Raw genomic sequence first — 144,179 nt, 5'->3', positions numbered from 1 at the left:
TTTAGGTTTTTATTTAAGTTTTAAATCAATTTTAATGAGGACTATAAGTAGGATTGAGATCCGCCCACATAGGGACTTCTCTTTTCCTAATTTTCATTCTGCACTTTTAGACTTTTTTTTCTCTGCTAGAGTTTTCCACACTATGAGCAACTAAACCTCCATTGTTAAGATTAGGAGCTCTATTTATGTTGATGGATTAATAATTATATGTTCTCCTACTCTTGATTAATGCATTGTTTACTGTTTAAGAATTGGTTTCGTTCTTCATCCTAAGGATTGGTGATTACTGGATAATAACTCTAATCTAACTTGAGTTCCATTTGAGCCTTGGAAAAGTTATATCATTAGAATATAGCTTGAAACCAATTTCTTATAACTCCTTAATTGTCTGGGTTAGTATAGTACGTGACATATAACTACATTAATTTTGGGTTCTTATGGTTTATGTGGCTTGTAAATCAGAAATTGAACTTAACCGTCTGATACAAATGAGTGATCAAGGAATTGACGGTCGGTTGGATTAGAAAGGATTTGATTGCCTAGAAATATGAATTTAATCACTTGGGGTTTACCATAAACGAAATCATTGCATGATCAAGCTAGTTGACATTGAATATTAATCCGGATATTTAAACATCTCCAAAGCCTTAACTCTTTCTCAGACCGTTTTCTCCACCGTTCATTGTCTGCTTTCTTAATTTATTACTTTTATGCTATTTGACAATCAAAATTTTCATTTCAATTTGTCTAACTAGAATAGCTAATCAATCATTGCTTGATTAGTCCGTTAATTCTCGTGGGATCAATACTCACTCACCGTGAGTTATTACTTGGTACGACTTGGTGCACTTGCCGGTAAGTTGTGAATGGTAAATTCTGCACCAACCGATCAATGCTCTCAAATTCAAGGAGACTACACTCTTGCGATGGTCAATACTAACAACAACCGTTTCACCTACCACCCTAAAAATCAAGGTTCTTATTCTTATGGGAATAACTACAATCAAGGGTGGCGAGATAACTATAATCAAAGGTGGAACCAAGGGCCATCCAATTTCCCCTCTCAATACTAACAAGGCTACTAATCTTCTTATCAACTACCTTTCAACAACCATTCTTATCAAAACAACCAAGCCTACCACAATCTAACATTCCAACACCAAAACCAATCTCACAACCAAAAATACCAACCAGCTCCCACCAACCAATCTTCTTCTTCTTCAAGTCAAACCCTCTATTGAAGATACTCTTTGTCCCTTCCTCCAAGAAAAAAGGAACTTCGTTCTATGGTAGAAAAACAAGAGAAAACAATAGAATCCTCTGTGACCAAATGGCTTTCATAGCCGATGTTCTATCTAGAATGTCTTTACCCCCTTCCAACAACAACACAAACACCTCCCAACCATCTAGTTCCAATAGCCTTCCCTCTCAACCTCTCCCTAACCTAAAGGATGGCCTCAATGCTATCACCTTAAGGTCTGGTATCATGTTAGAGGAAGTTTCTCTTAAGACCATGGAGGATGTTCACACAGAGGAAGTAATTATGGAGGTAGAAGACATAAATGAGGAGGAAGTGCCAAGGCAAGAAGAGAAAGATCTGAAGCCTAAAGAGCCCAAGCGGAAGATTTTGATGAACGAGTCCATTTTCATCCCTTTCCCTACTATGGTCAAGAAGGCCAAAAAGGCTCCGGAGTTTGATCTTAACATGGTGCAAATCTTCAAAAAGGTGGAGGTAATAATTCTCCTTTTTGATGCCATTCAACAAGTTCCTAAGTATGCTAAGTTCTTGAAAGACTTGTGTACACACAAAGAAATGATAGGTAATCTTGAGACTCTTTCTTTGGATAGTTCTATATCTTCTTTGATCAATTCTATCCCGAAGAAGTATAGTGATTCGGGACTGTGTTTGGTTTCTTGCTGGATTGTTGGTGTTGCATTCTATGACTGTATGGGTGATTTAGGTGCGTGTGTAAGTATTATGTCCCTCTTAGTGTTTGCACGGTTGAAGTTGTCTCCATTGAAGAGGTTGCCTGCAAGGTTTGTTTTGGCTAACAAGAGTGTTATTATCGTGGCTGGGATAGCAAAAGATGTGCTTGTGCATATTAAAGATCTGGTATTCCCTGTTGATTTCTACATTCTTGAGATACCTCCAACGGATTATGGAAAGCCTTCATCCATTTTACTTGGTAGACCCTTTTTTAAGACCTCCGAATTCAAACTAGATGCCTTCACTGGCACTTATTCATTCAAGGTGGGTGACAAGACCATTAAGTTCAATTTGGATGGAGTGATGAGGCATCCACTGCAGGAGCACTCCAACCTTCGGTGCGATATCATCGATGAAGTAGTAGCGAAAGTGTAAGAGGAGACTCATGGAAAAATGGGTGTTGATAAGATTCAAAGTATGGGGAAGCATGAGGAGATTATTAAGAATGACTCACCATCCTCCCATAATTATGAAGACAAAGAACCACAATATGAGTTGAGTGATGAGTTGAAGCCTTTGCCACCTCATCTTAAATATGCTTTCCTTGAGGAAAACAACAAGTTTCCATTCATCATTGTGAGTGAGCTTTCTACACAAGAGGAGAAGAAGCTCTTTGAAGTTTCAAGAAAACATCGGAGTTCCATTGGTTGGAGCTTAGCGGATATTCTGGAGATTAGCCCACGGACTTCTACGCATATCATCTTTCTTGAAGACGGAGCTCGGCCAGTGAGGCAACCATAAAGAAGGCTTAATCCGACGATTCTTGATGCGGTGAAAAAAGAGGTTACTAGACTTCTAGATGCGGATATCATCTACTCAATCTCTGACAGCAAGTGGGTTAGTCCAGTTCAGATAGTTCCTAAGAAATCTGGGACCACAATAGAGACGAAGGAAGATGGTGAAGTTGTCACAACAAGGGTTCAAAACTCTTGGCGAGTTTGCATTGATTATAGAAGACTAAACGCCACAACTAGGAAGGACCACTACCTTCTCCCATTCATTGACCAGATGTTAGACAGGTTGTCTGGTAAAACCCACTATTGCTTCCTTGATGGCTGTACTGGTTACTTCCAAATACATATTGCCCCTAAGGATCAGGAAAATACTACTTTCACTTGCCCCTTTGGAACCTTTGCTTATAAAGGGATGCCATTTGGCTTGTGCAATGCACTATCTACGTTCCAAAGGTGCATGACAAGATCTTTGCCAATCTTATGGAAAATTGTTTGGAAATCTTTATGGATGATTTCAGCGTATATAGTGATTCTTTTGATAGTTGTTTGAATAACTTGGCTAAGGTCTCAGAAAAATGTGTCAATGCTCATCTTGTAATAAATTTTGAGAAATGTCATTTTATGGTTAGTCAAGGTATGGTGTTTGGACATGTTGTTTCTACTAGTGAAATTTCTATTGACCCAGCCAAGGTTGATGTTATTTCTAGTTTGCCTTACCCCTCTTCTGTGAGGGAGGTCCATTCTTTTTTGGGACATGCAGGCTTCTACAGATGTTTTATCAAAGACTTTAGTAAAATAGCCTTGCCTCTGTCCAACCTGTTTCAAAAGGATGTTGATTTTGAATTTGGAGATGCTTGCAAAGAGGCATTTGAGAAGCTGAATCACCACAGCACTAATTGTGAGAGGCCCTAATTGGACCCAACTATTTGAAATCATGTGTGAAGTCTCCAATCATGCTGTGGGTGCTGCACTTTCAAAGTGCGAGGGTAAGCTTCCCTGTACCATTGTGGTGCGCAAAATATGAACTCACACAACTTCACCGACAAATGCACCAGGTCGTCCAAGTAATACCTAAAGTGAGTGAGGATCGATTCCACGAAATTGTTGAATTGAGCAACCAATAGTTGTCTTGCAGGACTTAGTCAGGCAAACAGAAAAGAGGGTTATTGTTGAGAACACATAAAACAAGATAGTAAGGAAAGCAGTAAAGAATTGGTATAGAAACAATAATGAGAAAAACAATTAAGGCCTCGGAGATATTTATCTTTCCGGATTAACACTTCTTACTAAATATTTTAACAATGAATAATTCATTCCATGGCAAACTATAAGTGATTAAAGCCTAATGTCTTAGCGAGTTAATCTTCCAAAATCTTACTAAAACACCACAGACAAGGTCAATTCTTTCAGATCAGAGTGTGAAGTTCAGAAATCTAGTTTAGCGCAACAGAAACCTTAATTACCCAAAATTGACAGGATTAAATGTCACGTATCCCATTCTGCCGTAAGTAACCCTCAGTTTAGGAGGAGTGTTTTCAAGCTATAGCCCAAGCCAGATAGCTCTGTCGACAATCACAAGTGCTCATGTAGAATAAGGGGTCATACTGTTGTTCCACCCCAGATTCCTAGGATTAAGAATGAAAACAACACATTAGAATTGAATCAAACATTAATTAAAATAGAAGAGTAATAAGATTAATCCATAGAAATAAGCAGAGCTCCTAACCTTAACCAGGAGGTTTAGTTACTCATACTTTATAGAAAAAATAAAGTAAAGAAGATCTGCCTGGATCTGATTGTTCTTAAACCTAAGTGATCTCCTCTTTAAATACTAAAAGCTAAACCTAAAAGATGTTAATTTAAATTTAAAAGTTACAATGATAAGATAAAAGCTAAGGAGTGCTAAAATCCACTTTGGGGCCCACTTTGGTGATTGCTTCGGTTCTGCCTGGCATTCAGCACCAATCTGGGCGTTGAACACCCATAGGGGGCAAAGTGTGCTGATCCTTGCTCCCTGGCTGGCGTTGAATGCCAGTTTTGGGCGTTCAACGCTGGGCTTGCTCCTCTTTAGGCGTTAAATTCCAGATTTGGACTTTTAGTGCCAGATTTGGCAGGAAAATAAGTATAGACTATCATATATCGTTGGAAAGCTCTGGAAGTTATCTTTCTAACACTATTGAGGCCGCATCAAGTGAACCTCTGTAGCTCAAGTTATGCTCGTTGGAATACAAGGATGTCAAGATTGACAGTATCTGCTATCCTTTCTTCGTCTCTGCATAAGTAGCATTCAAAGATAAATTTTACACTAAAACATAGTAAAACTTAATAAAATTTAACTAAAAACAACTAGAAAATGATAAGAAAAAGGGTATAAGATGCTCACGCATCATATTTCCTATGCTTTAAAAACATTTGAGGCGGCGCAATCCAATTACACTATTACCAAAAAAGAGCTCTTAGCAGTTGTTTTCGCATTGGACAAGTTTAGACCATACTTGCCAGGCTCTAAGATAGTAGTGTACTCGGATCATGTGGCCCTTAAGTATTTGCTAATAAAGAATGAATCAAATCCTAGACTCATTTGTTGGATCTTGCTCTTGCAAGAATTTGACGTTGAGATTAGGGATATGAATGGATCCCGAAACTAGGTTACGGATTATTTGATCCGCCTTGAGCACATTAAATAGGATCCATTTTCTATAGACGATTCATTTCCGTTAGATAGCTTGCAAGCAATCTCTAGTAGCACCCGTTGATTTGCTCCCATGGCTAATTACTTGGTCGCCCTGATCTTTTCTCCCAATTTTTTCAAACACCAAAGAGATAAATTAAGGAGTGATTTCATATATTATATTTGGGATGACCCTCATTTATAGAGACGTGGGGCAGACCAAGTAATCTACAGGTGTGTTTCAAAAGCAGAATTTCAGTCCATACTTAAGTTTTCACTCATACGTGGAGGTCATTTTGGCCATCAAAGAACTACTAAGAAAGTATTAGATTGTGGATTCTGGTGGCCAACGTTGTTTAGAGATGTAAACCAATATTGCCTTGTTTGTCACCAATGTCAAAAATCTGGAAATACCTCTCGAAAGGATCAGATGCCTCAGTAACCCGTGCTTTTCTATGAAATCTTTGATGTATGGGGTATTAACTTTATGGGGCCCTTTCCTAGTTTAAATGGGTTTCTTTACATTCTTTTAGCTGTTGACTATGTGTCAAAGTGGGTGAAAGTGATTCCAACACAGATTGACGACGCTAACACGGTTGTTTCTTTCATAAGAAACAATATTGTTTACCAGTATGGGTCACGACGAGAAATTGTGAGTGACTAAGGAACTCATTTTTGCAACAGAAAAGTGGAGGCATTGCTGAAAAGATATGGTGTGATGTACAAAGTTGCTACTGCCTACCACCCTCAGACCAATGATCAAGCTGAAGTATCCAACTGGGAGATCAAAAGAATTTTAGAGAAAGTGGTGAACCCACAGCAAAAGGATTTGAGTTCTCGGTTGAGTGATGCTTTATGGGCTTACCGGATGGAATACAAGACCCCGATAGGAATGAGTCCCTTTCGGATCGTCTATGGTAAAGCATGTCACCTTCTGGTTGAGGTAGGGCATAAGGCATATTGGGCAGTCAAGCAGTGCAATATAGACCTTACACAGGTAGGTATTGCAAGAAAGCTTCAACATGGATATAAATCAAAGAAGGAGCTAGAGGTGTATCTTCTCATGGATGCACCTCGGAAAAGTTCATAAATTCATGCAAAGTCCAACTTAAGGACTTTGAAGAAAAGTGCTAGGTAGGAGACAACCCACCATGGTAATACCTTCTAATCTTTCTTGTTTTTCTTTTTGAGCATCTTTCCATTTGAATTTTGAGTTTTCTTTTTTTTTTTAGTGAGTTTGATAATGAGTTTGAGTGTCTAGAGTTTGAGAGTTAGTTGTAGGGTGTAAATAGTGGAGTTTTATCGAAGTCCTATAGAGTTTAGAGTTTTCACCTCTCGCGTACACAGCCATACTCTCGCGTACGCACCACTCCATTTTGCCATTCCTACGTACGCGGCAACCATCCGCGTATGCGGCACCATCTACCAGTGGCATTCGGCCGCATCGCGTGCATATTCTCGCGTATGCACCCCAATATATTTTGGCAAAGTTGCGTACGCAACCATGTTTTGCGTACGCGACATAAGGGAACACTAGCCATAGGTCGTGTCGCGTGTCTTGACTCGCGTACGCAACCCCTTAATTTTTGGCATTCTCGCGTGCACATGTGCTCGCCGCATATGCGCGTTATATCCAGTGCATCCTATCCGCATACGCGGGAATTCAAAGACCTCTTTACCTTTGTGCGAACCCTAACCCTCTCTTTAGAAAAACAAAAACAAAAGAGCTCCTCTTTCCTTTCTTTCCCTCTTCTCTCTTCCATCCCTTCTTTCACAGCACCACCAAATTCACCATCACCATCCACCTTACTTCCGGTGTTCACCATCATCGCTTCTTCCCTTTGCCCTTTGCATCCCAAACCCACCACGACCTTCCTTCTCTCTCACCACGACCATTCTTCTCCCTTTTCCATTTTTCCTCCAACCTTTATAGCCGCCGGCGACACTCCTCTAATGGCCACCACTGTTCTGTGCCAACCACAATCCCTTCCCCTTTTTCCTCTGTTTAGTTACTCTGCTTCAAGGTTAGTTCATTCTTCCCTTTTAATTTCTGCTAGTTTAATTTTGATTAATTCATTTAGTTAAATTGCATATGTTTAGTTGATTTAGGTTGTTAGGTAGGTAGAACATAGTTTGTAGTGGATTTAGGTCTGTTTATTTTGCCACTATGTGTTTATATTTGGAATTTTTGAATTTGTTGAATGTGTTTGGAGTTTTCTGATGTTTTTGATTAAGTGGTAATGAATTCATTGTCCCATGTTGATTATTTTGGAAATTGCCATTTTAACTCATGTGCACTTATTTGTTTGAATTCCTATGAACTACTAATTGAACAATTGCTAAATTCTTGAGGAAAAATGTTTGATTTATTGATTGACATGTTGTGTTATTGTTAAATTAATATTGAAGTTATGTGATTCCTTCATGAATTGACCTGATATCCTTGTCTGATTTAGTGATTTGTCAAATTCATGGATGGTTGCTGACTTTGCCAATTTTATGCTACCGAAATTGGTTGAAAGATTTCTACTTGCTCAATCTTGATAATTGATGTTAATTGAGCAAAAGTTTTGTAATGAACGTGTTTAGCATTGTCTTTGACATTGCTTTGACATGTTACCTAGCTCAATTGATCAATCGTCTAGTTGCATGAGTTACTGTTTACTGCTGTTTTTGTTGCTGAATGCAAAGACTTCTTGCTATCTAATTTCACTGAGCTAAATTCTTGGGAACTGGTTATGCAAAGTCTTTATTGGAGAATTCCTTGTATACCAAGTACTTACAAAAACACCTCAATGGCTTTAAAGAAAGTTTTTGGTCAAAATTGTCACTTCAATGTTTATTTTCAATTTATTTTACCTAACTCTATTGAAGTGAATGCTTTTTAGTTTCTAATTGATCAAAACCTTGTGAATTCTACATATTTAAGGGACCATTAACGTATTTTATTTCGATGAAGACAAACTTTCAACTGCAGGCCTTGTTGATGTGGACCATTAACGATTTTCCTGGATACGGCATGTTGTCAGGTTGGTCCACTCAAGGAAGAATCGCATATCCCATTTGTATGGAGGATACAAAGGCATTTTGGTTGCTAAACGGCGGTAAAAATTCATGGTTTGATTGTCATCGAAGATTCCTCGACATGGATCATCCTTTTCAGCATAACAAAGACTCGTTCAGAAAGAATAAAACTTAACAAGAAGAGACACCTGTGAGGCTGGGTAGTAGGCAAGTTTGGCAATGTGTCAGTAGAATCCCAAGGATCATCGATAATGGGGCAGGTTTGAGACCTCCGAGATATGGCAGAGAGCATAATAGCACTAAACAGAGTATATTTTGGGAGTTGCCTTATTAGAAATACAACAAATCAATATCAACCGATTTAACTCATTTTCAAAGCTTTAAAGAAACGGTTCAGTAACAAATCATTTGTCCAAGATCAAGTCAATTAAAGTAAACCAGGCTAAATTCAAAAGTGCATTCGACTTTTCACATCATCAAATAATTGACTCAAATCAAATCAATCCTCAACGGATTAAACTCAAATTTCAAATCTTTAAAGAATCACTTCAAAACATTACATTTCACAAAGCCGCACAACAATTCAGCCAAACAAACATCCATAATCATTCGACTCAATCAAATAATACATAAGGCAGATACAATCACTAAATACACCATATCTCACATCAGTATCCATATGTAATAATTCCAATAATAAACTATAGTTTTCGGAAAGCGCCCCTACCTTAAAACGCAAATTCCATAACTCAAACGCATCACAGAGTCCTTTCTGCCTCAACCCAAAATCATCAACAACCGCAACCTCAGCTTCAAGCCACATCCGCAATAACCACAGCGACACTAATCGCAACATACAATAATCAGGACTCAACCCCACGTTACCAAAATTCATATTCATTAACCAAACACAACGAAATGCTAACGCGAGGCTTTTCGAAACATACTTACTTACCAAAACAAAGAAGGAACGGCTGAACCGAACAATGGCGGTCTCTGAACTGGTTCGGCGGCAGCCCGACAGCCACCTCAAACGACAGCGGCAACCGGACTCCGGCGTTGGTAACTGAAACCCACATACAGAGGCGATAAAGCTTCCGGAATCTTAAACGAATGAAAACCAAGTTCAAAGCCCTTACCGGTAGAGTTTTCCGGCCATGGCAGAAGTAACCAGAGGCTCTGCCGGTGGTCCCGGAAGTCACAGAACGACTCCCGGCGGTCAGTATCATGGAGACGTAACTCCCTTGTCTGGCAGCGGCACCTACGGCGGCCTGAACACTCTTCTGGCTCCAGTTCAGCTTGCCATCACCCACAGCAGCGAGCTCAGATGGTGGCGGACACAACCCTCCTCCTCCTTACTCGTTCCGATCTCCCTCTCTCCAGCGGCAACAAGGGAATGGCGGATCCTTCACAACGGTGGCGGCAAGCTCGCGGCAACGCTGGCGACGAGCAGACCGGCGACTGGGCAGTGCGACCCTTTCCCCCATCATGACCCTCTCCCTTGCCTCAAATATGCTCTGCGACGGCGGCGCGGGTGGATTAGGTGCGGCAGTTCCAACGGAGACGAGTTCCTCTGGGTCGTGCAGCAGCGTCGTTGGGAGAAGCAGTGGCGACAATGCGGCCTCAGGGGGACGGCGACACCTCCGTCCGCAGACCCTCCCTCTCCATCACATCTCTCTTCAGCTAGCGGCGATGAAGACGATCGGCATGGTGATGGGCTCGGCGGCTGCGTCGCTCTCCTCACCTCCCCGCCAGCGAACTCTTTCCCTTTTCTCCCTCTATTTTGTTTTCTTTCTCCCCCTTGGGTCTCAATGTGTGCGTGTGTTTGTGTGTATAGGGTAGAGAGGGGCAGCAGCTGCTGCTGCTGTAGCATTAGGGAACTGGGTGAAACGGGTCGGTTTAGGGTTTTCAGGGTTAGGGTTTCATTTTCAAAAATTAGGGTTAGGGTTACTTTTGTAATTTTAAATGAAAATAGTGACAATATAGTAGTAACTAGAAATGAATTTTAACCCAACAATAATAATGTATAAAAATACTATTTGCTCATCAATTTCACAAATTATTCTCAATAAAATGTCCCAGCCAAATAATTAGAAATAATATACTTGATTTCTTCATTTTCCAAAATAGCAATAGTAATATTTAAAATATTACTTATCTAATCCAAATCGTATAAAATCTTTATTATTTCATAACTATCAATTTTATAATTCAAATATAGAAAATAATCCAATAATTATAAAATTGGATAATAATCATAACTTATCTCAAATTCAATAAATCGAAACTTGCCTTAATTACCTTTAATAAAATAATTTCTGAAATTAAGGCTATAAATAACCATATGATTTGAGACTTGATCATAAAAATACTTTTTAAAGGTTCTGGGTCTTACACCTTCCATGGCAAGCTTTATGTTGGGCATCACCGTTGTCAATGGCTACTTCCCGTCCTCTCAGTGAAAATGTTCCAAAATGCGCTGTCACCGCACGGCTAATCAGCTGTTGGTTCTTGATCATGTTGGAATTGGATCCATTGATCCTTTTGCGTCTGTCACACGCCCAACACTCACGAGTTTGAAGCTCGTCACGGTCATCCCTTCCCAGATCCTACTCGGAATACCACAGACAAGGTTTAGACTTTTCGGATCTCAGGAATGGCCGCCAGTAATTCTAGCCTATACCACGAAGGTTCCAATCTTAGATTAGAAACCCAAGAGATACACATTCAAGCTTGATTGCATGTAGAACGGAGGTGGTTGTCAGGCACGCGTTCATAGGTGAGACTGATGATTGTCACGGATCATCACATTCATCAGGTTGAAGTGCGAATGAATATCTTAGAATAGAAGCAAGCGTGATAGAATGGAAAACAGTAGTAATTACATTAATTCATGAAGAATAGCAGAGCTCCTCACCCCCAACAATGGGGTTTAGAGACTCATGCCATAGAAGATACAATATGAAACGTGTAGAATATCATGAGGTACAAGATGAATCACTAAAAGTAGTTTTTATAATAGACTAGTGACCTAGGGTTACAGAAAACGAGTAAGCTAGGATGTTTAGTATAAAAATCCACTTCCGGGGCCCACTTGGTGTGTGCTTGGGCTGAGCATTGAAGCTTTCATGTGTAGAGACTTTTCTTGGACTTAAACGCCAGCTTTTGTGCCAGTTTGGGCGTTTAACTCCAACTTTTATGCCAGTTCTGGCGTTTTGATGCCAGAATTTCTATGCTGACTTGGAACCCCAGTTTGGGCCATCAAATCTCGGGCAAAGTATGAACTATTATATATTGCTGGAAAGCCCAGGATGTCTACATTCCAACGCAATTGAGAGTGCACCAATTAAGCTTCTGTAGCTCCGGAAATCCACTTCGAGTGCAGGGAGGTCAGAATCCAACAGCATCTGCAGTCCTTTTTCAGCCTCTGAATCAAATTTTTGCTCAGGTCCCTCAATTTCAGCCAGAAAATACCTGAAATCACATAAAAACACACAAACTCATAGTAAAGTCCAGAAAAGTGAATTTTAAATAAAAACTAATAAAAATATAATAAAAACTAACTAAAATATACTTAAAACATACTAAAAACAGTGCCAAAAAGCGTATAAATTATCCGCTCATCACAACACCAAACTTAAATTGTTGCTTGTCCCCAAGCAACTGAAAATCAAATAGGATAAAAAGAAGAGAATATACAATGAATTCCAAAAACATTTATGAAGATCAGCATTAATTAGATGAGCGGGGCTTTTAGCTTTTTGCCTCTGAATAGTTTTGGCATCTCACTTTATCCTTTGAAGTTCAGATTGATTGGCTTCTATAGGAACTCAGAATCCTGATAGTGTTATTGATTCTCCTAGTTAAGTATGTTGATTTTTGAACACAGCTACTTTATGAGTCTTGGCCGTGACCCTAAGCATTTTGTTTTCCAGTGTTACCACCGGATACATAAATGCCACAGACACGTAACTGGGTGAACCTTTTCAGATTGTGACTCAGCTTTGCTAAAGTCCCCAATTAAAGGTGTCCAGAGCTCTTAAGCACACTCTTTTTTACTCTGGACCACGACTTTAACCGCTCAGTCTCAAGTTTTCACTTGACACCTTCACGCCATAAGCACATGGTTAAGGACAGCTTGGTTTAGCTGCTTAGGCCAGGATTTTATTCCTGAGGGCCCTCCTATCCACTGATGCTCAAAGCCTTGGATCCTTTTTATTACCCTTGCCTTTTGGTTTAAAGGGCTATTGGCTTCTTCTGCTTGCTTTCTCTTTCTTTTTCTTCTCTTTTTTTTCGCATATCATCCTCTCTTTTTTTTTCTATTCACTGCTTTTTCTTACTTCAAGAATTAATTTTTTTGATTTTTCAGATTATCAATAACACTTCTCCTTTTCCATCATTCTTTCAAGAGCCAACAATTTTAACATTCATAAATAACAAATTCAAACATATGCACTGTTCAAGCATTCATTCAGAAAAACAAAAGTATTGCCACCACATCAAAATAATTAAGCTGTTTTAAAATTCGAAATTCATGCACTTCTTTTTCTTTTTTAATTAAAAACACTTTTTATTTAAGAAAGGTGATAGATTCATAGCTTTAAGGCATGACACTAAGATACTACTAATCATGTAATAAAAACACAAACATAGATAAACATAAAGCATAACAATTTGAAAAACAGAAAATAAAGAACAAGGGAATTAAAGAACGGGTCCACCTTAGTGATGACGGCTTGTTCTTCCTCTTGAAGATCTTATGGAGTGCTTGAGCTCCTCAATGTCTCTTCCTTGCCTTTGTTGCTCCTCTCTCATGATTCTTTGATCTTCTCTAATTTCATGAAGGAGAATGGGATGCTCTTGGTGTTCCACCCTTAGTTGTCCCATATTGGAACTTAATTCTCCTAGGGAGGTGAAAGCTTTTGCCTTCCCTTTCCTCTTTCTAGAGGTTTCTCCGGCCTTTGGTGCCATAAATAGTTATGGAAAAATAAAAAGCTTTAGCTTTTACCACACCAAACTTAGAATGTTTGCTCGTCCCCAAGCAAAAAGAAGAAAGAAGAGAGTAGAGGAAGAAGAAATAGAGGAGATGGAGGGGGTTAGTGTTTCGGCCAAGGGGGTGAAGTAGTGTTTAAGATGTGTGAAGATGAAGGGTATTTGGGGAAGAGTATTATGAAAAGGTGTGAAGAAGAGAGAGTGAATTGAGGTTGGTGGGGATCCTGTGGGGTCCACAGATCCTGAGGTGTCAAGGATTTCTCATCCCTGCACCAATTAGGCTTGCAAAACGCCCTTTGCTGCCAATCCTGGCGTTAAACGCCAGATTGCTGCCCATTTCTGGTGTTTAACGCCAGCTTTTTGCCCTTTTTAGGCGTTAAACACCAGCTCTGTGCCCCCTTTCTGGCGTTAAACGCCCAGAATGGTGCCAGACTGGGCGTTTAACGCCCATTCTGCTACCCTTACTGGCGTTTAAACACCAGTAAGCTTCTCCTCTAGGGTGTGCTATTTTTAATACTATTTTTCATTCTATTTTTGCTTTTTCAGTTATTTTTGTGACTTCACATGATCATCAACCTACAGGAAACATAAAATAACAATAGAAAATAAATAGATATAATAAAATTGGGTTGCCTCCCAACAAGCGCTTCTTTATTGTCTTTAGCTGGACCTTGACTGAGCTTTATCCAAGCCTCAGTTTTGAGCATTCTTGCTCAAAATTGCTTTCAAGATAATGTTTGATTCTCAGTCCATTAACAATGAACTTTTTATCAGAGTCAAAATCCTGAAGCTCAACATATCCATATGGTGACACACCTGTAATCACATATGGTCTCCTCCACCGGGATTTTAATTTCCCGGGAAATAATTTGAGCCTATAGTTAAACAACAGAACCTTCTGTCCTGGTTCAAAGACTCTAGATGACAGTTTCTTGTCATGCCACCTTTTTTCTTTCTCCTTATAAATTTTTTGCATTTTCAAAAGCATTGAGTCTGAATTCCTCTAGCTCGTTCAGCTGGAGCAATCTTTTCTCTCCAGCTAACTTAGAATCCAGGTTTAGGAATCTGGTTGCCCAGTAGGTCTTATGTTCCAGTTCCATGGGCAGATGACAGGCCTTACCATACACAAGCTGGTATGGAGAGGTTCCTATAGGAGTCTTGAATGCTGTTCTGTATGCCCATAGAGCATCATCCAAGCTCTTTGCCCAATCCTTTCTACGGGCAATTACAGTCCGTTCCAAGATTCTCTTTAGTTCTCTGTTAGAGACTTCAGCCTGCCCATTTGTCTGTGGATGATACGGAGTTGCCACTTTATGGCTAATTCCATATCTGACCATAGCAGAGTAAAGTTGTTTATTGCAGAAATGAGTGCCCCCATCACTGATTAGTACTCTGGGAACACCAAATCTGCTGAAAATATGTTTCTGGAGGAACTTCAGCACAGTCTTAGTATTATTAGTGGGTGTGGCAATTGCTTCTACCCATTTAGATACGTAGTCTACAGCCACCAGAATATAAGTGTTTGAGTATGATGGTGGGAAAGGACCCATGAAGTCAATGCCCCACACATCAAACAACTCAATCTCTAAGATCCTTTGTTGAGGCATGGCATAACCATGAGGTAGGTTACCAGCTCTTTGGCAACTGTCACAGTTACGCACAAACTCTCGGGCATCTTTATAGATAGTAGGCCAGTAGAAGCCACATTGGAAGACCTTATTGGCTGTTCGCTCACCTCCAAAATGTCCTCCATATTGTAATCTATGGCAATGCCACAGGATCTTCTGTGCCTCCTCTCTAGGTACATATCTGCGGATCATTCCGTCTGCACATCTTTTAAAGATGTATGGCTCATCCCATAGGTAGTAGTTTACATCAGAAATTAGTTTTTTTCTTTGTACCCTGCTGTATCATTGGGTATGAACCTCATAGCTTTATAGTTTGCAATGTTTGCAAACCATGGTGCTTCCTGAATGGCAAAGAGTTGCTCATCCGGAAAGGTCTCAGAGATCTCAGTAGGAGGAAGGGACGCCCCTGCTACTGGTTCTATTCAGGACAGGTGATCAGCTACCTGGTTCTCTGTCCTTTTTCTTCTCTTATTTCTATATCAAACTCTTGCAGAAGCAACACCCATCTTATGAGTCTGGGTTTTGAATCCTGCTTTGTGAGTAGGTATTTAAGAGTAGCATGGTCAGTATACAGAATCACTTTTGAACCTACTAAATAGGATCTAAACTTGTCAATGGCATAAACCACTGTAAGTAACTCTTTTTCTGTGGTTGTGTAATTCTTCTGTGCATCATTTAAAACACGGCTAGCATAGTAAATGACGTGCAGAAGCTTGTTATACCTCTGTCCCAACACTACACCAATGGCATGGTCACTGACATCACATATTAGTTCGAATGGTAATGTCCAGTTTGGTGCAGAGATGACCGGTGCTGTGACCAGCTTAGCTTTCAGGGTCTCAAACGCCTGCAGACACTCTGTGTCAAACACAAATGGCATGTCAGTAGCTAGCAGATTGCTCAGAGGTTTTGCAATTTTTGAAAAATCCTTTATAAACCTCCTATAGAATCCTGCATGCCCCAGAAAGCTTCTGATTGCCTTAACATTGGCAGGTGGTGGCAATTTTTCAATTACCTCCACTTTAGCTTGATCCACTTCTATTCCCTTGTTTGAAATTTTATGCCCAAGGACAATTCCCTCAGTCACCATAAAGTGGCATTTTTCCCAGTTTAAAACTAGGTTGGTCTCTTGGCATCTTTTCAGAACAAGTGCTAAATGGTCAAGACAGGAGCTGAATGAGTCTCCAAATACTGAAAAGTCATCCATGAAGACTTCCAAAAATTTTTCTACCATATCAGAGAAGATAGAGAGCATCACCTCTGAAAGGTTGCAGGTGCATTGCACAGACCAAAAGGCATCCTTCTGTAAGCAAATACGCCAGAGGGACATGTGAATATTGTTTTCTCTTGGTCTTGAGGATCTACTGCAATTTGGTTGTAGCCTGAATAGCCATCCAAAAAGTAGTAATAGTCATGACCTGCTAGTCTCTCTAGCATCTGGTCTATGAATGGTAAAGAAAAATGATCCTCTCTGGTGGCTGTATTAAGCCTTCTGTAGTCAATACACATACGCCACTCTGTAACTGTTCTTATAGGAACCAGTTCATTCTTTTCATTGTGAACCACTGTCATGCCTCCCTTTTTGGGTATAACTTGGACAGGGCTTACCCAAGGGCTATCAAAAATAGGATAAATAATCCCAGCCTCTAGTAACTTAGTGACCTCTTTCTGCACCACCTCTTTCATGGCTGGATTTAGCTGCCTCTATGGTTGAACCACTGGCTTAGCATCATTCTCCAATAGGATCTTGTGCATGCATCTTGCTGGGCTAATGCCCTTAAGATCACTTATGGACCACCCAAGAGCTGTCTTGTGTGTCCTTAGCACTTGAATTAGTGCTTTCTCTTCCTGTGGATTTAAAGCAGAGCTTATGATCACTAGAAAAGTGTCACCTTTTTCCAGAAATACATATTTCAGGGATGGTGGTAGTGGTTTGAGCTCGGGTTTAGGAGGCTTATCCTCTTCCTGAGGAATTTTCAGAGGTTCTTTTATTTTCTCTGATTCCTCCAGACCAGGCTGAACATCTTTAAAGATGTCCTCTAGCTCTGATTCAAGACTTTCAGCCATATTGATCTCTTCCACCAAAGAGTCAATAATATCAGTGCTTATGCAGTCATCTGATGTGTCTGGATGCTGCATAGCTTTGACAGCATTTAACTTGAACTCATCCTCATTGACTCTCAGGGTCACTTCCCCCTTTTGTACATCAATAAGAGTTCGTCCAGTTGCTAGGAAAAGCCTTCCTAAAATGAGAGTTGCACTCTTGTGTACCTCTATTTCCAGCACTACAAAGTCAGTGGGAAAGACAAATAGCCCAACCTTGACAATCATGTCCTCAATTATGCCTGATGGATATTTAATGGAGCCATCAGCAAGTTGAAGACATATCCGGGTTAGTTTGACTTCTTCAGTCAAGCCAAGCTTTCTGATAGTGGATGCAGGTATTAGGTTGATACTTGCTCCAAGGTCACATAGAGCTGTCTTGGTGCAAGCACCCTCTAATGTGCATGGTATCATAAAGCTTCCTGGATCTTGAAGCTTCTCTGGTAAGCATTTCAGAATGACTGCACTGCATTCTTCAGTGAGAAACACCTTTTCAGTTTCTCTCCAATCCTTCTTATGACTTAAGATCTCTTTCATGAACTTAGCATAAGAGGGCATTTGCTCAAGTGCCTCTGTAAACGGGATATTTATCTCAAGAGTCCTGAGATAGTCTGCAAAGCGGGCAAATTGTTTATCCTGCTCCGCTTGGCAGAGTTTCTGAGGATAAGGCATCTTGGCTTTATATTCTTCAACCTTAGTTGCTGTAGGTTTATTCCCTACAGAGGTGGTTGGAGAAGCCTTCTTAGAGGGGTTGCTATCAGCACTTGCAGGTGTCTGATCCCTCATTGGCGTTTGAACGCCAGAGCTGGGCAAGGGATGGGCGTTTGACGCCAATTTTTCACCCTTTTCTGGCGTTTGAATGCCAGAATCATTCCTCTCTGTTCTCTTGCTGTCCTCAGAGGGATTTTAGGCAGTGGTTTGGTCATCCTCTGTCAGTTGTTCCTTTCTTGGCTTTCTGTTACTTTGAGCTGATTTATTTAATGTCTTCCCGCTCCTTAATTGGACAGCTTGGCATTCTTCTGTTATCTGTTTAGATAGCTGCTGTCTTGTCTGATTCAATTGTGCTTCCATATTCTTGTTAGCATTTTTAATGTCTTGGAGCATATCTTTAAATTCTGCTAATTGTTTTGTCACAAGGAGTAATTGCTGATTAAGTTCAATAATTTGTTCTTGAGGATTAGGATCAGTAGTTACTGCCCTAGCCTCTTCTTTTATAGAGGATTCACTACTTGAGTACATATACTAATTTCTAGCAACCGTATCTATGAGTTCTTGAGCCTCTTCAATCGTCTTCCTCATGTGTATAGATCCACCAGCTGAGTGGTCTAGAGACATCTGAGCTTTTTCTGTAAGCCCATAGTAGAAGATATCTAACTGTACCCACTTTAAAAATATTTCAGAGGGGCATTTTCTCAGCATCCCTCTATACCTCTCCCAGGCATTATAAAGGGATTCATGATCCTCTTGTTTAAAGCCTTGGATGTCCAGCCTTAGCTGTGTCATCCTTTTTGGAGGCTAAAATTGATTCAGGAATTTGTCTGATAACTGTCTCCATGTTTTTATGCTTGCTGTGGGTTGGTTATTTAACCACCTCTTAGCTTGATCTTTTACAGCAAATGGAAACAATAATAATCTGTAGACATTCTGATCCACTTCTTTATCACGTACTGTGTTAGCAATTTGTAAGAACTGTGCCAGAAACTCAGTAGGTTCTTCCTGTGGAAGACCAGAATACTGGCAATTTTGCTGCACCATGATAATGAGCTGAGAATTTAGCTCAAAACTGCTTGTCTTGATGGGAGGTATACAGATGCTACTCCCATATGCAGCTGTAATGGGGTTAGCATATGATCCCAGAGTCTTTCTAGACTGTTCACTTCCACTTATGTCCATGATGGAGGAAAGGAAATTGATATGAATTGCAATTAAATTATATTTTAAAATTTTTTTTATTATTATTATTATTTTATTATTTTTTTAATTAAAAGTAACCGAAAAAAGAAAAAAAAAATAAAACAAAATAAATGGAATTTAAAATAGAACTTTCAAAAATTAGAAGAAAATAAAAGCAAATTGAAAACTAAATTAATTAATTGATTAAAAAGATTTTGAAAATTAGCAATCAAAAAGATATGATTGAAAATTATCTTTAAAAAGATATGATTGAGAAGATATGATTGCAATTTAATAAAAAAAAAGATATGATTGAAGAAATTAAAAAGATTTGATTTTTGAAAAATATTTCAAAAGATCAATTTTTGAAATTAGAATTTTGACTTGACTAAAAAAAGATATGATTTTGAAAATCTTTGACTAATTTAATGCAAAATTTTGAAATTTATGAGTAAAATAAGGAAAAGAAATTTTTTTATTTTTGAATTTTAATGAGGAAAGAGAAAAACAACAAAATGACACTAAACTCAGAAATTTTAGATCAAAATAAAGAGAACAAACAAGAAAACTTTGAATGTCAAGATGAACACCAAGAACACTTTGAAGATCAAGATGAACACCAAGAACAAATTTTTGAAAAATTTTTAAGTAAATAAAAGCACAAAAACACACCAAACTTAAAATTTTTAGAAAATCAAACACAAATTTTCGAAAAATTAAAGGAAAACACAAAGAAGACACCAAACTTAGAATTTTTAAAGATCAAGAAACAACTAAGAGTATGTAAATTCGAAAAATTAAAAGAAAGTAAAAGCATGCAATTGACACCAACTTAAAATATGAAACTAAACTCAAATAAAAGACTCTAAACCAACAAAAAATAAAATATTCCTAATCTAAGCAACAAGATAAACCGTCAGTTGTCCAAACTCGAACAATCCCCGGCAACGGCGCCAAAAACTTGGTGAACGAAATCACAATCACACTTTTGCAATTCCGCACAACTAACCAGCAAGTGCACTGGGTCGTCCAAGTAATACCATACATGAGTAAGGGTCGATCCCACGGAGATTGTCGGCTTGAAGCAAGCTATGGTTATCTTGTAACTCTTAGTCAGAATATCAATAATTCTCAGATTTAATTGTAAAAAATAAAAGAACATGAAATAAATACTTGTTTTGCAGTAATGGAGAACAGGTTGAGGTTTTGGAGATGCTTTATTTTCTGAATCTCTGCTTTCCTACTGTCTTCTTCTTCATGCACGCAAGGCTCCTTCCATGGAAAGCTTTATGTTGGGCATCACCGTTGTCAATGGCTACTTCCCGTCCTCTCAGTGAAAATGTTCCAAATGCGCTGTCACCGCACGGCTAATCAGCTGTTGGTTCTCGATCATGTTGGAATAGGATCCATTGATCCTTTTGCGTCTGTCACACGCCCAACACTCGCGAGTTTGAAGCTCATCACGGTCATCCCTTCCCAGATCCTACTCGGAATACCACAGACAAGGTTTAGACTTTCGGGATCTCGGGAATGGCCGCCAGTAATTCTAGCCTATACCACGAAGGTTCCAATCTTAGATTAGAAACCCAAGAGATACACATTCAAGCTTGATTGCATGTAGAACGGAGGTGGTTGTCAGGCACGCGTTCATAGGTGAGACTGATGATGATTGTCACGGATCATCACATTTATCAGGTTGAAGTGCGAATAAATATCTTAGAATAGAAGCAAGCGTGATAGAATGGAAAACAGTAGTAATTACATTAATTCATGAAGAACAGCAGAGCTCCTCACCCCCAACAATGGGGTTTAGAGACTCATGCCGTAGAAGATACAATATGAAACGTGTAGAATGTCATGAGGTACAAGATGAATCACTAAAAGTAGTTTTTATAATAGACTAGTGACCTAGGGTTACAGAAAACGAGTAAGCTAGGATGTTTAGTGTAAAAATCCACTTCCGGTGCCCACTTGGTGTGTGCTTGGGCTGAGCATTGAAGCTTTCATGTGTAGAGACTTTTCTTGGAGTTAAACGCTAGCTTTTGTGCCAGTTTGGGCATTTAACTCCAGCTTTTATGCCAGTTCTGGCGTTTTGACGCCAGAATTTCTATGCTGACTTGGAACGCCGGTTTGGGCCATCAAATCTCGGGCAAAGTATAGACTATTATATATTTCTGGAAAGCCCAGGATGTCTACTTTCTAACGCAATTGAGAGCGCACCAATTGGGCTTCTGTAGCTCCAGAAAATCTACTTCGAGTGCAGGGAGGTCAGAATCCAACAGCATCTGCAGTCCTTTTTCAGCCTCTGAATCAGATTTTTGCTCAGGTCCCTCAATTTTAGCCAGAAAATACTTGAAATCATATAAAAATACACAAACTCATAGTAAAGTCTAGAAAAGTGAATTTTAAATAAAAACTAATAAAAATATAATAAAAGCTAACTAAAATATACTAAAAATATACTAAAAACAGTGCCAAAAAGCGTAAAAATTATCCGCTCATCAGACCGAAAATGCAATATGAAATTCAGAAATAACAGATTTAAAAAACATTTAAATTAAATGAACTGAAAACCCTGACATGCCTACCCCAGAAGGATTTCGAATCAAACAGACCAAGAATCAAACAGACCAAGTAGATGATAGAGTCATCATCATCAACAGCAACCCTAACCAATATCCATCTTAACCGATCATTCACTTTCATAACAAAATAGAAATCTCAATCTGTAGGAAAAGATACGGTACAGAAGTAGCTAGAATTAGGATTAACATAAGCAACTATAAATCTAAATAGAGTACTGATGAGCGAATAATTTATACGCTTTTTGGCATTGTTTTTAGTATGTTTTTAGTATATTTTAGTTAGTTTTTATTATATTTTTATTAGTTTTTATTTAAAATTCACTTTTCTAGACTTTACTATGAGTTTGTGTGTTTTTGTATGATTTCAGGTATTTTCTGGCTGAAATTGAGGGACCTGAGCAAAAATCTGATTCAGAGGCTGAAAAAGGACTGCAGATGCTGTTGGATTCTGATCTCCCTGCACTCGAAGTGGATTTCCTGGAGCTACAGAAGCCTAATTGGCGCGCTTTCAATTGAGTTGGAAAGTAGACATCCTGGGCTTTCCAGCAATATATAATAGTCCATACTTTGCCCGAGATTTGATGGCCCAAACCGGCGTTCCAAGTCAGCATAGAAATTCTGGCGTCAAAACGCCGGAACTGACATAAAAGCTGGAGTTAAACGCCCAAACTGGCACAAAAGCTAGCGTTTAACTCCAAGAAAAGTCTCTACATGTGAAAGCTTCAATGCTCAGCCCAAGTACACACCAAGTGGGCCGGAAGTAGATTCTGCATCATTTACTCATTTTTGTAAACCCTAGGTTACTAGTTTTCTACAAATAGGACCTTTTGCTATTGTATTTTAGACACGGGATCATACTTTTCATCTTGGAACTTGTATGTTCACGCTTTGGGAGGCTGGCCATTCGGCCATGCCTAGACCTTTTGTTCTTATGTATTTTCAACGGTAGAGTTTCTACACACTATAGATTAAGGTGTAGAGCTCTGCTGTTCCTCATGAATTAATGCAAAGTACTATTGTTTTTCTATTCAATTCACGCCTACTTCTTCTCTAAGATATACACTTGTTCTTCAACCTGACGAATGTGATGATCCGTGACACTCATCACCATTCTCACCTATGAACGCGTGCCTGACAACCACTTCCGTTCTACATGCAAACAAGCTTGAATGTATATCTCTTGGGTTTCTAATCTAAGATTGGAACCTTCGTGGTATAGGCTAGAATTATTGGCAGCCATTCCTGAGATCCGGAAAGTCTAAACCTTGTCTGTGGTATTCCGAGTAGGATCTGGAAAGGGATGACTGTGACAAGTTTCAAACTTGCGAGTGTTGGGCGTAGTGACAGACGCAAAAGGATCAACAGTGATGTAGCCATTGACAACAATGATGCTCAACATAAAGCTTGCCATGGAAAGAAGTATGAATGATTGGAAGAAGGCAATAGGAAAGCAGAAGTTCAGAAGGAATAAAGCATCTTCATACGCTTATCTGATATTCCTACCAATGAATTACATAAGTATCTCTATCTTTATTTTATGTTTTATTCATCTTTTAATTATCAATTCTCCATAACCATTTGAATCCGCCTGACTGAGATTTACAAGATGACTATAGCTTACTTCAAGCCGACAATCTCCGTGGGATCGACCCTTACTCACGTAAGGTTTATTACTTGGACGACCCAGTGCACTTGCTGGTTAGTTGTGTGGAGTTGTGATAAAGAGTTGAGATTACAATTGTGCGTACCAAGTTGTTGGCGCCATTGATGATCACAATTTCGTGCACCAAGTTTTTTGCGTCGTTGCTAGAGATTGTTCGAGTTTGGATAACTGACGGTTCATCTTGTTGCTCAGATTATGTAATTTTATTTTATGTTTAAGATTTTTACCTTTTAATTTTCGAAAAATTTCAAAAAAAAATGTATTTCTATTTTGTTCTTCAGAGTTTTTAAGAATGAATTCTAGAGTTTCATGATGATTTGTTGAAGTCTGGCTGGCTGAGAAGCCATGTCTAATCTTTTGGACCGAGGTTTCAACTTATCATCACAAGGGCTTGTTGATTTCTATCAATCTTGCTGTTGAACGTAATGATTTGCTAAAGCTTGGCTGGCCATTGGCCATGTCTAGTGTTTTGGACTGAAGCTTTCACTGAAAGCTTGGCTGACTAGTAAGCCATGTCTAATTCCTGGACCGGAGTTTTAGACTAACATTGCATGATTCCTGGAATTCTCATTAAGAATTTTGAAGTCCTTTTTCTCTTTTTCCATATAATTTTCGAAAAATCACAAAAAAATTTATAAAATCATAAAAACAAAAAATATTTTATGTTTCTTGTTTAAGTCAAGTGTCAATTTTTAAGCTTGGTGTCAGTTGCATGTCTTTATTCTTCTTGCATTTTTCAAATATATGCATTATGTTCTTCATTGATCTTCAAGTTGTTCTTGATGATTTCAGTGATCTGATCTTTAATTTCTCTTATTTTGTGTCTTTTGTTGTTTCTTACATACATTTTCAAATTGTTATAGTCCTTAGTACACAAACTTCTAAGTTTGGTGTCTTGCATGCATTGTTTATTTGATCTTAGTTGCATTTTTTATTGTTTCTCATCATTAAAAATTCAAAAAAAAATTTTAAAATTGTGTCTTTTCAAGTCAATAACACAGAGAATTGAAGATTCAGAACATTCAGCAGAGAAATTACACAGAAAAAACTGGGCGTTCAAAACGCCCAGTGAAGAAGGAAAACTGGAGTTTAAACGCCAGCCAGGGTGCCTGGCTGGGCGTTAAACACCCAAAAAGGTAGCATTTTGGGTGTTAAACGCCAGAATGGATGCCATTCTGGGCGTTTAACGCCAGGAGGACATTAGAGGGAAGATTTTGTTTTTAATTCAAATCTTTTTCAAGTTTTCATAATTTTTCAAAATCAATTTTTTTTCAAATCATATTTTTTCAATCATATCTTTTCAAAATCAATTTCTTTTCAATTTTTTTTATTTATTACTATTTTCGAAAATCCTTGCTACAATTAGTGATTTAATTCAAAATTTTCAAGTTGTTACTTGCCTATTAAGAAAGGATCAAAAGTTTTAATTCTAGAATCATATCTTTTAATTTCTTGTTGGTCAAGTAATCAACTTTAATTTTAAAAACTTTCTTCTTTTAAATTTGATTCTCAATCATATCTTCTCAATCATGTCTTTTCAATCACATCTTTTTCAAAATTAAGTTTCAATCATATCTTTTTTATTTCTAATTTCAAAATCTTTTTCAAAAATCACTTAATTTCTTTCCCAATCTTAGTTTTCGAAAATCATTTACCAGATTTTCAAAATTTCTCTTAATTATTTCAAAATCTTTTTACTTTATTTTCGAAAATTCTTCCCCTCTTCTCACATCCTTCTATTTATAGACTAACACTCCTCCTCAATGTACAATTCGAAATCTATCCCTCTTGATAAGTTCGAATTCTTTCTTTTCTACCTTCTCCTTCTATTCTTCTTTACCTCTGACACCTCAAGGAATCTTTATACTGTGACATAGAGGATTCCATATTTTCTTCTCCTCTCTTTCAATATGAGCAGGAGCAAGGACAAGGGCATTCTTGTTGAAGCTGATCCTGAACCTGAAAGGACCTTGAAGAGAAAGCTCAGAGAAGCTAAAGTACAACTCTCTATAGAGGACCTAACAGAACTTTTCAAACAAGAAGAAGCCATGGCAGCCGAAAACAACAACAATGCTAACAATGCAAGGAAGGTGCTTGGTGACTTTACTGCACCTACTCCTGACTTCTATGGGAGAAGCATCTCAATCCCTGCCATTGGAACAATCAACTTTGAGCTTAAGCCTCAATTAGTTTCTCTAATGCAACAGAATTGCAAGTTTCATGGACTTCCATTAGAAGATTCTCATCAATTCTTAGCTGAATTCTTGCAAATCTGTGACACTGTCAAGACTAATGGGGTTGATCCCGAGGCCTATAGACTTATGCTTTTTCCCTTTGCTGTAAGAGACAGAGCTAGAACATGGTTGGATTCACAACCTAAAGAAAGCCTGAACTCTTGGGAAAAGCTAGTTAATGCCTTCTTGGCAAAATTCTTTCCACCTAAAAAATTGAGCAAGCTTAGAGTGAAAGTCCAAACCTTCAGACAGAAGGAAGGTGAATCCCTCTATGAAGCCTGGGAAAGATACAAGCAATTGATCAGAAGGTGTCCTTCTGACATGCTTTCAGAATGGAGCATCATAGGTATTTTCTATGATGGTCTATCTGAATTGTCCAAGATGTCATTGGACAGCTCTGCTGGAGGATCTCTTCATCTGAAGAAGATGCCTACAGAAGCTCAGGAACTCATTAAAATGGTTGCAAATAACCAATTCATGTACACTTCTGAAAGGAATCCTGTGAATAATGGGACAAATCAGAAGAAAGGAGTTCTTGAGATTGATACTCTGAATGCCATATTGGCTCAGAACAAAATATTGACTCAACAAGTCAATATGATTTCTCAGAGTCTGTCTGGAATGCAAGCAGCAATAGGCAGTACCAAAGAAGCTTCATCTGAAGAAGAAGCTTATGATCCTGAGAACCCAGCAATGGAAGAGGTGAATTACATGGGAGAACCCTATGGAAGCACCTATAATCCTTCATGGAGAAATCATCCAAACCTCTCATGGAAGGATCACTAGAGGCCTCAACAAGGCTTCAACAACAATAATGGTGGAAGAAATAGGTTTAGCAATAGCAAGCCTTTTCCATCATCTTCTCAGTAACAGACAGAGAATTCTAAGCAGAGCCACTCTGACTTAGCAACTGTAGTCTCTGATCTAATTAAAACCACTCAAAGTTTCATGACTGAAACAAGGTCCTCCATTAGAAATTTGGAGGCACAAGTGGGTCAGCTGAGCAAGAAAGTTACTGAACTCCCTCCTAGTACTCTTCCAAGCAATACAGAAGAGAATCCAAAAGGAGAGTGCAAGGCCATCAACATAACCCACACGGCCGAACCTGGAGAGGAGGAAGAGGCAGTGATCTACACTAAGGAAGACCTCAATGGATGTCCACTGGCCTCCAAGGAGTTCCCTAAGGAGGAACCATGGGAATCTGAGGCTCACACTGAGACCATAGAGATTCCATTGAATTTACTTTTTCCATTCATGAGCTCTGATGAGTATTCTTCCTCTGAAGAGGATGAAGATGTTACTGAAGAACAAGTTGCTAAGTACCTTAGAGCAATCATGAAGCTAAATGCCAAGCTATTTGGTAATGAGACTGATGAGCGGATAATTTATACGCTTTTGGCATTGTTTTTAGTATGTTTTTAGTAGGATCTAGTTACTTTTAGGGATGTTTTTATTAGTTTTTTATGTTAAATTCACATTTCTGGACTTTACTATGAGTTTGTGTATTTTTCTGTGATTTCAGGTACTTTCTAGCTGAAATTGAGGGACTTGAGCAAAAATCAGATTTAGAGGTTGAAGAAGGACTGCTGATGCTGTTGGATTCTGACCTCCCTATACTCAAAGTGGATTTTCTGGAGCTACAGAACTCAAAATGGCGCGCTTCCAGTTGCGTTGGAAAGTAGACGTCCAGGGCTTTCCAGCAATATATAATAGTTTATACTTTGGCCGAGTTTAGATGACGTAAAAGGGCGTTGAACGCCAGTTTTACGCTGCTGTCTGGAGTTAAACACTAGAAACACGTCACGAACCAGAGTTGAACGCCAGAAACACGTTACAACCTGGCGTTCAACTTCAGAAAGAGCCTCTGCACGTGTAACATTCAAGCTCAGCCCAAGCACACACCAAGTGGGCCCCGGAAGTGGATTTATGCATCAATTACTTACTTCTGTAAACCCTAGTAACTAGTTTAGTATAAATAGGACTTTTTACTATTGTATTTGACATCCTGGATTGTATTTTTGATCCTGTGATCATGTTTTGGGGGCTGGCCATTTGGCCATGCCTGAACCTTTCACTTATGTATTTTTCAACGGTAGAGTTTCTACACTCCATAGATTAAGGTGTGGAGCTCTGCTGTTCCTCATGAATTAATACAAAGTACTACTGTTTCTCTATTCAATTCAACTTATTCCGCTTCTAAGATATTCATTCGCACTTCAATATGAATGTGATGAACGTGACAATCATCATTATTCCCCCACGAACGCGTGCCTGACAACCACTTCCGTTCCACCTTAGATTGAATGAGTATCTCTTGGATCTCTTAGTCAGAATCTTCGTGGTATAAGCTAGATTGATGGCGGCATTCATGAGAGTCCGAAAAGTCTAAACCTTGTCTGTGGTATTCCGAGTAGGACTCTAGGATTGAATGACTGTGACGAACTTCAAACTCGCGAGTGCTGGGCGTAGTGACAGACGCAAAAGGAGGGTGAATACTATTCCAGTATGATCGAGAACCTCAGATGATTAGCCGTGCTGTGACAGAGCATTTGGACCATTTTCACAAGAGGATGGGATGCAACCATTGACCACGGTGATGCCTCCAGATGATTAGCCATGCAGTGACAGCGCATCGGACCATTTTCACAGAGAGGATGAAAAGTAGCCATTGACAATGGTGATGTCCTTACATAAAGCCAGCCATGGAAAGGAGTAAGACTGATTGGATGAAGACAACAGGAAAGCAGAGGTTCAGAAGAACGAAAGCATCTCTATACGCTTATCTGAAATTCTCACCAATGAATTACATAAGTATTTCTATCCTTATTTTCTATTTATTTATTATTATTCAAAAACTCCATAACCATTTGATATCCGCCTGACTGAGATTTACAAGGTGACCATAGCTTGCTTCATACCAACAATCTCCGTGGGATCGACCCTTACTCACGTAAGGTTTTATTACTTGGACGACCCAGTGCACTTACTGGTTAGTTGTGCGAAGTTGTGAAGTTATGTTTGGACTATGGTTCTGTGCATCCGTTTTTGGTGCCATTGCCAGGAAGAGAACGAACAACAAATTTTACAACCTGAGTAACAATTTCGCATACCAAGTTTTTGGCGCCGTTTCCGGGGATTGTTTGAGTTTGGACAACTGACGGTTCATCTTGTTGCTCAGATTAGGTAATTTTCTTTTTTGTTTTATTCTCAAAAATTTTTCAAAAAAAAAATTCTTTCAAAAATTTCTCATCTGTTTTCGAAAATTATTCTAAAATTTTTTAAGAATGAATTCTAGTGTTTCATAAAGCATGTTGAAGCCTGACTGGCTGTAAAGCCATGTCTAAATTCATTTGGACTGGGACTCCCAACCCAATATTATCAAGAGCAAGCTAGTTGTTGCTAATCCACCTGCTGCTGTTCCAGATCCACCTGATTTACATGCTAAAGCTTGACTGGCTATTAAGCCATGTCTAACCCTCAGATTGGAGCTTTAGACTAAGAATGCAAGATTCCTGGAATTCATATTAAAAATTTTGGAATCCTTATTTTTCTTTTTCACAAATAATTTTCGAAAAATACAAAAAAATTAGAAAATCATAAAAATAAAAAAAAATATTTCATGTTTCTTGTTTGAGTCTTGAGTCAAATTGTAAGTTTGGTGTCAATTGCATATTCATTTTGCATTTTTTGAAAAAAATCATGCATTCATAGTGTTCTTCATGATCTTCAAGTTGTTCTTGGTAAATCTTCTTGTTTGATCTTGATGTTTTCTTGTTTTGTGTCTTTTCTTGTTTTTCATATGCATTCTTGAATTCTTAGTGTCTAAGCATTAAAGATTTCTAAGTTTGGTGTCTTGCATGTTTTCTTTTTCAAAAATTTTTCAAAAATATGTTCTTGGTGTTCATCTTGACATTCAAAGTGTTCTTGGTGTTCATCTTGACATTCATAGTGTTCTTGCATTCATCACATATTTTGATCCAAAATTTTCATGCATTGCATCATTTTCATGTTTTTCTCTCTCATCATTAAAATTTCAAAAATCAAAAAAATATCTTCCCCTTTTTCTCTCTCAAAATTTCGAAAATTAGATTTGATTTTTTCAAAAATTTTTAAAATTCAATTGTTTCTTATGAGTCAAATCAAATTTTCAATTTAAAAATCTTATCTTTTTCAAAATCTTTTTCAAAAATCAAATCTTTTTCATTTTTTTATTTATTTTCGAAAATTTTAAAAATATTTTTCAAAAATTTTTTTCTTATCTTTATCACATAATTTTCGAAAATAACATCATCAATTAATGTTTTGATTCAAAAAAATTTTCAAGCTTTTACTTGCTTGTTAAGAAAGATTCAAACTTTAAGTTCTAGAATCATATCTTGTGATTTCTTGTGAATCAAGTCATTAAGTGTGATTTTAAAAATCAAATCTTTTCCAAAACTAATTTCAATCATATCTTTTCAAAAATATCTTTTTATCAAAATCATATCTTTTTCAAAAATCTGATTTTAAAATATCTTTTCTAACTTCTTATCTTCTTATCTTTTCAAAATTGATTTTCAAATTTGTTTCAACTAACTAACTAATTTTTTGTTTATTTCTTATCTATTTCAAAACTACCTAACTAACTCTCTCTCTCTAATTTTCGAAAATATCTCCCTCTTTTTCAAAATTCAATTTTAATTTATTTCTTCATTTAATTTTCGAAAATCACTAACCATTTTTCAAAAATAATTTTCGAAAATTCTCTTTCTCTCTCTCATCTCATTCTATTTATTTATTCATCTACCAACACTTCTCTTCATCTCACATCTCTACTCTCCTCACCCTTGTGTTTCTTTCCTTACATTACATTTTTTCTTCTTCTTTTCTTTTACTCACACAGGGACCTCTATACTGTGGTAAAAAGGATCCCTATTATTATTTTTCTGTTTCCTCTTTTTCATATGAGCAGGAGCAAGGACAAGAATATTCTTGTTGAAGCAGATCCAGAACCTGAAAGGACTCTGAAAAGGAAACTAAGAGAAGCTAAATTACAACAATCCAGCAAGCACCTTTCAGAAATTTTCGAACAGGAAGAGGAGATGGCAGCCGAAAATAATAATAATGCAAGGAGAATGCTTGGTGACTTTACTGCACCTAATTCCAATTTACATGGAAGAAGCATCTCCATCCCTACTATTGGAGCAAACAATTTTGAGCTGAAACCTCAATTAGTTTCTCTGATGCAGCAGAACTGCAAGTTCCATGGACTTCCATCTGAAGATCCTTTTCAGTTCTTAATTGAATTTTTGCAGATCTGTGATACTGTTAAGACTAATGGAGTAGATCCTGAAGTCTACAGGCTCATGCTTTTACCCTTTGCTGTAAGAGACAGAGCTAGAGAAAATGCCTGCAGAAGCTCAAGAACTCATTGACATGGTTGCTAATAACCAGTTCATGTACACTTCTGAGAGGAACCCTGTGAGTAATGGGACGCCTCAGAAGAAGGGAGTTCTTGAAATTGATACTCTGAATGCCATATTGGCATAGAATAAAATATTGACTCAGCAAGTCAATATGATTTCTCAGAGTCTGAATGGAATGCAAGCTGCATCCAACAGTACTCAAGAGGCATCTTCTGAAGAAGAAGCTTATGATCCTGAAAACCCTGCAATAGCAGAGGTGAATTACATGGGTGAACCTTATGGAAACACCTATAACCTCTCATGGAGAAATCACCCAAATCTCTCATGGAAGGATCAACAAAGGCCTCAACAAGGCTTTAATAATGGTGGAAGAAATAGGTTTAACAATAGTAAACCTTTTCCATCATCCACTCAGCAACAGACAGAGAACTCTGAACAAAATACTTCTAATTTAGCAAACTTAGTCTCTGATCTATCTAAGGCCACTGTGAGTTTCATGAATGAAACAAGGTCCTCCATTAGAAATTTGGATGCACAAGTGGGCCAGTTGAGTAAAAGGATCACTGAAATCCCTCCTAGTACTCTCCCAAGTAATACAGAAGAAAATCCAAAAGGAGAGTGCAAGGCCATTGATATAACCATCATGGCCGAATCCAAGGAAGAAGGGGAGGACGTGAATCCCAAGGAGGAAGACCTCCTGGGACGTCCAGTGATCAATAAGGAGTTTCCCTCTGAGGAACCAAAGGAATCTGAGACTCAACTAGAGACCATAGAGATTCCATTAAACCTCCTTATGTCATTCATGAGCTCTGATGAGTATTCCTCTTCTGAAGAGAATGAGGATGTTACTAAGGAGCAAGTTACCAAGTACCTTGGTGCAATCATGAAGCTGAATGCCAAATTATTTGGTATTGAGACTTGGGAAGATGAACCTCCCTTGTTCACCAATGAACTGAGTGATCTGGATCAACTGACATTGCCTCAGAAGAAACAGGATCCTGGAAAGTTCCTAATACCTTGTACCATAGGCACCATGATCTTTGAAAAGGCTCTGTGTGACCTTGGTTCAGGGATAAACCTCATGCCCTTCTCTGTAATAGAGAAACTGGGAATCTTTGGGGTGCAAGCTGCTAAAATCTCATTAGAGATGGCAGACAATTCAAGAAAACAGGCTTATAGACAAGTAGAGGACGTATTAGTAAAGGTTGAAGGCCTTTACATCCCTGCTGATTTCATAGTCCTAGATACTGGGAAGGATGAAGATGAATCCATCATCCTTGGGAGACCCTTCCTAGCCACAGCAAGAGCTGTGATTGATGTTAACAGAGGTGAACTAGTTCTTCAATTGAATGAGGACTCCTTTGAGTTTAAAACTCAAGGACATCCTTCTGTAAACATGGAAAAGAGGCACAGTAAGCTTTTCTCAAAATAGAGTTAACCAGAGCCCCCACAGTCAAACTCTAAGTTTGGTGTTGAACTCCCATATCCAAACTCTAAGTTTGGTGTTGGGGAGTCTCAACAATGCTCTGAACATCTGTGAGGCTCCATGAGAGCCCACTGTTAAGCTATTGACATTAAAGAAGCGCTTGTTGGGAGGCAACCCAATTTTTATTTCTCTAATTTTATTTTATTGTTATTTCATATTTTATTAGGTTCATGATCATGTGGAGTCACAAAATAAATCAAAAAATTAAAAACAGAATCAAAAACAGTAGAAGAAAAATCACACCCTGGAGGAGGATCTTACTGGCGTTTAAACGCCAGTAAGGAGCATCTGGCTGGCGTTTAACGCCAGAACAGAGTATGGATCTGGCGTTGAATGCCAGAAACAAGCAGCATCCTAGCGTCCAGACGCCAAAAATGCGCAGTGAAGAAGAGCTGGCACTGAACACCAGAAACAAGCAACTGGCTGGCGTTCAACGCCAGAAATATGCTGCATCTGGGCGTTGAACGCCCAGAACAAGCATCAATTCGGCGTTTAAACGCCAGAATTGCATGCAAAGGCATTTTAGATGCCTAATTGGTGCAGGGATGCAATTCCTTGACACCTCAGGATCTGTGGACCCCACAGGATCATCTCAGCATCTGTGGACCCCACAGGATCCCCACCTACCACCACTCACTCTCCTCCCTCTTCTCAATGTTCATCCTCTCTTCCCAATAAACACTCTTCCCCAAAACTCTTCACCAATCACCTCAGTCTCTCTTCCCTATCACCACTTCACCACTCACATCCATCCACTCTTCCCCATAAACCTACCTCATAAACCCCACCTACCTTCAAAATTCAAAATCAATTTCCCACCCTTATGGCCGAACCTTACCCCCCTCCCTTCCCTATATAAAGCCCTCCATTCTTCTTCATTTTCACACAAAACAACCATCTCTTCCCCTTCTTGGCCAAAACACATCTCTCTCCCCCTCTCCTCCATTTCTTCTTCTTCTTCATCTATTCTTTCTTCTCTTGCTCGAGGGCGAGCAATATTCTAAGTTTGGTGTGGTAAAAGCATAAGCTTTTTGTTCTTCCATTACCATTGATGGCACCTAAGACCGGAGAATCCTCTAGAAAAGGGAAAGGGAAGACAAAAGCTTCCACCTCCGAGTCATGGGAGATGGAAAGATTCATCTCCAAAGCTCATCAAGACCACTTCTATGATGTTGTGGCCAAGAAGAAGGTGATCCCCGAGGTCCCTTTCAAACTCAAGAGAAATGAGTATCCGGAGATCCGACACGAGATCCATAGAAGAAGGTGGGAAGTTCTAACAAACCCCATCCAACAAGTCGGAATTCTAATGGTTCAAGAGTTCTATGCTAATGCATGGATCACTAGGAACCATGATCAAAGTAAGAACCCGAACCCAAAGAATTATCTCACTATGATTCGGGGGAATTACTTAGATTTTAGTCCAGAAAATGTAAGGTTGGCATTCAACTTGCCAATGATGGAAGAGAACGCACGCCCCTACACAAGGAGAGTCAACTTTGATCAAAGGTTGGACCAAGTCCTCATGGACATATGTGTGGAAGGAGCTCAATGGAAGATTGACTCAAAAGGCAAACCGGTTCAACTGAGAAGACTGGACCTTAAGCCTGTAGCTAGAGGATGGTTGGAGTTCATTCAACGCTCAATCATTCCCACTAGCAATCGGTCTGAAGTTACTATAGACCGGGCCATCATGATCCATAGCATCATGATTGGAGAAGAGGTGGAGGTTCATGAGATTATACCTCAAGAACTCTACAAGTTGGCTGACAAGTCCTTCACTATGGCAAGGTTAGCTTTTTCTCACCTCATTTGCCATCTATGCAATTCGGCTGGGATTGACATAGAAGGAGACATTCCCATTGAGGAAGAGAAGCCCATCACTAAGAAAAGGATGGAGCAAACAAGAGAGCCCATTCACGGATCTCAAGAGACGCATGAAGCTCATCACCATGAGATCCCGAAGATGCCTCAAATGCATTTTCCTCCACAAAACTATTGGGAGCAAATCAACACCTCCCTAGGAGAATTAAGTTCCAACATGGGACAACTAAGGGTGGAACATCAAGAGCACTCCATCATCCTTCATGAGATTAGAGAAGATCAAAAAGCAATGAGGGAGGAGCAACAAAGACAAGGAAGAGACATAGAAGAGCTCAAGGACATCATTGGTTCCTCAAGAAGGAAATGCCACCATCACTGAGGTGGACTCATTCCTTGTTCTTACATTCTCTGTTTTTCGTTTTCTTTATGTTAAGTGCTTATCTAAGTTTGTGTCTTATTACATGATCATTAGTATTTACTAACTATGTCTTAAAGTTATGAATGTCCTATGAATCCATCACCTCTCTTAAATGAAAAATGTTTTTAATTCAAAAGAACAAGAAGTACATGAGTTTCAAATTTATCCTTGAACTTAGTTTAATTATATTGATGTGGTGACAATGCTTCTTGTTTTCTGAATGAATGCTTGAACAGTGCATATGTCTTTTGAAGTTGTTGTTTAACAATGTTAAATATGTTGGCTCTTGAAAGAATGATGATAAGGAGACATGTTATTTGATAATCTGAAAAATCATAAAAATGATTCTTGAAGCAAGAAAAAGTAGCAAAGAACAAAGCTTGCAGAAAAAAAAGGCAAAAAAAAAAAATAGAAAGAAAAAGCAAGCAGAAAAAGCCAAAAGCTCTTAAAACCAAAAGGCGAGAGCAAAAAGCCAATAGCCCTTAAAACCAAAAGGCAAGGGTAATAAAAACGATCCCAAGGCTTTGAGCATCAGTGGATAGGAGGGCCTAAAGGAATAAAATCCTGGCCTAAGCGGCTAAACCAAGCTGTCCCTAACCATGTGCTTGTGGCGTGAAGGTGTCAAGTGAAAACTTGAGACTGAACGGTTAAAGTCAAGGTCCAAAGCAAAAGAAGAGTGTGCTTAAGAACCCTGGACACCTCTACTTGGGGACTTTAGCAAAGCTGAGTCACAATCTGAAAAGGTTCACCCAGTTATGTGTCTGTAGCATTTATGTATCCGGTGGTAATACTGGAAAACAAAGTGCTTAGGGCCACGGCCAAGACTCATAAAGTAGCTGTGTTCAAGAATCAACATACTGAACTAAGAGAATCAATAACACTATCTGAACTCTGAGTTCCTATAGATGCCAATCATTGTGAACTTCAATGGATAAAGTGAGATGCCAAAACTATTCAAGAGGTAAAAAGCTACAAGTCCCGCTCATCTGATTGGAGCTATGTTTCATTGATATTTTAGAATTTATAGTATATTCTCTTCTTTTTATCCTACTTGATTTTCAGTTGCTTAGGGACAAGCAACAATTTAAGTTTAGTGTTGTGATGAGCGGATAATTTATACGCTTTTTGGCATTGTTTTTAGTATGTTTTTAGTAGGATCTAGTTACTTTTAGGGATGTTTTTATTAGTTTTTTATGTTAAATTCACATTTCTAGACTTTACTATGAGTTTGTGTGTTTTTCTGTGATTTCAGGTATTTTCTGGCTGAAATTGAGGGACTTGAGCAAAAATCAGATTCAGAGGTTGAAGAAGGACTGCTGATGCTGTTGGATTCTGACCTCCCTGCACTCAAAGTGGATTTTCTAGAGCTACAGAACTCAAAATGGTGCGCTTCCAATTGCGTTGGAAAGTAGACATCCAGGGCTTTCCAGCAATATATAATAGTTCATACTTTATCCGAGTTTAGACGACGTAAAAGGGCGTTGAACGCCAGTTCTACGCTGCTGTCTGGAGTTAAACGCCAGAAACACGTCACGAACCAGAGTTGAACGCCAGAAACACGTTACAACCTGGCGTTCAACTCCAGAAAGAGGCTCTGCACGTGTAACATTCAAGCTCAGCCCAAGCACACACCATGTGGGCCCCGGAAGTGGATTTATGCATCAATTACTTACTTCTGTAAACCCTAGTAACTAGTTTAGTATAAATAGGGCTTTTTACTATTGTATTTGACATCCTGGATTGTATTTTTGATCCTGTGATCAAGTTTTGGGGGCTGGCCATTCAGCCATGCCTGAACCTTTCACTTATGTATTTTTCAACGGTAGAGTTTCTACACTCCATAGATTAAGGTGTGGAGCTCTGCTGTTCCTCATGAATTAATGCAAAGTACTACTGTTTCTCTATTCAATTCAACTTATTCCGCTTCTAAGATATTTATTCGCACTTCAATATGAATGTGATGAATGTGACAATCATCATCATTCCCCCACGAACGCGTGCCTGACAACTACTTCCGTTCCACCTTAGATTGAATGAGTATCTCTTGGATCTCTTAGTCAGAATCTTCGTGGTATAAGCTAGATTGATGGCGGCATTCATGAGAGTCCGGAAAGTCTAAACCTTGTCTGTGGTATTCCGAGTAGGACTCTGGGATTGAATGACTGTGACGAACTTCAAACTCGCGAGTGCTGGACGTAGTGACAGACGCAAAAGGAGGGTGAATCCTATTCCAGTATGAATGAGAACCTCAGATGATTAGCCGTGCTGAGGCAGAGCATTTGAACCATTTTCACAAGAGGATGGGATGCAACTATTGTCCACGGTGATGCCTCCAGATGATTAGCCATGCAGTGACAGCGCATCGGACCATTTTCACAGAAAGGATGAAAAGTAGCCATTGACAATGGTGATGTCCTTACATAAAGCCAGCCATGGAAAGGAGTAAGACTGATTGGATGAAGACAGCAGGAAAGCAGAGGTTCAGAAGAACGAAAGCATCTCTATACGCTTATCTGAAATTCTCACCAATGAATTACATAAGTATTTCTACCCTTATTTTCTATTTATTTATTATTATTCGAAAACTCCATAACCATTTGATATCTACCTGACTGAGATTTACAAGGTGACCATAGCTTGCTTCATACCAACAATCTCCGTGGGATCGACCCTTACTCACGTAAGATTTTATTACTTGGACGACCTAGTGCACTTGCTGGTTAGTTGTGCGAAGTTGTGAAGTTATGTTTGGACTATGGTTCTGTGCATCCGTTTTTGGTGCCATTTCCAGGAAGAGAACGAACAACAAATTTTACAACCTGAGTAACAATTTCGCATACCAAAGACTTGGGAGGATGAACCCCCTTGCTCCCCAAAGAACTGGATGACCTGACTAGGCAGAAATTACCTCTGAAGAGACAGGATCCTGGAAAGTTCTCAATACCTTGTACTATAGGCATCATGACCTTTGAAAAGGCTCTGTGTGACCTAGGGTTAAGCATAAACCTCATGTCTCTCTCTGTAATGGAGAAGCTAGGAATCCTTTGAGGTACAAGCTGCAAGAATCTCACTAGAGATGGCAGACAATTCAAGAAAATAGGCTTATGGACTTGTAGAGGATGTCTTGGTAAAGGTTGAAGGCCACTACATCCCTGCTGATTTCATAATCCTAGACACTGGGAAGTGTATGGATGAATCCAACATCCTTGGCAGACCCTTCCTAGCCACAGCAAGAGCTGTGATTGATGTTGACAGAGGAGAATTGGCCCTTTAAGTGAATGAGGACTCCCTTGTGTTTAAAGCTCAAGGATCTCCCTCTGTAACTATGGAGAGGAAGCATGAAAAGCTTCTCTCAATGCAGAGTCAAACAAAACCCTCACAGTCAAACTCTAAGTTTGGTGTTGAGAGGCCATCATCATGCTCTGAGTATCTGTGAGGCTCCATGAGAGCCCACTGTCAAGCTATTGACATTAAAGAAGCGCTTGTTGGGAGGCAACCCAATTTTACTTATCTATGTTAAATTTCTATTTTCCATTGTTATTTTATATTTTCTATAGGTTGATGATCATGTGAAGTCACAAAAACAATTGAAAAAGCAAAAACAAACTGAAAAATAGAATGAAAAACAGCACACCCTGGAGGAGAAGCCTACTGGCGTTTAAACGCCAGTAAGGGCAGCAGAATGGGCATTAAACGCCCAGTCTAGCACCATTCTGGGCGTTTAACGCCAGAAATGGGCACCAGACTGGCGTTTAACGCCAGAAAAGGGCAAGAAGCTGGCATTAAACGCCAGAAATGGGCAGCAACCTGGTGTTTAACGCTATGATTGGCAGCAGAGGGCGTTTTGCACGCCTAATTGGTGCAGGGATGAGAAATCCTTGACACCTCAGGATCTGTGGACCCCACAGGACCCCCACCAACCTCAACCCACTCTTTCTCTTCTTCACACCTTTCCATAATGCCCTTCCCTAAAAACTCTTCATCAATCCACATCCATCCATCATAAAACCCCACCTACCTCACCATTCAAATTCAAACCACTTTCCCTCCCAAACCCACCCATACATGGCCGAACCCAAGCCCCCTTCTCCACTCCTATATAAATCCATCTTCACTCCTTCATTTTCACACATCTTAAACACTACTTCACCCCCTTGGCCGAAACACTACACCCCTCTATCTCCTCTATTTCTTCTTCCTCTACTCTCTTCTTTCTTTTTTTGCTCGAGGACGAGCAAACCTTCTAAGTTTGGTGTGGTAAAAACATTGCTTTTTGTTTTTCCATAACCATTTATGGCACCAAAGACCAGAGAAACCTCTAGAAAGAGGAAAGGGAAGGCAAAAGCTTCCACCTCCGAGTCATGGAAAATGGAGAGATTCATCTCAAGGGTGCATCAAGACCACTTCTATGAAGTTGTGGCCAAGAAGAAAGTGATTCCCGAGGTCCCTTTCAAGCTCAAAAAGGGTTAATATCCAGAGATCTGACATGAGATTCGAAGAAGAGGTTGGGAAGTTCTCACCAACCCCATTCAACAAGTCGGAATCTTAATGGTTCAAGAGTTCTATGCCAATGCATGGATCACCAAGAACCATGATCAAAGTGTGAACCTGGACCCAAAGAATTGGCTTACAATGGTTCAGGGGAAATACTTAGATTTCAGTCTGGAAAATGTAAGGTTGGCATTCAACTTGTCAATGATGCAAGGAGATGCACACCCCTACACTAGAAGGGTCAACTTTGATCAAAGGTTGGACCAAGTCCTCATAGACATTTGTGAAGAGGGCGCTCAATGGAAAAGAGATTCAAGAGGGAAGTCGGTCCAACTAAGAAGGCATGACCTCAAGCCCGTGGCTAGGGGATGGTTGGAGTTCATCCAATGCTCAATCATTCCCACTAGCAACCGGTCTGAAGTTACTATAGACCGGGCTATCATGATCCATAGCTTCATGATTGGAGAGGAAGTAGAAGTTCATGAGGTTATATCCCTAGAACTCTACAAGGTGGCGGACAAGTCTTCTACTTTGGCAAGGTTATCCTTCCCTCATCTCATTTGTCATCTCTGCAATTCAGCTGGAATTGACATAGAGGAAGACATCCTCATTAATGAGGACAAGCCCATTACTAAGAAAAGGATGGAGCAAACAAGAGATCTCACTCATTGACAAGAACATGAGGAAATTCCTCATCATGAAATCCCTGAGATGCCTTAAGGGATGCATTTTTATCCACAAAACTATTGGGAGCAAATTAACACCTCCCTAGGAGAATTAAGTTCCGATATGGGACAACTAAGGGTGGAGCACCAAGAGCATTCCATCCTCCTTCATGAAATTATAGAAGATCAAAGAGTCATGAGAGAGGAGCAACAAAGGCAAGGAAGAGACATTGAGGAGCTCAAGCACTCCATAAGATCTTCAAGAGGAAGAACTAGTCGCCATCACTAAGGTGGACCCGTTCTTTAATTTTCTTGTTCCTTATTTTTCTATTTTTCGAATTTTTATGCTTTATGTTTATCTATGTTTGTGTCTTTATTACATGATCATTAGTGTCTTAGAGTTTATGTCTTAAAGTTTTGAATGTCCTATGAATCCATCACCTTTCTTAAATGAAAAATGTTTTTAATTGCAAAAAGAAAAAGAAGTACATGAATTTTGAATTTTAAAATAGTTTAATTATTTTGATGTGGTGGCAATACTTTTTGTTCTTCTGAATGAATGCTTGAACAGTACATATTTTTGAATTTGTTGTTTATGAATGTTAAAATTGTTGGCTCTTGAAAGAATGATAGAAAAGGAGAAATGTTATTGATGATCTGAAAAATCATAAAAATGATTCTTGAAGTAAGAAAAAGCAGTGAATAAAAAAAAAGAAGAAAAGCAAGAAGAAAAAGCCAATAGCCCTTTAAACCAAAAGGCAAGGGTAAAATAAAAAGGATCCAAGGCTTTGAGCATCAGTGGATAGGAGGGCCCACAGGAATAAAATCCTGGCCTAAGCGGCTAAACCAAGCTGTCCCTAACCATGTGCTTGTGGCGTGAAGGTGTCAAGTGAAAACTTGAGATTGAGCGGTTAAAGTCGTGGTCCAAAGCAAAAAGAGTGTGCTTAAGAGCTCTGGACACCTCTAATTGGGGACTCTAGCAAAGCTGAGTCACAATCTGAAAAGGTTCACCCAGTTATGTGTCTGTGGCATTTATGTATCCGGTGGTAATATTGGAAAAAAATGCTTGGGGTCACGGCCAAGACTCATAAAGTAGCTGTGTTCAAGAATCAACATACTGAACTAGGAGAATCAATAACACTATCTAAATTCTGAGTTCCTATAGATGCCAATCATTCTGAACTTCAAAGGATAAAGTGAGATGCCAAAACTGTTCAGAAGCAAAAAGCTAATAGCCCCGCTCATCTAATTAAGACTGATCTTCATAGATATTTTTGGAATTCATTGTATATTCTATTCTTTTTATCCTATTTGATTTTCAGTTGCTTGGGGACAAGCAACAATTTAAGTTTGGTGTTGTGATGAGCGGATAATTTATACGCTTTTTGGCATTGTTTTTAGTATGTTTTAGTTAGTTTTTATTATGTTTTTATTAGTTTTTAAATAAAAATCACATTTCTGGACTTTACTATGAGTTTGTGTGTTTTTCTGTGATTTCAGGTATTTTCTGGCTGAAATTGAGGGACCTGAGCAAAAATCTGATTCAGAGGCTGAAAAAGGACTGCAGATGCTGTTGGATTCTGACCTCCCTGCACTCAAAGTGGATTTTCTGGAGCTACAGAAGCCCAATTGGTGCGCTCTCAATTGCGTTGGAAAGTAGACATCCTGGGATTTCCGGCAATATGTAATAGTCCATACTTTGCCCGAGATTTGATGGCCCAAACCGGTGTTCCAAGTCAGCATAGAAATTATGGCGTCAAAACATCAGAACTGGCATAAAAGCTGGAGTTAAACGCCCAAACTGGCACAAAAGCTGGCGTTTAACTCCAAGAAAAGTCTCTACACGTGAAAGCTTCAATGCTCTGTCCAAGCACACACCAAGTGGGCCCGGAAGTGTATTCTGCATCATTTACTCATTTCTGTAAACCCTAGGTTACTAGTTTTCTACAAATAGGACCTTTTGCAATTGTATTTTAGACACGGGATCATACTTTTCATCTTCGAACTTGTATCTTCACGCTTTAGGAGGCTGGCCATTCAGCCATGCATAGACCTTTTGTTCTTATGTATTTTCAACGGTAGAGTTTCTACACACCATAAATTAAGGTGTGGAGCTCTGCTATTCCTCATAAATTAATGCAAAGTACTATTATTTTTCTATTCAATTCACACCTACTTCTTCTCTAAGATATACACTCGTTCTTCAACCTGACGAATGTGATGATCCGTGACACTCATCACCATTCTCACCTATGAACGCGTGCCTGACAACCACTTCCGTTCTACATGCAAACAAGCTTGAATGTATATCTCTTAGGTTTCTAATCTAAGATTAGAACCTTCGTGGTATAGGCTAGAATTATTGGCGGCCATTTCTGAGATCCGGAAAGTCTAAACCTTATTTGTGGTATTCCGAGTAGGATCTGGGAAGGGATGACTGTGACGAGCTTCAAACTCGCGAGTGTTAGGCGTAGTGACAGACGCAAAAGGATCAACGGATCCTATTCCAACATGATCGAGAACCGACAGATGATTAGCCGTGCGGTGACAGCGCATTTGGAACATTTTCACTGAGAGGACGGGAAGTAGCCATTGACAACGGTGATGCCCAACATAAAGCTTGCCATTGAAAGGAGTATGAATGATTGGAAGAAGGCAATAGGAAAGCAGAAGTTCTGAAGGAACAAAGCATCTTCATACGCTTATCTGAAATTCCTACCAATGAATTACATAAGTATCTCTATCTTTATTTTATGTTTTATTCATCTTTTAATTATCAATTCTCCATAACCATTTGAATCCGTCTGACTGAGATTTACAAGATGACCATATCTTGCTTCAAGCCGACAATCTCCGTGGGATCGACCCTTACTCACGTAAGGTTTATTACTTGGACGACCCAGTGCACTTGCTGGTTAGTTGTGCGGAGTTGTGACAAGGAGTTGAGATTACAATTGTGCGTACTAAGCTGTTGGCGCCATTGATGATCACAATTTCGTCCACCAAGTACCTATGAAATGGACAAAGATATGGTGTGATTATAAGATATGAAGCAAACTTTTCGCACTCGGTGATTGCATTGACAAGCGGTTGAAGCATATCCAGAAACTTTTCCAAATATATAACCAGAATTATTAAAGCAAAAAATAAGTTGAAATTCTATTAAATAAGCACCAATACTATTATATGTCAAGATAACACTGTTCTTAATTTTATACAATAAGCACGACCAAACAAATAATTAAAAAAGAGAGCCCAATAATGACGCAATCGAAGAAAATACCAAATCAAACATAAGTTATATAAAAAAGCTAGAGGGAATTAAAGTGATGCAATTTGCAACAAAAACTTAATCTGACGAAAGGCACTAAAATTTGAACACATTCAAAGAAACCTTAGAATTTTAAATAGTAAATTCATAATTATTTGAAATATAAAGAAACCTAAAAAATAGGATGATGGTTTAAAAAAAATGAAAAAAATTAATTTCAGGAAAAAAACAAAAAACCCTAACACATATTTGAATCCGAAAGAGATATAGGGAAAAATTTAAGGCGGAGACGCAAGCACTACACACAACCCACACCAAGGACCATCGTCTGGGGGGTTTCTTCCAAGGAACATTACAGCAGAGTATCTTCTCTGACGACATCATACACCGAGACTAAACTACTTTCACCTTGATCAAAAAATAAATATGCAAAACAGTTCAAACCCTCTAAAAAGAAAATGCATACGAAAATTCCAAATCAAATGCAACAAAAGCACATACGGAAACCACAAATCAAAGAGATAAAAAATTCAGTACCAGAGAAAGAAAATAAATCAAGAGAATCTATGCTTGAGAGGAACACTGATTGAGATCTCGATCCAAAATGTCTCAACCAGGTTGTTGAAGTTCGAGAGATGGTGAAACTTGAAACAGAGATCATACTTGCTCAGCATCGTCAGCATCTCACCGAATGAAATTACGTAGTGCCATTATCGTAATTGCGCTCTCAATCGAAGATTCCGCATAGCTCGTATTAGGGTTTTTAGGTTAGGGATGAGTACAACAGTGTTGAAAATATAGGGTTTGGGAGTGAGAGAGAAAACTTTTAGAAATTAGGATTTGAGAGAGAATGATTATCCATTAATGGGTGGATTTGGATGCAAGAACATCAGTAAAGAGAATAGCAACCGAATCTAACACTTTTCTTTTATTTTTTCATCCAAAAAAAATAATGAGACGACATATAGACGCTTTTGGTTCTAAAGAAATGAAGGAACGATACGTGGCTTAAAAGGCCATAAGTTTTATACTATTCGAAAATAAAACTAACAATTTAGCATTTTTAATGCTACAGTCTTATTCTTTGTTTTTCTAAAATTTTTAGAGAGAGTTTGAGAAATGACAACCATACTGTTATGGATCCGGCCCACGGATCCCACACCCAGAACGGTCTCTAAACCCGGTTATCCGGGTCTGACCCGCAAGTCTTTCTAGAAGGTTCGGAACCGACCCACTAGAACTTCTAACCAACAATCAAATTCAAACACCTCCCTTATCTTAAGCGAATAAGATAAGATAAAGATAATCACCATCACCTATATAAAGGGGAGTCCCTGGCCCCCTCAGGTATGTCATTCACCCTATATACCATATACCTCTCAAATCCATTCTGACTTGAGCGTCGGAGTCTCTTTGCAGGTACCACCCCACATTGCTCCAGTCAAATAATCTGGCATCTACTTTGACCCGTAAGTTTCCGATCCATCTCTCAACCCGTAATGGAGGCATCCAGTACATTGGCACCGTCTGTGGGGACTTACAGCATCATCGCGGAATGGCGAACACCTTCGTGGAGCGATCCCCGAGCCACCATGATAACTCCCGAACGAGGAACCCAACCCCCGAACACCAAGAGACTACAAACAATGGAAGGATAGCAAGGACTATTCGCCAGATCCCAGCACAAAACAAGGAGAACGATCTCGAAATACCGATCGCCGAGAACCTGGGAGAAAAAGCAGCTCAGATAATCCAAGACCTCTGTCTCCGAGTGCATGAGCTCGAGGGACAAGTCCCAGCTAAGGAAAAACACCACATCGAGGACGGAAGCCACGCGACCTCCCGATCAAGATCCCGCCACAAAGCCAAACACAGCAGGTCGCTCGAACAGCGACACAACAGCAGAAACGATCGCAGTGCCTCTTGCGACCAGAGACACCAGCACGGCGCGAACGGCAGAAGACACGCCAGGACGCCCGAACGGCAACACGGTAAGAGGCACGACCGAAGCCTCTCTCGCGACCCAAGTCCTCGACACGACACCGATGACGACCGACGACACCGAGAAGCCAAACACACAAGAAACGACCACGTAATCATGGGAGCTACTCCCTTTACTGAAAGAACCTTGAGAGCAAAGTTCCCCAAGGGTTTTGACAAACCTACGAACATAAAGTACGACGGAACCAAGGACCCCCAGGAACACCTAACGACCTTGAGACCAGAATGAACCTGGAAAGGACCCTCGATGCGGTTCGATGCAGGGCCTTCCCAGTAACCCTAGACGGACCCGCGATTAAATGGTTTAATGCCCTTCCCAATGGATCCATAACTGGCTTCCACGATATCTCGCAGAAATTCATGGCCCAATTCACCACCAAAATCACCAAAGCCAAGCATCCCATCAGCTTGTTGGGAGTTACCCAGAGACAAAATGAATCCACAAGAAAATACCTTGACCAATTCAACGACGAGTGCTTGACGGTTGACGGACTCACGGACTCAGTCGCAAGCCTCTGCCTGACCAACGGACTCATGATTGAAGACTTTCCGAAACACCCCACCACCAAACCGGTTTGGACCATGCACGAGATCCAGGGCGTCGCAAAGGAGTACATAAACGACGAAGAGGTAAGGCAAGTCGTAGCCGCCAATAAACGGCAGCACGGCAACACACAGCACGGCAACACCACACCTCGACATAACCTCCCACCAAGAGAAAACTAGAAGGAACATCCCAAAACCAGTAAACATAAACCGACCTTCCATAGTCGGAAAATTCTCTAACTACACACCCCTGACGGCCACGATCACCGAGATATACCACCAAATAGCAGACCGAGGTATCCTCCCGAAGGCCCGACAACTCAAGGAAAGAACAGACGGCAACAAAACCCTATACTGCAACTACCACCGAGGTTACGGACATAGGACACAAGACTGTTTTGACTTAAAAGACGCTCTCGAACAAGCAATAAGAGACAGCAAACTCCCCGAGTTCGCCAAAATTATCAGGGAATGAAAACGTGCAGAAAGAGACAGGTCACCAGAGAGAAAAGAACGCAACCTGAGGGCACAGAGACAAGCCTCCAGAGAAAGCCCAGAGACAGACCCGACCATAATCGTAAACGTCATCACAGGCAAAGACACCACGGGTAAATCAAAATCAGCACTCAAGAGGGATCTCAAGGTCCTGGCAGTCAAAAACCAAACCCCAACCGCCACCACCAGTAAAGCGATAACATCCTCCCCCTAGGACTGCCAACACGGCACCTCGGCGGAAGACGCCCCTTCGTCATCTCGGTGAAGATCGGAACTGGGCTAGTCAGAAGAATACTGGTGGATACAGAAGCAGACTCTAACATCCTCTTCAGAGGAGCCTTCGACAAGCTCAGACTTCACAACGACAATCTGCAAACACACCGCAACAAAGTCACTGGACTCGGAGACAACCTCCTCAAACCAGACGGTTCCATCGTCCTTCCCCTCACCATAAGTGACAATTCTATCCGAGTTTGTGGTCCTCAAAGACTCCACCGCCTAAAACGTCATCCTCGAAAGAAAAACAAACAACGACCTCTCCGCCATCATCTTCACCAAATACCTTCTCATGAAGTTCACAGCAGAAGACGGCTCCATCGGAACCATCCATGGAGATCAGGAAATCGCAGCAGAATGCGATAACGCCAGCCTAGCCTTGCGAAAAAGATCCCGCGACGCGGCTGGCATATTCCTAGCCGACCTGGACGCCCGACAAGATGGACAACCCAGGCCGGAACCAGAAGAAGACATGGAAAAACTGCAAATACGGCAAGCCAAAGAAGAGAACACTTTCATCAACAGGAACCTCCTGTACGATCTTAAAGAAGACCTCTTACGCTTCCTAAGGCAGAGCAGAGACTTGCTTGCATTCACACCCGCAGATATGCCAGGAATAGACCCCAACCTAATGTTTCACCGACTAGCCGTAGATCCCAAGGCTAAACCGGTGGCACAGAGGAGACAAAAAATATCCCCTGACTGAGCAGCCGAGATCAACAAATAGGTTAAAGCCCTCCTCGAAGCAGGCTTTATCAGGGAACTACCTTACACGACCTGGCTGGCTAATGTCGTGCTAGTCAAAAAAGGAATTGGGAAATGACGGATGTGCGTCGACTACACGGACCTAAATAAAGCCTGTCCAAAAGACGCCTTCCCCCTACCAAATATCGATGGGCTAGTAGACACCGCATCCGGCCACCAATATCTCAGCTTCATGGATGCGTATTCCAGGTACAACCAGATACCCATGCACCGACCTGACGAAAAGAAAACGGCCTTCATCACTCCCGACGGCACGTACTACTACACAGTCATGCCCTTCTTCGGCCTTAAAAACGCTGGAGCCACCTACCAAAGGCTTGTCAACAAAATTTTCCAAGGCCTATCCAGTAACAAGCTAGAAGTTTACATAGACGACATGCTCGCGAAGACCGAATCTGGCGAACAGCTCATTAGCGACCTCAAGCTCATAATGGATACTCTGAGGAGGCACCAAATGCTCCTCAACCCGACAAAATGTGCATTCGGGATGGAAGCAGAGAAATTCTTGGGGTTCATGATCACACAACGCGGGGTAGAGGAAAATCCCGAAAAGTGTAAAGCCATACTCGAAATGGGAAGCCCAAAAAACCTCAAAGACATCCAAAAACTGACCGGTCGGCGGATCGCCCTATCTCGTTTTCTCGATGCGTCGGCACAGAAGGCGATCCGCTTCTTCAAATGGGATACAGAATGCGAAAAGGCATTCCAACACTTCAAAACAGTACCGGCAAAATCCCTCGTTCTCGCCAAACCCCAAACATTGGAGGTCTTCTATCTATTCCTGTCCATAACGGAAGGTGCACTAGCCGCGGCACTGGTCCGAGAAGACGAAAACAAGGCCCAGCGACCTATCTACTTCGTAAGCAAAGTCTTACAAGACACGGAATCACGCTACTCCCGCCTCGAGAAGCTCGCCTTCGCGCTCCTCACAACTTCCCGATGCCTCCGCCAATACTTCCAGGCACACCCCATTACAGTCCGAACCGACTAAGCAGTCAGACAAGTACTACAGAAGCCCGACCTAGCGACACGAATGCTAGCATGGTCCATCGAACTATCCCAATTCCATATAACATTCAAACCCCGAACCGCAATCAAAGCACAGGCCCTGGCAGATTTCATCGCCTAGATGACACCAGGAAACCCCACCACAGAAACCTGGAAGCTACACGTCGACGGCTCATCCAACATCACCTCCGGCGGAGCCGGAGTGATACTCGAAAGCCAAAACGGGGTCGTAATCGAACAATTTGTTCGGTACGAGTTCCCTGTCTCCAACAACCAAGTAGAATACGAGGCTCTCTTGGCCAGCTTAACTCTAGCCAAAGAGGTCGGGGCAAAAATCTTGGAAATATGCAGTGACTCACAGGTAGTCAGCTCCCAAGTCAACAGAGACTACCAAACACGAGACCCCCTACTCCAACAATACCTCACCAAGGTAAATAAGCTAAATGAAGAATTCGATCTAGTAACCATACAACACATTCCTAGGGAACGAAATACAAGAGCAGACCTACTCTCAAAACTGGCCAGCACCAAACCAGGACAAGATAATCGGTCGTTAATTCAGGAAGTTGTCTGAACGCCGTCCGTATCAACCACAACCGACACCGTTCTACCGATCTACGACCCGGAATCATGGACCTCCCCTATCCTACAATACCTCCTTGACGGAGTACTACTCGAAGACCCCAAAGAAGCAAATCGGGTAAAACGGGAAGCCACCAACTACACCGTCATTTTAGGACAACTATATAAACGAGGATTCTCGCAGCCCCTACTCAAATGCGTCGAGCCCGGGGACACGGAGTACATACTCCGCGAAATCCATGAAGGCTGTTGCGGCCATCACATCGGGGGCAAAACCCTAACCCAGAAGGTCATCCGGGCTGGATACTTCTGGCCCTCGGTTATCAAGGACTCCATGCAGCTGGTAGAAAACTACAGCAAATGCCAGATACACGCCGACTTCCACCAGGCCGCCCCACACCAGCTCAACATCATAATGGCAGAACGGCCATTCAGAACCTGGGGCGTCGACCTTGTCGGCCCCTTTCCCACGACACCCGGACAACTCCGGTATCTCATCGTCACCATAGACTACTACACCAAATGGATCGAGGCCGAGCCCTTGGCCTCCATCACGGCAACCCAATGCCGAAAGTTTTTTGGAGACACATAATAACTTGGTTCGGGATTGTCGCGGCCCAAAATGAGCCATGATTGGCGTTCAGGAAAAAGAGTTCCCTAGCAAGCCTAACAGATTCGAATATAAGATAAATAAAAATGTTACAAATAATTTTTGATAAATTTACACTTTCTAGAATGAATAATTACATAATTGAACAAAAATAAAATAAATAAATATAGATAGATCCTGCCTGTAACATATGGAGCAGATGACGTCTAAGAACTCAACAAGGAATAGAACCCATTGCAGATCATTACTCTTGAATAGAAAAGCTCACATAATCAAATACTTATTCCTGAAAAATATTTTTTAAAAAAAAGAGGTGAGTTTTGCAACTTAGTGACTAGACAGTACATCTATAATTCACATGAGACCATCTAAACATTATTATGAAAATAATTTTAGTTAGAAAATAATAATTTATATGAATAAGTGAATCAATAAGGGAGTTCTCATACAGAAATCAAATCAAATAGTCCACACTTGGGCAGCTCCACCTCTAATTGTAGCCCTTTCCTCTAGTGTGTCCGTACGGAATAACAGATCCAACGTGTGGCCTACACGTTAGGCTAGCAACGCCCCTGCTAGCTGAGGTCTGAGCCAGATGTATCTAGGTTAACGTCATAACCGCCGTTAACTACGGGCTTTTAATACGAGCCTCCCAAACTAATTCAAAACATATAATTTCAAATACAACCAATCTTTGATCTTTCAAATATATAAGGTATCGAATCAAATCAAATCAGATAATACTTTCTCATCCAAATCAGATTCAATCATATTTTCTCAATCTTAAGGCATTTCAAAATATTTCACAATTCCAAAATAAGTGAATACCAGCAAAATTTCAATACTTCAAAAATACATATTCGAATAAAATCAAATACTTTAAAATAATATAAAACTTCTTCAAACATACATATAGTCTCATAAAAATATATAGTCTCATGTGCATATTAAATGAGTTTAACAAGGATAAGCATTTAGTTCTAATAAATCAATTAGTAAAACCAATTTAAAATCATTTGATAATAATATTTGTAAGTATAACTAAGTTCAAGCACCGTATATCCAAATAATTATAGACGTATAGCCAAACAATTATAAATGTAAAGCCTACTCACAACATGGTCCTAAGGGACCGAAGAGACCAAAACTGAAGTGCAAAATTAACGGATGAGGAGGATCGATGTAGAATGAAATGAAGAGTCATAGGATTTGGATCGGGCAGCGGAAAGTTGTGGCTGCAACAATAGCAGCATCCATTTCTTATTGCAACGTCAATGATCATAGCACCCAGAGAAACTATTGGATGGATTCAAATTGAATGGAAGACAACAAGAAATAGTGCTGGAAAATCCAAGGTAAAGTAGAGGTTCAATAAAATCAGAATGGCAGGATACGGAAGTAAAACAGATTCAAGGGAAAATAGCGAACCAGAACGGCAACAATGGCAGCGGACAGCTCGACGGCAGCAAGGAAGTACGGCTGCAAGGTGGCAACGCTGCTTCTTCTCCCTCACGAACTCGCCTCCTTCTCCCTCCTCTATTCGCGGCTCACGGTGGTGGCAACAGCTTTATCAACGGCGACGCAGCAGTGGTGAGGGAACGGCGGTCTCCGATGGCATGCTAGGCAGCAACCAAGCGTGATAGAGCTGGTGACGTCCTCTCCTCCATCGCGTTTCCCGCAGTGGCAGCTCTCTGCCTCAACGTCTCACTCTCTCCCCTCTTCGTCAGCGCCGGTGGCGACACGTGGGATGGCGGCTCCACGGCGGTGAGGCGCGACGCCGGCGTACTCCAAGGCGACGGCAGTGACGGTGGACAGCCTCCTTCTCTTCTCTTCTCCGTTCCCTCACTCTCCCCTTTCTCTTTTCTTTGCTTCCGTTACTTCTCCCTCTTTCTCTGAATTGTGTGTGTGTATGTGTGTAAGAGGGAGGGTGTGAGATTTATTTTGAGATTAGGGTTAAGGTTTGGTTTGGGAAAAAGGAGAGTAAGGGTATTGTAGAGATTTTACATTCTACCCTCCTTACAAAATTTTCGCCTTCGAAAATTCAAAAATTGGTATAATCTGCAAAACTTTACATGGTTTTAGCACTTTGCCAAACATGAGAAAGAATTATAACGAGGTGCAGAAGTTACAAGATATGTTTCTGTTAAAACGATGTGATTAGCATTCACCTACTCTTGTTCCCTTGACAACTTAGATATACATAGTACTTTTCACTTAGTTTGTCAATCTCCTCAAAATACACATTTACTTCATAATCTCTTGGTTCTGGTGTACATCTGCTTGGTAGTAACCGGTCTTACGTCAAGCCTTAGAATTATGACTTTCTAAACTTCAACATCAATAAGTTGTGTCCTAACAAACTAACGTATCGCTTACTATATCTAGGAATCACACGAGACCGAAACAAGCTTAGGTTTACTTAAAAGGACACAAAACCTGGGAAGAGAAGAGCAAACATCACAGATGGTGTTTGCACGAATGTAGAAGGATGCTTAAGATTGTAATTAAGCAATGCTGTATAGAAATAATTAAGTGTGCCAGAAAGAGTCAATCACATCTTAACAAGGAAATCTGAATCAAGAAACTTTAATAGTAACAATTAAAGAAAATATAATATATTAGGTCAAAATAAGTTCAGGTTGAATCAAAGAAGTACAAAGTTCACAAAAAGAGGTTAACCAAAATCAATGGCTATTTTTACAAAGATTTAAAAGGATGATTAAGGACACGATCAGGCAAGAGAAGAATCAAATCAAAAAAACTTTTTCCAAAGAAGATCTGGAACAAAAATTCCAAGATAATACTAGAAGATATGATGTAACATAGTAAAGCAATTTCAAATTACATCAAGGAGTTACATAGTTCACGTAAAGGAATGGAATGTCAGCACCTGTGTTGTCGAGAATATATGGTATAGCCAAAAGCACGATCAGATTGAGATATGCATAAGATGTAGGACATGAAATAAAATAATCAAATTTCATTTCAACAAGAATTGAAACAAGGAACTCCCGATACGAAATATAGAAGACGGAACGATACGTCAAATCACGTGGCACGATTATAGCACATACTTCAACACAAACTATCCCAAGAAGAACACCTAATGTTTCCAAACATAACAATTACCATTACTTGGATAAAGAAACGAAGGAGTTTAGAAGAACTATTCCTTGCAGGTTATAAATTCTACCCCTTTGTATGCACCATACTCAATAATCAGACCACAAGATGTGACAACGCTAGATAGAATATAGATTTTTTTCCCAACAAAACTAGAAAACAAACAAAACAAAATAAAGTCCAGCACAATAATATCATCATAGCATAAAAAGTTTTAGGGCATAAGTAAATGTTGAAATCATCGAAAAAGCTTCATAATATTCTTCATTAACATTGTCAAGACTCTAAAAATGTCAAAATGATGAGTATTGGAAATAATTGAAAGAGCAGATTAGAAAAAAGGACACAGATGTTACACCAAAAATTAGAAACTAGTATATAAAAAATGGTATCACCTAAAAATTTTTACTTTTAAACATCAACAACAATAACAAAACAAAATATACAAACACAATCAATCAAAGTATAACAATAAAGAAAATATTTAGAATGAGCAAAGGTAACATAAAAAAAATCTAAAATAAATGAACCAACTAAAAATAGAAAACACATGAAAAGAAAAGAAAATATTAACAATTTTATGCCTCCACACTCAAGTTATGATCAATCCATACCCATAATTTTTCAAGTCAACAAGTTATAATGAAATAACTCAAGACTAAACCCATTGACTCAAAATGAACCCATCGGTTTCTTTAGAGTTTAGACATCCACAATCTTCATACATTGCAAACAAGCACCAAAGTTGTCCTAAAATTAAAAAATCAAATTTTTTTTACAATGCCTACTTTATAATACTCCGTGAATATAATAAGGAGAAAAACTCATAGAAAGAATTTGTTCAACTTTAAGAAATTAGATATCCAATCTTTTCCATATGAAATCGCCAGAATTTCTTTCCAATATCTAAGACCTACAATCTCAATCTCACGAAACCCAGAAAATCAATCTCTCCAAATCTCTGAGAATAATGACAATAGTTGAAAATAGAGGAATTTTCAAAAAAAAAAAAAAGCAAAGGTTAAGAAAATTTTTGAGTTTCAAATCTTAGCCAAAAAGCAAAGTTCATCACCAAAAGAATAAAAGACAAATATCACCAAAACAAATAAAATTATAAGAGCTGATTCTAACACACCCTCATCCATACATAAACAAAATTTTTGTCATGATAATACGCATAAAATATGTTGTTTGAGCTACCCTTTAGTAAGGCATTCACGTCTAAATGTAATCCACTGTTGCAATAATGAAATCAAAGCATAGCACATAATTATTAAAAGACACAGACACAAACACATCAGATGTGGTGTGCACTTCTAAAATCAGACCAATAAAATTATTTCGACTTTCAATTTCAAAATCATGAACATGATCATAAAAATTCACTTAAAAGTACGAAGTCATTTCGACATGATCACGAAAAAAAGTTTCTTAATCTAACTAATGATAAACTTGAAAAGTATAAAGGTAGTATAATAAAAAGCCTTTTGATATTTACTTCCATCTAAATAATATGAAAAGGATCCCATTAAATAGATAGAAAATTGTGTGAACCAATAAAACAATATATGTAAGCATCCAAAAATTAAATAATTTATCTCCTTGTTCCTCAATTTAAGTCTCTGCCAAGTTAGCTCTCACCTCTTTTTTTTTCATGCACATTAACAAATAACAGTTCATACTTATATATAATCCAAAGGTAGGAACGTGTATGAATTTAGGAACAATGTCTTTTTTTTTTTGCACCTACACCCAAAGAGAACTTGAAACATGCTATTTTGGAACTGACCATATTTCTATCAATCTATTTTTCCTTGTTTGTGTACGAAATCATTTTTCTTGAACACATTTCAGATATATAACTCCATAAACATCAAACTAGCAAGGAGAAAATAAAACAATGTTCAATCAGGACCATATATAATAGAAGCATACAATTAGAAGCAATCATCTAAAATTCAAATAACCCCTTATTCAATATAGCCACACAAATTGTTCCTGAAAATCCAGTAGCTGCTGAATATACTCCTTAATTTGTTGTCATCATTTCAAAAGCCTTAATCTCTCCATTCAAGTATCATATATTTCATAAAAATCTCTTGAAATAACAAACTTCTTTCACAAACATCATATTTTGCAAAAATCATCAGAATTCAGCAACAATAGAAAAATCATAGAACATAATCACAATAATTCCATGACAGAAAAACCATGTCCAACAACACAATACTATAATAAACCCAGATAATTAAATCAGAAAAATTCAAACAAACTTCTAAATTGAAAAGATCTTCGATCCATCTAACTAGTCACCCAAATAATTCTCTATCCCTAAACAGATAAAATCACCAGTTCGCCAAACAACAATAACACTCCATTATATGTTTATCACAAAGTTCTTCTCCTTGAAAAATTGAATAACAGTTTTCAAAATTCTTAATTTGAAACAAAAGGATCACAAGCAACTCAAAATTTAGTCATAACATCAAAGATTATCAACATACAAGAAAAATTCAGATATCGCTTATTGTTCATACCCTGGGTCGAGTTATCCGACCTGGGATGATTGGTGACAAAGCAACCGACCTCTTCAGGTCAGGCTGCCTGACCTCTTCTCAAAGATGTCGGCCAAAGTGACAGGAAAGCCCAATAAAGGGCCCAAATAGAGGAACACAACCCAAATCTAAAGGCAATCCAAGCCTATAGAGATAAAGGCGGTTCCCTTGAAGATAAGCTGACTTCACCCAAAAAAAGATAAGATAAGATAAGATAATTAACTTATCTTATCAGAAAGGTCAGTCCACACTATTATAAATACACTGGAGCACCCAGGTATAACTCACTCTGATTCTACAATAAATCTGCTTAATACCCGTGCTAACTTAAGCATCGGAGTCTCTTGCAAGTACCTCCCATCCTCCGGTGACCAAGGATCAGAAGTGCAGCCAGTCCAACGAGTCGGACACAACAGCTCCAGCCGCCACCAGCCAGCCGGACACGTCATCTCCGACCAGTACAGAAGATCTCATCCGAGATCGACCTACAGTTTCAGGTAACCCTCAGAACATTGGCGCCATTGCCGGGGAACCTGGAAGTCATCTCATCACCATGGCGGACGAACAGGATAACGACCACAACTCAGATTTAGAGGACAGAACGTCGCACAAAAACACGGGTGCCACACCAAAGGACACTCCGGAATCTAACGGAGACAAAAACTCATCACATCCGGGAGTAATAGAAGCACTTCAAGATCGCCTAAAGCAACTCGAAAAAGAAAGCCAGTACCAACAAGAAGTCAGCAAGGATCTACAAAAAGAGGTAAGGTGACGTCGAGAATTAGAAGATAAACTTCTACAACTTGAAGCCGATCTCAAAGCAAAGACTACCCGGACCACCCCTGAAGACAACTCTCACAAAGATCAAGATCCATTCACTAGGGAAATCATGAAGACTAAAATCCCTAAAGACTTCAAACTTCCGGATATGACTTTGTATGATGGAACTACAGATCCCAACCATCACCTTAGCAACTTCAGAAGCAAAATGTACTTTACCGACGCCTTAGACGCCGTTCGCTGCAAAGCTTTTCCAACGACTCTCACGAAGACAGCAATCAGATGGTTCGACAACCTACCTTCAAAGTCCATCTCCAACTTTGACGACCTGGCCGAAAAATTCCTGGCCAGATTCTCCATCCAGAAAGACAAGGCTAAGCACGCCCCCAGTCTACTAGGTATCAAGCAAGGAGATCGGGAAAGTCTTCGCAACTACATGGAAAGATTCAACAAAACGTGCCTAGACATACAAAGCTTACCAACAGAGGCAGCCGTCATGGGCCTCATCAATGGCCTACGAGAAGGACCTTTCAGCCAATCTATATCAAAGAAATATCCCACATCCCTAGATGAGGTACAAGAGTGGGCAGAGAAGTACATCAACATGGAAGAAAATTCCCGACTGGGAGAAGCCTCGAAATTCGGTTTCACCTACCGAGATAAAGATAAAGAATCCAAGAAGAAGGAAGATCGAACGGGCGAAAAAATAAAAAAGTATCATAATTACACCCCTCTTCGGGTGTCCCTTGTGGATATTTACAAAGAAGTCTGTAACACAGAAAAGATACCCCCAGCTCGACCACTCAAAGGCAAAAGAGGAGGAGAAAATCGGAACGAATACTGCGAATATCATCGGGTCCGAGGACATTCCACCAACGAGTGCTTCGACTTAAAAAACATCATAGAAAAGTTAGTAAGGGAAGGAAAACTAAATCGGTATCTAGCCACCCGAGATGATGAACAAAGAAAAAGACGAAGAGATGAAGATGTCGGACGAGCTGAGCGATCACCTCGTATACCAGAAAGACATGTCCATATGATGCACGGAGGATTTGCAGGAGGTGGAATCTCCAAATCATCCCGCAAAAGATATCTCAAAGAAGTATATCATGTCGAAGGAAAGGAGGAAGCACCTGACATCCCTACAATCACATTCACCAAAGAAGACACATCAGGTGTCATCTCAGGACACGACGATCCCATGGTCATCACCATCATACTGGCGAACGCCAATCTCCACCGCACATTAATAGACCAAGGGAGCTCCGCCGATATCTTATTCAAAACTGCCTTCGACAAGCTTGGCTTAGAAGAAAAGGAGCTTAGAGCATACCCGAACAGCCTGTTCGGACTGGGCGATACCACAGTACAACCACTGGGATACGTGTCACTACATACAACCTTCGAAAAAGGGAACCAATCCAGAGCACTCAAGATAGACTACATCGTGGTCAACGTGAGTTCAGACTACAATGCCCTAATAGGTCGGACAACACTAAATCAACTCGGCGCAATAGTCTCGACTCCACATCTATGCATGAAATTCCCAACTACAGAAGGGATAGCTACGATAAAAGCAGATCAAAAGATGGCACGTCGCTGTTATAACGAAAGTCTAAATCTCAGAGGTAGAGGAGAAGAGTTCCATACAATTGAGCTTGGTGGAGTTCAGAGATGTTAAGAACTCCGTCCACAACCTGAAGAAGAAATAGAGAAAGTTCAGATCGGAGATACCTCGGACAAAACAACTAATATTGGCACGATCCTGAAGGGAGACGCAAAAGAATTACTAGTATAGTTCTTACGAGATAATATCGATCTCTTCGCATGGAAAGCTGCAGACATGCCAGGCATAGACCCCAAGCTACTGAGTCACAAGTTGGCGGTCTATCCAGGATCTCGGCCGGTACAGCAGAGACGAAGAAAACTTGGGCCAGAACGATCCCAAGCTGTGGAAGAACAGGTACAAGCACTACTGGAGGTAGGATTCATAAGAGAAGTCAAGCACCCACTATGGCTAGCTAACGTCGTCTTCGTGAAAAAATCAAATGGGAAGTGGCGAATGTGCACCGACTACACCGACCTCAACAAAGCTTGCCCAAAAGATCCTTACCCACTCCCAAGTATCGACGCCCTGGTAGATGCTTCCTCCAGATATAGATACCTCTCGTTTATGGATGCATATTCCGGATACAACCAAATTCTCATGTATCCACCAGATCAAGAAAAGACCTCATTTTTAACGCCAAAAGCAAATTACTACTATATTGTGATGACTTTCGGCCTCAAGAATGCGGGAGCTACTTATCAAAGACTAATGAATAAAGTCTTTTCAGATCATATCAGAAAAATCATGGAAGTCTACATGGACGACATGTTAATAAAGACACAAAGCGAAGAAACATTATTGTCTGACCTGGCCCAAGTGTTCGACACTATAAGGAAGCAAGACATGCGACTCAACCCCACAAAGTGCACCTTTGCAGTAGAAGCGGTCAAATTCTTAGGTTTCATGCTCACACAAAGAGGAATTGAAGCAAATCCAGACAAATGCCAGGCTATACTCAACATGAAGAGCCCGACTTGTGTCAGAGAGGTATAACAACTCAACGGGAGATTGGCAGCCTTATCCAGATTCTTAGCAGGATTAGCAATAAGATCTCTCCCCTTCTATGCCACTTTAAAGAAAGGAAAGAAGTTCGAATGGACAACAGAATGCGAGCAAGCCTTCCAAGATTTCAAAAACTTCCTGGGACGACCGCCTTTCCTAACTCGACCACAAGAGGAAGAACCACTCGTATTATACCTTGCAGTAGAAAGTCAGGCAGTAGCCTCAGCACTGGTTCGAGAGGACGACAAAGGGCAACAGCCTGTATAATTCATCAGTAAAGCGCTGCAGGGATCCAAGCTGAACTACCAAAAAATAGAAAAGTTCGCCTACACTCTCATACTGACATCTCGACGACTTTGCCCATACTTCCAGGCCCACACCATTAAGGTTCGGACCGACCAGCCCATAAAGGGGATACTGCAGAAAACAGATCTAGCAGACAGAATTTTACAATGGGCAGTCGAGTTATCCGAGTTTGACCTCCAATACGAAGCTCGGACAGCCATCAAATCACAATACTTGGCCGACTTCATTGCAGAATTCACAGATACCCTGGAAACCCCCCACAGAATAGAATCTCTACATGGACGGGTCATCAAATAAGACTGGAAGCGGTGCAGGTGTGATAATAGAAAGCAACCAAGGAACCCAAGTTGAGCTTTCCCTCAAATTTGGGTTCCCGGCCTCAAACAACCAGGCAGAATATGAAGCGTTACTAGCTGGTTTGAAGCTGGCTAAGGAGGTTGGAGCTCAAAAACTCAACATCTTCAGCGACTCACAAGTAGTCACCTCACAGATAACAGGAAGTTACCAAGCCAAAGATCCCACCATGAAAAAGTATTTGAATATAACCAAAGAACAGCTCGGACAACTCGGGGAATATAGGATCTGCCACATACCCCGCGAACAAAATGCCCGAGCTGATACACTCTCAAAGCTAGCCAGCACCAAACCAGGGGGTAAAAATAGAAGCCTCATCCAGGAAATGCTACAGAACCCGTCAATCTCGGAAGCAGAAAAAGTCCTAACTATAACAAGTCAGGATCAAGGATGGATGACCCCCATAATTAATTACCTCAAAAAAGAAACACTCCCCACAAATGAGAAGGAAGCAAAGAGGTTAAAACGGGAGGCTCGGTACTACACCATCATAAACAACACCCTATACAAAAGAGGGATTTCAATACCATTGTTAAAATGTGTGCCGACCTCTAACACAAGGGAAGTTTTAGAGGAAGTACACAGCGGTATTTATGGCAATCATCTCGAGGCACAAGCTCTCACCAAAAAGGTACTTCGAGCGGGATTTTACTGGCCAACTCTACAAAAGAAAGCTACAGAATTTGTAAAGACATGTACCCCATGCCAGAAATATGCCAACTTTCACATCGCCCCGCCAGAAGAACTCATCAGCGTAACTTTTCCTTGGCCATTTGCAAAATGGGGACTCGATCTTCTCGGACCCTTTCCCCAGGGATCAGGACAAGTCAAATTCCTCATAGTCGGAGTAGACTATTTCACAAAGTGGATTGAGGCAGAGCCCCTAGCCAATGCCACTGCTCAAAGAAGCCGGAAATTCCTATATAGGAACATTGTCACAAGGTTTGGGGTTCCATACTCCATCACCATAGACAATGGCACTCAATTCACAGATGCAGGCTTCAGGAAATTAGTAGCCGGCTTGAACATAAAGCACCAGTTCACCTCTGTCGAATATCCTCAAGCCAATGGGCAAGCTGAAGCTGCCAACAAAGTCATATTGGCAGGGTTGAAACGGAGACTGCAAGATGCGAAGGGAGCTTGGGCTGAAGAACTTCCACAGGTCCTATGAGCATATCGAACCACGCCACATTCCACCACAAACGAATCATCGTTCCGATTAGCGTACGGAGTGGAGGCAATAATCCCAGTAGAGGTCGAGGATGGGTCGCCTAGAGTAGTCCACTACAATGAAGAAGCCAACTCGCAACTTCAAAGAGAAAAACTCGACCTACTTCCGGAAATCCAAGAAAGAGCTCGGATCAAGGAAGAAGCGCTAAAATGCCGAATGGCTTCAAGATATAATCAAAAGGTAGTGCAAAGAGGTTTCGCGGAGAATGATCTCATCCTAATCCGAAATGATATTGGAACAACTCGACCCGGAGAAGGAAATTGGTAGCAAACTGGAAAGGACCCTACTGAGTCATAGAAGTACTTGGGAAGGGCTACTACAGACTGTCCGAACTCGATGGACGAGAGCTTCCCAGATCGTGGCACGCCTGCAACCTAAGAAGGTACTATAGCTAGAAAAGGTAAAAGATCTCATCATAGGATGCACTCTTTTTCCTGAAAAGGTTTTTTAATGAGGCACCAAGTTGAGATCCAGATATTATCCGACTTAAAAGGATGAAAAACTCCAACATGTATATATTTGCGCTTTCTTTTGAATAAAAAATATTTTAGATATTCTACAAATTCTCAAGACGCATTAATCTGAAGCATTCATCGTCCGATTATAAAGCAACAAATCGGCAGAAAGTGAAAAACAGATTCACTGCACGATCACGATAAAAGACCAATAAAGATGAAAATCCGATTCATCTAAAGGTCGACAGAAACCATGATGCGAGCAAAAATTGGCAAATTAAAAATGGTTAAAATATATACGTTGCAAGTATAGTTCTTAACTCGCCAGAAATCCACCGCTCAATTTAGAAAGGTGTCACAGAAAATTGAAATTTAAAATACTGGGAGTATGAATCCCAGGTCGTCTCCCAACGAGTTGCAGAAAAGTGTGCTATTTTATTAATCAGAAATTTTCAAAAAGGGTTGAATTGAGCAAACAAGAAATTAAATTGGTGAATTTGAATAATGTAAATAAAAGCCTTGACTGGGAATTGATTAGTTGGAATCCCTATTATTGTTGGAATGCTCTCAGGATTAATTGACAATTGAAGGTTGTCCTGTTTAGTTATCCTTCACTAGGTGAAGGAAAGTCAAACAAGTTGGAATGCTACGTCCGCTCACAAGTTGCAATCCACTTAATTAAAAGGGATTGGTGTTAGTGATTAGGAGTCAATCCAACCATAAACCCAATTACAATTTTTCTTTCAAGCCTTCCAACTCAAGGGTTCCTTTCAATCAATTCCCCATCAAGTTAGGGAACTACTCACTCATTGTAAAGGTAAAATTCATAGCATATGAAAAGGAATTAAAGAAAGACATTGTAAATAAAAATTAAAATAGTCAATTAAAAATAAAAGTGATCCTTGTATTAAATAATCCTAAGAATATTCCAATGGTAAAATTAAACAAAGCAAAGAACATGGAAGAGTAAAGCTGATGAGCGGATATTTTATACGCTTTTGGGGTTAATTTCATATAGTTTTTAGTGTGTTTTAGTTAGTTTTTAGTTTATTTTTAGTAGTTTCTAGGAAAAATTCATATTTCTAGACTTTACAAAGAGTTTGTGTGTTTTTCTGTGATTTTAGGTATTTTCTGGCTGAAATTGAGGGAGCTGAGCAAAAATCTGATTCAGGCTGAAAAAGGACTGCTGATGCTGTTGGATTCTGACCTCCCTGCACTCAAAATGGATTTTCTGGAGCTACAGAACTCCAAATAGCGCGCTTCCATTTGCGTTGGAAAGTAGACATCCAGAGCTTTCCAGCAATATATAATAATTCATACTTTGCTCAAGGATAGATGATGTAAACTGGCGTTCACGCCAGTTCCATGCTGCTGTCTGGCGTCCAGCGCCAAAAACAAGTTACAAAGTGGAGTTCAACGCCAGAAAAGGATCCAAAGCTGGCGTTGAACGCCCAAAACAGCTCTATGCACGTGATTAGCTTAAGTCTCAGCCCCAGCACACACCAAGTGGGCCCCAGAAGTGGATTTCTGCACCATCCATCATCGTTTACTCATTTACTGTAAACCTAGTTTACTAGTCTAGTATTTAAACAACATTTAGAGACTTGTTTTGTATCTCATGACATTTTAGATCTGAACTTTATACCTTTTGACGGCATGAGTCTCTAAACTCCATTGTTGGGGGTGAGGAGCTCTGCTGTGCCTTGATGAATTAATGCAAGTATTTCTGTTTTCCATTCAAACATGCATGTTCCTATCTAAGATATCCATTCGCACTTCAATCTGAATGTGATGAGCGTGACAATCATCATCATTCCTCCACGAACACGTGCCTGACAACCACTTACGTTCCACCATAGAATGAATGAATATCTCTTAGATCTCTTAATCAGAATCTTTGTGGTATAAGCTAGATTGATGGCAGCATTCAAGAGAATCCGGAAAGTCTAAACCTTGTCTGTAGTATTCCTAGTAGGATTCTAGGATTGGATGACTGTGACGAGCTTCAAACTCGCGAGTGCTGGGCATAGTGACAGACGCAAAAGGATAGCGAATCCTATTCCGGTATGATCGAGAACCTACAGATGATTAGCCGTGCGGTGACAGCGCACCTGGACCATTTTCACTGAAAGGAAGGATGGTAGCCATTGACAACGGTGATCCTCCACCACACAGCTTGCCATAGGAGGGATGTGCGTGCGTGAAGAAGAAGATAGGGAGAAAGCAGAGATTCAAAAGGCAAAGCATCTCCAAAACTCCAACATATTCTCATTTACTGCATAACAAGTAACCTTTAATTCATGCTCTCTTGTTCATTTGCAAGTCAATTGATAATCACTAGTTATTATCCTGACTAAGAGTTGCAAGATAACCATAGCTTGCTTCAAACCAACAATCTCTGTGGGATCGACCCTTACTCACGTAAGGTATTACTTGGACGACCCAGTGCACTTGCTGGTTAGTGGTACGAGTTATAAAATGTGTGATTTACAATTCGTGCACCAAGTTTTTGGCACCGTTGCCGGGGATTGTTTGAGTTTGAACAAATGACGGTGAATCTTGTTGCGTAGATTAGGAAATTTTTGTCTTTTGGGTCAGAGTCTTTTATCTTCTTTTCAAAAATTTCTTTTCAAAAATAATTTTTCTATTAAATCTCGTGCTAAACTTTAAGTTTGGTGTTTTCTTGTTGGTTTTTCTTTTGTTTTTCAAAAATTTTATTTTGGTTTTCTAAAAATTTTAAGTTTGGTGTTCTTTCTTCATGTTCTTGTGTTCTTGTGAGTCTTCAAAGTGTTCTTGAGTTTTCCTTGCGTCTTGATCTTAAAATTTTTAAGTTTGGTGTTCCTTGGTGTTTTCCCTCCAAAATTTTCGAAAACAAGGAGCATTAGATCTAAAAATTTTAAATCTTGGGCTATCTTATTGTTTCTCTCTTTCCTATTTAAATTCAAAAATATCTTTTCTCACTATTTTTTAAAACAAATTTTCGAAAATTATTTTTGAAATCCAGATTTTTTTCAAAATTTAAAATCTTTTTCAATTCATATCTTTTTCAAAACTTCCTGACCACTTTCTCTCTCTTCATTTTTTTCGAAAATCTTCACCTATTTTTATTTATTTTATTTTAATTTATTTTATTTTCGAAATAATTAAATAAATAAATAAATAAATAAAAATAATTTTTTTATTTTACATCATCTCCTTTTCTCCATCATGGATTTAAGTAGAAATGAACAGTCCAGGAGGACTCTGGGGTCATATGCTAACCCCTCTACTGCTTCATACGGGAGTAGTATCTGCATACCCTCCATTGGAGTCAGTAGCTTTGAGTTGAATCCTCAGCTCATTATCATGGTGCAGCAAAGCTGCCAGTATTCCGGTCTTCCACAGGAAGAACCTACAGAGTTTCTGGCACAATTTTTACAAATTGCTCACACAGTACATGATAAGGAAGTAGATCAGGATGTCTACAGATTATTACTGTTTCCATTTGCTGTAAAAGACCAAGCCAAGAGGTGGTTAAATAACCAACCTAAGGCTAGCATAAGGACATGGGAACAGCTGATAGAAAAATTCCTGAATCAATACTTTCCTCCAAAACGGATGACACAGCTAAGGCTGGACATCCAAGGCTTTAAACAAGGAGATAATGAATTTCTTTATGATGCCTGGAAGAGATATAGAGAGATGCTACGAAAATGCCCCTCTGAAATGTTTTCAGAGTGGGTTCAGTTAGACATCTTCTATTATGGGCTTACAGAAAGAGCTCAGATCTCTTTAGATTGCTTAGCTGGTGGATCTATCCACATGAGAAAGACAATTGAAGAAGCTCAAGAGCTCATTGATACAGTTGCTAGAAATCAGCATCTGTACCTAAGCAGTGACCCTTCCATGAAAGAAGAGGCTAAAACAGTAACTGTTGAACTCAGTCCTGCAGAGCAAGCTGCTGAATTCAATAAGCAATTGGATTTTCTAACAAAGCAGTTAGCTGAATTCAAGGATAAACTACAAGAGACAATGATGGCTAATATAAACATGGAAGTACAATTAAAGTAAACAAAGCAGCAGCTGTCAAAACAAATAACAGAAGAATGCCAAGCAATTCAATTAAGAAGTGGAAAAGCACTAAATACCCCACTTCAAGGCAGCAGGAAACCAAGAAATGAGCAAACCACCCAAAATCCATCTGAGGACAGTAAGAGCCCAGGGAAAAATAGCCAAAAATTGGGTGGAAGGCTGGCGCTGAACGCCTAGACCATGCTCAGAACTGGCGTTCAACGCCAGAAACAAGCAAGGATCTGGCGTTGAAAGCCCAAAAGAAGCACAGTTCTGGCGTTCAAACGCCAGGAACAGATGAGGAGCTGGCGTCTAACGTCACTCCAGCTTCTAACTCTGGCACTCAATTGCCAGTGAGGGATCAGACACACACAAGTGCTGATAACAACCCATCTAAAAAGGCTTCTTCAACCACTTCTATAGGAAATAAACTTACAGCAACTAAGGTTGAGGAATATAAAGCCAAGATACCTTATCCTCAAAAACTCCGCCAAGAGGAGCAGGATAAGCAATTTGCTCGCTTTGCAGACTATCTCAGGACTCTTGAAATAAAAATTCCATTTGCAGAGGCACTTGAGCAAATACCTTCTTATGCCAAGTTCATGAAAGAGATCTTGAGTCATAAGAAGGATTGGAGAGAAACTGAAAGAGTTCTCCTCACTGAAGAATGCAGTGCAGTCATTCTGAAAAGCTTTCCTGAAAAGCTTAAAGACCCTGGGAGTTTCCTGATACCAGGCACATTAGAAGGTAATTGCACCAAGATAGCTTTATGTGATCTTGGGGCAAGCATCAACCTAATACCTGCATCCACTATCAGAAAGCTTGGTTTAACTGAAGAAGTTAAACCAACCCGGATATGTCTCCAACTTGCTGATGGCTTCATTAAATACCCATCAGGCGTGATTGAAGACATGATTATCAGAGTTGGGCCATTCACCTTTCCCACTGACTTTGTAGTGCTGGAAATGGAGGAGCACAAGAGTGCTACTCTCACTCTAGGAAGACCCTTCCTAGCAACTGGACGAACTCTCATTGATGTCCAACAGGGGGAAATAACCCTGAGAGTCAATGATGATGAGTTTAAGTTGAATGCTTCAAAGCCATGCAGCATCCAGACACATCAAAAGACTGCATGAAAGTTGATCTTATTGACTCTTTGGTAGAAGAGATCAACATGGCTGTGAGTCTTGAATTAGAGTTGGAAGACATCTTTAAAGATGTTCAGCCTGATTTGGAGGATTCAGAGGAAATGAAAGAGCCTCTGAAATTTCTTCTGGAAGAGGAAAAGCCTCCTAAACCCGAGCTCAAACCATTACCACCATCCCTGAAATATGCATTTCTGGGAGAAAGTGACACTTTTCCAGTGATCATAAGCTCTGCTTTAAATCCACAGGAAGAGGAAGCACTTATTCAAGTGCTAAGGACACACAAGACAGCTCTTGGGTGGTCCATAGGTGACCTTAAGGGCATAAGCCCAGCTAGATGCATGCACAAAATCTTATTGGAGGATAATGCTAAACCAGTGGTTCAACCACAGAAGCGGCTAAATCCAGCCATGAAGGAAGTGGTGCAGAAAGAGGTCACCAAATTACTGGAGGCTGGGATTATTTATCCTATTTCTGATAGCCCCTGGGTGAGCCCTGTTCAAGTTGTCCCCAAAAAGGGAGGCATGACAGTGGTTCATAATGAAAAGAATGAACTGGTTCCTACAAGAACAGTTACAAGGTGGCGCATGTGTATTGACTACAGAAGGCTCAATACAGTCACCAGAAAGGATCATTTTCCTTTACCATTCATAGACCAGATGCTAGAAAGATTGGCAGGTCATGATTATTACTGCTTTTTGGATGGCTACTCAGGCTATAACCAGATTGCAGTAGATCCCCAGGATCAAGAGAAAACAGCATTCACATGTCCATCTAGAGTGTTTGCTTATAGAAGGATGCCATTTGGGCTGTGTAATGCGCCTGCAACCTTCCAGAGATGCATGCTCTCTATTTTCTCTGATATGGTGGAAAAATTTCTAGAAGTCTTCATGGATGACTTCTCAGTATATGGAGACTCATTCAGCTCCTGTCTTGATCACCTGAAACTAGTTCTGAAAAGATGCCAAGAGACCAACCTGGTTTTAAACTAGGAAAAATGTCACTTTATGGTGACTGAAGGGATTGTCCTTGGTTATAAAATTTCAAACAAGGGGATAGAGGTGGATCAAGCAAAAATAGAGGTAATTGAAAAATTACCACCACCTGCCAATGTTAAGGCAATAAGAAGCCTTCTGGGGCATGCAGGATTCTATAGGAGGTTTATAAAGGATTTTTCAAAAATTGCAAAACCTCTGAGTAATCTGCTAGCTGCTGACATGCCATTTGTGTTTGACACAGGGTGTCTGCAGGCGTTTGAAACGCTGAAAGCCAAGCTGGTCACAGCACCAGTTATTTCTGCACCAGACTGGACATTACCATTTGAGCTAATGTGTGATGCCAGTGATCACGCCATTGGTGCAGTACTGGGGCAGAGGCATGACAAGCTTCTGCATGTCATTTATTATGCTAGCCATGTTTTGAATAATGCCCAGAAAAATTACACAACCACAGAAAAAGAATTGCTTGCAGTGGTTTATGTCATTGACAAGTTTAGATCATACTTAGTAGGATCAAAAGTGATTGTGTACACAGATCATGCTGCTCTTAAATATCTACTCACAAAGCAAGATTCAAAACCCAGACTCATAAGATGGGTGTTGCTTCTGCAAGAGTTTGAAATAGAAATAAGAGACAGAAAAGGGACAGAGATCCAAGTGGCTGACCATTTGTCCCGGATAGAGCCTATAGAAGGGACGTCATTCCCCTCTCTTGAAATCTCTGAGACCTTTCCTGATGAGCATTTGTTTGCCATTCAGGAAACACCATGGTTTGCAGACATCGCAAGCTACAAAGCTGCAAGGTTCATTCCCAAGGAGTACAGCAGGCAATAAAAGAAAAAATTAATTACTGATGCAAAGTACTACTTGTGGGATGAACCCTGTCTCTTTAAGAGATGTGCAGATGGCATAATCCGTAGGTGTGTTTCTAAAGAAGAAGCACAAAGGATCTTATGGCACTGCCATGGGTCACAATATGGAGGTCATTTCGGAGGTGAGCGAACAGCCACCAAGGTCCTCCAATGTGGCTTCTACTGGCCTACACTCTACAGAGATTCCAGAGAGTTTGTACGTAACTGTGACGGTTGCCAGAGAGCTGGTAATTTGCCTCATAGTTACGCCATGCCTCAACAAGGAATCTTGGAGATTGAGTTGTTTGATGTATGGGGTATTGATTTCATGGGGCCTTTCCCACCATCATACTCAAACACTTATATTCTGGTGGCAGTTGCTATGTATCAAAATTGGTTGAGGCCATTGCCACACCCACCAATGATACTAAAACAGTGCTAAAATTCCTCCAGAAACATATATTCAGCAGGTTTGGTGTCCCCAGGGTACTGATCAGTGATGGGGGCACTCACTTCTGCAACAAACAGCTTTACTCTGCCATGGTCCGGTATGGGATTCGCCACAAGGTTAGGGCTGCACGCGGATCGGATCGGATCGGATATGGCCAAAATTTTGATCCGATCCGCACTAAAATCATCGGATCGGATCGGATCCAATATCCGCAGTTTTTAAGGTTGGATCCGATCCGATCCGATCTGCACATTTGCGGATCGGATCGGATTGGATATCGGATATATCCGCAAAACACAAAAATATTTTTAAAAGCTTATTTTTATTAAAAAAATATCAATAAAATTCATTTTTTCTATTCTTTTAAATATGTTTACTCTTAAAATAATATTAAACATACTTTTTTTAAATAATAAATTAAAATAATACAATATATATGATAATTATTAGTTGAAATAAAACATAAAAAGAATATTTATTAATTAATTTATTTATTTTTGCGGATATGCGGATATGCGGATCGGATATGCGGATACCAACGTAAAATCCGCAATCCGATCCGATTAGTGTGCGGATCCGATCCGATCCGATCCGAAAGCCTTGCGGATCGGATCCATATCCGCAATTTTCGGATCGGATTCGGATAAATACCGTGGATATGCGGATCGGATCCGATCCATGAACACCCCTACACAAGGTGGCGACCCCATATCATCCACAGACAAATGGGCAAGCTGAAGTCTCTAACAGAGAACTAAAAAGAATTCTGGAACGGACTGTAAGCACCCGTAGAAAGGATTGGGCACGAAGCTTAGATGATGCTCTGTCGGCTTACAGAACAACATTCAAGACTCCTATAGGGACCTCTCTGATGAGCGGATATTTTATACGCTTTTTGGGGATAATTTCATATAGTTTTGAGTATGTTTTAGTTAGTTTTTAGTCTATTTCTATTATTTTTTAGGAAAAATTCATATTTCTGGACTTTACTATGAGTTGTGTGTTTTTCTGTAATTTCAGGTATTTTTCTGGCTGAAATTGAAGGAGCTGAGCAAAAATCTGATTCAGGCTAAAAAAGGACTGCTGATGCTGTTGGATTCTGACCTCCCTGCACTCAAAATAGATTTTCTGGAGCTACAGAACTCGAAATGGCATGCTTCCAATTGAGTTGGAAAGTAGACATCCAGGGCTTTCCAGCAATATATAATAGTCCATACTTTGCACAAGAATAGACGACGTAAACTGGCGTTCAACGCCAGTCCTTTGCCCAATTCTGGCGTCCAGCGCCAGAAAAGGATCAAAAGCTGGAGTTGAACGCCCAAACTGGCATAAAAACTGGCGTTCAACTCCACAAATGGCCTCTGCACGTGAATTGCTTAAGTCTCAGCCCCAACACACACCAAGTGGGCCCCAGCACACACCAAGTGGGCCCCAGAAGTGGATCTCTGCATCATCCATCATAGTTTATCCAATTTTTGTAAACCTAGGCTACTAGTTTAGTATTTAAACAACTTTTAGAGACTTATTTTGTATCTCATGACATTTCAGATCTAAACTTTGTATTCTCTGACGGCATGAGTCTCTAAACCCCATTGTTGGGGGTGAGGAGCTCTGCTGTGTCTCGATGAATTAATGCAAGTATTTCTGTTTTCCATTCAAACACGCTTGTTCCTATCTAAGATGTTCATTCGCGCTTAACTGTGATGGAGGTGATGAGCTGTGACACTCATCACCTTCCTCAAATCATGAACGTGTGCCTGACAACCACCTCCGTTCTATATACGATTGAATGAGTATCTCTTAGATTCCTTAATCAGAATCTCTGTGGTATAAGCTAGAACTGATGGCAGCATTCATGAGAATCCGGAAAGTCTAAACCTTGTCTGTGGTATTCCGAGTAGGATTCAAGGATTGAATAACTGTGACGAGCTTCAAACTCTTGAAGGCTGGGCGTTAGTGACAGACGCAAAAGGATAGTAAATCCTATTCCAACCGGATCGAGAACCAACCGGTGATTAGCCGTGCTGTGACAGAGCGCGTGAGCGTAGTTTTCACTGGGAGGACGGAAGGTAGCCATTGACAACGGTGATCCACCAACACACAGCTTGCCATAGGAGGACGTGCGTGCGTGAATCAGAAGACAGAGGAAAGCAGAGATTCAGAAGACAAAGCATCTCTAAAACTCCAACATATTCTCCATTACTGCACAACAAGTAATCTTTAATTTATGTTCTCTTGGTTATTCACAATTTAACTGATAAACATAATTGACTTCCTGACTAAGATTTACAAGATAACCATAGATTGCTTCAAACCAACAATCTCCGTGGGATTCGACCCTTACTCACGTGAGGTATTACTTGGACGACCCAGTGCACTTGCTGGTTAGTGGTACGCGTTGTGAAAAGTGTGATTCACAATTCGTGCACCAAGTTTTTGGCGCCGTTGCCGGGGATTGTTCGTGTTTGGACAACTAACGGTTTATTTTGTTGCTTAGATTAGGAAAAATTTTCTCTTTTTGGTTTAGAGTCTTTTATTATTTATCCCTTGTTAAAACACTTTAAATTTATAGCTCAGTTAATTAGAACGTGGTGTTTATGTTCATGGTAATTGGCTATCATATTTTTTAAAACCTTTTTCAAAAATAATTTTTCTGTTAAATCCTGTGCCAAACTTTAAGTTTGGTGTTTTCAAAAATAATCTTTCTTAAAATTTTCGAAAATTTTCATAACTCATTTGGCTAGAGCGTTAATCTGTGTTCTTGGTAATTGGGTTAGAGTCTTTTATATTCTTTTCAAAACCTTCTTTTTCATAAATAATATTTTTTCTATTAAATCTTGTGCCAAACTTTAAGTTTGGTGTTTTCTTGTTGATTTCCCTTTGGTTTTCAAAAATTTTGGTTTGGTTTTCTAAAAATTTTAAGTTTGGTGTTCTTTCTTCATGTTCTTGTGTTCTTGTGAGTCTTCAAAGTGTTCTTGAGTTTTCCTTGTGTCTTGATCTTAAAATTTTTAAGTTTGGTGTTCCTTGGTGTTTTCCCTCCAAAATTTTCAAAAACAAGGAGCATTAGATCTAAAAATTTTAAATCTTGTACTATCTTATTGTTTTTCTCTCTCCTCACTAAATTCAAAAATATCTTTTCAAAATATCTCTTCTAACTTCCTAACTTCTTATCTTTTCAAAATTTGTTTCAACTAACCAACTAACTTTTTGTTTGTTTCTTAACTTTTTCAAAACTACCTAACTAACTCTCTCTCTCTAATTTTCGAAAATATCTTCCCTCTTTTTCAAAAATTTCTTTTTTTTAACTAATTAATTTTTATTTTCTTTTACGAAAAAAAAAATTTTAATTTCAAAATTCAAATTCTTTTTAGTTATTTTATTTTATTTAAGTATTTACTTCTTATAAAATAAAATAAATAAAAAGATAAATCAGTCCAAGTTATATCCATATATCCATCATGGACATAAGTGGAAATGAACAGTCCAGGAGGACTCTGGGGTCATATTCTAACCCCTCTACTGCTTCATATGGGAGTAGCATATGCATACCCTCCATTGGAGTTAGTAGCTTTGAGTTGAATCCTCAGCTCATTATCATGGTGCAGCAAAGTTGCCAGTATTCCGGTCTTCCACAGGAAGAACCTACAGAGTTTCTGGCACAATTTTTACAAATTGCTGACACAGTACATGATAAGGAAATAGATCAGGATGTCTACAGACTATTACTGTTTCCATTTGCTGTAAAAGATCAAGCTAAGAGGTGGTTAAATAACCAACCTAAGGCCAGCATAAGAACATGGAAACAGCTGACAGAAAAATTCCTGAATCAGTATTTTCCTCCAAAAAGGATGACACGGCTAAGGCTGGACATCCAAGGCTTTAAACAAGGAGATAATGAATCTCTTTATGATGCCTGGGAGAGATACAGAGAGATGCTACGAAAATGCCCCTCTGAAATGTTTTCAGAGTGGGTTCAGTTAGACATCTTCTACTATGGGCTTGCAGAAGGAGCTCAGATGTCTCTAGATTACTCAGCTGGTGGATCTATCCATATGAGAAAGACAATTGAAGAGGCTCAAGAGCTCATTGATACAGTTGCCAGGAATCAGCATCTGTATCTAAGCAGCAACCCTTCCATGAATGAAGAGGTTAAAACAGTAACTGCTGAATTCAGTACTATAAAACAAGCTGCTGAATTCAATCAGCAATTGGATTTTCTAACAAAGCAGCTAGCTGAATTCAAGGACAGGCTACAGGAGACAAGGATAGCTAATATACATATGGACGAACAGTTTAAGCAAACAAAGCAGCAGCTATCAAGGCAAATAGCAGAAGAATGCCAAGCAGTTCAATTAAGAAGTGGGAAAACATTAAATACCCCACCTTAAGGCATCAAAAATTCAAGAAATGAGCAACCCACCAAAGATTCACCTGAGGACAGTAAGAGCCCAGGGAAAAATAATTACTGGCACTAAAACGCCAGAAAATGGGTGGAAGGCTGGCGCTGAACGCCCAGACCATGCCCAAAACTGGCGTTCAGCGCCAGAAACAAGGCAGGATTGGCGTTCAACGCCAGAAATGGGCAAGAATCTGGCGTTGAACGCCCAAATGGGGCAGAATCCAGCGTTGAACGCCCAAAATGGGTACATTTCTGGCGTTCAGGCGCCAGGAACAGACAGTGAGCTGGCGTCTAACGTCACTCCAGCTTCTGACTCTGGCACTCAATTGCCAGTGAGGGATCAGACACACACAAGTGCTGATAACAACCCCTCTAAAAAGGCTTCTTTAACCACTAAGGTTGAGGAATATAAAGCCAAGATACCTTATCCTCAAAAACTCCGGAAAGAGGAGCAGGATAAGCAATTTGCTCGCTTTGCAGATTATCTAAGGACTCTTGAAATAAAGATTCCATTTGCAGAGGCACTTGAGCAAATACCTTCTTATGCCAAGTTCATGAAAGAGATCTTGAGTCATAAAAAGGAGTGGAGAGAAACAGAAAGAGTTCTCCTCACTGAAGAATGCAGTGCAGTCATTCTGAAAAGCTTTCCTGAAAAGCTTAAAGACCTTGGGAGTTTTCTGATACCATGCATATTAGAAGGTGATTGCACCAAGACAGCTTTATGCGATCTTGGGGCAAGCATCAACCTGATACCTGCATCCACTATCAGGAAGCTTGGCTTAACTGAAGAAGTTAAACCAACCCGGATATGTCTCCAACTTGCTGATGGTTCCACTAAATACCCATCAGGCGTGATTGAGGACATGATTGTCAGAGTTGGGCCATTCGCCTTTCCACTGACTTTGTTGTGCTGGAAATGGAGGAGCACAAGAGTGCTACTCTCATTCTAGGAAGACCCTTCCTAGCAACTGGACGATCCCTCATTGATGTCCAACAGGGGGAAATAACCCTGAGAGTCAATGATGATGAGTTTAAGTTGAACGCTGTCAAAGCCATGCAGCATCCAGACACATCAACAGACTGCATGAAAGTTGATCTCATTGACTCTTTGGTAGAAGAGATCAACATGGCTGAGAGTCTCGAATCAGAGTTGGAAGACATCTTTAAAGATGTTCAGCCTGATTTGGAGGACTCAGAGGACATGAAAGAGCCTCTGAACTTTCTTCTGAAAGAGGAAAAACCTCCTAAACCCGAGCTCAAGCCACTACCACCATCCTTGAAATACGCATTTCTGGGAGAAGGTGACACTTTTCCAGTGATCATAAGCTTTACTTTAAATTCACAGGAAGAGGAAGCACTTATTCAAGTGCTAAGGACACACAAGACAGCTCTTGGGTGGTCCATAGGTGACCTTAAGGGCATAAGCCCAGCTAAATCAGTGGTTCAACCACAGAGGCAGCTAAATCCAGCCATGAAGGAAGTGGTGCAGAAAGAGGTCACCAAATTACTAGAGGCTGGGATTATTTATCCCATTTCTGATAGCCCCTGGGTGAGCCCTGTTCAAGTCGTCCCAAAAAAGGGAGGCATGACAGTGATTCATAATGAAAAAAATGAATTGGTTCCTACAAGAACAGTTATAGGGTGGCGCATGTGTATTGACTACAGAAGGCTCAATACAGCCACCAGAAAGGATCATTTTCCTTTACCATTCATAGACCAGATGCTAGAGAGACTAGCAGGTCATGATTATTACTGCTTTTTGGATGGCTATTCAGGCTATAACCAGATTGCAGTGGATCCCCAGGATCAAGAGAAAACAGCATTCACATGTCCATCTGGAGTGTTTGCTTATAGAAGGATGCCATTTGGGCTATGTAATGCGCCTGCAACCTTCCAGAGATGCATGCTCTCTATTTTCTCTGACATGGTGGAAAAATTTCTGGAAGTCTTCATGGATGACTTCTCAGTATATGGAGACTCATTCAGCTCCTGTCTTGATCACCTGAAACTTGTTCTGAAAAGATGCCAAGAAACCAACCTAGTTTTAAACTGGGAAAAGTGTCACTTCATGGTGACTGAAGGAATTGTTCTTGGGCATAAAATCTCAAACAAGGGAATAGAGGTGGATCAAGCAAAAATAGAGGTAATTGAAAAATTACCACCACCTGCCAATGTTAAGGCAATCAGAAGCTTTCTGGGGCATGCAGGATTCTATAGGAGGTTTATAAAGGATTTTTCAAAAATCGCAAAACCTCTAAGCAATCTGCTAGCTGCTGACACGCCATTTGTGTTTGACACAGCATGCCTGCAGGCGTTTGAAACGCTGAAAGCTAAGCTGGTCACAGCACCAGTCATTTCTGCACCAGACTGGACATTGCCATTTGAGTTAATGTGTGATGCCAGTGATCATGCCATTGGTGCAGTATTGGGACAGAGGCATGACAAGCTTCTGCATGTCATTTATTATGCCAGTCGCGTTCTAAATGATGCCCAGAAAAATTACACAACCACAGAAAAAGAACTACTTGCAGTGGTTTACGCCATTGACAAGTTCAGATCATACTTAGTAGGATCAAAAGTGATTGTGTATACTGACCATGCTGCTCTTAAATATCTACTCACAAAGCAGGATTCAAAACCCAGGCTCATCAGATGGGTATTGCTTCTGCAAGAGTTTGATATAGAAATAAGAGACAGAAAAGGGACAGAGAACCAAGTGGCTGATCATCTGTCCCGGATAGAGCCAGTGGAAGGGACGTCCCTCCCCTTTCTTGAGATCTCTGAGACGTTCCCTGATGAGCATCTATTTGCCATTCAGGAAGCACCATGGTTTGCCGATATTGCAAACTATAAAGCTGCACGGTTCATACCCAAGGAGTACAATAGAATACAAAAGAAGAAATTAGTCACTGATGCAAAGTACTACTTGTGGGATGAACCCTATCTCTTTAAGAGATGTGCAGACGGAATTATCCGTAGGTGTGTCCCCAGAGAGGAAGCACAGAGAATCCTATGGCATTGCCACGGATCTCAATATGGAGGCCATTTCGGAGGTGAGCGAACAGCCACCAAGGTCCTCCAATGTGGCTTCTATTGGCCCACACTCTATAAAGATTTCCGAGAGTTTGTACGTAATTGTGACAGTTGCCAAAGAGCTGGTAATCTGCCTCATGGTTACGCCATGCCTCAACAAGGAATCTTGGAAATTGAGTTGTTTGACGTATGGGGAATTGACTTCATGGGACCTTTTCCACCATCATATTCAAACACTTATATTCTGGTGGCAGTTGACTATGTATCAAAATGGGTTGAGGCTATTGCCACACCCACCAATGATACTAAAACAGTGCTGAAGTTCCTCCAGAAACATATCTTTAGCAGGTTTGGTGTCCCTAGAGTGTTAATCAGTGATGGGGGCACTCACTTCTGCAATAAACAGCTTTACTCTGCCATGGTTCGGTATGGAATTCGCCACAAAGTGGCCACACCATATCATGCACAAACCAATGGGCAAGCTGAAGTCTCTAACAGAGAATTAAAGAGAATCCTGGAACGGACAGTAAATACCCGTAGAAAGGATTGGGCAAGGAGCTTGGATGATGCTCTGTGGGCTTACAGAACAGCATTCAAGACCCCTATAGGGACCTCTCCATACCAACTCGTGTATGGTAAGGCATGCCACTTGCCCGTGGAACTGGAACATAAGGCCTACTGGGCAACCAGATTCCTAAACTTTGATGCCAAATTAGCAGGAGAAAAACGATTGCTCCAGCTAAATGAGCTAGAGGAATTCAGATTCACAGCTTTCGAAAATGCCAAGCTTTATAAAGAAAAATAAAAAAAATGGCATGACAGAAAGCTGTCATCTAGAATCTTTGAACCAGGACAGAAGGTCCTGTTGTTTAACTCTAGACTCAGGCTATTCCCCGGGAAACTGAAATCCCGGTGGAGGGGACCATACGTGATTACAAGTGTGTCACCATATGGTTATGTGGAGCTTCAAGATATTGATTCTGATAAGAAGTTCGTTGTCAATGGACAGAGAATCAAGCATTATCTTGAAGGCAACATTGAGCAAGACTGCTCAAGGCTGAAGCTAGATTAAAAGCTCAGCAAGGTCCAGCTAAAGACAATAAAGAAGCGCTTGCTGGGAGGCAACCCAGCCATGGGGCATCAATCCTCTAAGCATTTTTGCCCTATTTTTATTTTTATTTGTTTATATAAAGTTCACTGACACTAAGGTACAGAATCATTTGTATAAGTTTACAGGGTTACAGAAGGAATCGGCACACAAAACAGAGTAAAAGAGCTCAATGGCAAGAAAACGCCAGTAAAGGGGCATTTTGGGCGTTCAGCGCCCAAAATGGGCATCCACTGGGCGCTGAACGCCAGTAATGGTAGCAATCTGGGCGTTCAACGCCAGAAATGGCCACCCACTGGGCGTTGAACGCCAGTAATGGCAGCAACTGGGCGCTGAACGCCCAGGAGATCAGCATTTGGGCGTTGAACGCCCAAAACAAGCAGTGTTTGGGCGTTCAAACGCCAGGAAGACAGGGAGGATCCAAATCCATTTATCCCACACGTATTTCCATTCTAATTTAAAATTTTATGATTCAATACATGATTTTATTTACATAAACATGTCAAGAACCCTGATTTCTAAAAATCCTACTTTCAAAATATCAAATGTATCTTAATTCATAAGCACACACCCTCTTTGCAAATTCAATCCAACTCTTTTCAAATCTTTTCCAAAAACAAATCTATCTTTTTCACTCTAAAATTTTTTCAATATCTTTTTTTTTATATTATCTTTTTCAAAATCCAGATTTATCTTTTTCAAAAATCTATCCTATCTTTTCAAAATTAAACTCTATCTTCTATCTTTTTCAACTCAACCTTTTTATCTTATCTCTTCCATTTTTTCGAAAAGCCACCCCCCCACCCCTTTAAAATTGGGTTCGGCCTCCCCCCTCCTCCATCAACAAGTGCATCTCGATCTCCTTCTATCCCTCTCATTTCTTTTCTTTTGCTTGAGGACAAGAAAACCTCTAAGTTTGGTGTGTTTTTCCGAGATCACTAAGATCATGGCTCCTAAAGGAAAACAATCCACTCCAAGAGGCAAGAAAGAGAGCGTTCCAAAACCACTTTGGAATCAAGGGAAGTTCTTATCTAAAGAACATTCAGACCATTATCTTAAAGTAATGGGTCTGAGATCAGTGATCCCGGAAGTTAGATTCGATCTGAAAGAAGATGAATATCCGGAGATCCAGGAGCAAATTCAAATCAGGAACTGGGAAGTCCTAGCTAATCCTGAAACGAAAATAGGAGGGAACATGGTCCAGGAGTTCTATGCTAATATGTGGCAGACTAACAAGCAAAGACTATCTGGAACTGCCTGCTACGAATTTCGGACCATGGTCAGGGGAAAGATTGTTCATACCACCGCTGACAAGATTAGAGAGATATTAAAGCTACCTCAGCTAAAGGATGATCCAGACTCCTTCAACAGGAGGATGATGAGAGCAGACATTGGCCTGGATAAGATTCTAGAGGACATATGTATCCCTGGAGCCAGGTGGACCACCAACACAAAGGGCGTCCCAAATCAACTCAAGAGGGAGGATCTCAAACCAGTTGCCAGAGGATGGCTGGACTTCATTGGGCGTTCTCTGTTGCCCACTAGCAACCGTTCTGAAGTCACAGTTAAAAGAGCAGTGATGATTCATTGCATCATGATGAGAAAGGAACTGGAGGTTCATCAGCTAATTTCAACTGAGCTCTATAAGATTGCTAACAAAAATTCAAAAGAGGCCAGGTTGGCTTATCCAAGCGTGATTTCTATGCTCTGCAAGGACGCTGGAGTCAAGATGGGAATAACCGAATATATCCTAATTGAAAAGTCAATCACCAAAGCATCAATGGAGAGACAACAAGCACAGGAGGATCTTATCAAGAAGAGAGCACAGGAATTCCTCCCAGAGATTCCTCAAGCGGAATATTGGGAATATCTTGAGACGTCTGTCACCAAGATACAGGAAGCTCTGGAGCAAATAATAAAACAACAGAAGGAACACAGTCAAATGCTGACCCATATGTTTAAAGAACAAGAGGAGCAGGGACGTGACTTAAGGGAACTGAAGCGCCAAAAGTCTTCTGTAATACCAAGCCTCCCAAGGATCAGAGGAACCCCTATACCCCCAGAATAAAGGTTGTTAATTTCCAATTTCTGCCTTAACTCTGTGACAGTGTCCTTATAAAAAGTCTACCTTAGAAGTCATATAATAGTAATTAGTATCTATTTGATTTTATCTCCAATTAAGCTATAGTTTATTTTTCTCATCATCATTAAACATGAATAAAATAGTAGATCTTTTGAATAAGAAGCAATAAAATTTCGAGTTTAATAAAAGAAATTCTAATTGGTTAAATGTGGTGGCAATACTTTCTGTCTTCTGAATGAATGCTTGAACAGTGCATATGTCTTTTGAATTTGTTGTTTAAGACTGTTAAATATGTTGGCTCTTGAAAGAATGATGAACATGAGACATGTTATTGATAATCTGAAAATCATAAAAATGATTCTTGAAGCAAGAAAAAGCAGCAAAGAACAAAGCTTGCAGAAAAAAAAAAAAATCAAGCAGAAAAAGCCAAAAGCTCTTAAAACCAAAAGGCAAGGGCAAATAAAAAGGATCCCAAGGCTTTGAGCATCAGTGGATAGGAGGGCCTAAAGGACTAAAATCCTGGTCTAAGCGGCTAAACCAAGCTGTCCCTAACCATGTGCTTGTGGCGTGCAGGTGTCAAGTGAAAACTTGAGACTGAGCGGTTAAAGTCAAGGTCCAAAGCAAAAAGAAGAGTGTGCTTAAGAACTCTGGATACCTCTAATTGGGGACTTTAGCAAAGCTGAGTCACAATCTGAAAAGGTTCACCCAGTTATGTGTCTGTGGCATTTATGTATCCGGTAGTAATACTGGAAAACAAAGTGCTTAGGGCCACGGCCAAGACTCATAAAGAAGCTGTGTTCAAGAATCATCACACTAAACTAAGAGAATCAATAACACTATCTGAATTCTGAGTTCCTATAGATGCCAATCACTCTGAGCTTCAATGGATAAAGTGAGATGCCAAAACTGTTCAGAAGCAAAAAGCTACTAGTCCCGCTCATCTAATTAGGATCTGAGCTTCAATCAAAAACTCTGAGATATTATTGCTTCTCAACCTATTAGTCTTCTATTTTATTTGTCTAGTTGCTTGAGGACAAGCAACAGTTTAAGTTTGGTGTTGTGATGAGCGGATATTTAATACGCTTTTTGGGGATAATTTCATATAGTTTTGAGTATGTTTTAGTTAGTTTTTAGTCTATTTCTATTAGATTTTAGGAAAAATTCATATTTCTGGACTTTACTATGAGTTGTGTGTTTTTCTATAATTTCAGGTATTTTTCTGGCTGAAATTGAAGGAGCTGAGCAAAAATCTGATTCAGGCTGAAAAAGGACTGCTGATGCTGTTGGATTCTGACCTCCCTGCACTCAAAGTGGATTTTCTGGAGCTACAGAACTCGAAATGGCATGCTTCCAATTGCGTTGGAAAGTAGACATCCAGGGCTTTCCAGCAATATATAATAGTCCATACTTTGCACATGAATAGACGACGTAAACTGGCGTTCAATGCCAGTTCTCTGCCCAATTCTGGCGTCCAGCGCCAGAAAAGGATCAAAAGCTGGAGTTGAACGCCCAAACTGGCATAAAAACTGGCGTTCAACTCCACAAATGGCCTCTGCACGTGAATTGCTTAAGTCTCAGCCCCAGCACACACCAAGTGGGCCCCAGCACACACCAAGTGGGCCCCAGCACACACCAAGTGGGCCCCAGAAGTGGATCTCTGCATCATCCATCATAGTTTATCCAATTTTTGTAAACCTAGGCTACTAGTTTAGTATTTAAACAACTTTTAGAGACTTATTTTGTATCTCATGACATTTCAGATCTAAACTTTGTATTCTCTGACGGCATGAGTCTCTAAACCCCATTGTTGGGGGTGAGGAGCTCTGCTGTGTCTCGATGAATTAATGCAAGTATTTCTGTTTTCCATTCAAACACGCTTGTTCCTATCTAAGATGTTCATTCGCGCTTAACTGTGATGGAGGTGATGAGCTGTGACACTCATCACCTTCCTCAAATCATGAACGTGTGCCTGACAACCACCTCCGTTCTATATACGATTGAATGAGTATCTCTTAGATTCCTTAATCAGAATCTCCGTGGTATAAGCTAGAACTGATGGCAGCATTCATGAGAATCCGGAAAGTCTAAACCTTGTCTGTGGTATTCTGAGTAGGATTCAAGGATTGAATGACTGTGACGAGCTTCAAACTCTTGAAGGCTGGGCGTTAGTGACAGACGCAAAAGGATAGTAAATCCTATTCCAACCGGATCGAGAACCAACCGGTGATTAGCCGTGCTGTGACAGAGCGCGTGAGCGTAGTTTTCACTGGGAGGACGGAAGGTAACCATTGACAACGGTGATCCACCAACACACAGCTTGCCATAGGAGGGCGTGCGTGCGTGAATCAGAAGACAGAGGAAAGCAGAGATTCAGAAGACAAAGCATCTCCAAAACTCCAACATATTCTCCATTACTGCACAACAAGTAATCTTTAATTTATGTTCTCTTGGTTATTCACAATTCAACTGATAAACATAATTGACTTCCTGACTAAGATTTACAAGATAACCATAGATTGCTTCAAACCAACAATCTCCGTGGGATTCGACCCTTACTCACGTGAGGTATTACTTGGACGACCCAGTGCACTTGCTGGTTAGTGGTACACGTTGTGAAAAGTGTGATTCACAATTCGTGCACCACTCTCCATACCAACTTGTGTATGGTAAGGCATGCCACCTGCCCGTGGAACTGGAACATAAAGCCTACTGGGCAACCAGGTTCCTAAACTTTGATGCCAAATTAGCTGGAGAAAAAAGATTGCTCCAGCTAAATGAGCTAGAGGAATTCAGATTCACTGCTTTCGAAAATGCCAAGCTTTATAAAGAGGAATCAAAAAAGTGGCATGACAGAAAGTTGTCATCTAGAATCTTTGAACCAGGACAGAAGGTTCTGTTGTTTAACTCTAGACTCAGGCTATTCCCCAGGAAACTGAAATCCCGGTGGAGGGGACCATATGTGATTACAAGTGTATCACCATATGGTTATGTGGAGCTTCAAGATATTGATTCTGATAAGAAGTTCATTGTTAATGGACAGTGAATCAAGCACTATCTTGAAGGCAATGTTGAGCAAGAGTGCTCAAGGCTGAAGCTAGATTAAAAGCTCAGCAAGGTCCAGCTAAAGACAATAAAGAAGCGCTTGCTGGGAGGCAACCCAGCCATGGGGCATCACTTCCTCTAAGCATTTTGCCCTATTCTTGATTTTATTTGTTTATATAAAGTTCACTGATACTAAGGTAAAGAGTCAATTGTATAAGTTCACAGGGTTACAGAAGGATTCTGCACACAAAATAGAGAAAAAGAGCTCACTGGCAAGAAAACGCCAGTAAAAGTCTGTTTTGGGCGTTCAATGCCCAAAAGAAGCATCCACTGGGCGTTGAACGCCAGTAAGGATAGCCATCTGGGCGTTAAACGCCAGAAAGAAGCTCCTTCTAGGCGTTTAACGCCAGATTTACAGCGTCCTGGGCGTTCAGAAAAACGCCCAGTGACAAAGGAGTTCCTGGCGTTCAACGCCAGAAAGAAGCAGCAGCTGGGCGTTGAACGCCCAGGAGAAGCAGCATTTGGGCGTTGAACGCCCAAAACATGCAGCGTTTGGGCGTTCAAACGCCAGGATGGTGGGGAGGAGGTAAATTCATTTTTTCTTCATGTTTTTCATTCTAACCTCAATTTTCATGTTTCAATTCATGATTTCTTGCATAAACATGTTAAGAACCCTGATTTCTAAAATCCCTAATTTCTAAAAATCCTTCTCTAAAAATATTAAATGTATCTTAATCCATAAGCACAAATCCTTTTTTTTTTCAATCCAATTCAACTCTTTTGCAAAATTTTCAAAACAAATCTATCTCTTTTCATTCAAAAATCTTTTCAACTAATCAATATCTTTTCAAATCTCCATATTATCTTTTTCAAAAATCCAATTTTATCTTCTTTCAAATATCTTTCATATCTTTTCAATTTTAAATCATATCTTTTCTTATCATACTTATTTTTTAAAAAATCATATCTTCTATCTTATCTTTCTCCCTATTTTCGAAAACCCCCCTCCCTTTTAAAAACCCATTCGGCCTCCTTCCTCTCATCCACCATCCTACACTAGCTCTCCTTCTATCCCTCTCCTTTCTTTTCTTTTGCTTGAGGACAAGCAAACCTCTAAGTTTGGTGTGTTTATCCATGATCACTGAACCATACCCACTAAGATCATGGCTCCTAAAGGAAAATAACCCACTCCAAGAGGCAAGAAAGAGAGTGTTCCAAAATCACTTTGGAATCAAGGGAAGTTCTTAACTAAAGAACATTCAGACCATTATTACAAAATAATGGGTCTAAGATCAGTGATCCCGGAAGTTAGATTCGATCTGAAAGAAGACGAATATCCGGAGATCCAGGAGCAAATCCGAATAAGGAACTGGGAGATCCTAGCCAATCCTGAAACGAAAGTGGGAAGGAATATGGTCCAGGAGTTCTATGCTAATTTGTGGCATACAGACAGGCAAAGACTATCTGGATCTGCTATCTATGACTATCGGACCTTGGTCAGAGAAAAGATTGTTCATACCCACCCTGACAAGATCAGGGAGATCTTAAAGCTACCTCAGCTGAAAGATGATCCAGACTCCTTCAATAGGAGAATGATGAGAACAAACAAGGGCCTGGATAAGATTCTAGAGGATATATGTATCCCTGGAGCTAGGTGGACCACCAGCACAAAGGGTGTCCCAAATCAACTCAAAAGAGAAGATCTCAAACCAGTCGCCAGAGGATGGCTGGACTTCATTGGGCATTCTCTGCTGCCCACTAGCAACCGTTCTGAAGTCACTATCAGAAAAGCAGTGATGATCAATTGCATCATGATGGGAAAAGAAGTGGAAGTTCATCAACTGATTTCAACTGAATTCTACAAAATTGCAAACAAAAATTCCAAAGATGCCAGGTTGGCTTATCCAAGCTTGATTTCTATGCTCTGCAAGGACGCTGGAGTAAGGATGGGAATAACTGAGTATATCTCAGTTCAGCGGCCAATCACCAAAGCATCAATGGAAAAATAACAATCACAGGATGACCCCATCAAGAAGAGAACACAGAAAATTCTCCCAGAAATCCCTCAATCTGAATACTGGGAGTATCTTGAAACATCTATTACCAAGATGCAAGAAGCTATGGAACAAATACAGAAAGAACAGAAGGAACAAAGTAGCATTCTTTGCTATTTGCTTAAAGAACAAGAGGAGCAAGGGCGTGATTTGAGGGAATTAAAGCGCCAGAAATTATCTCTTGAAGGACCAAGCACCCCGCAAATTAGAGGAACATCCAGTTCCCAGAACAAAGGTTGTTAAATTCCAATCTTAGCCTTAACTCTGTGATAACTGTTTTTATTTTAGTTTTACCTTAGGAGTCATATAGTAGTAATTAGTATCTATATTTTTGATTTTATCCTCAATTAAGCTATAATTTAATTTTATCATCATCATTAAACATGAATAAAATAGAAGAATTTCTTTAGAATAAGAGGCAATATTTTTTCGAGTTTTTAATAAGATAAATTCTAATTATTTATATGTGGTGGCAATGCTCTCTGTCTTATGAATGAATGCTTGAACAGTGCATATGTCTTTTGAATTTGATGTTTAAGACTGTTAAATATGTTGGTTCTTGAAAGAATGATGAACATGAGACATATTATTGATAATCTGAAAAATCATAAGAATGATTCTTGAAGCAAGAAAAAGTAGTAAAGAACAAAGCTTGCAGAAAAAAAATAGCGAAAAAAAAAATTAGAAAGAAAAAGAAAAAGCAAGCAGAAAAAGCCAAAAGCTCTTAAAACCAAGAGGCAAGAGCAAAAAGCCAATAACCCTTAAAACCAAAAGGCAAGGGTAAATAAAAAGGATCCCAAGGCTTTGAGCATCAGTGGATAGGAGGGCCTAAAGGAATAAAATCCCGGCCTAAGCGGCTAAACCAAGCTGTCCCTAACCATGTGCTTGTGGCGTGAAGGTGTCAAGTGAAAACTTGAGACTGAGCGGTTAAAGTCAAGGTCCAAAGCAAAAAGAAGAGTGTGCTTAAGAACCCTGGACACCTCTAATTGGGGACTTTAGTAAAGCTGAGTCACAATCTGAAAAGGTTCACCCAATTATGTGTCTGTGACATTTATGTATCCGGTGGTAATACTGGAAAACAAAGTGCTTAGGGCCACGGCCAAGACTCATAAAGTAGCTGTGTTCAAGAATCAACATACTGAACTAGGAGAATCAATATCACTATCTGAATTCTGAGTTCCTATAGATGCCAATCACTCTGAGCTTCAATGGATAAAGTGAGATGCCAAAACTGTTCAGAAGCAAAAAGCTACTAGTCCCGCTCATCTAACTAGAATCTGAGCTTCACTCAAAAACTCTGAGATATTATTGCTTCTTAAATTATTTGTATTCTATTTTATTTATCTAGTTGCTTGAGGACAAGCAACAGTTTAAGTTTGGTGTTGTGATGAGCGGATATTTTATACGCTTTTTGGGGTTAATTTCATATAGTTTTTAGTGTGTTTTAGTTAGTTTTTAGTTTATTTTTAGTAGTTTCTAGGCAAAATTCATATTTCTGGACTTTACTATGAGTTTGTGTGTTTTTCTGTGATTTCAGGTATTTTCTGGCTGAAATTGAGGGAGCTGAGCAAAAATCTGATTCAGGCTGAAAAAGGACTGCTGATGCTGTTAGATTCTGACCTCCCTGCACTCAAAATGAATTTTCTGGAGCTACAGAACTCCAAATGGCACGCTTTTAATTGCGTTGGAAAGTAGACATCTAGGGCTTTCCAGCAATATATAATAGTTCATACTTTGCTCAAGGATAGATGACGTAAACTGGCGTTCAACGCCAGTTCTATGCTGCTGTCTGGCGTCCAGCGCCAGAAACAAGTTACAAAGTGGAGTTCAACGCCAGAAAAGGATCCAAAGCTGGCGTTGAACGCCCAAAACAGCTCTATGCACGTGATTAGCTTAAGTCTCAGCCCCAGCACACACCAAGTGGGCCCCATAAGTGGATTTCTGCACCATCCATCATAGTTTACTCATTTACTGTAAACCTAGTTTACTAGTCTAGTATTTAAACAACTTTTAGAGACTTGTTTTGTATCTCATGACATTTTAGATCTGAACTTTGTACCTTTTGACGGCATGAGTCTCTAAACTCCATTGTTGGGGGTGAGGAGCTCTGCTATGCCTCGATGAATTAATGCAAGTATTTCTGTTTTCCATTCAAACATGCATGTTCCTATCTAAGATATCCATTCGCACTTCAATATGAATGTGATGAACGTGACAATCATCATCATTCTTCCACGAACGCGTGCATGACAACCACTTACGTTCCACCATAGAATGAATGAATATCTCTTAGATCTCTTAATCAGAATCTTCGTGGTATAAGCTAGATTGATGGCAGCATTCAAGAGAATCCGGAAAGTCTAAACCTTGTCTGTGGTATTCCTAGTAGGATTCTGGGATTGGATGACTGTGATGAGCTTCAAACTCGCGAGTGCTGGGCGTAGTGACAGACGCAAAAGGATAGCGAATCCTATTCTGGTATGATTGAGAACCTACAGATGATTAGCCGTGCGGTGACAGCACACCTGGACCATTTTCACTGAAAGGAAGGATGGTAGCCATTGACAACAGTGATCCTCCACCACACAGCTTGCCATAGGAGGGACGTGCGTGCGTGAAGAAGAAGATAGGGAGAAAGAAGAGATTCAAAAGGCAAAGCATCTACAAAACTCCAACATATTCTCATTTACTGCATAACAAGTAACCTTTAATTCATGCTCTCTTGTTCATTTGCAAGTCAATTGATAATCACTAGTTATTATCCTGACTAAGAGTTGCAAGATAACCATAGCTTGCTTCAAACCAAAAATCTCCGTGGGATTGACCCTTACTCACGTAAGGTATTACTTGGACGACCCAGTGCACTTGCTGGTTAGTGGTACGAGTTGTAAAAAGTGTGATTTACAATTCGTGCACCAAAAGCCAAGTAAAGAAAACGAACTAGAATGATGAAGTCTTGATGAGGTAATAACTCTTCTCAGTGTTCCAATGCCAAAAAGGTAAGTGAAAATTAAATCCTAAGAACTATGAATGTGTAGAGAGAAAACCTAGAGGAGGAGTAAAACTAGATCTAAAACTAAAACTGTGTAGAATGAATGTTGTCTCTGGTTTCTGCATGTTCTCTGGCTCTAGTCTGCTGTTCTAGGCCGAAAACTCGGTCAAAATAGGGTCCAAAATCGCCCCCAGCGAATCCTGCAGATTATGCAGATCGTGCATGTCACGCGATCGCGTCACCCATGCGGACGCGTCATTCGCGCTTTTCCTCACCACACGTTCGCATCGTCCACGCCTCCGCGTCGCTTGTGCTTTTCCAGTCCGCGCGGTCGCGTGAGCCATGCGGCCGCGTCACTGCGATTTCTCCTCTTTCGCGCGGTCGCATGAGCCGTGCGGCCGCGTCACTTCTCGCTGGTTATCTCCTCAATTTCTTGTGCTCCTTCCATTTTTGCTAACTTCCTTTCCAATCTCCAACTCATTCATGCCCTATAAAGCCTGAAACGCTTAACACACAGATCACGGTATCGAATGGAATAAAGGAGAATAAAAATGCATAATTAAAAATCTCTAGGAAGCAATTTTCAATTATGTAATAATTTCAGGAAGGAAATATAAATGCATGCTAAATTAATGAATAAGTGGGTAAGAATCATGATAAAACCACACAATTGAACACAATATAAACCATAAAATAGTGGTTTATCAACCTCTCCACACTTAAACATTAGCATGTCCTCATGCTTAATTGAAGGAGATGAAGTAAATAAGTATGAATATGCAGAAACTCATGCAATGCAATGCAATCCTATATATATGAATGCAACTATATGATTCCTGTCCACTTGATCAAAAGTAAATAAGCTCTTTAAAACAATTACAAATCAAATTTCACCAATTCTATCATTATACAGTAAGACAGATAAAAGTGCAAGAAGATAGCTTATGAAAGCAGGGAACATGGAAATTCAAGCATTGAACCCTCACTGATGATGTATGTATGATCTAATCTCTCTAGTGTATAGGGTAATCACTCTATCCTTCTCTAATCATGCTCTCTAACTTTTGTTCTTCTCTTAACCAATCAACAACAATTAATATACCAATGCAAACATCATGAGGTCTTTTCAAGGTTGTAATGGGGCCAAGGTAGGTAGGGATACATGTATAGTCAAGTGAGCTTATAAATTGAATCTTTAATTAACCCAAGCTTCAACCCAACCTATATAACTTGCATAACCTTAGAATTCATACCTAGCTACCCAAAATTCCCCTTTTACATTCCATACTCATGTATCAACTTTTTATTTTAATTTTTATCATATGTGCATTGATCTTTGAATTCTTAATTCAGCATTGGGGTGATTTTGTCCCCTCATTTATTTATTGATTTTTTTATTTTTATTATTTTTTATTTTTTTATATAGAAGCAAAAATAAACATAGCTTATCAATGCACATAGATTTTTAATTCTTATAGTTTCACATGAGTAGGTATCCAAATTCCCATTAAATTATCATGATACATTCCCTTAATAACTTTTGTTCCCACAATTTCCCATACTTAACTAGCACACACAATTCTATCTTAAGCTAACCAAAGATTCAATTTGGGATATACAATTGTTTTTCCGCTTAAGGCTAGTAATGTGGTAAAATATAGAATAAATGGGATTTAAAGGCTCAAAGTGGTTAACAAAGGTAATTGAAAAGGGTAGGCTTAATTTGGATAAGTGAGTTTAAACAAAAGATGGCCTCAATCATATGCAAGCATACGAATATAATAAATATTGGACATATAAGATAAAACAAAATATAGATTACAATCATAGAGGAGTAAACACACAAGAATAAAATAATTATGGTTAAATAATGTAACCATGCATAAAGGCTCAAATTTTCACAGGTTGTGTGTTCTTTAGCTCAAACATCATGTTCCAAATACAACTTCAAGCAAATTTATCATAAAAATGTGAAAAATTAGTGAAATTTTGTTCCAAAGATAGAGTCTTAGAAGAAACTTATTGTCTTTTCAATCAAGTAGAGCATGCATGTAACTAACCTATTACTATGCAATTTGTCCTATTCTATAAAAGAAAGAAAAACTAACTAAAATATCCTAATTTATTGGTGCTAGGGAAGAGAAATTACCTCCGGAAGTCAGGTACTGACCGACCTCCCCACACTTAAGGCTTTGCACCATCCTCGGTGCCATCTGTCAGGAACAGGGGTGGGCTGGTAGCAGTATCTCCACAGTCGGGACCGTCATGGCTCCCTGTGCTGGTAAAAGAAGTGGAGTCCGGGGTGTCTGAGTCCTTGAAGTGTCCCTTGAGTAGCTCCTTGAGGTGTTTGAATCGGCGCTCGTTACGGCGCTCTCTTAACTTCGCTTTCTATTCTTGCCGATCCAATCTTCTGATTATCTACTGGAGCAGTTCATCAGTTGTAGGTGCTTGTGGTGGTGAAGAAGGGATATCTTCAACCGGAGCAGTGGAAAGGCTTGTAGTGGCTACTGAAAGTCTGAGGTATTTCCCATTAGGGACATACTGATCATCCCGTGGGAGCATGGCTTTGGTGTCTCCAGCTCTGTAGGAGACGCCGGCTGCTGAGACAAGATCTGAGACCAAGGCGGGAAAAAGTAAGTTGCTCGCAATTTGTACGTGTCCCATGGCATTCTGGATATGTCTTGGTAGATTCAAAGGCTGGTCTGTAAGGATGCACCATAGTAGAACGGCCATGTCCGTAGTGAGGGAAGACTCATGAATGCTTGGAAAGACGTAATGGGACATGATCTGTGCCCATACGCGAGCCTCCAAGGTAAATGCTGAAGCCAATATACCCTTAGGGCGGGTACGATGGTATCCGTAGATCCAACGGCTGCCAGGTAGTGCGATAACTCTGAGAACAGCTTCCCAGTTAAATTGGTACATCTGGCGCTTGAGTGCGGCTTCTTGAAAGGCGTCCAATCCTTCTGGAATAGGGGGAAGACTCAAAGCTTGTTGAATAGCCTCTTCTGTAATGGGGACTTACTTCTGACGGACAAAGACAGACTGCAGGGTAGGCAGATAGAAGTTAGAGTAGAACTCGACTACCCAAGAAAGATTGGCCTGCTTTGGTTGTCTCTGTAGGAAACCCCATTGTCTTCATTCAATTTGCGGCTCAACAAAAGTAGCAATATTGGGCGGGAGGATAAGAAGGTGTTCGTTGTTGTAACTCCTTTCAGCTAGAATAGGGAACATCTGCTCACAGTAGCGATTTGGAAATCGTGCAGTGTCCTTTGCTGGAAAGGCTTTCTCCTTTTCATCAACCTTGATGATCCTCTTAACTCTTTTTGTTGAGGGCTTGACTGCAGTTGAAGAAGGCTCTGCCACTAGTGCTCTTTTAGTTCCTCTCCTTGCTGGAGGTTTGGGAGTAGCTTTCTCTTTTCCTTTCTTGGTGGCCATCCTGAAAAGGGAAGAGAGAGTAAATTAAATTCAAAGAGATATATAGCAATGAAGAGAATGAAAAAGGATGGTTATAAATGCACATTAAAAGGTAATTGATGTTAACACACGCTCATAAGTACATGTGAAAGATCATTAATGGAAAATAGTTAGTGCATATGATGACAAGTGAATGCAAGGTGTTTATTGGCATGCCGGCAAAGGGCATGAGTAGCATAGATCAAGCATCACTTTGTAGCAAACCATCACGTTTGTATTGACAATTAAATTCAATTAATATAATAGTAAAGGGAATTTGTGAAAAGCAAGCATAGAATATTAGAATAATATAGATAAGTGCATAATGCCATATGGGCTTTTTCACAAACACATAGCATGCAAGGTAAATAAAGTATAGAAAGTAGTAAAGTGAACATGCAAGCAACCCTTTAAAGAAAATAATATATAATTGCCACATAATTTGCAACAATCCACAAGCATATAAGGAAGAATAATGACTCAAATAAAATTCTAACACCATGTAAAAAGGAAAGAAGAAGAAAAAAATATGAATAATGAAAAGAAAAAAAAAGGAAAGAAAAGAAAATAACATATAAAATAAGAAGAATGAGAGAAAATGAAAGAGGGAAGAAGAAAATAAAACCTTGGTAATGGAGGTGAGAGAGATAGAGAGTGAAAGGTGAGATAGAAGGAAGAAGGGAGGAGGAAGAAATAAGGAGGGAAAAGAAAAATTAGGATTTGGAGAAAGATATGATATTTGGCAAAAGTAGGAAAACTGTGCGCCGCAAACGACGCGATCGCATGGGGCACGCGGTCGCGCGACTTGCGCTTAAGGTGATTGACGCGGTCGCGTCGGCCACGCGATCGCGTGACCCAGTTTGTGCCAGTGGCGCGAGGGTTGCCTCGCACTCGCACAACTCTCTGTTCAAAATTATTAAATGCCAAATTTTAGGTGGCGCGATCACGTGGGGCATGCGATCGCGTGGTGGGTAGTTTATGGGGTGCGACGCGGCCGCGTGGAGCACGCGGTCGCGTGAGGAGAATTGCGTGTCCAGCGCCAGTCCAGCACCACTCTAGCACAACTTTCAGCTGTGCACCCGTTTTACGTCGAAAATCAGGGCACGCAGCCGCGTGGGGCACGCGGTCGCGTGGGAGGCTATTATGCCCATACGACGCGGATGCATCAGCGACGCGGTCGCGTGGGTTGATTTGTGTCACTGGCATGTCTCCAGCCACGCTCCAACATGACTCTATGTTCGTTTTTATTTTTCTTTCCTCTCCTTGCCACACGGACGCGTCGCTGATGCTGTCGCGTCGCGTGGCACCTTCTCTTTTTTTTTTTAAATATGCAGATGCAGATGCACAAAAGTACTGATAAAGAGAAGAGTTATTGAATATGAAAAACTAAAAATAAAGAAAAGAACGATCATACCATGGTGGGTTGTCTCCCACCTAGCACTTTGCTTTAACGTCCGTAAGTTGGACGCTCCACTAGCTCAATCTTCTGCTATGTGGGGATCTTCCAAGAGGAAGATCTCAAGCTCCTTGTTTTTCTGTATCTTCTCGCTATGGTATAGCTTTAGGCGTTGTCCATTAACTTTGATAAGTTCAGAACTTGAAGGATGACTTAGGTGATAAACTCCGTATGGTTCGGCCTTCTCTACTCTGTATGGACCTTCCCATCTGGATCTCAACTTGCCTAGCATGAGCCTTAGACGAGATTTGTAAAGGAGGACTAAATCCTCAGGTTGGAACTCTTTCCTCTTGATGTGCTGATCATGTGCAGCCTTCATCTTTTCCTTGTATAGTCTTGAGTTCTCATAAGCTTCTAGGCGAAGGCTTTCCAGTTCTTGCAGTTGCAACTTTCTTTCAACTCCGGCGTTCTCCATCCCCATGTTGCACTCCTTGACTGCCCAAAAGGCTTTGTACTCTACCTCAACAAGGAGATGACAAGCTTTTCCATAAACTAAGCGGAACAAACTCATCCCAATGGATGTTTTGTATGATGTTCTGTATGCCCAGAGTGCATCTTGTAGCCTGGTACTCCAGTCCTTTCTATGAGGTTTGACTATCTTCTGCAAGATACGCTTTATCTCTCTGTTCGACACCTCGGCTTGCCCATTGGTCTGAGGATGGTATGCTGTCGCAACCTTATGAATTATCCCATGCTTCTTCATTAGTCCTGTTAGTCTCCTGTTACAAAAATGGGTGCCTTGATCGCTCACGATTGCTCGTGGTGATCCAAAGTGACAAATAATGTGGTTTCTCACAAAGAAAACAACAGTGTTAGCATCATCAGTGCGGGTAGGAATTGCTTCCACCCATTTGGAAACGTAGTCCACAGCTAATAATATATAAAAATAACCATTAGAATTTGGAAATGGACCCATGAAGTCAATGCCCCAAACATCAAAAATTTCACAGAAAAGCATAATTTGTTGAGGCATCTCATCCCTCCTGGATATATTACCAAATTTTTGGCATGGGGGGCAAGATTTACAAAATTCAGCAGCGTCTCTAAAAAGAGTAGGCCACCAGAATCTACAGTCCAAGATTTTTCTAGCAATTCTTTGAGGGCCAAAATGTCCTCCACTCTCAGATGAGTGACAGGCCTCTAAGATGGACTGGAATTCTGATTGAGGCACACACCGTCTAATTACGTGATCAGCGCCATATCTCCATAAATATGGGTCATCCCATGTATAATATTTAGACTCGCTTTTCAGCTTGTCTCTTTGATGCTTAGAAAAGTTAGGAGGAAATGTGCGGCTAACTAGATAATTAGCTACAGGTGCATACCAGGGAGATACCTCAGATACTGCTTGCAGGTTATCAAATGGAAAATTATCATCTATAGGAGCAGAATCATCCTTAATGTGCTCAAGGTGACTTGAGTGGTCTGCCACTAAATTCTGGTTACCACTCCTATCCTTTATTTCTAAATCAAATTCTTGTAATAGCAGTATCCAACGTATAAGCCTTGGTTTGGACTCCTTTTTAGATAATAGATACTTTAAAGCTGCATGGTCCGAATACACTACTACTCTAGTACCAAGTAAATAAGCTCGGAATTTATCCAGAGCAAAAACAATAGCAAGAAGCTCTTTCTCAGTAGTAGTATAATTGGACTGGGCAGCGTCTAAAGTCTTAGACGCATAAGCAATAACAAAAGGATCCTTACCTTCGCGCTGAGCCAGCGCTGCTCCTACTGCATGGTTGGAAGCATCGCACATGATTTCAAACGGCTGGCTCCAGTCTGGTCCTCTCACAATTGGAGCTTGAGTCAGGACGGCCTTCAGCTTATCAAACGCTTGCTTGCAATCTTCACTGAACTCGAACTCAATATCCTTCTGTAGTAATCTGGATAAGGGAAGTGCTACCTTACTAAAGTCCTTAATAAATCTCCTGTAAAAACCTGCATGGCCAAGGAACGAACGGACTTCCCTCACAGAAGAGGGGTAAGGTAAACTAGAAATAACACTTACCTTTGCTGGGTCTACAGAAATTCCATTATTAGATACCACATGTCCTAATACAATCCCTTGTTTTACCATAAAATGGCATTTTTCAAAATTCAATACAAGGTTTGTATTAACACATCTATCTAATACTCTAGATAATCCATCTAAGCAAAGGCTAAAAGAATCACCATAAACACTAAAATCATCCATAAAAACCTCCATACAGTCCTCAATAAGATTAGAGAAAAGACTCATCATACACCTTTGGAAAGTAGCTGGTGCATTGCACAAGCCAAAGGGCATTCTCTTGTAAGCATAAGTCCCAAAAGGACATGTAAAAATGGTCTTTTCCTGGTCCTCAGGAGCTATATGAATCTGGAAATAACCTGTGTAATCATCTAAAAAGCAATAATGTGATTTACCTGACAGGCGATCCAGCATTTGATCAATGAATGGAAGTGGGTAGTGATCCTTACGGGTAGCTTGGTTGAGACACCTGTAATCAATGCAGACTCTCCAAGCATTCTGAACTCTAGTTGCTATGAGCTCTCCATGCTCATTCTTTACTGTAGTGACTCCAGACTTCTTGGGCACCACTTGTACTGGGATAACCCATTCACTGTCTGAAATGGGATAGATGATACCTGCCTCCAATAGTCTGGTCACTTCCTTTTTGACAACTTCCAAGATAGTGGGATTCAATCTTCTTTAGGGTTGACGGACAGGCCTTGCTCCCTCTTCTAAAAATATTCTGTGCTCACATACTTGAGGGTTGATGCCTACTATGTCTGCCAAACTCCACCCAATTGCCTTCTTGTGCCTCCTCAGTACATCGAGTAACTGCTCTTCCTGTTGAGAAGTGAGTTCCCTTGAAATGATAACGGGGAACTTCTGCTCATGTTCAAGATAAGCATATTTGAGATGTGGAGGAAGAGGTTTCAGTTACAGCTTCTGATCATGGGTAGGCTCTGGATTGTCTGGAGCTTGTGAAAATGCTGAGGTGCCCTCATTGTCAGTCAAGAGGGTCCCCACACTTGGACCTTGTCCAATGTGCCTCTCTTCTAACTCTTCCTTGTGGACTTCAGCTACAGTTTCATCTATGAGATCACACTGGAAGATGGAATGATCTTCTGAAGGGTTGTTTATGACTCCATTCAGATTGAAGATTACTATGCGGCCATCTATTTCAAAAGAGTATGTTCTTGAAAAAGCATCCAATTTGAATTTTGATGTCTTCAGGAATGGTCTTCCAAGTAGGATTGATGATGGCTTATCTGAGTCATTATGGGGCATCTCCAAGATATAAAAATCAGTAGGGAATGTAAGCCCTTTAATGTTCACCAAAACATCTTCAGCAACTCCAGCCACTGTAATGATGCTTTTATCTGCTAACACAAAATGAGCTGCCGACCTTTTTAAGGGAGGGAGCCTCAAAATATCATATATAGACAAAGGCATTATACTAACACATGCTCCTAAATCACACATGCAATCATAAATTACTACTCCACCAATAGTACAACTAACCATACAAGGACCTGGGTCACTACACTTCTCAGGTAATCCTCCCATTAAAGCAGATATGGAACCACCTAAAGGAATAGTTTCTAATTCATGAATTTTGTCCTTATGTATACATAAATCTTTTAGAAACTTTGCATATTTAGGTACCTATTGAATAACATCAAAAAGAGGAACGGTTACCTCAACCTTTTTGAATATCTCTACCATTTTGGGATCGGGTTCCAGCTGCTTCCTGGGTTTCCTTGCAAGTTGTGGAAATGGAATGGGAGTGGTGTTTTCTGCAGTGTCTGCGCCTCTTGGTGCTTCCTCCTGTGGTTGGGTTTCTTCTTTTTCAGTTATGTCTTGTATGTCCTCATCCTCTTCAACATCTTCTATATCTACTACCTCTTCAGCTGAGGCGTGTTCTGGTAAGCTTGGTTCCTCCTGATTCCTCTCCTGAAGTGTGTTTCTGGACCTTAGGATGATGGCATTAATACCCCCTTTCGGATTGGGTAATAGTTGAGAGGGAATTCCAGTGGAACTTGAAGGTTGGTTATTGGAATTTTGCATTGATCCAATCTATGAGACAAGAGCTTGCAAAGTAGCGGTCAGACCATTCAGACTGGCATTAATGTTATTTTCCATGGTCTGTTGACTTCGCTCAAAAAATTTTAGTAGCTCTTCATTAGGAGATGAAGAAGGATGAGTGAATTGAGAGGTCTGTTGTTGGGTATTCTATGGTCCTTGGGACTGCCTCAGGTGAGGTGCCCTGTAAGGTTGGTTCTTCTGCCTGTTGTTGTTATTATTCCACCTCTGATTTTCCTGATTATCTCTGCCTCCTCTGTTATTATTGTCCCTCCAATTCTGGTTAGAATTGTCCTGCCATCCATGGTTATTATTTCCACCTGGATTGTACCCTTGGTTGGGGCGATCATAGAAGTTATGAGTGGATGCCACCATGTTGTCTTCCTGTTAGAGTTGCGGGCATTCGTCAGTATAATGGCTATAATCAGCACAAATTCCACAAACTCTCTGCGGGACTAACTGTTGGCTTTGCTGTGCTGGAGAAGGTTGAGCTTGCTGAACTTGTTGTTGATTCAATTGCATCTGCTTCAGTAAGTTGGTCATTTCACAGATACTCTGAGCTAGAGCAGTAGTCTCTCTGCTAGAGGATACTTCTGCAACGGCTTTTGAACGGCCTTGTTTCTGCCTGTGGTTCCTAGTAGATTCAGCTAAGTCGCTGATCAATTGCCATGCCTCATCAGTGGTTTTGTACTTCTTCATAGACCCATTGCTAGCACTTTCCAATGTGGTCTTATCTTGGGGCCTCATACCCTGTGTGATGTAGCTGAGTAACACTATCTTGTCGATCATGTGGTGGGGGCATGCTTCCAGAAGACTATTGAAGCGCTCCCAGTATTCAAAGAGAGTCTCGTTGTCATCTTGAACAATTGTGGAAATGTCTTTCCTCAGTTTATCAGTAACTTCAGATGGAAAGAATTTCTCCAAAAACTCTTTTCTGAGCGTATCCCAGTTGGATACATTTGCTAGGGGTTGAGTGTAGTACCACTCTCTTACTTTTCCCTCAAGAGAAAACGGAAAAGCTTTCAGCAAAATTGAAGTTTCATCAGCACCATCACGCCTGACAGTAGAACAGGCTGCTTGAAAATCTCTCAGGTGCTTGATAGGTTCTTGAGCAGGTAAGCCATGAAACTTGGGCATCAAATTGAGCAGTGCGGTCTTTATTTCAAAATCTGTAGCCACCGCTGGGTGATGCGCTTGAAACGGTTGCATTGTAAAATTAGGGGCTCCTTCCTCCTGGATGGTAACTCTTCTGGCTGCCGCCATGTTACCTGTACGTAAATCAACCAAATCAGTAGAACGGGGGCTGGTTTCTTCCTCAGATGGCATTTCAAATCCGCCCTCAGAGAGGACTAACCAACGCCGAGCTCACCTTATTCATGAGATGGTTCTTTCAATCTCAGGATCGAATACTGGCAAGCGTGGATCAGGAAGTGAACGCGTCATCTAGCGAAAGAAACATGCAGCTCATAGTACCAAAATAAAATAAAATGTAAATAAATAAATTCTAATTAATAACTTTAGCACTCTATTGCAACTCCCCGGCAATGGCGCCAAAAATTGATGCGAGCAGAAATTGGCAAATTAAAAATTGTTAAAATATATACGTTGCAAGTATAGTTCTTAACTCGCCAGAAATCCACCACTCAATTTAGAAAGGTGTCACAGAAAATTGAAGTTTAAAATACTGGGAGTATGAATCCCAGGTCGTCTCCCAACGAGTTGCAGAAAAGTGTGCTATTTTATTAATCAGAGATTTTTAAAAAGGGTTGAATTGAGCAAACAAGAAATTAAATTGGTGAATTTGAATAATGTAAATAAAAGCCTTGACTGGAAATTGATTAGTTGGAATCTCTATTATTGTTGGAATGCTCTCAGGATTAATTGACAATTGAAGGTTGTCCTGTTTAGTTATCCTTCACTAGGTGAAGGAAAGTCAAACAAGTTGGAATGCTACGTCCGCTCACAAGTTGCAATCCACTTAATTAAAAGGGATTGGTGTTAGTGATTAGGAGGCAATCCAACCATAAACCCAATTACAATTTTTCTTTCAAGCCTTCCAACTCAAGGGTTCCTTACAATCAATTCCCCATCAAGTTAGAGAACTACTCACTCATTGTAAAGGTAAAATTCATAGCATATGAAAAGGAATTAAAGAAAGACATTGTAAATAAAAATTAAAATAGTCAATTAAAAATAAAAGTGATCCTTGTATTAAATAATCCAAAGAATATTCCAATGGTAAAATTAAACAAAGCAAAGAACATGGAAGAGTAAAGCCAAGTAAAGAAAACGAACTAGAATGACGAAGTCTTGATGAGGTAATAACTCTTCTCAGTGTTCCAATGCCAAAAAGGTAAGTGAAAATTAAATCCTAAGAACTATGAATGTGTAGAGAGAAAACCTAGAGGAGGAGTAAAACTAGATCTAAAACTAAAACTGTGTAGAATGAATGTTGTCTCTGGTTTCTGCATGTTCTCTGGCTCTAGTCTGCTGTTCTGGGCCAAAAACTGGGTCAAAATAGGGTCCAAAATCGCCCCCAGTGAATCCTGCAGATTATGCAGATCGCGCATGTCACGCGATCGCGTCACCCATGCGGATGCGTCATTCGCGCTTTTCCTCGCCACGCGTTCGCGTCGTCCACGCCTCCGCATCTCTTGTGCTTTTCCAGTCCGCGCGGTCGTATGAGCCATGCGGCCGCGTCACTGCGATTTCTCCTCTTTTGCGCGGTCGCATGAGCCATGCGGCCGCGTCACTTGTCGCTGGTTATCTCCTCAATTTCTTGTGTTCCTTCCATTTTTGCTAGCTTCCTTTCCAATCTCCAACTCATTCATGCCCTATAAAGCCTGAAACGCTTAACACACAGATCACGGCATCGAATGGAATAAAGGAGAATAAAAATGCATAATTAAAAGTCTCTAAGAAGCAGTTTTCAATTATGTAATAATTTCAGGAAGGAAATATAAATGCATGCTAAATTAATGAATAAGTGGGTAAGAATCATGATAAAACCACACAATTGAACACAATATAAACCGTAAAATAGTGGTTTATCAAACCACCTTCTACAAATCAGCAAAGATGAACACAGAATAATGCAAGAAGTTATCGAAAGTGATCCGAAAAGAAAGAACCTGACGAGGTCTTATGGATTGCTAAATAATAACTTAAAGACTGGCCGACGTTGAGAAGTCGGACCAAGTCAACCCAAGTTATCAGCAAATCCCTGGAAAGAGGTCTGGCCAACCCTATAAAAGAGGAATTGCTATAACTTAGAAGAGATCGACCTAACGAAGTCGGTCTCCTACAAAATAAGTTATATAAGTAATCCTTGAAAGAGACCTGACAAAGGTCTAAGAAAGAGGATTACAAAATAACTTGGAAGAGATCGATCTAACAAATTCGGTCTCCTACAAAATAAGTTATATAAGTAATCCCTGAAAGAGACCTGACAAAGGTCCAAAAAAGAGGATTACAAAATAACTTAGAAGAGATCAACATAACGAAGTCAGTCTCCTACAACTTTCAAAGTTATATAAGTAATCCCTGAAAGAGACCTGACAAAAGTCCAAAAAAGAGGATTACAAAATAACTTAGAAAAAGACGACGCAAAGAAGTCGATCTCCTACAACTAATAAAGTTATAAAAGTAATCCCCGAAAGAGACCTGACAAAGGTCCAAGAAAGAGGATTACAAAAATAACATAGAAAAAGATGACGTAAAGAAGTCGACCTCCCACAAACAAGTTAGAAAGAAGTCCCTGAAAGAGACCTAGCAAAGGTCCAAGAAAGAGGACTGCAAAGGTAGCTAAGACGAGGACCAACGTAAAGAAATCGGCTATGGATTGCTAGAAATACAAGCAAGAGCAAGAAAACCAAGAAACAAGTTGGACCCGTCCATTCACGACCTCAAAGGAGTTAACCCGCAAGCAACAGGTGCAAAGCGATCCAAAGAGGCCGAGAAGCAAGGCTCCAACATCTCCAAAAGGTGCTAAGACAAGCGCAAACGAGCAGGATATAAAATACAATATTATAACGAACTTCAGGGTCAGCCCCAAAAGCTTGAAAACTACTTGTTTTTCAAAAACAAAGTTGCTAAACAAGCAACCCAAAAGAGTATCCACAGTCGAGCAAAATATTCAAAATACAAAAAGAGAGTTCAGAAACCCACAAGCCGGGCTATTTACACAAAATATCCAAGAGAAATCAACAAAGATCGGGAGCCTTTTCGACAGCATCAGTACAAGGAGAAGGAAGGTGAGTCTGAATAGGCACAGCATCCATGGTTCCATCATCCCGGTTCAGAATCTGGCAATTCGGATCAGACACAACTGGAGGAACTGAAGAGGTCGACACTTTGGTAGAAGACACAGGGGGAGGTTCAACATCATCATCATCTTGGTCATTGGTAGCATGAATCACGAATCACACTTTTCACAACGCGTGCCACTGACCAGCAAGTGCACTGGGTCGTCCAAGTAATACCTTACGTGAGTAAGGGTCGAATCCCACAGAGATTGTTGGTTTGAAGCAATCTATGGTTATCTTGTAAATCTTAGTCAGGAAGTCAATTATGTTTATCAGTTGAATTGTGAATAACTAGTAGAGCATAAATTAAAAGTTACTTGTTGTGCAGTAATGGAGAATATGTTGGAGTTTTGGAGATGCTCTGTCCTCTGAATCTCTGCTTTCCTCTGTCTTCTGATTCACGCACGCACGTCCTCCTATGGCAAGCTGTGTGTTGGTGGATCACCGGTTGGTTCTCGATCCGGTTGGAATAGGATTTACTATCCTTTTGCGTCTGTCACTAACGCCCAGCCTTCAGGAGTTTGAAGCTCGTCACAGTCATTCAATCCTTGAATCCTACTCGGAATGCCACAGACAAGGCTTAGACTTTCCGGATTCTCATGAATGCCGCCATCAGTTCTAGCTTATACCACGGAGATTCTGATTAAAGAATCTAAGAGACACTCATTCAATCGGATATAGAACGGAGGTGGTTGTCAGGCACACGTTCATGGGTTGAGGAAGGTGATGAGTGTCATAGCTCATCACCATCATCACAGTTAAGCGCGAATGAACATCTTAGATAGGAACAAGCGTGTTTGAATGAAAACAGAAATACTTGCATTAATTCATTGAGACACAGCAGAGCTCCTCACCCCCAACAATGGGGTTTAGAGACTCATGCCGTCAGAGAATACAAAGTTTAGATCTGAAATGTCATGAGATACAAAATAAGTCTCTAAAAGTTGTTTAAATACTAAACCAGTAGCCTAGGGTTACAAAATATGAGTGGACTATGATGGATGATGCAGAGATCCACTTCTGGGGCCCACTTGGTGTGCTGGGGCCCACTTGGTGTGTGCTGGGACTGAGACTTTAAGCAATTCACGTGCAGAGGCCATTTGTGGAGTTGAACGCCAGTTTTTGTGCCAGTTTGGGCGTTCAACTCCAGTTTTTGATCCTTTTCTGGCGCTGGACGCCAGATTTGGGCAAAAGGCTGGCGTTGAACGCCAGTTTACGTCGTCAATTCTTGTGCAAAGTATGGACTATTATATATTACTGGAAAGCCCTGGATGTCTACTTTCCAACGCAATTGGAAGCACGCCATTTCGAGTTCTGTAGCTCCAGAAAATCCACTTTGAGTGCAGGGAGGTCAGAATCCAACAGCATCAGCAGTCCTTTTTCAGCCTGAATCAGATTTTTGCTCAGCTCCTTCAAGTCAGAAACAAGTCAGACAGTACCCAAAGCAGTTTGAACCAAAGATGGATCACTCAAAAATCTTTTTGTATCCAGATGGGGTGGTTCCCCCCATAAATCTTCAAGACCAACTACAAAAGCTCGCTCAACCTCATTAAGCATCTCCCATGTATAACGTGGTACTCTCACATTCTTTTGCCACTCTAGAGGAAAAGTAGGCTCGTCATTCTCATCAAGAAAAAAGAGGCAGACCCCCTCAACAGCACAGACTCGGAAGAAATAATTCTTAAAATCTTTAAAAGACTCATCATACATAGCAAAAACTTTATGCCCCTGGGCCGATCTGAAAGAAACCCATGAAGCTTTCTTTTTGGAAGAACCTCCGGGCTTGGCCGAGACAAAAAGATAGAGGAAAAGATTTTGAGAAGGTGTTATGCCTAACTCTTGGCAAAGCAGTTGAAATATCTTGATAAAACCCCAGGTATTCGGATGAAGCTGGGATGGAGCAATGTTACATGACCACAACAAGTCGGTCTCGAAAGCAGTAAAAGGAAAAGTGACGTCCAACTGGCTGAAGAAATATTCATAAGCATAGAAGAAGGGACGCTCCCCCTCGACGGAAGTAGGAAAACAAGCCCTCTCATCAGAGTCAGGAGCTACAAGCTCATAATCCACTTTGAGTGCAGGGAGGTCAGAATCCAACAGCATCAGCAGTCCTTTTTCAGCCTGAATCAGATTTTTGCTCAGCTCCTTCAATTTCAGCCAGAAAAATACCTGAAATTACAGAAAAACACACAACTCATAGTAAAGTCCAGAAATATGAATTTTTCCTAAAAACTACTGGAAATAGACTAAAAACTAACTAAAACATACTCAAAACTATATGAAATTATCCCCAAAAAGCGTATAAAATATCCGCTCATCACAACACCAAACTTAAACTGTTGCTTGTCCTCAAGCAACTAGACAAATAAAATAGAAGACTAATAGGTTGAGAAGCAATAATATCTCAGAGTTTTTGAATGAAGCTCAGATTCTAATTAGATGAGCGGGGCTAGTAGCTTTTTGCTTCTGAACAGTTTTGGCATCTCACTTTATCCATTGAAGCTCAGAGTGATTGGCATCTATAGGAACTCAGAATTCAGATAGTGTTATTGATTTTCTTAGTTCAGTGTGATGATTCTTGAACACAGCTTCTTTATGAGTCTTGGCCGTGGCCCTAAGCACTTTGTTTTCCAGTATTATCACCGGATACATAAATGCCACAGACACATAACTGGGTGAACCTTTTTCAGATTGTGACTCAGCTTTGCTAAAGTCCCCAATTAGAGGTGTCCAGAGTTCTTAAGCACACTCTTCTTTTTGCTTTGGACCTTGACTTTAACCGCTCAGTCTCAAGTTTTCACTTGACACCTACACGCCACAAGCACATGGTTAGGGACAGCTTGGTTTAGCCGCTCAGACCAGGATTTTATTCCTTTAGGCCCTCCTATCCACTGATGCTCAAAGCCTTGGGATCCTTTTTATTTTCCCTTGCCTTTTGGTTTTAAGAGCTTTTGGCTTTTTCTGCTTGCTTTCTTTTTTTTTTTTTCTGCAAGCTTTGTTCTTTGCTGCTTTTTCTTGCTTCAAGAATCATTTTTATGATTTTTCAGATTATCAATAACATGTCTCATGTTCATTGTTCTTTCAAGAGCCAACATATTTAACAGTCTTAAACAACAAATTCAAAAGACATATGCACTGTTCAAGCATTCATTCAGAAGACAGAAAGCATTGCCACCACATTTAACCAATTAGAATTTGTTTTATTTAAACTCGAAATTTTATTGCTTCTTATTCAAAAGATCTACTACTTTATTCATGTTTAATGATGATGAGAAAAATAAACTATAGCTTAATTGGAAATAAAATCAAAATAGATACTAATTACTACTATATGACTCCTAAGGTAAAATTAAAATAAGAACAGTTATCACAGAGTTAAGGCTAAGATTAGAACTCAACAACCTTGAGGTTTGGGAAGTGGATGTTCCTCTAGTCTGTGAGGTGCTTGGTCCTTCAAGAGAGAATTTCTGGCACTTCAGTTCCTTTAAATCACGCCCTTGCTCCTCTTGGAGTGGGTTGTTTTCCTTTAGGGGCCATGATCTTAGTGATCACGGATAAGCACACCAAACTTAGAGCTTTGCTTGTCCTCAAGCAAAAGAAAAAGAAGGAGATGGGTAGAAGGAGAGCTCCTCCCCCCCATCCTGGCGTTTGAACGCCCAAACACTGCCTGTTTTGGGCGTTCAATGCCCAAATGCTGCTATCCTGGGCGTTCAACGCCCAGTTGTTGCCCTTTTCTGGCGTTGAACGCCAGATAGCTATCCTTACTGGCGTTCAGCGCCCACTGGATGCCCATTTTGGGCGCTGAACGCCCAAAATGGCCTTCACTGGCGTTTTCTTGCCAGTAAGCTCCCTATCTCTGTTTTGTGTGTAGATTCCTTCTGTAACCCTGTAAACTTATGCAAATGATTCTTTACCTTAGTGTCAATGAACTTTATATAAACAAATAAAAATAAAAATAGGGCAAAATGCTTAGAGGATTGTTGCCCCATGGCTGGGTTGCCTCCCAGCAAGCGCTTCTTTATTGTCTTTAGCTAGACCTTGCTGAGCTTTTAATCTAGCTGCAGTCTTGAGCATTCTTGCTCAGTGTTGCCTTCAAGATAATGCTTGATTCTCTGTCCATTGACAATGAACTTCTTATCAGAATCAATATCTTGAAGCTCCACATAACCACATGGTGACACACTTGTAATCACGTATGGTCCCTTCCACCGGGATTTCAGTTTCCCGGGGAATAGCCTGAGTCTAGAGTTAAACAACAGAACCTTCTGTCCTGGTTCAAAGATTCTAGATGACAGCTTTCTGTCATGCCACTTTTTTTATTTTTCTTTATAAAGCTTGGCATTTTCGAAAGCTGTGAATCTGAATTCCTCTAGCTCATTTAGCTGGAGCAATCGTTTTTCTCCTGCTAATTTGGCATCTAAGTTTAGGAATCTGGTTGCCCAGTAGGCCTTATGTTCCAGTTCCACGGGCAAGTGGCATGCCTTACCATACACGAGTTGGTATGGAGAGGTCCCTATAGGGGTCTTGAATGCTGTCCTGTAAGCCCACAGAGCATCATCCAAGCTCCTTGCCCAATCCTTTCTACGGGTACTTACTGTCCGTTCCAGGATTCTCTTTAATTCTCTATTAGAGACTTCAGCTTGCCCATTGGTTTGTGGATGATATGGTGTGGCCACTCTGTGGCGAATTCCATACCGAACCATGGCAGATTAAAGCTGTTTATTGCAGAAGTGAGTGCCCCCATCACTGATTAACACTCTAGGGACACCAAACCTGCTAAAGATATGTTTCTGGAGGAACTTCAGCACTGTTTTAGTATCATTGGTGGGTGTGGCAATAGCCTCAACCCATTTTGATACATAGTCAACTGCCACCAGAATATAAGTGTTTGAGTATGATGGTGGGAAAGGTCCCATGAAGTCAATTCCCCATACATCAAACAACTCTATTTCCAAGATTCCTTGTTGAGGCATGGCGTAACCATGAGGCAGATTACCAGCTCTTTGGCAACTGTCACAATTACGTACAAACTCTCGGGAATCTTTATAGAGTGTGGGCCAATAGAAGCCACATTGGAGGACCTTGGTGGCTGTTCGCTCACCTCCGAAATGGCCTCCATATTGAGATCCGTGGCAATGCCATAGGATTCTCTGTGCTTCCTCTCTGGGGACACACCTACGGATAATTCCGTCTGCACATCTCTTAAAGAGATAAGGTTCATCCCACAAGTAGTACTTTGCATCAGTAACTAATTTCTTCTTTTGTATTCTATTGTACTCCTTGGGTATGAACCTTGCAGCTTTATAGTTTGCAATATCGGCAAACCATGGTGCTTCCTAAATGGCAAATAGATGCTCATCAGGGAACGTCTCAGAGATCTCAAGAAAGGGGAGGGACGTCCCTTTCACTGGCTCTATCCGGGACAGATGATCAGCCACTTGGTTCTCTGTCCCTTTTCTGTCTCTTATTTCTATATCAAACTCTTGCAGAAGCAATACCCATCTGATGAGCCTGGGTTTTGAATCCTGCTTTGTGAGTAAATATTTAAGAGCAGCATGGTCAGTATACACAATCACTTTTGATCCTACTAAGTATGATCTGAACTTGTCAATGGCGTAAACCACTGCAAGTATTTCTTTTTCTGTGGTTGTGTAATTTTTCTGGGCATCATTTAGAACGCGACTGGCATAATAAATGACATGCAGAAGCTTGTCATGCCTCTGTCCCAATACTGCACCAATGGCATGATCACTGGCATCACACATTAACTCAAATGGCAATGTCCAGTCTGGTGCAGAAATGACTGGTGCTGTGACCAGCTTAGCTTTCAGCGTTTCAAACGCCTGCAGGCATGCTGTGTCAAACACAAATGGTGTGTCAGCAGCTAGCAGATTGCTTAGAGGTTTTGCGATTTTTGAAAAATCCTTTATAAACCTCCTATAGAATCCTGCATGCCCCAGAAAGCTTCTGATTGCCTTAACATTGGCAGGTGGTGGTAATTTTTCAATTACCTCTATTTTTGCTTGATCCACCTCTATTTCCTTGTTTGAGATTTTATGCCCAAGAACAATTCCTTCAGTCACCATGAAGTGACACTTTTCCCAGTTTAAAACTAGGTTGGTTTCTTGGCATCTTTTCAGAACAAGTTTCAGGTGATCAAGACAGGAGCTGAATGAGTCTCCATATACTGAGAAGTCATCCATGAAGACTTCCAGAAATTTTTCCACCATATCAGAGAAAACAGAGAGCATGCATCTCTGAAAGGTTGCAGGTGCATTGCATAGCCCAAAGGGCATCCTTCTGTAAGCAAACACTCCGGATGGACATGTGAATGCTGTTTTCTCTTGATCCTGGGGATCTACTGCAATCTGGTTATAGCCTGAGTAGCCATCCAAAAAGCAGTAATAATCATGACCTCCTAGTCTCTCTAGCATCTGGTCTATGAATGGTAAAGGAAATTGATCCTTTCTGGTGGCTGTATTGAGCCTTCTGTAGTCAATACACATGCGCCACCCTGTAACTGTTCTTGTAGGAACCAGTTCATTTTTTTCATTATGAATCACTGTCATGCCTCCCTTTTTTGGGACGACTTGAACAGGGCTCACCCAGGGGCTATCAGAAATGGGATAAATAATCCCAGCCTCTAGTAATTTGGTGACCTCTTTCTGCACCACTTCCTTCATGGCTGGATTTAGCCGCCTCTGTGGTTGAACCACTGGTTTGGCATTATCCTCCAATAGGATTTTGTGCATGCATCTAGCTGGGCTTATGCCCTTAAGGTCACCTATGGACCACCCAAGAGCTGTCTTGTGTGTCCTTAGCACTTGAATAAGTGCTTCCTCTTCCTGTGAATTTAAAGCAGAGCTTATGATCACTGGAAAAGTGTCACCTTCTCCTAGAAATGCATATTTCAAGGATGGTGGCAGTGGCTTGAGCTCTGGTTTAGGAGGTTTTTCCTCTTTCAGAAGAAAGTTCAGAGGCTCTTTCATGTCCCCTGAATCCTCCAAATCAGGCTGAACATCTTTAAAGATGTCTTCCAGCTCTGATTCGAGACTCTCAGCCATGTTGATCTCTTCTACCAAAGAGTCAATAAGGTCAACTTTCATGCAGTCTGTTGATGTGTCTGGATGCTGCATGGCTTTGACAGCGTTCAACTTGAACTCGTCATCGTTGACTCTCAGGGTTATTTCCCCCTGTTGGACGTCAATGAGGGATCGTCCAGTTGCTAGGAAGAGTCTTCCTAGAATGAGAGTGGCACTCTTGTGCTCCTCCATTTCCAGCACAACAAAGTCAGTGGGAAAGGCGAATGGCCCAACTCTGACAATCATGTCCTCAATCACGCCTGATGGGTATTTAGTGGAACCATCAGCAAGTTGGAGACATATCCGGGTTGGTTTAACTTCTTCAGTTAAGCCAAGCTTCCTGATAGTGGATGCAGGTATTAGGTTGATGCTTGCCCCAAGATCGCATAAAGCTGTCTTGGTGCAATCACCTTCTAATATGCATGGTATCAGAAAACTCCCAGGGTCTTTAAGCTTTTCAGGAAAGCTTTTCAGAATGACTGCACTGCATTCTTCAGTGAGGAGAACTCTTTCTGTTTCTCTCCACTCCTTTTTATGACTCAAGATCTCTTTCATGAACTTGGCATAAGAAGGTATTTGCTCAAGTGCCTCTGCAAATGGAATCTTTATTTCAAGAGTCCTTAGATAATCTGCAAAGCGAGCAAATTGCTTATCCTGCTCCTCTTTCCGGAGTTTTTGAGGATAAGGTATCTTGGCTTTATATTCCTCAACCTTAGTGGTTAAAGAAGCCTTTTTAGAGGGGTTGTGATCAGCACTTATGTGTGTCTGATCCCTCACTGGCAATTGCGTACCAGAGTTAGAAGCTGGAGTGACGTTAGACGCCAACTCACTGTCTGTTCCTGGCGCCTGAACGCCAGAAATGTGCCCCTGTTGGGCGTTCAACGCCAAATTCTTGCCCATTTCTGGCGTTGAACGCCAATCCTGCCTTGTTTCTGGCGCTGAACGCCAGTTTTGGGCATGGTTTGGGCGTTCAGCGCCAGCCTTCCACCCATTTTCTGGCGTTTTAGTGCCAGAATTATTTTTCCCTGGGCTCTTACTTTCCTCAGGGGAATCTTTGGTGGGTTGCTCATTTCTTGAATTTTTGATGCCTTGAGGTGGGGTATTTAATGTTTTCCCACTTCTTAATTGAACTGCTTGGCATTCTTCTGCTATTTGCTTTGATAGCTGCTGCTTTGTTTGCTTAAACTGTTCTTCCATATGTATATTAGCTATCCTTGTCTCCTGTAACCTGTCTTTGAATTCAGCTAGCTGCTTTGTTAGAAAATCTAATTGCTGATTGAATTCAGCAGCTTGTTTTACAGTACTGAATTCAGCAGTTACTGTTTTAACCTCTTCATTCATGGAAGGGTTGCTGCTTAGATACAGATGCTGATTCCTGGCAACTGTATCAATGAGCTCTTGAGCTTCTTCAATTGTCTTTCTCATATGGATAGATCCACCAGCTGAGTAATCTAAAGACATCTGAGCTCCTTCTGCAATCCCATAGTAGAAGATGTCTAACTGAACCCACTCTGAAAACATTTCAGAGGGGCATTTTCGTAGCATCTCTCTGTATCTCTCCCAGGCATCATAAAGAGATTCATTATCTCCTTGTTTAAAGCCTTGGATGTCCAGCCTTAGCTGTGTCATCCTTTTTGGAGGGAAATATTGATTCAGGAATTTTTCTGTCAGCTGTTTCCATGTTCTTATGCTGGCCTTAGGTTGGTTATTTAACCACCTCTTGGCTTGATCTTTTACAGCAAATGGAAACAGTAATAGTCTGTAGACATCCTGATCTATTTTCTTATCATGTACTGTGTCAGCAATTTGTAAAAATTGTGCCAGAAACTCTGTAGGTTCTTCCTGTGGAAGACCGGAATACTGGCAACTTTGCTGCACCATGATAATGAGCTGAGGATTCAACTCAAAGCTACTAACTCCAATGGAGGGTATGCAGATGCTACTCCCATATGAAGCAGTAGAGGGGTTAGAATATGACCCCAAAGTCCTCCTGGACTGTCCATCTCCACTTATGTCCATGATGGATCTATGGATATAACTTGGACTGATTTACCTTTTTATTTATTTTATTTTATAAGAAGTAAATACTTAAATAAAATAAAATAGCTAAAAAGAATTTGAATTTTGAAATAATTTTTTTTTTTTTAAGTTTTTTTTTCGTAAAAAAATTAAAAATAATTAGTTAAAAAAAACGAAATTTTTGAAAAAGAGGGAAGATATTTTCGAAAATTTGAGAGAGAGAGTTAGTTAGGTAGTTTTGAAAAAGTTAAGAAACAAACAAAAAGTTGGTTAGTTAGTTGAAACAAATTTTGAAAAGATAGGAAGTTAGAAAAGATATTTTGAAAAGATATTTTTGAATGTAGTGAGGAAAGAGAAAAACAATAAGATAGTACAAGATTTAAAATTTTTAGATCTAATGCTCCTTGTTTTTGAAAAATTTGGAGGGAAAACACCAAGGAACACCAAACTTAAAAATTCTAATATCAAGACACAAGGAAACTCAAGAACACTTTGAAGACTCACAAGAACACAAGAACATGAAGGAAGAACACCAAACTTGAAATTTTTAGAAAACCAAACCAAAATTTTCGAAAATCAAAGGGGAATCAACAAGAAAACACCAAACTTAAAGTTTGGCACAAGATTTAATAAAAAAAAATATTTTTGAAAAAGAAGGTTTTGAAAAGAGTATAAAAGATTCTAACCCAATCAAATTAATGTTGTAGCCAAATGAGTTATGGGACCTTCAAAAATTTTAAGAAATATTATTTTTGAAAACACCAAACTTAAAGTTTGGCACAGGATTTAATAGAAAAATTATTTTCTAAAAAGGTTTTTTTTTTTTAAAATATGATAGCCAATTATCATGAACATAAACACCACGTTCTAAATAACTGAGCTATAAATTTAAAGTATTTTAACAAGGGATAATTAATAAAAGACTCTAAACCAAAAAAAAGAAAGATTTTTCCTAATCTAAGCAACAAAATAATCCGTCAGTTGTTCAAACACGAACAATCCCCGGCAATGGCGCCAAAAACTTGGTAGCACGAATCACGAATCACACTTTTCACAACGCGTGCCACTAACCAGCAAGTGCACTGGGTCGTCCAAGTAATACCTTACGTGAGTAAGGGTCGAATCCCACAGAGATTGTTGGTTTGAAGCAATCTATGGTTATCTTGTAAATCTTAGTCAGGAAGTCAATTATGTTTATCAGTTGAATTGTGAATAACTAGTAGAGCATAAATTAAAAGTTACTTGTTGTGCAGTAATGGAGAATATGTTGGAGTTTTGGAGATGCTCTGTCCTCTGAATCTCTGCTTTCCTCTGTCTTCTGATTCACGCACGCACGTCCTCCTATGGCAAGCTGTGTGTTGGTGGATCACCATTGTCAATGGCTACCTTCCATCCTTCCAGTGAAAACTACGCTCACGCGCTCTGTCACAGCACGGCTAATCACCGGTTGGTTCTCGATCCGGTTGGAATAGGATTTACTATCCTTTTGTGTCTGTCACTAACGCCCAGCCTTCAGGAGTTTGAAGCTCGTCACAGTCATTCAATCCTTGAATCCTACTCGGAATGCCACAGACAAGGCTTAGACTTTCCGGATTCTCATGAATGCCGCCATCAGTTCTAGCTTATACCACGGAGATTCTGATTAAAGAATCTAAGAGACACTCATTCAATCGGATATAGAACGGAGGTGGTTGTCAGGCACACGTTCATGGGTTGAGGAAGGTGATGAGTGTCATAGCTCATCACCATCATCACAGTTAAGCGCGAATGAACATCTTAGATAGGAACAAGCGTGTTTGAATGAAAACAGAAATACTTGCATTAATTCATTGAGACACAGCAGAGCTCCTCACCCCCAACAATGGGGTTTAGAGACTCATGCCGTCAGAGAATACAAAGTTTAGATCTAAAATGTCATGAGATACAAAATAAGTCTCTAAAAGTTGTTTAAATACTAAACCAGTAGCCTAGGGTTACAAAATATGAGTGGACTATGATGGATGATGCAGAGATCCACTTCTGGGGCCCACTTGGTGTGCTGGGGCCCACTTGGTGTGTGCTGGGACTAAGACTTTAAGCAATTCACGTGCAGAGGCCATTTGTGGAGTTGAACGCCAGTTTTTGTGCCAGTTTGGGCGTTCAACTCCAGTTTTTGATCCTTTTCTGGCGCTGGACGCCAGATTTGGGCAGAAGGCTGGCGTTGAACGCCAGTTTACGTCGTCAATTCTTGTGCAAAGTATGGACTATTATATATTTCTGGAAAGCCCTGGATGTCTACTTTCCAACGCAATTGAAAGCACGCCATTTCGAGTTCTGTAGCTCCAGAAAATCCACTTTTAGTGCAGGGAGGTCAGAATCCAACAGCATCAGCAGTCCTTTTTCAGCCTGAATCAGATTTTTGCTCAGCTCCTTCAATTTCAGCCAGAAAAATACCTGAAATTACAGAAAAACACACAACTCATAGTAAAGTCCAGAAATATGAATTTTTCCGAAAAACTACTGGAAATAGACTAAAAACTAACTAAAACATACTCAAAACTATATGAAATTATCCCCAAAAAGCGTATAAAATATCCGCTCATCAGTCATCAGGGACAATCTTACCATCCCTCACAACATTATCCAGGCTGAAAAGAGTAAGGTCGGCCTCGGGAGCAATAATCCGAGCCTGCTCCCTCAAGTTCTCATAGGCAACAGTTACGTTGCCAACAAGATGACCTTGGAGCTCGGAGTAATCAGCTCGGGCATTCTCCAACTCCTCCCTCAGGCGCACCACCTCCCGATAAGATGTCACATAACTGTCCTTATGCCTCAATGCCGTGTCCTCGGCCAACCGCACAGAAGCCGCCAGAGCAAGGAAACTCGCCTTTTCGTTCTCCAGATCCTTCTCCAACTTGGTTACCTTTACCTCAAGCTCTTCCTTCAGGCCCTTCATCCGATCGAACTCCTATTTAGCCTCCTCCATAAATTCTTTGGTGGCATGGAGAGGAAGATTCTGAGCAGTTTGGTACAGGGCAGCCCCCATATATGCCATTTTAACACTATTTTGGGTCATAAAATCCAGATGGCGAAGGATATATACATCATCCATGGGGAGGGCACCGTAGGGACCGATTTGCTGATCTACGAACTCGATTGCATTAAAATCAGGGGCGTCAAGGTTAAAGGCCTCAATTGTTTTCTGTTTCTTGTTGGGAGGAGCACCAGAAGTAGCAGCAGAAGTCTGTGGAGGATCAATCAGACGAACTCGAGGAGTGGGGATCACCTTCCTCGGCCCAGGAGAACTCGGCGCGGGCGGCTTCACTGAAACTTGAGAAGATCCCTCTCCGGCCGCCTTGGCTGAGGTGTTTTGAGCAGCAGCAGCCTTCTTCGCCTTCTTGTAGGCCTTCATGGAATCATTGTTTTTCGACATCTCTGAAAATTACAGAATCAACCATAGTGAGGAGTCACTATCTAGAAGAAGCAAAACTAAGAAACAAGTACAGAAACAAGTCAGACAGTACCCAAAGCAGTTCGAACCAAAGATGGATCACTCAAAAATCTTTTTGTATCCAGATGGGGTGGTTCCCCCCATAAATCTTCAAGACCAACTACAAAAGCTCGCTCAACCTCATTAAGCATCTCCCATGTATAACGTGGTACTCTCACATTCTTTTGCCACTCTAGAGGAAAAGTAGGCTCGTCATTCTCATCAAGAAAAAAGAGGCAGACCCCCTCAACAGCACAGACTCGGAAGAAATAATTCTTAAAATCTTTAAAAGACTCATCATACATAGCAAAAACTTTATGCCCCTGGGCCGATCTGAAAGAAACCCAGGAAGCTTTCTTTTTGGAAGAACCTCCGGGCTTGGCCGAGACAAAAAGATAGAGGAAAAGATTTTGAGAAGGTGTTATGCCTAACTCTTGGCAAAGCAGTTGAAATATCTTGATAAAACCCCAGGTATTCGGATGAAGTTGGGATGGAGCAATGTTACATGACCACAACAAGTCGGTCTCGAAAGCAGTAAAAGGAAAAGTGACGTCCAACTGGCTGAAGAAATATTCATAAGCATAGAAGAAGGGACGCTCCCCCTCGACGGAAGTAGGAAAACAAGCCCTCTCATCAGAGTCAGGAGCTACAAGCTCATAATCCCTCTCCCGAGCACTGTTATCACAAGTCCTATGACATTTCCTCAGCTCTACACAAAATTCAGCATCCACGACAGAGACACACATTAGGACAAGGGAGTCCAGCCAATCGGACATTCCCTTGGGAACTTTGGAAGACATCTCTACAATGTTATTGCGAGAAGACATGAGGCCAACTAATCCTACAAAAACAAAAAGAGATTGGATTACTAAAAAACATCTCGGAGGAGGGGCAAAGCAACTCGACTAAAATGATACAGATGAACAAACAGAAAAGGAAAACCCCAAGACTCAAACCAAAGTCCTAGGGCATCCTTTGGAGGCAGTGGCAAAGCAAGGTTTCAGGAAAAATCTACAGCTTACGTCCCGGCATTTCCCAAACAAGAAAGGAAGATTTCAAGTAGACAAACGTTTTGAAAAAGGGAAGTAAAAACACAAAAGACATCTAAGTCACTATCTTTCTACAGTCTATCAGCAAAAAGCATCGTCGACATCAAAAATGCCAAGCAGAAAATCATCAAAGACACAACCTTTTTTAGAATCAAACAAAAACCATCATCGAAAGCACAAGCAGAAACGGTGATAACATGCAAAAGCCCTAAAAGCATCAAGCAATAGGAAAGGCGAAAAAATTCATACAAAAGACAAAGAAACTCCAAAACACACAACAATCAGGCGCAGTAAAAGCAGAAACATCCAAACTTTCTCCAAGCAAAATCAAACTCAGACATAAAAAATGACAGAGGAGGAAAAATCAAACCTGGAAAATAGAAGAAAACCTCGAAAGAAAGCTGAAGAGCAAGAAGAGACAAAGCCACCCCTCGAACGGAAAAAATTTTCCGGATGAAGACGGAGGGTGAAATCCAGAATCACTCCTTTTCCACAGAAAGTGGTAGTAGAGCAGGCGTCGCAGGAAAAAACTGTGAAACTCTAGGAAAAACAGAAAATGAGAGAGTAAAGGAAGAAGTTACGAAGAGGAACGAAGAAGAGAAACTGTTTCTGATGGCAAAGTTCAAAATAAAAACCATGGGAAACGGGGCATTTGAAGTCAATTAATGAGGGTATTAAACCCTCGCACGTTCCCAAAGTGCTGATATAAAAGTGCGCGCTTTTAAAGGAAAACGTTCCACATTCAAAAAGGCACTACAAAGAAAGGAATCGACAAAATGCTTGATTTCGGCTTCACTAGAGAAGGACCGAAGTCAAGGATTCGACCTCAGCAAAAAAAGACCGAGCTCAAGCAGGGGCACTGTTCATACCCTGGGTCGAGTTATCCGACCTGGGATGATTGGCGACAAAGCAACTGACCTCTTTAGGTCAGGCTGCCCGACCTCTTCTCAAAGAGGTCGGCCAAAGTGACAGGAAAGCCCAATAAAGGGCCCAAATAGAGGAACACGACCCAAATCCAAAGGCAATCCAAGCCTATAGAGATAAAGGCGGTTCCCTTGAAGATAAGCTTACTTCACCCAAAATAAGATAAGATAAGATAAGATAAGATAACTAACTTATCTTATCAGAAAGGTCAGTCCACACTACTATAAATACACTGGAGCACCCAGATATAACTCATACTCTGATTCTACAATAAATCTGCTTAATTCCCGTGCTAACTTAAGCATCGGAGTCTCTTGTAGGTACCCCCTACCCTCCAGTGACCAAGGATCAGAAGTGCAGCCAGTCCAACGAGTCGGACACAACAGCTCCGGCCGCCACCAGCCAGCCGGACACGTCATCTCCGACCAGTACAGAATATCTTATCCGAGATCGACCTACAGTTTCAGGTAACCCTCGGAACACTTATCAAGTCCAAAACAAAGCATCTCGTTTAGTAACTCAATGAATTCATGCAATCCAAAATTTCAAATACAGCTCTATAAAGGAATTAGATAGTAATTCATGGCAAACACCGATCGGATCTTCTAAGTAATTCATGAAATATTGACATCAGGAATCATAGAGAACAACACAAAGACGAAAAAGATTAAAGCATGCATTCACAAAATCGGAAAAGGTTAGAACTAGCTACAAGGCAGGAATCGCGAACTGGAACCGAAACTGAAACTATTGCAAAAACACATTCGAGAAAATCTAGCAAAGGATAGGGCAAGATTGGGTACAAAAGAACAAGAGTAGTAAGAAGTGGCAGAGGACAGATGATCACAGTAATCAGAAGACAACAATGACATAGAAGACAAAGAGGACATTCCTATAGGCCTTTGATAGTGCCACAATTTGTACAAATAGACGCGCTTCTATTTATACAATTGTGATCCTACCATAGGACACTTGCTCCATATTACACAGATTAAACCTAAGCTCTGATACCACTTTGTCGCGGCCCAAAATGAGCCATGACTGGCGCTCAGGAAAAAGAGTTCCCTAGCAAGCCTAACTGATTCGAATATAAGATAAATAAAAAAATTACAAATAATTTTTGATAAATTTACACTTTCTAGAATGAATAATTACATAATTGAACAAAAATAAAATAAATAAATATAGATGGATCCTGCCTGTAATATATGGAGCAGATGACATCTAAGAACTCAACAAGGAATAGAACCCATTGCAGATCATTACTCTTGAATAGAAAAGCTCACATAATCAAATACTTATTCCTGAAAAATATTTTTTAAAAAAAAGAGGTGAGTTTTGCAACTCAGTGACTAGACAGTACATCTATAATTCACATGAGACCATCTAAACATTATTATGAAAATAATTTTAGTTAGAAAATAATAATTTATATGAATAAGTGAATCAATAAGGGAGTTCTCATACAGAAATCAAATCAAATAGTCCACACTTGGGCGGCTCCACCTCTAAGGGTAGCCCTTTCCTCTAGTGTGTCCGTATGGAATAACAGATCCAACGTGTAGCCTACACGTTAGACTAGCAACGCCCCTGCTAGCTGAGGTCTGAGCCAGATGTATCTAGGTTAACGTCATAACCGCCGTTATCTACGGTTTTTTAATACAAGCCTCCCAACCCAATTCAAAACATATAATTTCAAATACAACCAATCTTTGATCTTTCAAATATATAAGGTATCGAATCAAATCAAATCAGATAATACTTTCTCATCCAAATCAGATTCAATCATATTTTCTCAATCTTAAGGCATTTCAAAATATTTCACAATTCCAAAATAAGTGAATACCAACAAAATTTCAATGCTTCAAAAATACATATTCTAATAAAATCAAATGCTTTAAAATAAAATAAAACTTCTTCAAACATACATATAGTCTCATAAAAATATATAGTCTCATGTGCATATTAAAATGAGTTTAACAAGGATAAGCATTTAGTTCTAATAAATCAATTAGTAAAACCAATTTAAAATCATTTGATAATAATCTTTGTAAGTATAACTAAGTTCAAGCACCGTATATCCAAATAATTAAAGACGTAAATCCAAACAATTATAAATGTAAAGCCTACTCACAACGTGGTCCTAAGGGACCGAAGAGACCAAAACCGAAGTTCGAAATTAATGGGTGAGGAGGATCGATGTAGAATGAAATGAAGAGTCACAGGATTTGGACCGAGCAGTGGAAAGTTGCGGCTGCAACAACAGCAGCATCCATTTCTTATTACAACGTCAATGATCATAGCACGTAGAGAAACTATTGGATTCAAATTGAATGGAAGACAACAAGAAATAGTGCTGGAAAATCCAAGGTAAAGCAAAGGTTCAATAAAATCAGAATGGCAGGATACGGAAGTGAAATAGATTCAAGGTAAAATAGCGAACCAGAACGGCAACAATGGCAGCGGACAGCTCGACGGCAGCAAGGAGGTACGGCGGCAAGGTGGCAGCGCTGCTTCTTCTCCCTCACGAACTCGCCTCCTTCTCCCTCCTCTGTTCGCGGCTCACGGCGGTGATAACAGCTTTATCAACGGCGACGCAGCAGTGGTGAGGGAACGGTGGTCTCCGACGGCATGCTAGGCAGCAACCAGGCGTGACAGAGCTGGTGACGTCCTCTCCTCCATCGCGTTTCCCGCGGCGGCAGCTTTCTGCCTCAACGTCTCACTCTCTCCCCTCTTTGTCAGCGCCGGCTGCGACACGTGGGACGGCAGCTCCACGGCGGTGAGGCGCAACGCCGGTGTGCTCCATGGCGATGGCAATGACGGTGGACAGCCTCCCTCTCTTCTCTTCTTCGTTCCCTCACTCTCCCCTTTCTTTTTTCTTTGCTTCCGTTACTTCTCCCTCTTTCTCTGAATTGTGTGTGTGTATGTGTGTAAGAGGGAGGGTGTGAGATTTATTTTGAGATTAGGGTTAGGGTTTGGTTTGGGAAAAAGGAGAGTAAGGGTATTGTAGGGATTTTACAGGGATCCCCGAGATCGTAATCTCGGACAACAGAACCCAATTCACCGACAAAAAATTCTGAGAATTCCTGGAAGGGCTTCGCATATCCCATCATTTCAGCTCAGTAGAACACCCCCAGACAAACGGACAGGTGGAATCCACAAACAAGATAATAGTTAAAGGACTCAAGAAACCACTCGACGGGGCCAAAGGACTATGGGCCGACGAACTCGGATTAGTCCTCTAGCATACTGAACCACACCCCAAACCTCCAGAGGGGAAACCCCGTTCCGCCTGACATACGGCATAGAAGCCGTTGTCCTAGTAGAGATCGGAGACCCAAGCCCCCGAAAAACAATCGGAAGTAACGACGAAGTGGCAGAACGAGACCTCACAGAGGAAGTAAGAAGCATAGCCCACATGCGAGAATTAGCCTTAAAGCAAAGAATAGGCTTAAGATATAACCGCAGTGTAATCCGACGGGAGTTCGCACCCGATGACCTCATCCTACGACGAAACGATATCGGCGCCTCCACCCCCGGAGAAGGGAAGCTCACCCCCAACTGGGAAGGCCCATACAGAATCAAGGCAACAGTAGGAAAGGGAGCATACAAGCTCGAAAGACTCAACGGCATCGAGATCCCGAGCACCTGGAACGCCGCCAACTTACGACGTTATTACGGGTAGGCTCAGCCCCTACCTCCAAGTTCCTCTTTTACTTATTCTTCTACTTATTCTTTTGCTTTTTCTATTTTACTTATTATTTTTTATAAGTGTTATTTTCAGGTACTCTTTTCCCCCACGTCGGAGGGTTTTAACGAGGCCCAACATAATAAAATTTCCTTAATACACCTGCCCCGCTTCTCCCTACACTTTCGTAACGGAAAAAGAACGCACGACCAACATCGAGGACCGATCACCCTCGAGGCCTAAAAACGGATATCCACACATGACTAAACGGCCTACCGACATCGAACGGCTACCGAAAAGCCAAGACAAATGGCTAACAAACTTGAACGGCTACCGAAAAGCCAATACAAAATGGCTTGCAAAATAAAAGGCCCGACCGACCTGAAAATCAACTATCCGCAAATATCTAAGAGCCAAACAAACACGGTTCAACAAAAATAAAACGGCCCGACCGGCCCAGTCATCCAAAAAAGTCAACAATCCAGCGACACAACACGACCACACGGCCAGCCAAATCTCCAAAAATTTACAAGTCATAAAATCAGCAGAACAAAAGAAAAAACCTACTTAAAGATCCACAATACAACCATCCTGAACAACCCTGAACGCCCCCATGACGGACACATCAACACTTGGAGTGAGCACCTAAGCGTAAGCCCTCATCATCTCCTCGGCCGCCGTCACCTCCTCCTTCACATCCGCAAGAAGCTCCATTTTCTCCTTCTTCAGTGCCTCCACCTCAGCCTTTGACCCCGCAACCTCAGCTTTCAGGGAGTTTACTTCAGCAAGGAGCACAGTAGCCTGAGATTCAGCGTCGGAAGCCCTCTTCCGCTCCTCACCCAGCTGAGACAAAAGCGAAGTCTCGACCTCGGAAAGACAAAGGATTTCAGCCCCAGCCTCTTCGGACGACTTCACGGCTTTCTCCTTAGCCACTCCGCAACCTCAAGCTGCTCCTTCAGCTTGACCACCTCGACCTGGGAATGGCACAGCTTCTTGTCCAAAAGGCCAACTTGAGCCATCACGGGCTCAGCCTTCCGAACAATAACCGCAGATCGGAGGAGGGAGCGATAAACAGACTTGGCCTGGAAGGCCACGTCACAGTCATAAAAAAAACCCCTCAGTACCGGGCATCAGATGCTGGTCAACAAAAGCTGAAGCATCGAAGCGCCGATCCATAACGGAAGGCATAGAACCCTCCTCCTCAAGGCTCTCACTACTAATCTTCTTGGGCCTCTTCCGCCTCCGAGAAGCCTTGGATGCTGAGACCACAATTATCTCCTCCTCAGGCTAGTTCACAGGACCCGGGGAAACCCGAGCTTCAACCCTCACCCCAGCCGAGATCACCTCTTGCGAAATAACCCAGGAGTCCGCAGCTGGATGGGACACAGGGGTGGAAGGAGAAGCCGACGACGCTTCCTCCCGATCCATAGCAGCCTTGAGTTTCGCCAGCGAGGTCAAACTACCAGCCATCTCAACTGAAAAGGGGAAGGAAAAATATAAGTCCCAAACTCGGCGACACGCCAAAAAAAAAAGAAAAAAAACACACCAATATATGACCGGCAGGCCACGGGGTCCCCCATAACGTCCCGGGGATTCAATGGTCGTTCCCTAAACAAGTGCCAGAGGACACTGGCAATATCCTTATCTTTCGAAGTCAAACCATCATAGGTAACTCTCGTTAACACCTACGGCCCGGCACCAAGGTTCCAATAAGTCAGAAACTGACGTTCACCTTCCATCGTCAACCAGAAAGGATGATGCCCTTGAACAGGGCGCACCTTAAAATGCTCCCTTTTAAATCCGTGAAAGGAGTCCTCAAACAACCCGAATATACGTCGATGAGGCTGAGCCCTAAACGACATATATCCTTTTTTATGCTTTCCCTCCTTGGTCGGAAGAGTGCATAAGAAAAGAAAAAGAAAAACAGGAACGAAAACCGGAGATCGGAAGCTCGAGGTATTCACACACGAGCTCAAAAGTACAAACTGCCGCCCAACTATTCGGATGAAGCTGAGACGGCGCCACAGAACACCGACTCAGCAACGCCTGAACGAAGGGCGAAAAAGGAAGTCGCACGCCAAGCCGAGTGAACATCGATTCATAGACCCACATCCAATTCGGAACGGTCGGTGAATCGAGGTTCAGGTAGCAAATCTCTCATCAGCATCAGGGAGGACGAGCTCGTATTGCCGCTCTGCATCGCCACCCCATAAACCGCCCCCTGATCACGGAGCCTTTGGAGATCTGCCTCCATCATCCGCGACGGGACCCCCCAAACATCGCTGGTCACCCATGCATAGTGGGAGGGAACACCCCTGAACGGAGCTATTGGAGCACCCACACCCTCATTCCTCCGCCGATGCATACCTAAAACAGGGAGGAGCACCACTGTCAGCCTACCAAAACTACGCAGAAATAGAAAGGACAGCCGAAAACCTATTATCCACTACTAATCCATGCAGTGGTGCTTAGTCCCTCTAAAAAATAAAACCACTATCCCTACCCAAAACACAGCACCAGAAAACAGCAGGTAATAATACACGACAAACACATGAAAGCAAATATCACAGAATGACAAAGGCAAAAGGAAACCAACCTGGTAATGCGAAGTGTAAACTTGAAAAGTGCTAAAACAGGAAAGTAGAAGTGCAACAGCAGAGAGGCAGAACAACACCAAAGTGAAATGGAGAGAAAATGGAGTTTCACATAGAAAAACTAAGAAACGAACGAAGGAAGGAAGAATAAAAACCAAAACAGTTTCAAACCAACAAAAAGACGAAAATGACCCAAAGAATAAACAAAGCGCGAAGGTAAAATTGAGAAGCAGCCCAAACGTCCCCTCGCAATGAATGCTCCCTTGGAAAAATAAAGCTGACAGCACGCCTCGAGAAATGAAACGGACGCAAGAATGCGGAAGGTTCGCGTCAATCAAACGACACGAACTCCAAAGAAGACGAACCTCAGCTGAAACGCAAAACCGCCGACCCCACGCGATAAACAAAATCTGCCAACCAGGAACTCTGCCCCGACAAACCGAAGAAGCCCACCAACGGTCAAAACCATATCCTCCAGCGACAGAGACCGACCTCGTTCGCTCTCTCGCTGCGGGGGCAACTGTTACGGATCCGGCCCACGAATCCTACACCCAGAACGGTCCTTGAACCCGGTTACCCGGGTCCGACCCGCAAGTCTTTCTAGAAGGTTCGGAACCGACCCACTAGAACTTCTAACCAACAATCAAATTCAAACACCTCCCTTATCTTAACCTTATAAGATAAGATAAAGATAATCACCATGACTTATATAAAGGGGAGCCCCTAGCTCCCTCAGGTATGTCATTCACCGTACATACCATATACCTTTCAGATCCATTCTAACTTGAATGTCGGAATGTCTTTGCAGGTACTACCCCCCATTGCTCTAGTCAAATAATCCGACATCCACTTTGACCCATAAATTTCCGATCCATCTCTCAACCCGTACCCGAGACATCCAATACACATACTACTCTTTTTTTCTAAACGAGGAGGAGAAAAATAATCAAACATAATTAACGACAGAAGAGAATTGAGGAATAGTTACATAAAGAAAAAGGTTTACTGTAGCTTTCATAAATTGGATATCAAAATGTCTCATTTAATTCAAGAACAATATAATCAAATTCAACCTTTTTTTTTTCTCATGACTAGTTGACCTCAATACTTTTGACTAATTAATTTGCTGGAAGCTACGGGCTTATATTTTGACTAATCTTGAAATGCAGTTTCAATGAAATATATATATATATATATATATATATTTGAACATCTATTGTTATCTTTTTTTAACAATTCTTTTCTCATATTATTAATATCAAACTAAAGTTTTATGTGAACAAGAATAGAAAAGAAAAATAATTTTTTATTACCCTTAAGAATAATTGTATTAAATTTTTTTTTATGCGGACAAAAATCTTTATTAAAATTAAAAAAATTATCTTAAAAACAATAATAAGATAAAAGGTTTAACCGTGCCTACTGTTTTGTTGCTAGTATCGATAATGTAGGTTTTCGGTACAATAACGTTGCTCCCCTCTCTCTAATGGGCTTCTTAGCTTATAATTCTAAATATTACGTTTTTAAGGGAATATTTATAAACATTTTCTCACTTTACTATTTAGGTCACTAGAGTAATCTCGTCGTAGTTTCGTTGCCAAATTAATTTATTACTATATTTTTATCAATTAGCGTCAAAATTAAAAAACATTATTTTTTCACAAACATGTCAGATATCTAAAGGGAGTGTAACGCCAAAAAGATCAAATCACGTGTAAATTTCTCACTCACTCATAGGAAGACTTGTACTCTCTTTTACATGAAAACGAACTATTTTCCTTTGATTTTTACGTCGTATGAACTTTTTTTTTTTTTTTGTAGTTATTTCTTATATTTTGTGATTGAAATTAATTAGAGTAGATCTGGTGGCATTGCAACAAAAATCATTTTTAATGCTGATAAAATGTCTTATTAATTTATATTTTTACGTTAATTTTATATTTATGGTTATTATTATATACTATAATAGTAATTATATGTTTTTTTGCGCCTATTAAAAGGTTTTTATCAACAATGGTATAATTATCGCTAAAATCTTGTTAAAGCATAAAATGACTATTGTATAATTGCTGATAAATATATTGAAGTAAAGTACAAATTCGATCTCTGTCTTAAATGACAACGCGATCCATGACAAAAAAAAGGATCAACTTCAACTTCTATCATCTGTGAGACAACACAGTCTTTTTGTTAATATCACCGTTACTTGTTAACGGAAGTCGCAGACATGTCACGTTAATATGTTGAGTTGGACCTTGGACATCAAGTAGTATCCATATAGAATGGTCAAGAACCTATTTCTCTTTAAATTTAAATTTGTCAAAGACTTATTTAATTTATCTATATTCATTCAGATAAAATGATATCGTTTTACATTAAATTGATCAGAAATTTATTTGTCAAGAATCTATTTATTCTAAAAAAATTGAATAATATTTTTTTTTAAATTAATTTTTTATTGCCATAATATTCATTATATTAATATTTTTCAGTAAATACTTGAATATATGGTAAAATAAATAAAAATTAATTAATAAATTATTTAAAATTAAAAATATTATTTATTAGGATAATAAGTAAAATGTTTTTAGTATAATTTTTAAATATATAAATAATAAAATTAAAATACGAGTAATAAATTAGTAATTTCTAATAAATAATGACCATTTGATATATTATTAGTATTATGATTTAGATAATTTATATAATAAAGTAAAAATTAGTGAATATATTACGTGATATATATAATAATAATTGTAATATTCTTAAAAAAAGTTTTCATACATTGAAATTCAATTGCTTGTATAGTATAATTAATAATTAAGGATTCATGGTTTAAGATGAACTTCAAGAGTTATTTATATGTATAATTATATATAATGATTTAGATTAAAATATATGTAAGTTTATATAGGTAAATATTATAATATTGTTAATAACTATTTTTTAAAACGTGCTAGTTAGTATTGTTTAGTTGATATTACTTTTTGAAGGTTTTTGATAGCCTAGAGAAAGGGGGTTGAATCTATGACTTTCTTTTAATTTGATTAACAAAATTTTAAGCCAGAACTTATAATTTGGCTTCTGTTTGTTTTGCGTATTAGATTATGTAGGAGATAATTTCATTTTGTCTTATGAATCGTGAAAAATAGAATCAGAGCAGGAAAGAATAAGATAACACAATCATATATTGTGGTTCAATTGCTTAGTGCAATACAATCTACATCCAGTCTCCACCACAACATTGGTAGAATTTTTAATATCTTTCCAAGTATTACATACACCAATCTCAAGGACTCAACATAATCCTATCAGAGACACATCAAACTTCAACATAAACTTGACTTCACTATGTAACTACCTAGACTCAACACACTAAATGCTTACCCAACTAGCAAAGGGATACCTCTCAGGTACATAACACAAAACAGAAATACACCCAAAATCTGAAATCACTCTTGGCTTTTCTCTCCAAGTATTTCTCTCAGCCTTTTTTCTCGATGACTTTTTCTCAATGTCTCTCTTTCTTGCCTTTTACCACTGAATGAATACAAAGAAAGATATAACATTGAAATAGAAATACAAACAGTAAACCATGAAGGAGATGATGATTTACAGCCTTGACTCTATGCGCTGAATCCATCTTCTGAACTCAAAATATTGTTCTTCATCTTGGTAGAGTGCTCCCTTTAGTTTAGGTGCAATACTTCCAAAACTTCAAACTCTATTTGTGAGATTTTACTCTCTCTTCTTTTTGGTTTCTCTCTCCTTCCTTGCAATCTGAAGTGATTTTTCTATTTGTATGAGCTCTGTTCCTTAGCTAGGGTTTTCTTCACATGTCAACTTCTTAAATCTAGAGCTAGCTGAGGTCTTTCTTCTTCTTTCTTCCATCAGCCCAAAAAATTAGGGCCGGGATTTGAAATTAGAGACAAGTAATACAACTTCTTTGAAAATAGATCCTCAATGAATTTGATAAATCTAAACTCTTAATCTTGTGCTTTGACTCCAAGAAATAATATTACCTATTGATTTACAGTAGAAAAAAGTTGCCTCCATTTTTCTTCATATTTTTTGAAATGGTAGTGAAGAGGAAAGAAGATATCATCAAATGATTTTCTTGCATGTAAATGGAACCAAATTACCTTTTTCTTCTGATTGTGGTTTGATTAGACAACTGTTTTTTTTTTTCTGATTTGGTGTCTAGTGAGAAGTAGAGCAACTTTTTCTTCTTAGATGTATGGTGATAGAATGATAAAGTGAGTTCCTCTTTCTTCTATGGGTATTACCCGAAGCAACATAGCAAGAGAAGTGAACCCTCTTTTCTTTTCTGAATTATGCCCTGATGAGCAATACTCCACCAATAGCAAGCTTTGTTTCCTTCAATTAAGGCCATGAGCTTCACAATGAACTTGGCTTTGTTTTGCTATCCAAGGTGCAAGCTTAATGGGCTTCTTATTCAAATTTGGGCCTGTATCACTAATAAACACATCAAACTCAATTGAACTATTAACTCAACTTCAATATGTTTATCATCATCACCTATTTGTTATTATTTACTAAACTCCACAATCTCTCTCTTGACGACAAACATAATATATGAGGTAATAATCAAAGGAATTAAAATAGAAAATGTTCAGAGACTTCCCTTTGATGATACCAAATTAACGTGATGTGCTCCTCCTCTCTTGCATAAGGGTTGCTCCCTCTTAATGTATACTTATCGCTTAACCTGAAGACATAAACAAAAATGCCAACAAAATAATCCGATATATATACATACTTATCTACAATTCCATAGTTACATAAAAGCATAATAATCCATACAAGCAAATATTGCAAACTATTTAAAATAGTCTTGTATGGTTGCATGTACGCAAAAATTCACCAGCATAAGTATAACCACAACATAAAAAAAAAGCACATAAGTATCCATGAAGTTCAAATGTCTTAAAATCAAACAAGTTCAGTTCACAAACACAAGTCAAACAAGTTCAGTTCACAAAGACAAGTGAATTCACAAACAAAAGACTAATCAAAACTAATATTCAATAATTTCAGTAAGCCTTATGCTTTATCAAGCCTCATAAATATATTTTTCTCCCTTTTTATCATAAAGGTGGATAAAAATAAAACAAATAACAGAACCTGAAAAATAATATGTTAGAGGCATGTGAAAATCAAAGGTTGGATTCTCAAACATTATTAAATAAACTTGAAAACAAATGAAAGAAATGTTTCAAAGAAAACAACATCATATCTGTAGTAAAATAGTACTACCAATATGAAATAAAGCTATAAAAAAATAAAGATATCCTTGATAAAAACTCATATGGCCAGAAAGAAGATTTAAAAAATCACAAGGAACCACATATGTAATAAGATTTAAGTATGATCCTTGTCTTTTTTCTACACTCAAAAATTTAGATCACTCATTACTTTTCCAACAAATGCCTCTTCGACCTGCGACACAAAACTCTCAAACAAGACATTAGCAAAGTTAGAACAAAGAATCATAACTAAGAATACCTAAACTTGTTCTTAATTTGCAGAACCTATCCTCAGCCAATGGTTTAGTGAATATATCAGCTAATTGTTCTTCTAATTTAACAAACTGAATGTTAATATTACCCTTTTGAACATGTTCTCTTATTAAGTGAAATCGCACTTCAATATGTTTTGTTCTTGAGTGAAAAACTGGATTTTTAGAAATATTTATGACACTCATGTTATCACAAAATAAGAGAATATTATTAGCATTTAATTTATAATCAGCCAGCTAAGTTTTTAACCATAACAATTGTGAAACAGCAAGACGAAGCAGCAATGTATTCGGCTTCAGCAATAGAAAGAGCCACTGTGGACTGCTTCTTGCTTGACCAAATATTCAAGGATCTGTCCAAAAAATAACATATACTAGAAGTACTTCTTTTATCAACTTTATCTCTGACAAAATCTGCATCACAATAACCAATTACAGAAAATTCATCATACCTAGAATACCATAAACTAAAGTTGGATGTGCCATGAATATATCTAATGATTCTTTTAACTGTAGAAAGATGTGACTCTTTTGGTTGTGATTGGAACCTTGAACAAATTCCAACACTTTGTACAATATCAGGTCTAGAAGATGTTAAGTACATAAGTGATCCTATCATGCCTCTATACCTAGTCTCATTAACATCTTTCTCAGTTTCACCCTTTTCTAACTTTGAGTTAGGGTGCATGGGAGTATCCATGGGTTTGGCATTTTTCATACCAAACTTATTAACTAGTTCCTTGGCATACTTCTCTTGGTGAATAAAAGTTTCATTTGGAGTTTGTTTTATTTGAAACCAAGAAAGAAGTTAAGTTCACCCATCATACTCATGTCAAATTCACTAGTTATGAGTTTTTCAAAATCTGCACAGCATGATTCATTTGCTGAGCCAAAGATTATGTCATCAACATAAATTTAAACTAAGATGAAAGAATTATTAGAGTTCTTGATGAATAAAGTAATGTCTGTGGTGCTTTTTTGAAAACTGTTTTCCAAAAGAAAAGAACTAAGTCTTTCATATCAAGCTCTTGGAGCTTGCCTTAATCCATAAAGAACTTTTGAAAGTTTAAAAACATGATTTGAAAACTCTTTATTTTCAAAACCAAGAGGTTGTGCCACATACACTTCTCTATCAATCACACTATTTAAAAATGCACATTTCACATCAATTTGAAAATGTTTAAAGCCACAATGGGAAGCATATGCAAGAAGAAGCCTTATAGCTTCCATTCAAGCCATAGGAGCAAAGGATTCATCAAAGTCTATCCCTTCTTCTTGATCATATCCTTGTGCCACCAATCTTGCTTTGTTCCTAGCAATGCTTCCATCTTTATCCAATTTGTTTCTAAAAATCCATTTAGTGCTAGTCATTTTCTTCCCAATAAGATTAGGAACAAGTGTTTATACTTGATTCTTCTCAGATTGTTGAAGTTCTTCCTCCATAGCCTTTACCTAAGAGGGGTCTTCAAGTGCTTTTTTAATATTTTGAGACTCAATTTGTGATAGAAATGTCAAATTTGTTTCTTCAGTAGCCTTTCTAGAGAAGGATCGGGTTGTGACACCTTGAAAAAATCCCCAATGATGAATTCTTGAGGATAGTTCTTCAAAAATCTCCATTCCTGGGGTCTTGAGGATTTAGGAACAGATTCAACTTAAGGTGGTTCATTTGTGCTGGTATTGTTAGGGATTTTTGTAGTTACAAGAGATAAAATAGAATTGTCTCCTGCAGAATCATCTGCATCAGCTGAGTCAGGGGCATTTAGTACAGACTCAGTTATCTTGATTCAGGGCTTCACTCGTGTTATTTTTCACTTGGTTGCCTGCATCATCAGTATCTTCCAAAACACTTGGAACAATATTAGAATCATAAAATGAAACATGTATGGACTCCTCAATGATTCTAACATCTTGATGATAAAGTCTATATGCTTTGCTAGTTGTGGAGTAACCTACAAATATACATTTATATGCTTTTCGATCAAACTTTTCTAGATTTTCTTTTGTGTTTAAAATAAAGAATTTGCATCCAAAGATATGAAAGTAATTCAAATTTGGTGGGTTTCCTTTCCAAAGCTCATAAGGAGTTTTCTTCAAAAATTTTCTTATGATTGTTCTATTCAAAATGTAGCATGCCATGTTCATGATTTCAGCCCAAAGAAATTTAGGAACTTCATTTTCACATAACATGACTCTAGCCATTTCTTGAATGCTTCTATTTCTTCTTTGCACAATATCATTTTGTTGTGGTGTTCTTGGACAAGAGAAGTTATGTGAAATTTCAAGTTCATCACAAAAGGATTCAAAAAATTGATTTTTAAATTCTTTACCATGATCACTTCTAATAGAAGCAATCTTTAAATCCTTTTCATTTTGAATTATTTTGCTAAAAATATCAAAGGCTGAAAATGCATCATTTTTATGTGCAAGAAATAAAATCCAACCAAATCTTGTATAATCATCCACAATTACTAAACCATAATGTTTACCATCCAAACTTTGAGTTCTAGTTGGACCGAAGAGATCAATATGTAGCATTTCGAGTGGTCTTTTAGTAGAAATGTCTTCTTTTTGTTTAAAAGAACTCTTTGTTTGTTTTCCCATTTGACAAGTATCACAAATGATGTCTTTGTCAAACTTGATCTTAGGAAGACCTTTCACTAAATCTCTTTTAACAAGCTTGTTTATTTGACACATACTAGCATGGCCCAATCTTTTATGCCATAGTCATTTTTTAGAGTCTTTAAAATGAAAACAAGCTACATTTTGATTCTTTAGTTCATCAAGAGTGAGACCATATACATTATCATAATGGTTTACAACAAACAACCCTTCATCAATCTTTTTATTCACAACAAGGCAATCTAATCTTTTGAAAATTACTAAGTAACCTAAATCACATAATTGACTAATGCTCAAAAGATTGTGCTTCAAACCATCAACTAAGAAAACATCGTCAATAAAAGTAGAGATATATTTACCTACTTTTCCTATTGTAATGATTTTACCTTTACCGTCATCACCAAAAGTCACAAATTCTCCATCATACTTGTTGAGTTTGACAAAGAATGTTTACTTTTCCATCATGTGCCTAAAGCATCTGCTATCCAAGTACCACATGTCTTTCTTCTTCTTGGATGCTAGGAAAATCTGGACACACTCTTAAGTAACTGTAGGTATCCAAACTAATTTAGATCTTTTGAAGTTAATCCATCTTGGCTGCCCAAGTTAATTAAAATCACAACAACCTTGTATGTTTTGTTTTCCACTCTTCTTTTGTCAATAAAGTATTGAGAAAAAGAGTGAGCAGGTTTATTACAATTAAAGCAGTGATTTCTGTGTGCATGTTGCTAAAAATGATTGAAGTTATGGTGCTGATGGTGATTAAAAGTTTGGAATTTTCTGATTTTGTAGAAAGGTGCATTTCTTTTGACAAAACTATTTCTAGCATTGGCACCTCTTTTTGCAACATAACTTGAACCAGAATTTTTTGAAGCAAATGGGTTTCTTGAATATAAGGCTCTTTTGTCGAAGTGTGATTTTTTAAAGACAGCCTCATTGTTTGTGAAATAACCCAGGCCAGAATTTTCTGAAACAGGTTCAGTTCTTGATGATGATGCATTTTTATCAAAATATGATTTTTTTTAAAGTCAACATCATTGTTAGATAAATATTCAAGACTAAATTTATCAAATAGTGGTTTTGATTTTAATTTGAAGATGGTGCCATGATTTTAGCAACTGGTTTCTCAAAAACTGCATCATTTTTTATTATATAACCCAAACCAGATTTTTTAAATAATGGTCTTTGATTATCAAGTAATTTGTCTAAGTTGCTTGAACTATGTGTAAATTTTGCTAAGTCATTATTTAAACTTTTAATCATTTCATTCATTCATTTTCAGCAACAAGTTCTTGAGAAGGATCAAGAATGTGCTTTCCTTTGTACTTTTCAATTTCAGATTTTAAAAAACTTTTTTCTTCAACAAGATCAAAAGCACATTTGGTCTCCTTCACTTTTATTTTAAAAAATTATTTTCAGCTTTCAAATTTCATTTTCAGATTTACATTTGTTGTATTTATTCAGCAATTTTTCAAAATGGTGAGTGAGATCATCAACAATAACATGTAATTCTTCAAGAGATAAGTCATAGTAATTTACCTCTTCTAGTTGATCATCACCAGCCATGAAACAGATTTGAGATTCATCTTCGGAGTCTTTTTCCGCATCCGAATCATTCTTGAGATCCTCTCAAGAAGCCACAAACACTTTCTTCTTTTCTTTCTTTGCCTTGTCCTCTTTTTTAAGCTTTGGACAGTTAAACTTGAAATGTCCTGTCTCCTTGCAATTGTGACATATTACTTTATTCAAATCCTTCGTGTACACCTTTGAAATTGAGCCCTTGTTCCTGCCTTTGTTCCTCATTAGCCTGTTTAGTCTCCTAGCAAAAAAGACAAGTTCGACATCCGAAAAACTATCACTTGAATGACTCTCCAAAGACTCAACTTTTGATTTTAGGACCACTCCTTTTTTTCTTAGTGTCTTAACTGGTGTGTGTGGTTTCATATGCTAGAAGTTTTTCTCTCAACTCATCATAGATTAACGGATTCAGGTTGTCGTTCTCGGCAAGGACAGTAGCTTTTGTTTCCCACTCTTTTGTAAGACTTCGAAGGATCCTACTCACCAGAGTTTGTTCAATGTAGGTCATACCCATAGCATCTAGGCTATTTATGATGATTGAGAATCTCTTAAACATCTCATCAATACTTTCTCCATCCTTCATGGTAAATATTTCATACTCTTTTCGCAGCATATCAATCCTTGTTTCTTTAACTTGTTTGGTGCCTTCGTGTGTGACTTGGAGTTTCTCCCAGATTTTTTTTGCCGTTTTGCATCTAGACACCTTTCGGTACTCCTCGAAGCCGATAGCACAGTGCATCAAGTTAATGACTTTTGTATCCAACTCCACTTTCTTTTTGTCATCATCATTCCATTCAGCTTATTCCTTTGGAGTCACCACTCTATCAACACTAGTCTTTGTAGAAATTTTAGGACCATTCCCAACTATCTTCTATAGCTGTAATCGATTGATTGAATGAAGATCCGCATCCTTTTTTTCTAGTAAGCATAGTTCTTCCTATTAAAGAAGGGAGGCCTATTGTTTGATTGACCCTCTGTTAGAGTGTAAGCCACAGGGTTTGCACCCACGTTGTTCGCCATTGGACCTTTCCTCCAAACTGTGAAGCTTGATTCTTGAGACGGAGCTCTTAATACTAATTGAAGGTTCTTGATGGCCTAGAGAAGGGGGGTTGAATCTATGGCCTTCTTTTAACTTGATTAACAAAGTCTCAAACCAGAACTTATAACTTGGCTTCTATTTGTTCTGCATATAGGATTATACAGGAGACAATTTCATTTTGTCTCATGAATCGTGAAAAATAGAATCAGAGCAGGAAAGAATAAGATAACATAGCTATGTATCCTAGTTCAGTTGCTTAGTGCAATACAACCTACATCCAGTCTCCACCACAACGTTGATGAAATTTTCACCATCTTTCTAAGTATTACATACACAAATTTTAAGGACTCAACATAATCCTATCAGAAATACATCAAAATTCAACATAAACTTGACTTGGCTATGTAACTACCTAGACTCAATACACTAAGTGCTTATCCAACTTAGCAAGAGATACCTCTCAAGTATATGATACAAAACAGAAATACACTCAAAAAAAATCTAAAATCACTCTTGACTTTTCTCTCCAAGTATTTCTCTCATCCTTTTCTCTCAATGGCTTTTTCTCAATGCCTATCTTTCTTCCCTTTTACCACTGAATGAATACAAAGAAAGATATAACATTGAAACAAAAATACAAACAGTAAATCATGAAGGAGATGATGATTCACAGCCTTGACTCTATGTTCTGAACCCAACTTCTGAACTCAAATCGTTGTTCTTCATCTTGGCGGAGTGCTCTCTTTAGTTTAGGTGTAATGCTTCCAAGACTTTAAATTCTGTTTGTAAGGTTTTACTCTCTCTTCTTTTTGGGTTCTCTCTCTTTCCTTGCAATCTGAAGTGATTTTCTTATTTGTATGAGCTCTGTTCCTCAGCTAGGATTTTCTTCACAAGTCGGCTTTTTGAATCTAAAGCTAGCTGAGGTCTTTCTTCTTTTTTCTTCCATAAGCCCCAAAAATCAGGAATTTGAAGTCAGAGACAAGTAATACAACTTCTTTGAAAATAGATCCTCAATGGATTTGATAAATCCAAGCCCTTAATCTTGTGCTTTGCCTCCAAGAAATAATATTACCTATTGATTTACAGTAGAAAAAAGTTACCTCCATTTTTCTCCATATTTCCCAAAATAGTAGTAAAGAGGGAAGAAGATATCATCAAATGATTTTCTTGCATGTAAATGAAACCAAATTACCTTTTTTTTCTGATTGTGTTTTGATTAGACAACTGCTTTTTTTTTATTTGGTGTCTAATGAGAAGTAGAGCAACTTTTTCTTTTTAGATGTATGGTGATAGAATGAGAAAGTAATTCCTCTTTCTTCTCTAAATATTATCCAAAGCAACATAGCAAGAGAAGTGAACTCTCTTTTCTTTTCTGAATTATGCCCTAATGAGCAACACTCCACCAACAGCAAGCTTTGTTTCCTTTAATTAAGGTCATGAGCTTCCCAAGGAACTTAGCTTTGTTTTGCTATCCAAGGTGCAGGTTTAATGGGCTTCTTATTCAAATTTGGGCCTGTATCACTAATAAACACATCAAATTCAATTGGACTATTAACTCAACTTCAATATATTTATCATCATCACCTATTTGTTATTATTTACTAAACTTAACACTTTTAATAGTCTCTTATCTTATAATTTTGGCAATCTTTTTAGTAGAATTTGGGTGTTTTAACATAAAAAATAATAAAAAAAAAATTACTGTATTTTAAATATTAAGAATGCACTTGTTTAATGTCTTATAATGTATTAAGTATTATTATGTAACTATTACAAAAGAGTATAAGAGACTACAAATTCTAATTATAATTCCATATACTATTAATACATTACAAAGCTATTTTTTAATTATTAATTGTATAACAATAAAAATTAATTTAACAAAATATTGTATCAAAATTTTTAAGATAAATAGATTTTTGACAAATAGATCTTCAATTTAATATTAAAATGACATTTTTTATTTGAATGAATATAGACAAATAAACTTCTCATCAATTTAGATTTAAAGACAAATAATTTTTTATCTATTTTATATTAACACTTTAACTTTTAACTCAACATGTTAATATGACATATCAACGATTTCTGCTATCAGATGATAGTAGTAATAATAGAAAAGCCACCTTATCTTACATAAATAAAAAATAAGAACCGAAGTAGATCGTTTTTTATTAGAAATCGCTTTATCACTTAAAAAAAAAGACAAGAATCGAATTGATGGTATTTTATTTTTTTTTATTACCATTAGAAGTAAAATAAATAACCGCTGAAAAGATTTTTCTAATAGTGATAGATAGTTCACACGTCTTAGTTGGTTCTTTGTGAGTTTTTTTTTTTTCTGTTGCGATCTGTTTTTTCAGTCTCTGCTTCAAAATAAAAATACTGATTTTTAAAAAGTAACAATACCCTAGTATAGTAATATTTAATCAGTGAAAATTTTTAGTTATTATGTGGACAATAAAAATATTTTATTTTAATGCCCATATTAATTAGGAGGTACCTACCATATATTCTTTTTGGGAAATTCTTAGATTTTTTATAATTTTGATTATTATTTGACTAATATAAATATTAAATATTTTTTAATAAATAAATTTTAATAATTTATGTGTATAAAATATGAAATATATGTGTACAAATTATATTAATTTATGTATATAAATTCTGATAAATATAAGTATAAATTATATATGTTTTGTGTGTAAATTCTTATAAATATAAGTGTAAATTATTATTAATTAAGTAATGATTCAAAATAATAATATTTACTAGTTATGTGGTATTTTTATTTTTTTGACGCCTTTGAAAATAAATATCGTTTTACTTAAATTGATGTATAGAACGTTAATATAAAAATGCGAAATATAAATATATTAACTTTTGGAAGTACGAATTTATCCAAAGAAACATTTCTTTTAAAATATAATGAATTTTTCGTTATTACGTACTATAAAAATAATTTAGTTTAATTTCAATACTATCATTTCAAAATTTACCATCTCTTTTTTAATCACCTATTTCAAAATAAATGTCATTTTAGATAAATTGATATATTATTATTTTTTAGAACAATTAGAATATTTGTTTGAATGATACTTTATGGTGTCTTATAAATAATAGAATATTCCATATTTATTACTTTGATTATTTTCTGATTTATTTCTTACTTATAATAAATAGATTGAACATTATATTATATATTCACACAGTAAATATGCATAACATACATATTTCTCAAGCATCTTCCCTTTGATTTCTAACAATATTGAAATATGAATTAATTACTTGCAATTATGTTGCTTTTTGGAAGTATACTAATTTATCCGAATAAGCATTTATATGAAAAATTATTATTATTATTATTATTATTATTATTATTATTATTATTATTATTATTATTATTATTATTATTATTATTATTCCAAAATTAAATTCACCCCAAAGTGTACTGTTTTGATGAATATTCATGTTGATATCACCGTTGATACGCATGAGTAGATACATAGGACCGAAGAATCTTGACCAATGACCATATACATATATCTTGTCAAATAATTAAATGTTTTTTTTTCCATGGGACTAAGAAAAGTAGAAAACCTAATAAACGCAGTAATATTAAAGGATTGTTCCTAGAACTTGGTGTATATGTTAACCGCTTATTATACGTTCAAAGTTAAAATTGGTGTTGCAAAGAAAAATTTGATCAAAAGAAGGAAGAAGAAAAGTTCTTTCTTGTTGAATTGGATCATTGCTTCAAACCTTGAAAATTCTTCACACACACATAATAAGTCGGGTCACTAGTCACTAGTCTTCTCTCTAGACCCAAAAGAAAAATCAAAATAACAATAACAATAAAATAGTTTGAAATAATTCATTCTAAGTATCTCAGACCAAAGACTAAGTCTTCATTTCCCACCCAAATTTCACATTATTCCACTTTAATTTTCTTTATCTTATTTATGTACGTAGTGCCATAATGTTAAATGGAAACACAACATAAGTGCTTCTTTTTTAAGCACCAACGTAGAAGTTTACAAAGAAGAAAATTTGTATGTGTTTATTAGTTCTTAACAACCCTCCTTTACATATTTATTTTTCAAACTTGAAATAATAACATGGAAAGTCACCAAAGGTAAAGAGGAACTAACATCAAGAAACCATGGAAGAGGTGTTGAATTCAATTAGCCATGGTTGCGAATTAGCGAAGAAAATAGAATCGGAGCAACTACCAAATATGGCCAATATCCAACCTGATATATTGGTTTCTTCTATTGATGAAGTTGTGAAGGCATTCAATGGTGCAAAGGAGAAGCTGTTGATGACTATGGTGAATAACAATTTGATCGGAGCATCTTCTTCTTCTTCTTCTTCTTCATTTGCTCCATTGTTCAATATGCATGAAACTCAACAACAAATGGGTGCATGCGCAAGTTCTTTCTCAAGTATGATGCAAGAATGGATGATGAAGTCTTCTTCTTCTACAAGCTATGCACACACAATGGATCAGGTTTTGTTGCAAATGCAGCATCATCAACGTCAACCACAAGGATTCCCTTTGATAGGTGGCGCTGGTGGCGGCGGAGATCTTCAGCAGTTAAGAAATGTTGAAGGATCATCATCTATGGAGAAATCAATGAAAGGGCTTGAGGTACAAGTTCATGCTACTCAACTATCACCTTCAAGGCCACGGAAAAGGTATCTATATATATATATTAGTAAATTATGTATGCAATTATGTGAGATAGAAACCAATGAATTATATTTAAGAAGTCTCCCTATTTTTGATAAAAAAAAAATTTGTGAGATATATATTAAAATTAGTTATTGCACATAAAAAATAAATTAAATTATATATATTTATATATAAATATATAATAACTAATTTTTAATATGTACATAATATTTTTGTTACGTATATATATAGTTTTTATATATTTTAGTTTTAGTTGTGATTGTAATGTCCTAGAATAACAATGTGGGAAAAAAAATAAAAAACCAATTTTTATTTATCTAGTATTACTTAATTTTAGGGTTTAGGTTTATAATTTAGTATTTAAAAATAAAAATTTATGATTTAAGATGTATAATTTAATAATTTTGAAGAAGTTAGTTGACGTTGGGTTGAAAATAGTTGACCCTAACATTACTCATGCAAAAATTGTAGCTCCAACTTGCAACTGTGATTATATATAGCTTATCATAATTTAAGAGTAGAGAATGAGTCCAATTCATAAACTATCTAACTGAACTTATTTTACTCTCAAAAACTAATTCAAAAAGTGAGAGAATATTCGTACTTAGATATTACCTAAAAGTCATATCCTTGGAAAATATAAAACTTGTAATAAGAGTTACAAAAATAATTATTTCAGTTTTAGAGACAGGTTAAGTGTATGTATATAGTTGTCCAGTTTTGAGTTCAGTTTGCATGCTGTTATATATGAATTTTTCGAACTCTCCAAAAATTGATGAATGATTGAACTTTGTCTAAGTGACAAATTAACCGCTTTGAACTTTTTAAAAGAAAAGTGTATTTGATAAAAAGTTAAAAGATACACACGAATCGATTCTATCAACATCCTCTGTTTACTCCTATCATCTGTTTTACCTAACCCAAATTATTTGGTACTTAAATGCTTGTCACTTTTCTGGTCAGGCTACTTTGTTTGATACAAAAATTCGTAGAGGTCAAATTGAAATGTTTCTCAAATATATATATATTTTAATATCTTAGTATTTTGGATTAAGTTGTAATATCTAATATGTTTCTATCATTTTGATCACTTAATCCGTTGGTTTATGGTTACAAATGGTTGCCTTGGTAGTCGGGTAAGGGTTTTTGTCTAGTTTTGACATGTGCAACAAATACAATTCATTCCATCTGCAATAATTGATCAAAAGAATGTTGTTTTCAGTTTTGGAAGCTTTAGCTACCTCAAACGTACTCTATAATATTGGAATATGAAAAAACGATTTTGTTAGGTACACTATGACTTTTTTAAATAATGTGAATAATAAATTTTAAAATTGACACAATAAAGTAAAAAAACATTCTATTTTTAAATTATTTCTTAAACCTTAATATTAGAATAATTATCCGCACACTTAGTAAATTGAACATCTAGCTATTGTTAACTGTGCATGAGTAAATCGAATAAAAAATAAATAACAATCCAATTAAAAATAATCAACATAATCATTTGCATACCTATTGAATTGAACATCCAATATATTTATTGTTCACATTATTTATTATTTTTACTGTCTCTTTATACTTTTTCATGAAAAAGAATAATGGGGGACGAAGTAAAGCAGACTTTTCCAAGTAGACCTGTCTTGGTAGTAATCATTAGGGAACAAATTAAATTTTTCTATTTTTTTTATTTTAAAGATGCATGTATGAATTTTATTTCACTAAATGTCAATTTTTATTTTTGATCACTTGTTCGAAGGATAAACATCTATCCACAATTCAAAAATCTCTAATAAGTTTTCACTTATTCAAATAATTAGTCTAAGCAGTCGTAATAAACCATAATCTGTTAATGTGTCAAAGGCCACTTAGATTAATTATATAAATAGTTAAAAATTAATTAAAATTTTTTAAATTGTAGAAGAGTATTTTATCTTTCAAACAATAATTAAAAATCGAAAAGAACATTTATTCTAATAATAATCATGAAAATTTATTGATTGATGACACTATAATAATTATCTTAAGTGATTTTTATTTTTATATGTATTCGGTCTAATTAAAGATCATATCTTAAAAACATTTTGAACAGGAAGAATGATGCGGAGAAGAGAGTAGTGAATCTTCCAGCTCAACAACTTGGAAACACAGAAATGCCTATGGAAGATGGATTCACTTGGAGAAAATATGGTCAGAAAGAAATACTTGGTTCTAAGTATCAAAGGTATATATGCTTAATTAATTAATTAATTAATGAATTAATTATTAATTTAGTTAAATTGAGTGGATATACTTAATCAATTTAACCCGTCAACTAGGTCGCTTGCTAGCTAGCATGAATTGAGGGATTAAAGTAGTCCTAATAAAAGTAATGGACCCATATTAATAACTTGCTTCCATTGAATGAGTAAAACTTAAATTAAAAGCGTACACACATACTTGTAATAATAATAATAGTCCACTGAAAATTATTTATATATATATAACGTTGACGGGTATTGCGCATGTTAATTAGAGTTTGACACCATCAATTCAATGCTTATAGAATACTACATACATTGTTAAGAAGACCTCTTTACTCTTTCTCTCTTTTGTGTGAGACTTGTTTCTTCTGTCTGAAAATTCACTGGCACAATTCAAGGGCCCAGAAGTAGTTGACCCATTCACACGTTGACCTGTTATTTGCACATAATGTCTCTCTTAGATGCATGCCATGTAATAAAGACCATAAAGTGACAACTTGGCTAGCTAGCTAACATTGAAAGTTCAACACAATACATATACTTTTTAATTTCAATAATATTGACATATATAATTTAATTTAAAAGAAAGAACAAATAATAATGCAACACATTTAGCTAAGTTGATTGATGAGAAATTAATTAAGAATCTTATATATTAGTTTAGGAATATAATTATTTATATTATATATCTCCTATAACCATGTGAATTTAAAAAAACATATGTACTGAATAAATTTTAATCCTAAAATACTTTTTTCCATATATATATATATATATATATATATTATTCATAAAATTTGAATAAAAAAAATTCTTAAAATAAAACAGTAAATTATAAAATAATAAATATATAAGACAGCCTTACATAATAAAGAATAAAAAGTGAAGAATTTATAGAATAAGAGACCGATAAATTTAGTGTCTTAATATATTTTGATGAGTTGGATATTGTGTTTTTATAATGTGTTATCTCATTTATTTAAACTTTTTATTTTTAGGATGACTCAACATAAATTAATCATTTTGATTATCTATACAATTAAAAGAATAATTTACAGACAGATAAAAAAAATTACTTTTATCATTAGTATGACTTCTTAGATAAATATCAAGAAATTATGTTATTTGAACTATTACCCATTTGATTTGCATCGGTCATTAGTTGATGAATAATGATGTTTAAAATTAAAGTGAGAATATTAATTAATAAGATGATGAATAATAATGTTTGGTTAAATCACAGGAGTTATTACAGGTGCACCCATCAGAAACAATATGGATGCCCAGCAAAGAAACAAGTGCAGAAAATTGATAACAATCCAAACATATTTGAAGTAACATACGTTGGCGATCACACATGCCACATGTCATCAACAGCACCATCAACATTTCCACAGCAACTTCAACTTGATAACATTAACATAATGCCTCCCAATAATCCTCTTCAAGGAGCAGGAGGACCTAACACTTCCTCTCCTTCTTCTTCTATGTGGATGCACTCAGTTAGCCTCAGTCTCGGCGGCGGCGGCGGCGATGGCAGCAGCAGCGGTGGTGCTGGACCGTCTACTTTGAAATACGGTGTCGGCGGTGCTGATTATCTGGTGGCGGATATGGCTGATGTTATGTTTAATTCTGGGAGTAGCAGTGGGAATTGCAGTATGGAATCTCTCTTCCCTACTTCTGATGATAAATGGGATCCAAGTGAAAAGAAAACCTGATCAACATGATTAAATGGAATCTCTCTTTCACTCTTCTCTGTTCAAGAATTTAACATTTCTCTAGAAATTCTTACATGTTTCTTCGGCTGTAGATGCTCGTTTCTTATTTATCATTCGATAGATGCCATGGTTATTATATTAATAGCCTTTGTTATTTTCCATTTTCACTGTGTAATAATGTTTATGGTAAAATACACCCCTTTTTTTTTAATTCGTCAAAAATCTTAAAAACATTCTTAAAATTTATTTTATTTTAATTTTATTTCAAAAAATTTTTATTTGTATCAAATATATTTTTTGATAGATATATTTTCAAGACGTAAGGATCAACTTAGTAATAATGTCTAATAACTAAGAGTCGGATTGTGTTTGACTTGTTTATCCTAAAAATTATTCTTATAAAATTATTGATGAATTAATCATAAACTTAAAAAAAATTAATTATCATATTTTTTATGTAAATAAAAATTTTTTTGAGCAAAATTAAAATTAAAAAATATTTTAAATTTTTTTAACAAATTTTAGAAATAACAAATATACTTAAACCTAATTTTTATTTTCATAATTATTGTTGAAGTATTCGACTATGAGTAAAATTAAGCATCGATCAGTTAGCATAATTGGTTAGACTTCTTGCTACTTGAGTTAGTTATGTCTGTCTTAACTACGCAAGGTATATAAGCTGAGAAATAGAGAGAATTAGCTAGAGCTTGTAATCATTCTTTCCAGGGAAGACATTTCTCAATCTTCTCTCAATAAGCTCCCCCTTCTGTAATTGATTCACTCTTTCTATAAAAATATCAAATACACATCAAAAATTAACAATTAAATTAGTTATTTTATATATATATATATATATTATTTAACTCAATTTTAGTATATATTTTATATTTTAATATATATTTTACACTAATACTTAATTTAATAGTTAATTTTTTTATGTTCACCTAACATCATTACTCTATGTAACTTTTCTCTTACTGTATAATTAGTTCTCCTCTCTTTCTCTGCTTCACTTCCATTCTTGCATTTCTTTTTCTCTTTCTTATTCTTCTCCAAGCAAACCATTTCTTTTCTCAACTATTTTAACAACTTTTCATAATATAATTGTTTATTTTCAATTTTTAAAACGTTTTAAAATACTTGTCTAATTTATAATAATATTTAGGTATTAATTTTTATGTTATTTTTGTTCTTCATAGAGAAGTGGCATAAGATTAAAACAATGCTTGGGATTTAACTTTTTTTATTCAACATCTTATAATATTTTTAAAAATATTTTTTTATTTTAAATTTTAAATCCTAAATCATAAATCTTTAACAGTAAATTTTAAATACTAAAAAAATTAGAATAAAAAAGTTTGACTAATATTATGTAACTAAAAGTTAATTTTCTATATTTTTTCTAATATTAATTGTAATAATAAGAATAGTTAAATTTTATTCTTTTATGAGAATAACATTGTTTATCAAAATACTTTTTTGTTTTTCTTATTTTTTTTTAGGCGTTTATATATAGTGAAATCGATGAGTATTTGCTAGGATATAGTGAGAGTTTATCTGATTTATATTATCCTTTGGTGTAGATACTTCAAAAAGTTAATTAATTGTTGGCTAATTCATTAGTGTTGTGTTATTTGTTTATACAAAACTTGGTTTTAGTACTCAAGTAAAATCCAATTACTAGGAATCTTATATATATATAAGGAATTTTTAAAAGAAATGTGATAGACAATTTTTATTCTTTAAATATCTTTTATTATATATGCTCATAAAATAAAAATAATCTTTTACTACTTTCTAAACTTGAACCTAACATTTCATGATTACAGTTTAAGATATTACTTATTATCGAGACTAATTTAACATTTTTTTATTATAACAATGCATATTGAATAAATAACAGAATGAAAGAGTACTTTAATGCTTATTAATTCACTAATATTAATTATAAGAGTTTAAGAGATTGAGAGAATTACACTAGAAAACTTAATTATTATTAAATATTTTTATTTTGTTATTGTTGTTGGTGGTGGATACATTATTGGAGGTTCAAAAAAAAAAAAAAAAGCAGATAACCAAGTTGGTATTTACAATTCTTACCTCATGATGTTTTCAATTTTGCACAATAAATGTATACTTTCCTCATTACATCACGAGATCAAACAATTGTACCAAATTTGAATATTCAATTTCAGTGTGAAACATACGCGTATATACTATATACATAAATTTTATGAAGGATGAGTTAAATAATCCAACTATGCATTCACATCATGATCGTGTACAGATACTTATATATGATGAAAATTCAACTTGCTTGTTACCTAACTCTATTTTGTGCCCTAAAAAAAAATAGAGGTTTCCACGCAAAAATCCAAACACACAACAAGAAATTAATTATTTTTTATTAATATTTTATATTACATCTTGTGCTTCATGAACATGACACTGCAAGAATTTGACAAATTAACGACGAACTTTTGTAAAAAATATTTTTTGTTATTAATTCAAAACTAACTAGTGACGAATTAGTGACGCACTAACGACAAAATTAATTAACGGTTACAAAATATTCAAATTTGAGACAAACGACTGATTAACGAGAGATTCACGAGTAAGTTTGTTTCTTGCAAATTGAGTTTTGTAGCTAAAAAAAGAATTGGAAAACTTTTCTCGCTAATTTGTCACAAATTAATTAGCGAGTGACAATGTTCTAGCAAATCAGTGACTTAGGAGTTCAATCGAATAAAAGTAAAGTAGCGAGGGATATTGTTGTTACTATTCCGTCGCAAGTGTTTGATATACAATTAGCGAGAAACAATTCACACACTAGTTCGTCGCTAAATAAACTTTGTGCAAAAAGACTAATTAGTGAGAAACAATGTTCCTAGCTAATATGTCGCAAAGACTTGAAATGCATTTTGCAATGGACAATTTCCTAGCTAATTTGTCATCAAAGTTTTTATTTTAAGCGAGCAACTAGTTTCTCGCCAATTTGTTGCATAATATTATAAAATTTAAATTAGGTTAGTGACGAAATACAGTCATCGCTAACTCATCTCAACGAATAAATCATTCATCTAGGGAAGTGTTCCTTGCTAGTTAGTCGCTAAAGTGGAAATATGGATATTAAGTGCCTAGGATCTCAGTAGCGAGAAATTTGCGACCCTTTAATAACTGACACACTTTGTTCACTGATTTTAAGTCGCTAATTAGCAAGCGAAATACATTTATCGCTAAGTTGTTGCAATTTTATTTAGCGAGCGACTTGACAACTGCTGTAAGAACCGCAACTAATTAACCGGTTAATTAAGTAATTAATTGACCAAAGTAGGTTCTGAAATATTAGAGTGAGAATTTGAGGATTTAAAGGTGATTTTTGGACTCAGTAGATTTTTCTGAGTTAGAAAATGTGTTTTCTGTGAAAAACCGTGAAAAACCGTGAACCGGCAGTTGAACCGGTTGAACCGGTTCAAGTCTGCCCGATACTACGCGAGAAAAGTGAAAACAGTCAAAAACCTTAAAAAAATATTAGAATTCAAAAATCGGACGTTAATTTTAAAGGTTTAGCCCGAAGTTAGGCCAAACGGGCTAAAAACGCTAGCAGGTTGAACCGGACCCAAGTTGGGCCCAAGCCCAACATATATAAG

At 38.8% G+C, this 144,179-nt stretch overlaps 2 protein-coding genes, 1 non-coding gene and 2 pseudogenes across 3 annotated transcripts; 3 read left to right on the top strand and 2 right to left on the bottom strand.

The window, feature by feature from the left end:
- Nucleotides 1–1,330: 1,330 nt before the first annotated feature.
- On the top strand, nt 1,331–2,362 carry LOC148550800 (uncharacterized). The gene has a single exon (XM_088494625.1). The coding sequence runs from the start codon at nt 1,331–1,333 to the stop codon at nt 2,360–2,362; it is 1,032 nt and encodes a 343-aa protein (XP_088350751.1).
- Nucleotides 2,363–25,733: 23,371 nt separating this feature from the next.
- LOC148550799 (small nucleolar RNA R71) lies at nt 25,734–25,841 on the bottom strand. Its single transcript, XR_015893913.1, has one exon. It is a non-coding gene; the product is annotated as a small nucleolar RNA R71 (small nucleolar RNA).
- A 30,083-nt stretch (nt 25,842–55,924) lies between these two features.
- On the top strand, nt 55,925–117,723 carry LOC148550798 (uncharacterized; annotated as a pseudogene).
- A 1,344-nt stretch (nt 117,724–119,067) lies between these two features.
- Nucleotides 119,068–119,676, bottom strand: LOC148550797 (uncharacterized; annotated as a pseudogene).
- Nucleotides 119,677–135,885: 16,209 nt separating this feature from the next.
- On the top strand, nt 135,886–140,687 carry WRKY55 (WRKY DNA-binding protein 55). Its single transcript, XM_016309111.3, has 3 exons — nt 135,886–136,567; nt 138,658–138,789; nt 140,052–140,687. The coding sequence occupies exons 1-3, from the start codon at nt 136,032–136,034 to the stop codon at nt 140,524–140,526; spliced, it is 1,143 nt and encodes a 380-aa protein (XP_016164597.1). The 5' UTR covers nt 135,886–136,031; the 3' UTR covers nt 140,527–140,687.
- The last annotated feature ends 3,492 nt before the right edge of the window (nt 140,688–144,179 follow it).

This window comes from Arachis ipaensis, chromosome B7 (assembly GCF_059453495.1).
Source record: "Arachis ipaensis isolate K30076 ecotype BB chromosome B7, ASM5945349v1, whole genome shotgun sequence".
Classification (NCBI taxonomy): Eukaryota; Viridiplantae; Streptophyta; class Magnoliopsida; order Fabales; family Fabaceae; genus Arachis; species Arachis ipaensis.
This window is presented reverse-complemented; position numbering and strand designations above follow the sequence as displayed.

Coding starts and splice junctions, on each gene's coding strand:
- LOC148550800 (XM_088494625.1), top strand. CDS start 1,331: ATGGCTTTCATAGCCGATGTTCTATCTAGAATGTCTTTACCCCCTTCC.
- WRKY55 (XM_016309111.3), top strand. CDS start 136,032: ATGGAAGAGGTGTTGAATTCAATTAGCCATGGTTGCGAATTAGCGAAG. Junction 136,568..138,657: donor CCTTCAAGGCCACGGAAAAG/GTATCTATATAT, acceptor CATTTTGAACAG/GAAGAATGATGCGGAGAAGA. Junction 138,790..140,051: donor CTTGGTTCTAAGTATCAAAG/GTATATATGCTT, acceptor GTTAAATCACAG/GAGTTATTACAGGTGCACCC.